Below are 144,179 nucleotides of genomic sequence, written 5' to 3'. Positions count from 1 at the left end.
CTGCTTGAGGTCTTAGGCATGGACTGTGGCAGCCATGTGGACAATGAAGACTTTATATCATAAAGTCAGCAACAGTTGTATTATTGATGACAGTTTCTGTATTTTTGGCAGTTTGCCTGAGTTTATCACCACCCCCTCACAAAGGCAGGGGTGGCATGATTATCACATGGGCACACGACAGGAATCTGTTAAAACTAGCCGAATAGATGCCAGAATCAGGATCCAGTAAGATCCTGACAGGCTAGAACGATGGGCTGAACTCAAAAGAGGCAAGCCTGAGGCAAAAAAAAAAATCAACTTCACAAATAGAGGATGAGGGGCACATGGTTATAGAGGAATTTATCCATTTAAAACAACAATGACAATGTATAAACTCAGAGGCTTTAGTTAACTCAAAGTCCATTATGAATCAAAAGCATAATGATGCTGTCAAAAAAAGTGTGATTTTAAATTATATTACTTGAAATGCAGTGTCTAGAATGAGGAAGATGACTGGAATTCTGTGTTCTATACTCACCAGACTCACATCTGCAATATTGTGTTTGGTTTGGGGCATCACATTTTAAGAGGGGCATTAATGAGCCATATCATGTCCAGAGCAGAATAACTTGGGGGGGTGGTGGGGGGATTTAAAACAAACAAACAAAAACTTAGAACTATGCCCTGTAGGACTATTTTAAGGGACTTGGGATAATTTGGGAAAAGGGAAGTGAATCAGCATTTATATAATGCCTGCTATGTGCTAAGAGCTTTACAAATGCTGTCTCATTTGATCCTCACAGCAATCTTTTGAGGTAGTAGTAGTAGTAGTAGTAGTAGTAGTAGTAGTAGTAGGCCTCCACCAGTCGAGGACCACCATGGATCAGCACCTTGAAGAGCCACAGGCTACAGTGTGGCTGTGCAGTCCGATACGGGAGCTGCAGCGCCTGAGTGACTTATAATGGGTAACTGCTGCATCCAGTGTTGTATCTTCCCCATGAGGAGTAGCTGGAGTGTCCTCTCCAGGGTGCTGGCCTGGGCGGATCAATATGGAAAACAAGCTGTTGCCCATGCAGCAGGTTTTCCCTCTCCTCGATATTGGTGGATCCAAAGGAGAGGCATAGCCAATACAGTTTGGCACCAGTGCCGCCGCAGGAGTTGCCAGAGGGATGTGATGTCCAACATCCAACTGCCTAAGGGACTCTGGCTCCTGATTTTTCCTCGGGGTTAACTCCCAAAGCCTTTCCCATATATGGGTATAGCCCCAAGGCAGCAGAGGTTTAAAATCAGGGTTTCCTTTCCCCTAGGCGAGTTGCCTGCCAAAGCTAAGGAGCCCCACCTGCCCAAAGCGAATGGTTTTAAGGCACCAATGACTCGCCTTCGCCCCTTTTCCTGTTAGTGGAAACAGTTCTGCCAAGAGAAAGCCAGGGGTTGGGCTTAGGTTGTCAGAGGCTATTTGAGACGCACTCCATTGGAGCGTTTTATAGAGAGTGGGAGCTTATCTCCACTCCCACCCCAGCATGACAAACCTTTTGAGGTAGGTGCCATTATTATGCCTGTTTTACAGTTGAGGAAACTGAACCAAACAGAAGTTAAGGGGCTTACCCAAGCTCCCCCCAGGTAGTAAGTGTCTGAGGCTAGATTTGAACTCAGGTCTTCCTGACTCTAGGTCCAGTGCTTTGTCCGCTGTGCCAACTAGTTGCCTAGATTATTTATCCAGGACTAAGCAGGGTGACTTATTTGTCCAAGGTCACACAGCTAATGAGTAGGAGAGTCAATACCTACATCTTCCTCCTAAACAAACCCCAGCACAGTAGCTATTTCTTTTGTTGTTTGTTTATCATATTAAACATAATTTTAAACATAAATTTATCATATTTTTATCATATTTAACATAAATTTAAATTAAAAAAAATTAATTTTACTGCTGTATTTTATTTTTAATATCACCAAATTCCCACCCTATTCTTTCCCTTTCCCCCTCAGAGATCCATCCATTGTAACAAAATTTTTTAAAAAGGAAAAAAAATCAGTAAAACTAATTAGCATGTGAAAAATGATATATGAACTTCAAGCACTTATTTTGTGAACTAATCATTTTTTAAAATGGCATTCAATTCTTCGTGACCCAGAGTCATTGTGACTCATTGTGTTTGATTTCCCCATAGACCTTTGTCCATGGGGGTTTTCTTGACAAAGATACTGGAATAGTTTGTCATTTGCTTCTCTGGTGGCAAACAGAGGTTAAGTGACTTGCCCAGGGTCACCCAGGAAGTTTCTGAGGCTGGATTTTAATTCAGGTCTTCCTGACTCCAAGCCCAGTGTTCTATCTATTTCGCTACCTAGCGTCCTTTTTTGTGAACTACAGATTATGATTAATAAAAATGTTACTCTTGTGTTTTCAACTTTACCATTCCAAACTTTGCTTAGTAGGTCATTATCATCCATTGAACTACAACTAGGATGGGGCAACAGGAATGAGGGAGGAGTTCTTCCCCAAGGCTCTAATATGCCATACCCGAGCCATGCCACCTTCTACTGTTCCTATCCCATGTGCCATTACCCTGCTCTCTTGTCCAGCATCCCCTGGATTCTACTGCAGTGTTGCCCCTCTTTCAGTTCCAATCTTCCCCTGCTTCCATATCCTGGCAAATTCTTGCTGCCTTTCTCTTCCCCCTCAAGGATTAGAGAGTCAAGGGGCAGCTAGGTGACACAGTAGATAGAGCACCAGCCCTGGAGTCAGGAGTACCTGAGTTCAAATCTGGCCTCAGACACTTGACACTTACTAGTTGTGTGACCCTCGGCAAGTCACTTAACCCCAATTGCCTCACCAAAAAAAAAAAAAAAGGATTAGAGAGTCAAGGGCTGGAAGTTGTAGGTTGTGACATAGGGGGTACAGTTCTGACTGTGGGGGATGGGCCTCCCCTGCTCCCAGTGTTACTATATCTGACTAGGTCAGTGTCACACTGTCAGGCCTACGACATTGCACCCTTCTGTCATAAGATGTGCTCCAGGTCATTGATGATATTGAGATATTCCAGCTGGGCCTCACCATATCCCAGTGAAGCTTATCTCAGGCCTGGCAGTTTTCCCAGAAGCAGTGGCCTGGGCTCTCTATGCAAGAAAGCCACCCAAGAATCTCAGTTTCATTTTCCTGTGGGGTTGTGTCCTAGAGTTCCTACCCCAGTAGAGATCTTGTGTCCCCAGCTCCATGGTCTCTCCTCAGTTTTGTCCCCCACCGTAACTGAATTAGATTCTAAAACTCCTAGTTATGGCTCTGTCATACAAGCTTCCTTGTCTGCTCTGATTCACATGATCCGCCAATGTAACACTTGTGTGCTAAAATGTTAACTATTTCCCTCTTCTCCTGTGCATAAAAGGGGATGGGGATACCAGGAACACAGGGAAACACTTCAGGAATCTAAGTCAATCCAACAAGTGCTGGACATGTGTTCGGCACTATTCCCAGGAATTTGTGCATTATATAAGGTTACATTATTGAGTTTTAGAACTGTGGTGAAGACTAAAGCTGTCTCAAGGATATGCAGTATTCTTTTCAAAGGATTAATGGCTTTTGACCACCATGGTCACTTGGATCACTTTCAGGGCTCTCTGCCAGCCTCCCCACCCTTAAAATAGCCCTGTCACCTGATATTTAGTAAGGTAGCAGCTGAGCTTCTTCTTCTTCTTCTTCTTCTTCTTCTTCTTTTTTTAAAGCTCCTAAGGACTCATAATTGGGACCATTTAGGAAATTTAAAAACTCAGAACAAAACTAGTGGGTGTGACTCAGGTTCTCAAGCCCTGGGGCAATCAGTAAGGTAAATATGTAGTCATAAACTGATAGGATAGTATTCTACTAGACTTGTAAGGGACTACAGAAGTAATTCACTATGGTCTAACCCCTCAAGAACACTCACCTATATGTGTCCCTTTAAACAATGATTTTTTGTCATCTGGTATATTCAATACAAAATAAATTTAACAGCAACTAATTAAATACTATATATAAAACAATGACTAGAAGAGTGGTAACATAAAATAAAACAGGTCTTGCCCTCATAGAACTTTCATTCTTTTAGGGACATATGATACATCCTCAAGTAATGATAATATAAAATATTATATGATTAACATCAGATATCCTTGTTTAGCTTTGTGCTATTTGCACATTTGATAAGTATACTATCAATATATTCATGCAACTCATCAATAAAAACGTGAAGTAGAACAGGGCCAAGGACATATACAACCCTGTGATAGATACCCCATTAGACATCTTCCCCAGGTGGACAATGGAGGTGAATTATGGGAAGACTGTGACACTCTAAGGGGATGAGGAATCGGGAGCCGAAGAGATATGTCTCAATAATGGGAAAGTAAGGGATAACAGAAATGCAATAATGGTAGGGAAGAACAGGGCAGCTAGTAGAATCAACTGATGAAAAACACAATAAAAGAGGAAATCATAAGATATGTATTGGAGCAGGGTCCAAGACTAGCAATAAGTGAAAACTATGTAACTGGACATGCACTGTCTTTTTCTATGTGTGTATATTATGTAGGTCACTCAAAGGGCAATGGAACAATACATGGTAGACACAAATAGGCATATCAATGGAAATTCTTTATATGCCAGAAAGAGCATAAAAAAAACCCCCAAGAGGTAGAGGGTGAAAAAATTAGGTGGCCCAGTCATGTAGTGAGATAACAGGATGTTGTGAAGGATTATAGATGAGAGGTCCACGTGATACACTGATAGCTACATAATGTTAAAAGACCAAGAGGGAGGTCTCCAGTGTGTTAGGTGGACTTTTTTTGGAGGATTACTAGAAGGACACAGTTCTCATGGAATGAGAAGGCATGGGTAGGTTTTTATCTAAATCACTGGAAGGAGGTTCCCTGAAGCACTGATCTGCAAATCATGTAGCCTGTATTGTCTAACAGATATTTTGGAGCTTTGATTTTTCTCATCCCCCTCCTGACTTAGGAACAGCACTTAGGCCCTCAATTTTTCAGTATCTTCTCTTTTTATGTCAACTTTAGCAATCTGAGGGATATGAGGTATACATCAGAGTTGTTTTAATTTTCATTTCTCTAATTATTAGTGATTTAGAGGTTGTTTTTTTTAAAGTATGGCTTTTGATAGCTTGAATTTCTTCCTCTAAAAATTGCCTGATCATATCCTTTAAACATTTATCTTTTGGGGAATGCCTTCGAGTGTTATAAATTTGATCCAATGAGACCTTTACCAGAGAAATTTGTTGCAAAGATTTTCTTCTTATTATCTGTTTCTCTTCTAATTTTTACTGTATTGCGGTTTTTGTACAAAAATTTAAAATATTGTATAACCAAAATTGTCTGTTTTGTCATCTATTATCCTCTCTAGATCTTATTTGATCATGACCTCTTTCTCCTATCCATAGATCTGACAGTTCTAATTTCTTTCTTGTTTTTCTAATTTGTTTAAGCTATCACCTTTTATGTTTTAGTAATGTATCCTTTTTTTTTTTTTTTTAGTGAGGCAGTTGGGGTTAAGTGACTTGCCCAGGGTCACACAGCTAGTCAGTGTTAAGTGTCTGAGGCCGGATTTGAACTCAGGTACTCCTGACTCCAGGGCCGGTGCTCTATCCACTGCGCCACCTAGCTGCCCGTAATGTATCCTTTTAAAGCTTATGTTGGTATATATTGTGACATGTTGATGTGTACCTAGTCTCTGCCAAACTATTATTTAGTTTTCTCAACAGTTTTTGTTGAATAGTGAGTTTTTGCCCCGGGGAGCTGGGATTTGGAGATTTATTAAATGCTAGGTTACTGTACTGGTTTGCGTCTGAATGTTGTATACTTAATCTATTCCACCAATCAACCTCTCCATTTTGTTTTTTTTACCAGTGCCAAATTATTTTGATGATTGCTACTTTGAAATATAGTTTGAGATCTCATACTCCTTCTTTCCCATTTTCTCCATTATTTCCCTTGAGATTTCTGACTAATTGTTCCTAAAAATGAAATTCATCATTTTTTCTAGCTCTATAAAGTAACCCTTTGATAACTCAATTGGTATAACACTGAATAAGTAAATTAGCCAATGTAATATTTTTATTTTTTCATATTGGCTCTGCCTACCCATCAACAATAAACATTTCTCTACTTGTTTAGACCTGTCTTTATTTCTGTAAAGAGTGTTATATAGTTGTATTCATATTATATCTGTGTGTGTCTTAACAAGTAGACTCTCAAATATTTTCTACTGTCAATAGTTACTTTAAATGGTGTTTTTCTTTTAATTTCTTCCTGCTGGATTTTGTTGGGAATATGCACAAATGTGTATGATTTAAATTAATTAATTTTATATATTTTATTTTATATTCTGAAACTTTGATGAAGTTGTTGCTTGTTTCAATCAGGTTTTGTTGTTGTTGGCTGGGGTTCTCTAAGTAAATTATCATGCCATTTACAAAAAGCAATAATTTTGTTTCCTCTTTGCCTCTGCTTATTCTCTCAATCTCTTTTTCTCGTATTATTGCTATAGCTAACATTTCTAATACTATACCAAATTGTAATGGTGATAATGGACAGCCTTGCTTTACCCCTGTTCATATTGGAAAGGTTTTTGGTTTATTCACACAACAGATAATGTTGGTTCTTGATTTTAGATAGATACTACATACAATGATATAATCCTATTATTTTTTGTTGTTTCTTTTATTGAAATGGTCAATTGCATTTATAGTTTTCCTACATTCCAGGCATAAATCTGACCTGGTCATTATGACCTGGTCATAACCTGATACTAGATTATTTAAATCCTCTGTTTCTTATTCAGTTAGTATGGACATTTTATATCTCTGTAAAGTTTTATTCATTTCATTAGACTGTCAGTTTTGTTAGCACATAATTAAGCAACACAATTTTGTGTAATTTCTTTGAATTCTTTTTCATAGGATATGAGTTCAACTTTTTCACTTTTGATACTGGTAATTTGGGATTTTTTCCTTTTATTTTTAATCAAATTAACTAATAGTTTATCTAATTTATTTTTAAAAATCAGGTCCTAATTTTATTTGTTAGTTCAATGATATTTTGCTTTTAATTTTGTTTATGTCTTCTTTGATTTTCAGGGTTTCTATCTTGCTTTTAAATGGGGTTTTAAAATTTGTTAACTTTTTTTTTTAAAGATTTTTTTTTTTTAGTGAGGCAATTGGGGTTAAGTGACTTGCCCAGGGTCACACAGCTAGTAAGTGTTAAGTGTCTGAGGCCGGATTTGAACTCAGGTACTCCTGACTCCAGGGCCGGTACTCCACTGTGCCACCTAGCTGCCCCCAAATTTGTTAACTTTTTAGTTTTAAATTTTATATGTCCCATTTGTTCACCTATTATTTTTCTCTTTTATTGATGTCTAGACATGTATGCTTTTCCTTACACACTTCTTTGGATTGTGAGGATATTATTAATAATAGAGCTGGGCCTGACCTTTCTTAAGGTCACCCCAGAGTCAGGAAGTTACCTCACTCAAAACCACACCTACCTGGAAGCTTTGTTCCTGCCAGAGGATCTGAACTCTGACCTCAGCACATTCTACTCATGGACCACCCTCAAATCCAGTGAACCAATGGATTTGGGTGATGCTGGCCGATTATCTTAGAGCGGTGTGTAGGCACTGCCTCTCTTCCAGACCCGCAAGTAGCTTCCGCTCTCATAGGCAAAGGAACTTTCTCTTTTTGGCCTGAGATGTTGAGGTGGTGGGCACGTGCCTGGTTCTGGGTATGTAGGGCTTCTGAACTTTCTGAACTCCACGTGTTCTCTCTTTACTAATATCTAATATACTTTAATTAATGCTTAATATCCAAAACTGGTGCAATAGCCTCTAATTTCTAAGTAACAAATATATTAGAAATCCCAGTTAATTTTCCCTACACTTGGGACAGTAATAAGGACCACCACATTTAATTTTACTCACCACAAGGTGCATCCCACAAATTTTGGCATCTTGTGTCATTATTGTCATTATCTTTAATGAAATTATTGTTCTTTGACCTACTCATTCTTTAGGATTAAGCTATTTAGTCCTCAATTATATTTTAATCTTTTATTCAATGGCCTTTATTGAATATCTATCTGTCTACCTCTAGCTATCTCTTTCTAACTATGTATCTATCTAGCATTTTGGTCTATAAAAGATCTATTTACAATTTAGAATAAATTTTTGAATTTTTGAAAAAGTGCCATGCATAGCTGAAAAATATATATTATATTCTTTCATAGTAAAAACAATATCATATTATAATACTAATACTTAATACTATAACATATATTATATACATTATCTTAAAATCCCATTCAGTAATCTCTAGAGGCCTATCATAGCTTATTTTTCTAAAATTGTATTCATATCCTAACTTGTTCTTGTTTATTTTTATTGCATTTATCCAGATCTAAAAGGGGTAAATTAAAGATCCCCATTATTAAAGTTTTACTGTCCTTTTCTCCCTATAGCTTATTTAACTTTTTCTTTTAGTATTTAGACACTATGCTATTTGGTGCATATATATTTAGTACTAGTATTAATTCATTGTCTATGGTACATTTTAGTAAAATGTAGTTTCCCTATTTCTCCTTTGTTTCTGTTGCCATATCTGAGATAATGATTACTATTCTTGCCTTTTTTTACTTCAGCTGAAACATAATAGATTTACTTCAGCCACCTTTTTACCTATGTGAATCTTTTATGTTTCAAATGTGTTTCTTGTAAATAACATACTGTTGGATTTTGCTTTCTGATCTGCTATTTGCTTTTGTTTTTTGAGGAGTTCCTCCTAATGGTATTCATAGTAATTACTGTTAATTGTGTGTTTACCTCCATCCTTTTCTCTTATACTCTTCCTTCTATGGAATACCTTGTTTTATTGTGCTTCACTTTATTGCACTTCAAAGATACTGAATATTTTTTACAAATTGAGGGTTTGTGACAACCCTGCTTTCAGCAAGTCTATAAGTGTCATTTTTCCAACAGCATGTGCTTATATCATGTCTCTTTATCACATTTTGATAATTCTCACAATATTTTAAACTTTTCCCTTATTATTATATTTGTTATGGTGATCTTTGATGTTTCTATTGTAATGTTTTTGGCCCGCTTGAACCAGGCCCATATGAGATGGCAAATTCAATTGATAAATGTTGTGTGTGTGCTGACTGCTCCACAATCCATCATTCCCTGTCTCTTTTCCTCTCCTCTGGCCTCCCTATTTTCTGAGACACAACAATATTGAAATTAGGCCAGTTAATAACCCTACAATATCCTCTAAGTGTTCAGGTGAAAGGAATAGCCAATCATTGTGGCAAATTTTATTGTTGTCTTATTTTAAGAAATTGCCACAGCCACCACTACCCCAATAAGTCAGCAGCCATCAACATAAAGGCAAGACCCTCTATCAGCAAAAAGATTATGACTCACTAAAGGCTCAGATGATGGTTAGCATTTTTAGCAATAAAATATTTTAAATTAAGGTATGCACATTTTTAGACATAATGCATATGTATTATGCAATAGCATATTTAATAGACTACAGTATAATATAAACATAACTTTTTTTTTTTGGTGAGGCAATTGGGGGTAAGTGACTTGTCCAGGGTCACAAAGCTAGTAAGTGTCAAGTTTCTGAGGCCACATTTGAACTCATGTCCTCCTGAATCCAGGGCCGGTGCTTTATCCCCTGTGCCACCTAGCTGCCCCTAAACATAACTTTTATACAAACTGGGAAACCAAAAAAATTTGCTTTGCTTTATTGCAATGGTCTAGAACCTAACCCACAATATTTCCAAGGGATGCTTGTATTCATTTCCCACCCCTCTTTAACAAAGAAGAAAGGCTGTGTTCAACATCAGTGTTCTAGGTTTAGGGCATTCTGCTTTTCTTCTACTGCTCTTCCTTTCTTTTTTCTTTGCTTTACTCTGTACCCAATCACAGGTTGTTATACTTTCTTTTCCTTGAAACCCCTTTCCAGAGTGATTTTCCTTAGTTAGAATTTGTCTTACTTTAGACCTAATCTCTTCCCTAATCAAACCTCTCTCTTATTCTCCCATTTCCTTTTTCCTCTCACTTCCCTTTTGAATAAAATGTATTTCTGTATCCAATTATGTGTATATATTCTTTCCTCCTTTGACCAATTTAGTTAAGAATGAGGTTCAAGGGGCAGCTAGACGGCGCAGTGGATAAAGCACCGGCCCTGGATTCAGGAGTACCTGAGTTCAAATCCGGCCTCAGACACTTAATACTTACTAGCTGTGTGACCCTGGGCAAGTCACTTAACCCCAATTGCTTCACCAAAAAAAAAAAAAGAGAGAGAGAATGAGGTTCAAGTGATCTCCTCTCTCCATCCCTTCGTTTTTGTCTGTATTCTTCTATTTGCGACCCCAATTATGTGCGATGATTTTCCCTACTCTTCGACTCCCTTCCTACCTCCCAGCATATTCCTTTTACCCATCCTTTTCATTTTTAAAAAGATAATTAAAATATAGCAAAATCCCTCCCAGGCTGTTTTGTCTCTTTATATTTATTCCCTCTATGTTCCCTGATGATGACAGGCTTCTGAGGAGATATATACATCTCCTAATATTAGAATGTAAAAAGTTTATACTTGTTTAATCTCTTATGATTCTTCATTTATGTTTGCTTTTTTATGTTTCTCCTGTAATTTTATTTCAAAGTTTCTCCCTAGATCTTGTCTTTTCATCTGGAATGTTTGGAAGTCCTCTATTTCATTAAAGGTCTATTTTCTCCTCTCTACTATAATACTTAGTTTTTCTAAGTTTGTTTGTTTGCTTGTTTTGTGCGGCAATGATGCTTAAGTGATTTGCCCAGAGTCACACAGCTAGTAAGTGTCAAGTGTCTGAGCCAGATTTGAACTTAGGTCCTCCTGAATCCAGGGCTGGTGCTTTATCCACTGTGCCACCTAGCTGCCCTTTAAGTTATTTTTGATTGTTAGCCTAGATCTTTTGCCTTCTAAAATATTGCATTCCAAGTTCTTTGCTCATTTATAGTGGTGGTTGCTAAATCATGTGTGATTCTGACTGTGGCTCCTCTGTACTTGAATTTTTTCTTTCTGGCTGCTCACAGTATTTTAATTGGATCTGGAAGCTGTGGATATAGTCCATAATGTTCCTGAGAGTTTCATTTTGGAGTTTCATTCCGTAAGTGGCTAGTGGGTTCTCTCAATTTCTACCTTGCCTTCTAGTCTTAAGAAATCTGGAAAGTTTTCTTTATGATTCCTTGAAAAATGATGAACATAACTATACATGTACAATTTATATCAAATTACTTTCCTTCTCAAGTAGGTGGAGCAGGGAGGAACATAATTTTGAACTCAATTTTTAAAAATAAATGTTAAAAATTATTCTTACATGTAATTAGGAAAAACAAAATATGAAACATTTTTTAAAAAAAGAAAAATATAATGACTGTTCTTTTTTTTGGTCATGACTTTCACATAGTCTAATGATTCTTTTTTTTTTTTTAACGGGGCAATGGGGGGTTAAGTGACTTGCCCAGGGTCATACAGCTAGTAAGTGTCAAGTGTCTGAGGCCGGATTTGAACTCAGGAACTCCTGAATCCAGGGCCAGTGCTTTATCCACTGCGCCACCTAGCCGCCTCAGTCTAATGATTCTTAAACTTTTTTCCTTGATCTATTTTACAGGTCTATTGTATTTTCTTAAGAGATGCCTTTCATTTTCTTCTATTTTTCAATCTTTTAATTTTGTTTTACTATTTATCATTATCTCATTGCTCCTGTTTGTTTTATTCTAAATTAAGAGAGAATATTTCTTGGGTAAAGTTTTGTATTTCTTATTCTAGCTTTCAATTCTTTTTCCAATTCTTTCTTCCATAGTTCTCATTTCTTTTCCATTTTTTCTCTCTAGTGCTCTCATTTGATTTAAAAAATAAATCTAAACCCCCTTTAAAAACTTTTCCTTCATCTCTTCCAAGAATTCTAGCTGAATATTTATAATGTGTGTTTTTTCTTTTTCTGGGATTGTGTCTTGGGCATTCCCATCCCTTTAATAGTTCTTTATGGAGGGATTCTTTTTGTTTGTTCATTCTTACAACCTACTTCCTGACTTTGGATCTTATGTTAGGACTGGGCTCTGCACATTTCTGGAGAGAGTTTCTGGGCTGAGCTTGTGTTCTTATGATACTTTCGTATAGTATTGAGTGTATTGTTATTAAAGGATGTTGGTGTGTTTTGTGGCAGTCCTTTGGCATAAGGGAGTCTCTTCTGGGAGGAGTTTCCCTATTGACCCTTGATTTCTAGGCCTGGTACCTGTCAATAGGTAAAGTCCTAGTCCCTGGAGACTCAGGAAAGGCTCACGGGCCAGTTGGAGACATGGGAAAAATAAACCTTTTAATGAATTTGGATGCTGTGAATAATATATAATAACATTGGGGAGCTGTTCAATGGAAAGTTTTATTGGAAAGTGATAGTGAAGAGTGGGAGAGGAGGAGAAGAAAAACAGAAGAGGAAGGAGACCTGAAATACAATTCAGACATACAAACTAACATAGAGTAAAGCTCACATAAGGGTGGCACTGCACTGGGTGAAAGACATAGAGACACAGGTCTATTCATCTGGGAAGGTTTGTTCTTGTGGGAGCATGCTCCCACAAAGGGGAGATATGCATCTGGGGAGGGGATGTGTGCTCTAAAGTGTCCTTCTGAGAGCGATACTTAAGCTTTGATTTTGATGGCCTCTTGGAGCTGACTGATTTGCATGTTGTATTGTTTAAAATCTAAATGTGGGTTCTAATCTGCTCCCCCCCCAGTTTTGGGGGGAAGCTGGCTAAAATCACTGATAAATTCAGCAAAAGTTTAGGCTTTTAAGGATTTATTAAAATATATTGGAAGTTAGTGAAGAGAGAGAGATTGAGAACAGATTTCTTATAGCATGGAAAATTCTAGCTTAGATCTATTCAGTATAGCCAGAGAGAAAAAAAAAACCTTCCTTTCCTAGCAGCCCATGTGAAGTTCTGCCACCAAATGAAAAGAGGAATCCTCCTTTTTTTCTCCCCATCTGCCACCACGTGCTGTTCCTCAACGAAAAGAGAGAGATCCTACATGCTAACTTCCATTTCCTAGTTCCTCTCTCCCTCCCCAAAATGGGAGGTCATTCAAGCTGATTGGTTGAGAGTGGTTTCTTGCTGATATCATTAGTACACAGCCTCTGAGAACAAAACGTCACTCAGGGCCAGTCAGGTGTAGTCTTGATCCAATCACCCTTAAGTAGGTACTCAGTCAGTTTCTCAGTCTCACCCAATTCAAACAATTCTGAATCAATCTTCAGGTGGGACCCCTGGGAGTCTGCCAAATCCCATTATTTTATCACAATGTCAAGGATTTTTTAGGCTCTCAATTGCCAGGAGGAAGGATATTGTTGACTACCAAGATATTATTTTGAGATACATGGTTATATGAACCTTAAAAATAACATTTCACTAATGCATTGTTGGTGGAGCTGTGAACTGATCCAACCATTCTGGAGAGCATTTTGGAACTATGCCCAAAGGGCTATAAAGCTTTGCATACCCTTTGACTCAGCAATACCGCTATTAGGACTTTTCCCCAAAGAGATCATAAAAAAGGGAAAAGGACCCACATGTACAATATATTTGTAGCTGCTCTTTTTGTGGTAGCAAGGAATTGGAAATTGAGGGGATGCCCATCAATTGGGGAATGGCCAAACAAGTTGTAGTATATGAATGTAATGGAATACTATTGTGCTGTAAGAAATGATGAGCAGGCAGATTTCAGAGAAACCTGGAAGGACTTGCATGAACTGATGATGAGTGAGATGAGCAGAACCAGGAGAACATTGTACACAATATCAACAACATTGTGTATTGATCAACTGTGATAGACTTGATTCTTCTCAGCAATACAATGGTCCAAGTTAGTTCCAAAGGACTCATGATGGAAAATGCTCTCCAAATCCAGAAAAAAAGAACTGTGGCATCTAGATGCAGATTGAACCATACTATTTCTATTTTTTTGTTTTTCTTTTTTGAGGTTTTTCCCTTTTGCTCTAATTCTTCTTTCACAGCATGACTAATGCAGAAATATGTTTAATGTGATTGTACATCTATAACCTATATCAAATTACTTGCTGTCTTGAGGAGGGGGGGAGGGAGGGAGAAAAATTTGAAACAAGAAATCTTATAAAAACAAATGTTGAAAACTATCTCTATATGTAACTGGAAAATAATAAAATATTTATATGGGAAAAAATAACATTTCACATGTTGAACCCTTTGCTAGACTCTATGCCCACCTGGACTGGAAAAGTGACTCACTGTGACTTTTTTTTTTTTTTTACTGAGGCAGTTGGGGTTAAGTGACTTGCCCAGGGTCACACAGCTAGTAAGTGTTAAGTGTCTGAGGCCGGAATTGAACTCAGGTACTCCTGACTCCAGGGCTGGTGCTCTATTCACTGTGCCATCTAGCTGCCCCTCACTGTGACTTTTTCTTAGGTTTCCTTATCAGGACTTAGTCTGGAATGTTTTCTAGAATTTTGTGGAGGAGTTGTGGTAGGGAGCCAAGCTATACCTCTTCCTGCTATTCTGCCATCTTGTCTCTGACCCTTTACACCCACTAGTTACTTTTTGGAAAGTATGATACTTTCACACAGCAAATGTAAAGTCAGCCTCAGTCTCATAACTAGGTTTAAGTCCTGCCTTTTAATACGTATTGACTATGTGACCTTGGGCAAGTCACTTAACTTTTCAGTGCTCTAGGCCAGAGGTATAAGACATAGAGCAATATAATTGGGACATATTTAACAAAAAAAAATAAAAATGTAACATATTGTGTTAATATGTGGTTTTCTAAGTCAATATGCTGCCCACGTGTATCCTGAGTGGCCTTGGTTCTATATGAGGCAGGTTTTTAAGACTGTAAGTTGCAGAGAAAGTGTAACTTGCATTTATAGAAGGAGTTTCCTCACCTGCGAGTTCCCTATATCAATAAAATCACAGGTCCAGCAGTAATGGGATAGAAGTGTAGTAGTGGGATCTATGGGTCAAAGGATGGGAACAATTTAGTTACTTTTCTTGGATATTTCCAAATAGATTTCCAGAATGTTTGGGCTAATTACCATTCCATCCCTAATATACTAGTGTACCTTTTCATAGGCTCAACACTGGTTGTTTCTGTTTTCTGTTATCTTTTCTAATTTGTTGAGTGTGAGTTGTATTATTTTCATATGGTCTTTGATAGTTTACATTTTTTTGAAAATTCTTTGTTTACATATTTTCATCACTTATCAACTTTGAGAAGGGAGCTTCATAAATGTTTGTTGGTTGAAAAACAGACAGAAATAAAGGTTTAAATAAGTTGTCTCACAGAAAGGGAATTAACAATATTGCTGGAAATAAAGCCAAGGCATTCAGGAGCCACCGTGTCCCTTCTGCCTTGTTTAGAGAATTCACTATTCACGAGGTCTGTAACTCCAAATAGGTTCATAGAAGCTTTGATTACATTGCTATCTTTCTTCAGGGCTTGAAGTTCATGTAGGTAAGGATTAATGGAATACAGTTCTTCTTAGGATCCTTAGGAATGCTGAGACCATCAAATATTTTCATCAAAATTAAAAATATATGCCATAGCTAACTTATTTTGAAAGTCTTAGTTCTTTCAGGCATTCAAAGAGAATTTTTACTCTCTGCATCTTTTATGACCCAACTGTTAAAGTGGCAAGGGCAGTTTACACTTTCAGTGGTTTAATCAAATCAAAAAGCATTTATTAAATGCCTACTATGTGCTAAGGGTTGGTCTGGTCTTTTTCCTGATTATAAACTAGACAACATTTATTTTTTTTCTCTCAACCTAGCGAAAGGTATCAGAGGGCAAAGGGGGCAAGATAAACCTGCACTTATGTGAAAAAAAAGATGCTGAAATTTTAAAAAAGTGACTCCCAGCTGTCACTGACAGAAGGAAGATCTTTAATATGCAGTTCAGCTGTATGCATGCATGAAGGCAGTGACCTCAGAACAGAGCTGTGGAGCTGGCTTTGATGATGTATGGTTACCTTTTTTGAATAATTTAAATAGAAGCACTCCTACTCATCTCATGCCACAAAATAATTAGTGGATTGAATGAGTAATCACCAGATGTAAGAAAGCAGATCCTGACAGTTATTTTTAGAAGAATAGAACATATGGCAGTCTAAATGAGAGTGATTGAAATTTATATTCATGAATCTGTAATATAAGTACTTGTGTATATATACGTCTGCTTATAGAAAACATTTTAAATATAAAGGAAAATATTCACTTTATGCTTTGAAACCATTTTTCTTCCCATTCTGAGGTGTTTTTTTTTTTTTTTTTAGTGAGGCAATTGGGGTTAAGTGACTTGCCCAGGGTCACACAGCTAGTGTTAAGTGTCTGAGGCTGCATTTGAACTCAGGTCCTCCTGAATCCAGGGCCGGTGCTCTATCCACTGTGCCATCTAGCTGCCCCAGTTGTTTTGATATAGTAGGTGTACATACCTTTACTCTTTAAAATTTTCCCATATGCACAGATCAGGTCCTTCACACAAAACTCCTCAATATCTCCCTCCAGCCTCCCAAGTACAAAGTTCTTAAAGTGGCATTCAAGGACATTTACAATCTGGCCCAATTCTACCTTTCTCAGCTTTCTTACACTCTTCTCCGCTTCCACATATGAAATGATTGTGTGTATGTCTGCAGAAGAGAATTCAGGTGGTCACAGCAAGAGCTATCCAGTTGTAAGGAACATGCAGAAAGCTAGTTAGCAGGGCCAGTTTCATATGGTGAGGCATAAAGAGACTTACTCCAAAAGAAAACTTATCTTTCCATTTAGAATGCAAATTGAGGATTCTCTTTGCAAAACTCTGAACATTCCTACTATCTAGATAGCAAACCCTGCAGATTGAACCTGGGTCCTGACTCTTCATTTGTCTCTACTCTGATCATATTTTGGATTACAGTACTTAATCTTGCTTCTGATCTTTTCTGGGCCTGCAGCTCATCCCCTATAATAGTATTTGTCATTCTCCCCCCACCCCCAATTTACTGGGTACGAGGTGAAATCTCAGGGTTGTTCTGATTTACATTTCTCTTATTTTAATAGTAATTGGGAGCATTCTTTGATTTGGTTGTTAACAGTTTACAATTTTTCCTTTGAGAACTATCTTCATATCCTTTGATATCTATTAGACTTATCTATTAGAGAATGGCTTTTGATCTTATGTATTTCTTTTAGGTGTCTGTATGTCTTATATATAAAATCCTTATTAGAGATATATCTGATATAAAGATGGTTTTTCCCCCCCAGGGTACCTGTGAGAAGACTTTCTTCATTTTTCTCAGTTGGCTGCCCCTTCAGATCATGAATAAAATTTTGTTTTTAACCTCTCTAATACATTTATGTCTAATTTTGTATGACAGTTTGTGTGTGTGTGTGTGTGTGTGTGTGTGTGTAATATTCTCCTACTATACTAAAAGATACATAAGGCCTGGACCATTTTTCATTTATTCTTTTTAGTTCTTCTGGCACCTAGCATAGTTTTTTTTTTTTCCACACAGTAAGAGATCAATACATGTTCATTAAGTTACTTTATATTCGTTTTGTTTAGAGGGTCCTTCCATTGAAATAACCTTCTTTCTATCCCACCAGGCTGCCCTCTGGTCTTCTCTAGGTTCCAGAAATCTCTTCATCCTGAAAGATTACTTCATTCTCTGAAATACACACCGCAGAAGTATCCTCTGCCTCCTGGGTCCCACTCTTGGATGATTTAGTTCCTCCTTGTACCTCCAGTTAAGGTAAGCAACCAGGCTAACCATTTTTTTTTTTTTTATTTCTTACCAAGATGCCCTCTGGACTTTTCCATCATGCGCTGTGTGGGGTGGGTACCTTCTCTACATCCCTCACTAAACTTTCCTTTTATGTGTAATCTTTCCTTTTAGGATGTAAACTCCTGAAGTAGGGGCTTTCCTTTTTCTTTTATTTGTATTTCCAGAATTTAGCATAGTACCTAACACATAATAAGAACTAAATAAATATTTGTTGACTGAATGATTCAATAAGCATTATCAGTTTCAAGTGAACTCTTCTATTGAAAAAAATTACTAATATATTTGTTTCAACACAACAAAATACTTCCAACAAATACCCCAATAAATCCATTTACATGTAATATTTTCTTTTAAATAGTATTTTATTTTTCCAATTTACATGATAAAGCAGATGCTTTATCCACTGCACCACCTAGCTACCCCAACATTCCTTTTTTTTTTTTTTTTTGGGTGAGGCAATGAGGGTTAAGTGACTTACCCAGGGTCAGACAACTAGTAAGTATTAAGTGTCTGAGGTCGGATTTGAACTCAGGTCCTCTGAATCCAGGACCAGTGCTTTATCCACTGCACCACCTAGCTGCCCCCAACATTCATTTTTTAAATAAAATTTTGAGTTCCATGTTTTCTCCCTCCCTCCTTCCCTCCTTTCTCTCTCCTCCCTAAGATGGTAAGCAATTTGCTATAGGTTATATATGTGCAATCATGTAAAACATTTCCATATTAGTCATGTTGTGAAAGACAAAACAAACAGAAAAAAACTACCAAAAAAAAAAGTGAAAATGGTATGCTTTGATCTGTATTCAGACTCCATCAGTTCTTTTTCTGGAAATGGATAGAATTTTCTACATGGAATATTCTCCAACAAAAAGTTGGTTTATTGATTGTCAACAGAAAGGAGGTATATGTCCTTTCTTTTAAAAAATTGTCATTCTGAACAGGAAGAAACACCAACATTTCTACAAAGTATAGATAAAGAGGATTGTATGTGAAACTACAAATCTACTATATAATTTTTAAAGTATATAATTTAAAATTTTTTAGTTTTTAAATCTATATTTTTAAAATGATAAATTTAAACATTTACTTAAAAATTTAAATTTGAATTTAATTTTTAAGGTAATTTTAAAAGCATATAATAAATTTAGCACACTAGTTCCAAAACTGTCATATTTGTCTGTTCTTTTCTATGAACTTCCTTCTGTTCTCTTTGGTAGTGAATTTTAAAAAGTGCTTTATTGACATTTTTCTTTTTTCTCCCTTCTTTTCCCCATCACTATCAAGATATTTTGCTTTCTTAAAGTTTATTTTGTCCACTGTTTTTGCCTTTCAAAGACCTTATTTAACTAACTTTGGTTTTCTCAAAAAGGGATACTTAGAAGTCATGAATTTATTAAAGTTTATTTTTCCTTTCTATAGGATTATGCTCAACTTTTCAGGATAAATTATTCTTGGATGCCAGTCATTTTCCTTTTCTTTTTTGGTGGATCATATTCTGATTTTTCCTTTCATTTGTTGTTGACAATGAGTCTATGGAATTCTGACCATAGTTACTTGGTACCACATCTACTAAGAGCTTGGCAGTTACACTTCTTGATGACTTAAATCTGGGGTCCCTCTCTAGGAGCATTTTATAATTTCTATTGCTCTGTAATTTGCTTTCTGGTTCTAGTACTTTTAGGAAAATTTATTATGTGATTTCCTGACATATGGTGTTTGGGTTTTATTTCATCATGTTTTTCTGGGAGGCCAATGATTGGTAGGATATTTCTGAGTCCTCCTTTCTCCAACCACTTGCTTTTTATTGGATATCTCCCATGTGGTCTTTCAGTTTTGCTATCTTTTGACTTTGCATTGATATTTTTTGTTGTATCATTGGATTTTTATTTTAAATCTCTTGTATTATTTTTCTTCAGGGTGTCCATGCTTTCCTAAGGTTTCTAGCTTTTATTATAAGTCATCAAGTCTCCTTTCAAATTCTTTTATATTAAGAGCTCTAACTTCACTTCTTATCTCTTCTTTCTTTTTATTAGAACTTCAGTAATTCTTGGGATTGTTGTGGCCATTCTGTTCTCTTTTCTTTGTACTCTTAGTTGTAATTATTGCAGAATTTATTCTCATTGGGAGTTTTACCCTGGGATTCTATTACCTGTAATATTTCTTCATTTTATTAGAACCTGTGCTTTCCTTTTAATTCTTTCAAATTTTCTGCTGTTTTTTTCCTATGCCAGGTTCCTTGTGATTTGTGTGTGTGTTTTAGTTTTGGTTGTTTTATTTACTATGGAACATTTCTAGCTGTTATGACATAATGAAGGGTAATCCAACCTATTTACAATATCTTACCATAGTATTTTACTAGAAATTCCATAACTTTTGTTTCTTTTTCTTTTAGGTATAGGAAATATAAACCCATTCCCATTTTGTTCTCCTTTGACAGTGTTTTTTTTTTTTAATTCCAGATACAAGTAAAATTTTTTACTAGAAGGCTCAAAAGAACCCTGAAAACTATAGATTATAATAAACTACAGAATTATATACATAATCAAAATAATTCAATTTTTCCATATTACACATGTAGAGAAGTAAAAAAATAAAGTTGCATTCTTTTAAGTTTACCTAAATTTTAAATTAAGATGTAAACAATTTATGACTTTAGGGAGGTATTTACTTATTGTGAGCTAAGAACTTAATAGTTGGGTCAAGTAATGTTTAATTGATATTCTGAATGAGGATTATCTTTGAATATCTGTCATTTTTACTTTTATATTTTCATTTAAGTTATATTTGAAAATGTTGATTTACACTGAGACTTTTATATTTATTGAGATCTGCTTAAAACAATGGGGCAGTTGTTTGTTTTTTTCCTGAATTTTGTGTAACTGTTACAACCAATCCTGTGTCTATAAAACAAAACAAAACAAAGCAAAGCAAAACAAAACCCAAAAGCAACACTCCCAAAATGATGCTATATGAAAGTTCAGAAAAACCAAAACCAATCTGCAAAACTATAAACCTATAATCGTTGTCATCAAAATTTCAGTTTAGTTTATGTTTGTTTAGACAAGTATACAATCTAGTTGAATTGACGGTCCAAATGGAGACTGAGAGTATATGTGACCTGAAAGATACAGGTTTTCTACCTCTGTTTTAGGCCTCTAAAAATGTGCTTATTCTATGTTGCATTACAAGATGTATTATGTGAGAGAAAGCAATCTTTAAAAATGTGTAGGCAGGGGCAGCGAGGTGGTGTAGTGGATAAAGCACCAGCCCTGGATTCAGGAGGACCCGAGTTCAAATCTGGCCTCAGACACTTGACACTTACTAGCTGTGTGACCCTGGGCAAGTCACTTAACCCCAATTGTCTCACCAAAAAAAAATTTTAAAAAAATGTGTAGGCAGCTCCCAAATGAATGGGTTGTTTCAACATTCCTTTGTAAATTAGTTGTTTGTAACTTTTTCTTTGTTGTTCAGTCATTTTAGTCATGTCTGACCTTTCATGACCCCAGTTGTAATTTTCTTGGCCAAGATACTGGAGTAGTTTGCCATTTCCTTCTTCAGCTCATTTTATAGATGAGGAAACTGAGTCAAACAAGGTTAAATGACTTGCCTAGAGTCACATAGCTAGTAAATGGCTAAGGCTGGATTTGAACTCAGGTCTTCCTAACTCCAGGCTAGGCACTCTCTCTACTGCACCATCTAACTTCCCCAGTTTAGAACTTAAAACAACACATTTCCCAGTATAATTAATGTGATAAAAACATTATATATTATGGGTTAGCTTCTTAGCCCAGCCTATAAAAGCCTATATAATTTGCACAAAATAGAAAGTAATTTTATGGCAACACTAATAACTTTTTTCTTTTTTACATTTAAGCCCTCTCTCTTTTATTTATTTATTTTTTTCATTATAAAAGCATTTTTATTATTTTCCAGTTACATGTAGAGATAGTTTTCAACATTTGTTTTTATAAGATTTCTAGTTTAAAATTTTTCTCCCTCCCTTCCCTCCCTCACCCCTACCCAACCAAGATAGCAAACAATCTGATATAGGTTATATATGTACAATAACATTAAACATATTTCTGCATTAGTCATATTATAAGGGAAGAATCAGAGCAAAAAGTAAAAACCTCAAAAAAGAAAACAGCACCAAAAACAAAAGAAATAACATGATTCAATCCGCATCCATATTCCACAGTTCTTTCTTTTTTCTGGATTTGGAGAGTCTTTCCCATCATGAGTCCTTTGGAACTAACTTGTACTGTTGTATTGCTGAGAATCAACACAGAATGTTGTTGATACTGTGTACAATGTTCTCCTGGTTCTGTTCGTCTCACTCATCATCAGTTCATGTAAGTCCTTCCAGGTTTCTCTGAAATCTTCCTGCTCATCATTTCTTATAGCACAATAGAATTCCATTATGTTCATATACCACAACTTGTTCAACCATTCCCCAATTGATGGGCAGCCCCTCAATTTCCAATTCCTTGCCACCACAAAGAGAGCGGATAGAAATATTTTTGTACATGTGGGTCTTTTCCCCTTTTTAATGATCTCTTTGGGAAAAGACCCAATAACATTAATAACTTAAAAAATTTTTTTTTCTATTTTGTTTAGTTTTCACTGCTCTTGAATGCTGATGTTTGACAAAAAAGGTTTGGAGGAGAATGGGAAAATGAAAGTGAAAATTCTGTAGGGCATTTCTTGGCACTCTTAAGGGTAATATTTTTGGTTCATACATTGAAGGACAAAAGGAGATAGAGAAGAGGAGAGACAGTTTAATAAAGAGAATGTGGATAAGTGTGAGAGAATGCCTGAAGGAAAATTAATGGAGATGAGTGGTGAAAGACAGGAAAGGAGAGAAGCATGGTATGTGCAAGATCTCTCTCTAAGGAAAGAAAGGAGGTTGATTATAGCAAAGAAACATACAGGAAGTAAGAAAGTTACAGGAATGTGCCGGGGCTAGCTTGTACTGACACATGGGAGCTGATTGTTATATTTTCATTGTGAGCAGTTGGATCTTGGAAATTGATGAATGCTATAAATCAGGGCTTAATTTATTATTTTGTTGATGATCTATACTTAAGAAAGTAATGCAGAAAATGTTAATAATGGATATTGAATTAAAAAATATTTTATCTGCACCTTTTCTCTTTTTTATTTCTTTTTGAGAGCTGATTGTTAAACATTGACAAGTCCTTGGAAACAGTTCTCTAATGTGGTCATCAGGTAGTAGTGTTAGCCCAGGTCAATGTGGTTGCTTTATAGATGCACAGTTCTCGTGGTTCTAGAGTCAAACTAGTTTAACTTGTGCCTAATGGAAAATCCTTTTTGCTTCATGTCTATTCATTCTTCAGCTGAAGACTTCTAGTAAGGGGGAAGCCATACTCTTATAAAATATAACATACTTCACTTTTTGGACAATTTTAATTTTTAGAAGCCTATTCCTTGTCTTAGTAGAAAAACTGCCTCTCTACAACTCCTACCTTCCCCACTCACAAGTCCAAAATGTTTATATGCTCTTTCCCTGCACTGTTGCTTATAGAAAATTCCTCTGAGTGGTTCCCACACTTTAAATGTCATTTAAAAAGTTCACAAATGATAATATGATGGTTGTATTATTAACATTCTTGGCTTACAAAAATATATGATGACAAAAAGCTACCGTGAATTGAATAATGCTCCCCCCCCCGCATTTAAAAGTATTCAATTTTTCCCAATTATATGGAAAGGTAGTTTTCAACATTCATTTTTGTAAGATTTTGAGTTCCAAATTTTTCTCCTTCTCTTCCTTTCCCAAGACAGCAAGCAATCTGATATAGGTTATACAGTACTATCATGTTAAATCATATTTCCACATTAGTCATGTTGTGAAAGAAAAGATAGAGCAAAAGGGAAAAGTCATTAGAAAGAAAAGACCAAAAAAAGTGAAAATAATATGCCTCAATCTGCATTCAGACTCCATAGTTCTTTCTTTGGATGTGGAGAGCATTTTCCACCATGAGTCTTTTGCATTGTCTTGGATCATTGTATTGCTGAGAAGAGTTAAGTCTATCACAGTTGATCATCACACAATGTTATTGATACTGTGTACAATGTTCTCTTGGTTCTGCTCATTTCAGTTCATATTAGTCTTTCCAGGTTTTTCTTAAATCTGCCGGCTCATCATTTCTTACAGCCATTCCCCAGTTGATGGACAGCACCTCAATTTCTAATCCTTTGCCACCATAAAAAGAGCAGCTATAAATATTTTTGCATATGTGGGTCCTTTCCCCTTTTTAATAATCCCCTTGGGATACAGACCTAGTAGAAGTATAGCTGGGTCAAAGGGTATGCACAGTTTTTTTTTTTTAATTTAAAAAAAATTTTTTTAGTGAGGCAATTGGGGTTAAGTGACTTGCCCAGGGTCACACAGCTAGTAAGTGTTAAGTGTCTGAGGCTGGATTTGAACTCAGGCACTCCTGACTCCAGGGCTGGTGCTCTATCCACTGCGCCATCTAGCTGCCCCAGTATGCACAGTTTTATAGCCTTTTGGACATGGTTCCAAATTGCTCTCCAGAATGGTTGGATCAGTTCACAACTCCACCAATTTTCCCACATCATCTTCAACATTGATACCTTTCCTTTTTTGTTATATTAGCTAATCTGATAGGCGTGAGGTGGTACTTCAGAGTTGTTTTAATTTGCATTTCTCTAATCAATTAAGTAATGCTTTTAAATGAGTTTGCATTTTATTTTAATTAATTTCAAACACTTAATTGGGGGGGGGACAATTGGGGTTAAGTGACTTGCCCAAGGTCACACAGGTAGTAAGTGCCTGATTTTTACTTAGGTCCTCTTGACTCCAGGGCCAGTGCTCTATCCAGTGCACCACCTAGGTGCTATATAAATGCTTTTATTATTATTATTTTAATTATTTGTTATTTTTTCACCCCTTTGGATTTGCTTCTCTACATGTACTGTGACAGAAAGAAGGATAAAGAGATAGAGTGACTGCTGGGGAGGGCACTGAGGTAATGCACACCCAATCCCAATTATATATATATATATATATATATATATATATATATATATATATAAGATGTTTGTAAGTCAGGTGTTTGTAACTTTGGTCTGGTGGTATTTTAATTTGTGTATTGTACAGTATGGCCCAATGGATTGAGAGCGACTCTTAGAACCTAAAAGGCCTGGGTAAAGTTCCATCTTTGTGTGACTCTGAACAAGTCACTGGACCTTTCTGATCCCCAGCTGACTCTAAGGTTCTAATTGACAAAGTGGGTCTCATGATCCTCATTGGTTGGAAGAGAATCCTCAGCTGGAGTTCCCTGTACCAGTGAAATCACAGGTTATGCTCCCTGAATTTGAATGTAATTAATATAATGTTTTTAAAGGTGTTGTAAACTGGGGGCATTTTTAGTATGGTAAGCAATGCCTCACTCCAAAAAAGAAAGGTAGCATCTGACCAGGACACTTTGAGGATGGAAGAGCCCAGCTTGACACAGCCACAATCAGTTGGTACACTCCTGCAGGACAGGGTGAATTTCTATGCATTTCAACAAGAAATAACAATGTGGTACTTCATAATAATATCTACCATTTATAAAGCACCTATTATGTGTCAGGTACTATGCTAACTGTCTTAACAATTATTATCTCATTTGATCTTTACAACAACCCTGGGAGGTAGGTATTATTATTATTATTATAATTTTACAGATGTGAATACTGAGGCAAATAGAGGTTAAGTGACTTGCCCAGGTCCACATAGCTAGCAAGTGTCTAAGGTTGGACTTGAACTCAGGTTCATGACCTGATGCTCTATCTACTGTGACCCCAACCTGCCAAGTTGTATAAAACTAAGTTGGTAGGGGCAGCTAGGTGGCACAGTGGATAGAGCACTGGCCCTGGAGTCAGAAGGACCTGAGTTCAAATTCAGCCTCAGACACTTAACACTTACTAGCTGTGTGACCCTGGGCAAGTCACTTAACCCCAATTGCCTCACCAAAAAAACCCCCAAAACAAACAAAAACAGAAAAAAACCTCTAAGTGGTATGTTTCTTTAGTGAACAGCATAAGATAGACTACTTTTTTTTTGTGTAATGAATTATGGCCCAGTAAGCAAACTCTATTGTGCTGTGTTATGGTATTAGATATACTTCAGAAAAGACTGAGGGACATGGGATCCAGGAATTTCCTTTCCCCTTCAGTCTCAGCAATGTAGGTATGTTCCCCTTTGTAGAGGGGAAAAGAGAGCACATTATTTTATGTTGTACAATCAGCAAACTGATTTAGTATTCATAGCTAATTTTCTCTTTTCACACAAGGCTGTTATAGAGACATGTTACATTCCCATTAATCTGTCAGAAAGAAAATAATAATTGTATCCATAGGACCTGTTATATGAGTTGGCAGTACCTTGGGGCAACTTCAGCTGTACAACACCGAAGGAGGCCTGGGCCATACTGGAGAAAAGAAGGAACTAGACACTGAGCAATAATCAATCAATCAATCAAATCAGCATGAATTAAGTGCTTACAATATGCCAGACATTGTAGGAAGACAAAGATGCAATCATCCCTACCCTAAAGGCTCTTAGAATCTAGCTGGGGGAGGGAGATTAGAGAAGATGGCTGACTACAGGCAGCAACCAGCTATGCTCTCCCAATATTCCCCTCCAAACAACTTTTTTTTTTTTTTTTTTTTTTTTGCTGGGCAATGAGGGTTAAGTGACTTGCCCAGGGTCACACAACTCGTAAGTGTCAAGTGCCTGAGGCCGGATTTGAACTCAGGTCCTCCTGAATCCAAGGCCAGTGCTTTATCCACTGTGACATCTAGCTGCCCCCAAACAACTTTAAAATAACTACTCAAACCAAATTTTGGCATGGCAAAGTCAATAGAATGTCAGAGTGAGACATTTCCCAGCCTAAGAAAACTTTGGGTTGGGAAGAGAGGTCTGTGATACTGGGGTGGGGGCTGGCCCAGAGTCTGACAGTAGCATTAGTGTTGGGCCTTGGAGGCAGCTCTGAGAGCAGCAGCAGCAGCTTTGGGAGCTCTCATCCCAGAGATGCTAAGGGGGTAGGACACTGGTCAGAAAAATATCACATGGGACCCTTTGCTAGCACTGGGTTGCCTCTGATGCTGACTGACAACTCTGTTACCTATACACAGTTCTGGGTTGCAGTTTAGGGACAGAGAAGATTGCTTTTGACTCTAACAGATAAGCAAGGAACCTGTTTGCAGTTCCAAGGCAGAGAGGGATACTAATACTTGTGCCTTCAAGAGAACAGGGGGGCAGCTAGGTGGCTCAGTGGATAGAGCACCGGCCCTGGGGTCAGGAGTACCTGGGTTCAAATCCGGCCTCGGACACTTAACACTTACTAGCTGTGTGACCCTGGGCAAATCACTTAACCCCAATTGCCTCACCAAAAAAAAAAAAAAAGAGAGAGAGAGAACAGGGGACCTGGTCACAGTCCCAGGAGAGGAGCACAAGTGCTTGTAGCTACAGAGGAGAGGGGCCCTTCCTGAGTAAGGACCAGAGTGTGGACCAGGAGCGCAATGGCTACACATTTCCCCAGATCACACCACTTTGGAGGCAATAAAAAATTATAAACCCCAAAAGTTAGCTCTGAAAAGAGCAGCACAAAAAAGTCTAAAACTTGGGACAGTGCCTCCCTACCCCCAGGTGAGCAGAGCTAAACTTTAACATAAAGTTCAAAGTCAAGAAATAGGCTGGGGAAAATAAGGTAACAAAAAAGGAACTTGACCATAAGATTCTACCATGGGGGCAGAGAAGACCAAGATAAACTCAGAATAAGATGACAATGTAAAAACAACTATAAGCAAAGTCCCAAAGAAAAATGCTAATTGGATCCAAAGCCCAACAAGAATTTGTGGAAGTGTTAAAGCAAGCAAAAAGAGTGCTAGAGGGAAAAATGGGAAAATAAATTACTGATGCAAAAAGAAGTATGAAAAAACAATTAAGAGCTTGGTACAAGAGGCATAAAAATATATAATTTAAAAACCTCTTTAAAGAGCAGAATTGGCCAAATGGAAAACAAGATACAAATGCTCAATAAAGAAAATCATTCCTTAAAAATTAGAATTGGGCAAGTGGAAACTAATGACTCTACAAGACATCAAGAAACAATAAAATAAAGTCAAATGAATGAAAAAAATGGAAGAAAAAACAAAATATCTCATTGGAAACAACTATCCTGGAAAACAGATCCAGGAAAGATAATTTAAGAATTATTGCACTACCTCAAAGCCATGATTAAATAAAGAACCTAGACATCATATTTCAAGAAATTATCAGGGAAAAGTGCCTTAATATCTTTGATCCAGAGGGCAAAATAGAAATTGAAAGAACCCATTGATCACCTCCTGAAAGAGATCCCTAAATGAAAACTCCCAGCAATATTATATCCAAGTTCCAAAATTCCCAGATCAAGGAGAAAATATTGTAGAAGCCAGAAAGAAACAATTTAGATATAATGGTGCCATAGTCAGAATACAAGATTTAGCAGGTTCCACATTAAAAGAGCAAAGGGCTTGGAATGTGACATTCTGGAAGTAGAGGATGAACTGGATGGGGAGAGACTTGAGGCAGGGAGATCAGATAGAAAGTTAATGCAATAATTCTGGCAAGAAATGATGAGGACCTGAAATAGGGTGGTAACTATAAGAATGGAGAGAAGGGGTGAAGAGATTTTGTGGAGGTAGAAATAAGATGTGAAAAGTAAATAGATGCATTAAGTGAATGAGAGTAAGGAGTGAAGGATGATGGTGGGTATTCCAGGATCCTTCTATTCTTAACTAACATGTGCTTTTCTCAGTGTGTTGGCCAGTGGCAAGATAACTATCATTCTTCCACAGGGATTGTTTACAAGTCTCCTTATCTGTTCATGAGATGCCTTATTTGACCTGACAGTGCTCTCAGTACTAAAACATGGAGTCTGGCTGTACTTTTTCTTTGTAGTCTGAGTCCTTAGCACTATGCTGGGTACATATTAAGTGCTTAATGAGTGCTTATTGATTGATTAATTGATTTCTGTATTCTCTTGGTGTTATGTAACATTACATTTGTCTTTAACTGTTCTGACGCACAATAGGTCAATAACATTTTTGAAGGTGAAAGTTAGATTGTAGGGAAAGTCTAGATAATAGTCTGGGATTGGGAACAATCATTGGGACTATAGGTGTTGAGGCTGAAGACTTGGGCCTGGCAGCTTAAACATTGAGCACTCAATCCAATTCAACATATATTTATTGAGCACCTACTATGTACAAGGCACTATATTATACGGTGGGGATATAAAAGCAAAAAGAGAAACCACTCTTATCCCCCAGGAACTAACATCCTACAGGAGATGTACAATATGTAATAGACAAACAATTTATGGAATTAAATAGCATTAAAACCAGACAAAAGGGAACACTGTTATAATTTTAATGTCCAATCTGGGCTCTGAAGAAGAGATGAGAAAATGCTCTTTCCTTCCTTCATCAAATAGGATGGAGGATGGGGATCAAGCATGGAACATGGACTATACTGGCTTTTCTCTTCTCTTTCATTTTTATTTTTTGTTACAAGGAGATCTATAGGTAGGGGAGAGGGATATATTTAAAAGTGAAGGTGATGTAAATACAAAAGCTATCATTTAGAGGGACTGGGGAGGGCTTAGTAGGAGAGACAGTGCCTGGATTGAACCTTTAAGAAAGATAAGGTATTCTGAGAGTTGAAGATGGATGCATGTCAGGCCTCTGGAGAATGGCTTGTACAATTGCAAGGTGGAGGGAACTAGAATGTTGAATTAGGAAAGAGATAGCTAGTAGTCTGGTTTGGGGGGAGTGCAGAGTACATGAAGGGGAGTAATCTAAAATAAGACTGGAGCTGGAGTTTAGTGGCAGACTATGAAGGGTTGTAAATGCCGGTCTAAGAATTTTGTGTTTTAACCTAGAGTTGATAGGCAGTCACCGAATGGAATATTATTACAGCAGCTGTGTAGAGGATGGATTGAGATGAGACAAGAGACTAGAAACAGGAAGAGCAATTGGGAGGTAATTATGAGACACAGGGAGAGAGACAGACAGGCAGACACAGAGACAAGGACAGAGAGACAGAGAGAGACAGAGACAGAGAGATTGAGAGAAAGACAGAGACAGAGATAGAGAGACACAGAGAGAGGGCGACAGACCCTGAACTGGAATGATGCTTGTGTGAATGTAAGGGAGGGGATGAATGACAGAGATTTTGTGGTTATAGAATGGAAAAGATTTGAGGAGAAGGGAAATTGAAGAGTTGGAGATGATTTCAGTATTATAAACATGATTTCTGGAAGAATGGTGGTACTCTCCTCTAAAGTGAGAAAATCTGAAGGAGGAGCAGGTTTGAGAAGAAGATGATCAGTTCAGTTTTGGTCATGTTGAGTTTGAGCATCAGCACATGGGTTATCCAAGTGATCATGTCTAATAGACTCCTGGACTGGAGTTTAGAAAAGAGATAGGGAGTGAATATATAGATTTGGGAAGGGGAGGGAGAAAAAAGAGAGAAGAGGAGGATCCAAGATAGAGCCTTGGGAGATACCCATGGTTAGGTGGTGAGAGATGGATGGTGATAACTAAAGCAGACAGAGAGTATGTGAACAGATCTGGAGGGGGAAGCCAGGGGAGTTTAGTGTGATGAAAGACAAGAGAAGGGGAGAACATGCAAGAGGAGGGGTTGGTTAATAGTGTCTACAAAGGGGTTAAAAAATAGACAAAGTCTGAGAAAAAGCCCATCGGATTTAATAGCTAAGAAATAAATGATAATCTTTGAGAGAGTAGTTTCAATAAAGTGCTTGGATATGAAACCAGATAGCAAACGGTAGAGAAGTAAATGAGTCATGAGGAAGGACAGGTACACAGAACAGACAATTCTTTCTAGAAGCTTGGCAGTGAAAAAGAAGAGGGATATGAGATGATTGCTTGAGGAGATGTAAGGGTCAAATGAAGTGTTTTTTGTTTGTTTTTAAGGGGATGGGGGATGACCTAGGCATGTTTACAGGCATCGAGGAAGGAGCCAAGGAGGATGGTGAGGATGACTCAAGATTGAGGGCTGGTAGGGCCTGAATTGGAAGCTAGATGGCACAGTGGATAGAGTGCTGGGCCTGGAGTCAGGAAGACTCATCTTCCTGACTTCAACTCCGACCTTGGATACTTACTAGATGTGTGACCCTGGGCAAGTCACTTAACCCTATTGTCTTCAGTTTCCTCATCTGTAAAATGAGCTGGAGAAGGAATGGCAAGCCACTCCATTATCCTTGCCAAGAAAACCCCAAATAGAGTCACAAAAAAGTCAGACACAACTGAAATGACTCAACAACAACAACACCAGGACAAACAAGAAAGATTTACCCGAGCCTAAGACAGGGTGGCATTCTCTGGGAAAATAGGAGAGATGATGTATCACCTTGCTCTACATAACATGTCCCTTTAATTATCATTAGTGAGTATTATTCTTTCCTCAGGGAAGTGGATGTGGAAAATAATTATAGGAATTTTTGAATCACATTTATTATGATAGTAATTTTTTTTTTTTGCTGAGGCAATTGGGGTTAAGTGACTTGCCCAGGGTCACACAGCTAGTAAGTATCCAAGGGTCTGAGTCCGGATTTGAACTCAGGTCCTCCTGAATCCAGGGCTGGTGTTCTGTCCACTGCACCACCTAGCTGCCCCATGATAATAATATTAATAATAAAAGTTAGCATTTCCATAGTGTTGTATGATTTGCAAAGCACTTTACATATATTGTCTCATTTGATACTTACAACAAGCCTATGAGGTAGGTGCTGTTATTATCACCATTTTACAGATGAGGAAACTGAGTTTGAGAGAAGTTACGTGACATAGCTAGTCAAGTGTCCAAGGCAGGATTTGAACTCAAGTCTTTTGGGCTCCAAGTCGAATGGTCTATTCACTGCAACCTGTGGCTGGCACATTAACATTATTCAAGTAATAATTAAATGATATTAGCAGTACATAACTGTAAATGCTTACTAAAATATAAAACAGCTATTAAGAGAGGCAATGCTGGATCAGATATCAGAGGATCTGGGTTCAAATCCTCCCCCTATTAACCTGTAACCTTGGTAAATCGCTTTCTCTCTCTTGGCCTTGGTTTCCTTTTTTATTAAATGAGAAGATTGGACCAGATGATCTTTAAGGTCCTTTCCAGCTCTAAATTAGTGATCCCATGATTTTAAAAATTGTAGATGCTGATTCTGTTTTATGTAGTACTATTGATTGTCAGCAGAGGGCACTGTTAGCAAAGCAAAATTGAAATAAAAAATTCAGGAAGAAGGAGGTAGTTTAGGAATTGTACTCTGTTGTTTTTGCATGGAATAAATTTATTTCATATCTCAGCACACCATATTTTGAAGCCTATTTTAAATTACAGTCTAAAATAATTCCAATACTTCAAATATCTATGATAAAATCGTTGACGTACAGTAAATACTCAGCTAGGAGGCACCATGAATGGTATTGGACTTGGAATATGGAAGACCTGAGTTCAAATTCAAACATTTACTAACTGCATGACCCTGGACAAGTCATTTAAACTCAACCTCTGTTTCCTCCTCTGCAAAATGGAGATAATAACAGCCCCCTAAATACTGGTTGTTGTGAAGATTGAATGAGACAACATGCATAAAGAACCTTGTAAACCTTTAAGATAAGTACTAGAAATTATTATTCTTGATGTCATTATGTGATTTTTCATTATAGAATATTTTTGTTTGCAAAGAGATGAAATTGAGGATCACCCAGAGGTCCTCCTGAGAGGTGAATGGTGGGCACCCAGAAGGGTAGGGCAGATGTCAAACTTGTGCCTGCAAAACTCCCAAGTGTGGCCAGAACCAGATTAAAATGTAATTGGGATCGGGGCAGCTAGGTGGCGCAGTGGATAGAGCACCAGCCCTGGATTCAGGAGGACCTGAGTTCAAATCTGACCTCAGACGCTTGACACTTACTAGCTGTGTGACCCTGGACAAGTCACTTAACCCCAATTGCCTCACCAAAAAAAAAATGTAATTGGGAAATGTTTAAGAAAATAAATAAAAATACAATATAACCTAGATAATGTTATTTTTAATTTTTGAAATCTATATATTGCCAATAGGGACCCATCTCTATTTGGGTTTGACATCGCTGCTAGAGGATTGTTGTTCTGTTCTTTCGGTCATGTCCAACTCTTTGTGACTCCATTTGGGGTTTGCTTGGCAAAGATACTGGAGTCATTTGCCATTTCCCTCACCAGTTCATTTTACAGACGAGGAAACTGAGACAAACAGGGTGAAGTGACTTGCCCAGGGTCACACAACTAGTAAGTGTCTGAGGCCAGATTGAACTCAGGAAGATGAGTCTTCCTGACTCCAAGCCCAGCACTTTATCCACTGCAGCGCCTCCTAACTGCTCTATCATGAGTACACATCATTATAATTAACAAGAATATACACTTTAAAGCAAAGAGCCTGGGTGTAGAGAGGCCGCAGGCTTCTGGTAAATGTGGCCAGAACTTTCACACTGCCAGATTCTCTGAAAAGTGTCTAAGCATCCTCATGCCTCCACTTTGTTTTCAGATAAGCACATATGAATCCATCCATAGAGCAGCCTTCCGGAGAGATCGCTCCCTGCATTGATGGAGAGAAACTGCTGAAGTCATGAGGCTGCTTCAGGCAGGGACCTCGTGTGAGTCATATGAAAACTCCGGCATTACTGACTTCTGGCAAAAGAGGAGTGAGCAAAGAGCCGATAGGAAGAAGGGGAGAATCGTGCATTTGTCCTCCCCCCACCCTCACCTAATCGGCTATGGGGCAGGAGCTGTGTTCAAATGCTCTCCACCCAGGATGCAGCTGCTACCGCTCAGAGGGAAGAGATGCTCACAGCTGCCGGAGGAGCCAGCCTATGCCAGGAGATTCTGCATTAGAGGTATTTTTTCTTCCAGCCACTAGCATCTTTCTCAAAAATCTATTACTCAAATGAGTAGCAATCAGTCTTGCCCTCCGTGGATAAAGCTGAATTTTCTGCGGTTGGTTTAAACTGACAAAAGCAAATTCTTTTCTAGAGCCTCATAGCAGATTTGTGGCCGTGGGTTGTTTTGTTTTGATCAGACTTGAGCATGTTTTTGTAAAATGAGTTAGGTACTAATCCCAAGCTTTGGGGGGCTGTGCTCAACTCCCTTGACATGAATTACAGTGAGGACTTCTTATCTTTAAATCTCTGAGCTAGTGCATTACAGTATCAAATTGCAGAAAGAGAAAGTCAGAGAGCTGCAGCAGTTGGTGAATTAGAATTGGAGTTAGCACCCTGTGAGAATGGGAGATATTGATCATTCAATCTCTGGTGGGCACCTGAGTTTAGTAATGTCCATGCTAGAAGAATTGAGTAGGCATGACTGGTCAGTTTGGGTAAGGAGAGAGTGAAATAGGGAAGGCATCAGTCATTGTGCCTCAGATGACCGTAAGTGCAAAGGATGTGTTTTTAAATGGAGGCTGTTTCTTAAATAAAAGCTTTGGTGTTTTGGCATCTGCCATCATGGGTTTTTAGGAATCTGGCTGTCAGGAGAGGTTAAGCTTTGAGGAGTTCCTGCCAGGCATCTTAGGTGAAAAGTCAGGCAAGCAAAGAAAAGGAAAATGTCATTGACTTTGGAATCTTGCCTTTGCATTCATTCACTTTCTTTATGTTCCTTTCAGCTAACAGACCTAAGAGAAGCATCACGCTCCATGACTTCACTGCATCCCAAGGGATCACATGCATCCCAGGCCCGGAAGTTTAGGAGTAAAAGGCCAAGGAGCAACAGCGATTCTTTCCAAGAAAAAGACCTTGAACAAGGTTTTCCATGGGTGAGTGAGCAGCTGAGTTGATCGCAGTGAATTTAGTTGTAGTTTTGTCTAGGGATGTTGGTTATTACTTGAAGGACAATTACTAGGTATTCCCCAAAAGCTCAGGTGGGCAATTGTTCTCTAATTTCCCCATGAAAATGTCAGAACTAATTTCCCTTCCTCCTTTGTTCAAAACAGAGGAAGAACCTTCCTTTTGGAGCTGCCTCATCATACTTGAATTTGGAAAAGCTAGGTGAAGGCACTTATGCCACAGTCTACAAGGGAATCAGCCGGTGAGTGACTAGCATCTATATTTATGAAGCTAGGTGCAGCAGTAAAGTAAGCTAAGTGGTTTGCTCAGGGAGTTCACTTTATTTAGGATCTGATCAGGATGCCATGCTTAAGAATTGCATGTTTATTGTTTAAGGGACTCTTGGCCCAAGTCCTTTTTGGAATGAAGAGCAGTATGTCCAGAAAAAGAAATCAATGCTATACCCTCTCCACCCAAATCATTTTTACTAGCCTGACTTTCCCTTGGCAAAAGTGTCTTATTTTGGGGTAGTTACATAGATTGTCGATTTTCTCTGGCACTGCAGTCTTGGTTCACTGTTTCTGTGCATGAAGGTGAGTTGGTATTGGCAAGAGCCACAAGATCAGAGGATCAAAGACTTAGACCCAGAAGGGCTCTAAGGGGTCATCTGTTTGGTCTAATCCTATCATTTTATATGTAAGGAAACATATATCTTGGCTTGGCCAAGATCACACAGATCCTTGGACCACAAATCCATGGCTCTTAAATCCCCATACCCAAATCACAATAATAGACACCCTTGACCAAATCCTTCACATGCTTGCTTCATTATTCCACTTTGCATATATAGATATAACCTAAGTCAACTTGAGTATATGATGCTTCTACACGAAGATTATAGAGTACAATTCTGCCTACCTAGGAATTAGGTGCTGTTTTTTGTAAGACACTCTGTTATGTATACATATGGAAAGCCATGAGATATTAAATTCCAATTGATTTGTTGATATCTTTTCCCCCAAGATGTTTTTTTTAAAAGACCTTAAAATAAGGAAAAATCAAAGTTCATATTTTGTTGAAACTTTAATTAAAATATTTAATATAAAATTATATATGGCCATGTCATGTTTTTTTAATTTAGTCCTTGTGTTAGTTATGTACTTTTATGAAACACTCCAGAGTTTGAAGAACAACTAGGCTTATAGCATACATGTTATTGTTATTATTGTTTGTCTGTTCCCAAAGAGGACCATGAAATCAGGTGATGTCATGATTTCTACTGAATTGGATTTAAGTGAGGGAGGGCTGTGCAAGATCACCAACCTCACTCTCTCCTCCAGAGCCATCTGGGTCCAGTGGCAAGGTATATATCAGGATGACTGGAGATGGCCCCAGATGTTTCAGGCAATTGGGGTTAAGTGACTTGCACAGGGTCACACAACTAATAAGAGTCTGAGGTGAGATTTGGACTCAGGTCATCTGGACTCCAGGGCCAGTGCTCTATCCACTGTGCCACCTAGCTGCTCTGCCTTGAATACATGTAGGATATGTTTAAAAACCTTTAAGAAAAGCTTGGAATGATCAGAACCATAGACTCTCCAAATTGGAAAGAACTTTCAAGGCTGTAACAATCATTTGGGGTCAAGTCTGAAGTTTGGGAATACATTTTTTTTCATATAAGGTTTTGCTGATGACCATCTGAATAAGTGTGTGCTTCTTCCCACTGTTGCAGAATAAATGGTCAACTCGTGGCTTTAAAAGTCATCAGCATGAATACAGAAGAAGGGGTACCTTTCACAGCCATTCGAGAAGGTAAGGAATGCAACATACCTGACAGAAGGACATCTATTTTAAAATATTTAAGGGGGTTGAAATTCTATTAAGTCCATTTAATAAAATAACACTGCTGTTTAACATCTCATATTCAGTATTTTCACAGTGACTTTATACTTCATTCCCCTCACCCCCCACCCCCCCACTTGCAGCAGCCTTCTTGGATAAGATGTATTTTATTGATTATGAATAAAGAAAGAAAAGAGGGTATTGAAAGATCGTATTTCTTGACCAACACCATCCATATCGATAAGTAGTTATTGAACATCTATTATGTGCCTAACATTGTGCTAGGCAGTATGACTTTGTTTTTCACGACACTAGAAAATATTTGTAATCCTGAAAATTTAGCCATCCATGTTTTGTTTATTGTTGCCATTTATGTATGTGTGTATATGTGTATGTATGTGTTTGTGCTTGTCTTCATGCATGTATATTGTGGGTAACATAAATGTTCACTTTTTAATCCGTCTCTAGAACATCATCTAATTAGTAAAAGTGGAAAGATACCTTTGTAGTCCCAACTTTTAATTGTATGACTAGCCTTCCAGTCATTCTGCTTCTCAGTGTGAGTTGTATGTAAGGATAATTGCATTTATCTACCATCATGTATTACCCAGATAGCTCTTATAAAGCTCTTTGGGAGGAAGCAATCAATATTTTAGTTTTGTGTTTCTAGCTTCCTTCTTTCTTTCCTTTTCTTCTTGGTGGCAGGTTGTTAGCCACTGAGACAAATGATGATTCATAATTTTTTTTTTAAAAAACCATTACCAAGATGGTATTGATGTGCTGAAAATAAATGAACAAAAATAAATGCACTCTATTTATTTATATAACCTATCTTAACACTTTGTTTCCCATTTGGATAGGAAGTAAATTGCTAATAGTCCTAGTATCCCTTTCAATTAGAACCCATAGAAACAAGGTTGCCATGGAATCATTAGTCTCTACTCACTCCACTTACCACTCTGCTCTTTTGGTTTAAACCTTGTGCAAAAAAAATTTGAGTAAAATAATTTAGAAAGTGGGTTTGTAGTACCAAGGAGCAATAGTCCAGCACAGCCACAGTACAGCTGCTGACCAACCTGTACAGCAGGATACCTTTGTAAGTTTCATCTGCAGGACTAACATTTTCTCCATGCCTTTCTTAAGTCTAGATGGTCAACAAAACAATTCATTAAGCCCATATCTGTAGGTTTGCTCATTTCTGAGGTGTTCATGTTCATGCTAAAAACTTAATGATCTGTTTGCTTGTGAGCCAGATCAACCTGCTTTCAGCACACTTCTTTCTGGTTGACAGTCAAATTTGATGCCATTTTCTAAATTCTTTGAGAGCACCTAAAATATAATTATGTTACTGAAATCTTTTGGTTTTTTTTGGGGGGGGCTAGGACCTGTGACTACCTGGTAAGGAATCCCTGCTTTACCATGAAGACCTGAAATAATAATAATAATTATAATAATTATTATTATTTTGTGAAGCAATTGGGGTTAAGTGCCTTGCTCAGGGTCACACAGCTAGTAATTGTTAAGTGTCTGATTCTGGATTTGAACTCAGGTCCTTCTGAATCCAGGGCCAGTCCTCTATCCACTGTGCCACCTAGCTGCCCTGAGACCTGAAATTATTATACAACTTATAAATCTATAAGTTAAATTTACATAGAGCACTGAAAAAGCTTAAGTGAGTTGTCCAGGGTCCTAGTCAATCAATGATTAAGCACCAGTTTTGTGCCAGGCACTGTGCTAGCATTTAAGGTTTACAAAGCCTTTACAAATATTATCTCATTTAATCTTTTTTTTTGGGGGGGGCAATGAGGGTTAAGTGACTTGCCCAGGGTCACACAGCTAGTAAGTGTCAAGTGTCTGAGGCTGGATTTGAACTCAGGTCCTCCTGAATCCAGGGCTGGTGCTTTATCCACCGCACCACCTAGCTGCCCTTATCTCATTTAATCTTTACAACAATCCTGGAAGATAGATGCTATCACGATCCCTGTTTTACAGATAACATAGGTTAAGTGACTTATCCAGGGACACACAGCTAGTAAGTATCAGAGATGGCATTTGAATTCAGGTCTTCCTAACTCCAGATTCAGTCTTCTATCTACTGAGCCACCTTTGCCTCTCTGCCTGCTAGATGCTAGGGATCCATACAAAAAGGTGAAACAATCCCTGTCCTCAGAGAATTTACATTCTATCAAGAAAGAAAAAAATACATACATAAAGAAATATATAGAAAATAAATGAAAGGCTTTTTTTTTTTTTTAGTGAGGCAATTGGGGTTAAGTGACTTACCCAGGGTCACACAGCTAGTAAGTGTTAAGTGTCTGAGGCCAGATTTGAACTCAGGTACTCCTGACTCCAGGTCCGGTGCGTTATCCACTGCACCACCTAGCTGCCCCTGGCAATTTTTTTTTTTTTGAAGGAGGAGGGCACTAGCAGCTGCGGGATCAGAGAAGACTTCATCTAGAAAGGGATACTTAAGCTGAGCTTTGAAGAAAACAAAGGACTGAAATATGGAGGCAAGGAGCCAGAATTGACGAATAGGTAAGACAAAGGCATAGAGATAGGCAATGTATGAGAAACAGCAAGAAGGCCAGTTTGGCTGTGCCATAAAGTACAGGAAGGGAAGTAATGTATAGAATAAGACTCAAAACCTAGGTGGGGGCTAGGTTGTAAAGAACTTCAAATGCCACATGGGTAAGGTTATATTTGATTCTAGAGACAACAGGGAGCAAGAGAGTGACACGGTCAGACCCTAGGAAAACCAGTAACTATTTATTAACTATGTACTATGTGGAGAGTACTCATAGGAGTTTTGTGAAGAAAGCAAATTGTCAACTTGAAAGTGCTGTGTAAATCTGAATTATGATTGTTTAATGAATACCTTTGCTTTGTATTAGTTTAAAAATCACAAGCAAACAACACATTATGGTTTGTAGGATGATTTAAATGGATGATTTAAAAATATTTCCTTCTACCAGTATTTTTTATAATAAGAACAGTCAACATTCATGTAGTTCTTTAAAGCTTAGAGGGTAATATATGTGTGTATGTATATGTATTTACATGTATATGAATATATATGTGTGTGTGTGTGTGTGTGTGTGTATGTGTGTGTGTGTGTAATTTGGTTCTTACAACTGCCCTGTGAGATAGGGGTTATTATTATCCTTATTTTATGGGTAAGAAAACAGAGGCTTGAGAAGCTAAGTAACTTATCCAGAAAATACAAAATAAACAGAGTATTTTCATGCGTAAAGTAGGTCAGAGGCAAAGGCTTGTAGATGAAATGGCAAATCTCTCTTAAGTACAGTTTTCTAACCTCCTCTAAAGTGCTGATCTGATCCCTCATTATGCCATGAAGGTGACCCTTCATTCTTGAAAGTGATGCCAACAAAGCATAAGCTTTGGCAGATCCTACCCAGCTGCAAAAACTGTGAGTCTGGACCAGTGATGGACTGTCTGTTGCACAAGGACCAGCGTAGAAAAATTCAGACAAACTCATCTGCAGATTGGCTTGCAGGGTGGAGATTTTTTTTCTGCCATAACAACTCTGGAAGACCATCTATTAATAGGGATTATGGTCTTCATTGGTGGAAAGAATACCATCACTGGTGATATTCCAGATCCTAGAAGGACTGAATTTGAAGTGATCATCAGCATAACAAGCTATATTACAAAGAAGGAGCGCCCTAATTAAGGGAAGCATTCCCCTTGAAAAGATATGAGGCCTCATTTAAAAATTTTGGCATTGCCCCATTTTTCCTAAAAAAAAAAAAAAAAAAGAGCTTTAAGGTTGTGAGATCAGACAAACAGGAGGTTAAATGAGAAGGGCTGGGAACTAAAAGCAGTACAGCTGTGGTTCATTACCTGAAATCCAGGGTCACTAGCATAAAGAGAGCAGCAGAAAATACAACATGCACTTTCTCTAGCCCATGGAAGGCATGATTTCTAAGCAGAAAATTCAAAGAGTTATGCACCCTCTTTAAAAAGCCTTAAGCAGGAATTTTCCTGAACAGCCTTGCTGTTCTTTTACCATGGAAGGCAGAAGTTTATTGAGTAGGATTTCACTCCATTTATGGGGTCTTTGGATATTGGCACAGATTATATATCATTTTATTGGGTTGGTCACTTAAGTTAGTATTAGTTTTCATTTGATTTTAGGGTACAATTAACACCATAAGGAGTAATAATAGTCAATTCCCTGGGCAGCATTATCTGTGCCAATGGAAAAGAATAGTGGCCCAAATGATTTCAAAACCACAGCTTGTCCCAGAGCCAAATAGAAATAATTTGGGTAGCAAATATGTGTTGGGCTTTTTTTTTCAATTAGGAGACTTATTCTCCTAATTATTAATTTTAATATTAGCCTGAGTAAACTATATTAAATCAACTGACACCGGGGAAAGGTGACCCAGGCTGATGTCTATCAGGGATTTTAAATTTTCTATGAGTTATTCACACATGAATAATGAAGATTGCTTGCTTTGTAGAATTGGTTGCCTGATTACATCATTAGTTGACCTTTGGGGTCACTTTCAAGATGTGTATTATTTTAAAGATATCACTGTGATGATCAACCTTTTTTCTTTGTTGAAAGTAACATCCACATAGAATTTGTAGTGAATTGGTTCCATTTATTTTATTTTTTTGAAAAACTCAGGAATTGGATAACTTCTTGTTTATTAAATTCATAAATGCTTAGTTCAAGTACGTTTTTTTAGCAATACTTTAAAAAAAATGAAAACTGAGCCAATAGACAAAGTACTAGAAGTTAGCTGCAAAAGGTAGGAAAAAACATCTTAAAGAGAAATCAACCCCGCATATCATGAAAGCATTGGTTCTGATTCTATTCCATGGTAGCAACAATAATGGGTTTAAAAATAAAATGGAATTTCTGCCAATGATCTCTATCAGTAGTCTCTGGTGTAAAGCCTTAAAATTGTTCCCGATCTGTATAGGGAAAAACTAAGCCAGAAAAGGGTTAAGGAACTTACCCAAGGTCATAGAATGAATTGAATCACTAATTGAATCCAAAAAAGAATTTATAACAGTAGGGCATAATGGAAAGGACCCAGAGAACCTGGGTTTGAATCCCAGTTCTGCTACTTGCTCTCTGTATAACCATGAGTAAATCATTTAACCTCTTTGGGTTTCATTTTCCTCACCTATAAAATGAGAAGTTTGAGGGGATTCTAGGTCTCCTTCCGGCTCTAAATTGTGTTAGATGAGATTGAATCTCTAGGAATTAAAAAAAATAATAATAGTGCATGTTCATATGTATATAGTATACATACATATATACATAGGTATATATCAGCCCTATAGAAGATCAGATCATTTCAGAAGGGTGGCATAATAGAGGCTTTGAAAAAATTAAGATTTGAAATATCTTTTTCTTTATATGTATCTGGCATTTTTATCTTTGGTTGGCATGTATATTCTTCATTATTTTGATTTGTGATACTTCAAATAGAGGAACTCGAGTTTGTAGTCCCCCTGAAGCTTTTATTATTCAACTCCCACTGGAAAAACCGAGAATTGACTACATTTATTGTTTCCAGCAACTAAATCCATTCTGCACTACAGTCACAAATGATGTCCCTTGACTCAAGTTGGAAAGGTTTTGAAAAGGGAGACTAAAAGAATCTAAGTCCAATGTAACTTTATTGGAAAATCAGTTGACTTCTGAATACTTTATTGGTAATATAGAAAGAGGAAAAAAAACTCCTTCCTTCTACCCTTTACCTGCCTAAAAGAGGTTAAGCTCAAGCTCTAGAAGCCTTTTTTTTTTTTTTTTGGCGGGGCAATGGGGGTTAAGTGACTTGCCCAGGGTCACACAGCTAGTATGTGTCAAGTGTCTGAGGCCAGATTTGAACTCAGGTCCTCCTGAATCCAGGGCCGGTGCTCTATCCACCTAGCTGCCCCTACAAGCCTTTTTTGATCTGTTGCATTCTATTGGTTTTCTCTGGCATTCATTTTGATGCCCAGAACATCCTCACAATCATAAGTGACCATAATTTGTCATGAATATCAATCATCTATCTAAAGGTCCTAAAGTGAACACTTTGAAAAAAGAAGGAAGTAGATGTTTTATGTGAGTATCATCTGTGCCTGAAGGGCCAGGCCTACAGGTAGGTCACTTAAGCTCACTTTATATGGGACACTTCAAATATTAAAAAAAAAAAAAAAATCTCTTAGGGGCAGCTAGGTGGCGCAGTGGATAGAGCACCGGTCCTGGATTCAGGAGGACCTGAGTTCAAATCTAGCCTCAGACACTTAACATTTACTAGCTGTGTGACCCTGGGTAAGTCACTTAACCCCCCCAAAAAAGAAAAAAAAATCTCTTAATGCCAGAAAATCCCACTCTCCTCAGAAGGCAGGTAAATTTTTCATGATAAATCAAGGCTCATGTTCATAGATCTCTGGTGACCACTAAACACATACTTCCATCTACTCTTTTTAGAGGCTAAAATGCTGTTCAAACTTTCACCAGTGGGGAGGGCACATTGTTTAAATTTTTTTTATGTTCTGTCCTGCCTCTGGGTGCCCTGGTGCCTTAGTATAGGGGACCTGGGAGAATTTCAGTTGCATGGGAACTAGGATACTCAAACTTTAAGGATTTTCTTCTTCATGGATGAATTGATTTTCTCAGCCCTCAGCTTGTTACTCTGCAGGCCACCATGTGTCCTGTTGTGAAAGTTTAGGAGTTAGCCTTGAAACAGAGCGACACAAAAACATGTCCTCCTTGCATAGGGATCAGCCCCCCACGTACCCCAGTCCCTCTGTGGTTCCATAAAGTAACCCAGTGCATTGCCCATGCACTTAGACAAGGCTTGTAGTTTTTGGGGTTTTCATCTGCTGCTCCACATGAATTCTCAACTAGACAGGCTCATTAAGCAGCATTTATTAAGGGTCCCTTGTGCTCAGAGGACCGTTTTAGCAATGAGGGGGGAGTTGACAAAGCAACCATAGACATGGTTCCTACTCTCAAAATGTTCCTAATCAAATGAGGGCGAGAAATGAAAAATCAGTAGATCACCTTCGTTAGAGGCAAGTCCTCTGATAACTCATTCCAGCTTTTGAAAGATTATGTAATCATCGTATGGGGTTACTCCAGTGATCGAAGTGATCCAAGCCAGCTTATTTCTGGGAAGGTTTTATTCAGGTGATGAATTCTGAACAGTGTTTTCAAGGTAGGAAGTGAATTTGTTTGATGAAGAAAGAAAAAAGGAGAGAGAAGCCCCCACATAGACCATTCTCCTTCTCTTTCAGCCCTAAGACCTTGCACAAGTTATTTTTTTTTTGAGGCAATTGGGGTTAAGTGACTTGCCCAGGGTCACACAGACAGTAAGTGTTAAGTGTCTGAGGCCGGATTTGAACTCAGGTCCTCCTGACTCCAGGGCCGGTGCTCTATCCACTGCGCCATCCAGTTGCCCCTGCACAAGTTATTACTTGTGCCTATGATGTACTCCCTCTTCACTTCCACCCCTTAGGAATTTCTATTCTTCAAAACTCAGAGCAAATACTACCTCCTGTGCCTCGTTTCTTTTTCTCTTGTTCCCCATTGGCTGTTGTTGCCTTCTCTTCCCCAGACACCTAGCATTTGCTTGGTAAATATTTTGTATCTATTTATGGGTATACAGGTAGATTGTAAACTCTTTGATGGCAGAGATTATTTCAGTTTTGGTCTCCCCATTCATTTCATATTCCCACTGCCTACCACAGTATCTGGCACATAGTATGAGCTTAATAAATTAATGCTCATTGATTATTTTATTTCCTGCAAGGTCCTAGGCCTTGACTCTTCTTTTATTATAAAGTTAGTTTACTCTGAATCCCTTATGAAGAAAACAAATATAACACATGGTTTACTTTTAAATTGGTGTATTGAATGGTTGAATGGAAAGGGGAAATAACTTGGAAGAAATAGATCATAAGGGGATCTTCTTTCTTTCTTTCTTTTTTTTTTGGTGAGGCAATTGGGGTAAAGTGACTTGCCCAGGGTCACACAGCTAGTAAGTATTAAGTGTCTGAGGCCGGATTTGAACTCATGTCCTCCTGATTCCAGGGCCGGTGCTCTATCCACTGTACCACCTAGCTTCCCCAAGATCTTCTTTCAAAGGCTGTCTAGTTGTTAAAGAAATTTCCACCTATTCACTGAAGGGGCCAATGAGTAAATACTGTTTTGTTCTCTGGCATTGAAAATTTAGCACTTAAGCATCATTAAAAGAAAGTTTCAGGTTCAATAAGATGCTACATTCTAGCTTGCCTCCCCAAATTAAGTCTTTAACCATAATAGCTTATATTTTATATGGTATTCGATGGTTACAGAAATGCCTTATATGCATTTATCATATAACTTCACAATAACCCTGGGAGATAGTTGGTATCTCTGGCCTCTGAGACCCAAGGTCTGATGCCAACTAGTTCTAATATGCCCTTGGGGAGGGGGGATGCCCTCTCAGAGACTCAACATTTGGAGTGTCATAACAGTCCTTTTTCCTAGATACAGATGTCTAGTTGAGGGGTGGAGTGGGGAGAGATGAAACATTATGGGCACAGAAAGAGGGACACATAGCATCTTGGAGATAAAGACATGAGTTAAAATACAGCCTCAGACACTTCACACTTACTAGCTGTGTGACCCTGGGCAAGTCACTTAACCCTCACTGTCCTACCAAAAAAAAAAAAAGAAAACAGTAGTGGTCAAGAGTAAGTGGTCAAGCCTGGACTGAAAACCCTGGTCTTCTCATTCCAAGATCAGTGCTCATTCTATAAATTAATACTGTAATAATAATATAAATAATAAATAGTATCAAATAATACTTAAAGTTTGGGGAGAACTGCCTCAACACCTATACACATTTCGGAGAAATCTGGGAAAGGATTTCACATATGCTTCATTGTATAATAAACCAGTTATTTTTTGACACAGTCTTAGACATGTCAGTTTTGAAAGATGTCATCTTTTAGTTATTTTCTCGTAGCTCATCTCATTAATATGTTAACTAATGGATATTGGCTGTTAATGATAAGCAACATAAGCATTTATTAAGTGCTTATTATGGGCCAGGCACTGTGCGAAGTGTTGGGGATACAAAGAAAAAGCAAAAATATTACCTGTCCTCCCGTAGCTTACATTCTAATAAAATAGATTTACCTCATTAAAACTATCTCAACAGTTTTTACCAAGCTTTATTAACAGACCCCGGAATCTTTTTTCTTCATTCATTCATTCTCTCTTTCATTAACAAATAAATAGTAAGTACTTACAATGTAAAATATTTTAGGAATCCTTACCTTCAATGAACTTACTTTCTAGTTAAGGATACAAGGTATAAACAAGTGAAAAGTTAAATAACAATACAATATACCCCCAATAGAGATGTCAGAAGGCATTATAGGCTGTAGTTACATAGTGGGATAGGCAAGTAAGTATGTGAATTTAAAGGATATGAGAAAATTCAATGCAGTCTGGATGAGTAGAAAGGCTTAATGGAGTAGGTCAGATTAGAATTTTGAGGAGTGAGTGGGATTTGGAGAAAATGGATAAGGGACTGCAGAATGGGGGAAATAGTGTAGCAAATGCTCAGAAGAAGGACTTTTGTGGCTTTTTCGAGGAGATAGTATACTCCACATACAAAATATTTAAATAAATAAATGGAGTCGAAAGTTTGTCTTGTTGAATAGTAGGAAGTAAGGCTAGAAAGCCTAGGGTAGAACCAGATATTAGAGAGCCTTGAATGCTAAACTAAGGAGTTTAGACTTTGCTTAAAGATAAAAGCTTTTGAGTTGAGGATTAATATAACAAAAGCCATATTTTTGAAAGATAATTCATGTGAGACCTCAGCTCAGACATCTCTTCATTTGTCACTTGGCTGAACTATCTTGAGACTTCTCCTACTGATTCTCCACCATGCCCCCACATCAGGTACCTCCCCACCATTACCCTCTTTTCAGCTTTCTTTTGCATTCTTGTCTTCCCCTGTTAGACTATAAGTTCCTTGAGAACAGGGATTGTCTTTCATTTTTTTTTCTCATATTTGAACTCCCAGCCGTTAGCACAATGCCAGGCACATACCAGGGAATTAATAAATGCTTATTGCCTGTCTGACTGATCCTACATCCCAGAGCCAGATTAGAGAGGGAAGAGTGGAAGCAAGAACACTATTCGAGAGACTATTATAATAAACTAAGTGAGATGTAGGGACCAGAAGGGTAATGGCAAAGGAAATGGAGATAATGGGAGGGATCTGAGAGACATGAAGAAGAGTAGACTGACTTGAATAAGTAGGCTCCTTTAGAAATCTCAGAATTATTACTTCCTCCCCTTGTCAGTTACCTCTCCCATTCTGACCCTACCCCCTCCAGTATATCCTTAGCTGTTTCTTTAATCATTCTACAGGTTCCCAGTGATTTCCTCTTCTTTTCCCCTTCATTATCATTCTTATGTTCTTATTTTCCCACATACTATCTTCTTCCTATGAAACCCTTATTTTCCTACATGGCCTCTGAGATGCCAGGGTAGAGGTGGTAGATCTGATGGTAAAGCAGGCTGGGGAGCGGGGAGCTCACTCTGTAAATGTCTTTATCCATTGGTAAGCTGTTGGAAGGGGGGAAATGGGGAGTTTCAGTAAAGTGTCAATAAGGAATCCAAACAGGGACCAGTGTGGTGCTCCTAGAAATCACTCTTCTCATCTATCCTTCTCCATCCCAGACTGGAGAACCTTGATTTTTTCATTCACTGTAGGTTCCTCATTTGTCCCTATTAACAATATTTACATATCTATAACATATATGTAAATGTCATAAATATCTTTATTTACAACCAACTTTGACCTGGCTAAATATGATTGCAAGGTGACCAAAATTTTTTGAGATATCCTGGAGGAGAAATCATTACTCCACTGCCACAAATGCCTCACTAGAGGTTGGATGCATCACTTACTTTTCCAAGACTAATTAATTTCTTCAACCTCTATTCATAGAGCTAGGTTTGATTAAGTCACCAGGGTTAGTGTCTGAAAATTTCTTTTACATAAAGGGAAATGGACAATTCATTGATGGAGGATGTGGGACACAAAATGGCAAAGCGGATATACAGTTTATTGGCTATACAGTGTCTGGTGGTAGGTGTTTTTCACTGCAGGAGCAGAAAACAAATTTTTGGTTTAGATTCTTTCCCTATTTTGGAAATGTGGAGATTTTGGAGGATTTGCTCAATTTAGGGCAGAGCAGGGGGAGGATAGCATCTTTCCCCCACTTAGAGGCAGGGGAAAAGGCTAACACCCAAAAGACATTGTGGAGAAAGAAATGACGAGTTCACAATTGATTGGATGTGTGGGACAAGGGATAGTGAGGAGTCAAAGATATCACTGATGGTGTAAATCTGGATAACTAGGAGGATAGCAATGCCCTTCAGTAATAGGAAAGGTCAGAAGAGAAGTGGATTATAGGGGGAAGAAGTAATGTCTGGTTTTGGATATGTGGCATTTGCGGAGCTTATGGGACATCTAGTTTGAAATGTCCAATAAGAAGCCAGTGTTGTGGAACTGGAATTCAAGAGAGACTAGGGTTGGATATATAGATCTGGGAAGCATCTGTTTAGAAATGATAATTGAACTCGTCAGAGCTGATGAGATCACATAGCGAAAGAATATAGAGAAAAAAGAGAAGAGGGACTAGAATAGAGCCAGATGTATGTAGAAGAGATGACTGTATGTTATTTGCCTCTGTCCTTTTTAATATCAGTTCTTTACCTCCCTCTACCCCGCCTCAATGGACTTATCTTGAGTTATTACTTATCCTCCTGGTTTGAGCAGCTTGCATCTTACTTAATGAGTGAAGCTAGGATGACTGGTTTTTAGATCCTAGGGATGGTTATGAATGAAGAAATATAGACTGTGGAGCACAGAGGGAGGGAAAATTTAAGTATTCAGAATCTGGGAGTTTTTCATCTGGTACTTAGATTCTTTTGCTGGAGATAACAGGCCTCATGGACAATATTATGAAGGGAATAAGACTGGTCACTACATAGAAGAAAATATAAGCCAAGAATATTTTTGTCCCTGAGGACTTTGGTGGTCCATGGCTAGGGTATCTGCTTTTTTAAAAAAAAAAAGTTATTTAAAAAAACACACAAAAACTTCTGATTTGACCTTGAAGAGCATGGTGGAAATAGCCCTATTTCTAAGGACCAGTTAAAGCTAAAAACTGGAAGCAGAGAGTCTCCATAGTTCTTTGTCTATGTCCACGTCTGTCAGTGGCAGGTGGGGACTACTTGTCCAATGTGGCAGAGACTGTGTGTTCAGCAGCCTACATGCAGAGCAGCATTCAGGAGAAACTACATTTCCAGAGTCCAGGTGATCAGGAACCAGTGGGGGCTACTTATCCAATAGAGTAGCATTCAATGGCAGAACTGTGTCTAGTAGAATAGGGTTCAGTGAACACCTTGGTGGAAAATAGCACGATGAGATGACATCACTAGAAGACATCAGTAGCCATCAAGCATCAATTGCCCTTCCAAATGAATGCCTTAGGCATATATCCTGTTCCCAAATGTTCTCTTAGTGTATGTCTTTCCATGTGAGTTCCCTATGGGTATCCATCCTTCCTACTGATGGTGTGGATATTTATGGGAAGGTGGGTCCTACTTAGGGGAAAATATTTGATTGCTGCTTTTCTTATGTCATGCTATGAAATGCTTTTTTGGGAACTAATCATGCCCTCTGGCTGACTATTAAAGGTAAACACATAGGTAGGGGCTCATGATTTATGGTTTTGAGTGGCTACAGATCCTCAAAATATCTATGTAAACATCTTTGAGGGACTCAAGCTACTAGTTGAGGGTAATGTCCTTAGGTTCCAAAATAGTTTTTTTTAATAGTTGTATACTGACTCTTCGCTGTATTATTTTGCTTTGTAAATAGCAAAACTTGTACATGTGGAACTGCTTGTTTCCTCCTTTATATTGGAAACATTTCAGAACTTATTCCCGGAGTCTGTGTGAATGAGCATAACAGGGTGTCATTTCTGGAAGGAAATTTTTATAAACAGTACTGTGAAGAAGACAGAAGTGGGAAGAAAGAAGAATATCTACTGGGGCAGGGTTGAAACCCATCTCACCAGGGGGTTGTTTGCAATTATTAATATTCTCTCTCAATCGATGCCCCAGATGTGGGACTTTCAGACAGTAATGTTCAGGCAGTTGTAAGATCTTTGCCCTTCTATAAATAAAGCAAACAAACATTTATTAAGTGTCTAATATGTTCTAGGCACTGTGCTAGGTGCTGGCAATAAAAAAGCCAAAAAGAAAGAAAGAAAGAAAGAAAGAAAGAAAGAAAGAAAGAAAGAAAGAAAGAAAGAAAGAAAGAAAGGAAGGAAGGAAGGAAGGAAGGAAGGAAGGAAGGAAGGAAGGAAGGAAGGAAGGAAGGAAGGAAGGAAGGAAGGAAGGAAGGAAGAAAGGAAGAAAGAAAGAAAAAGAAAAAAGAAAGAAAGAAAGAAAATAGTCTAGCTGGGGAAGACAATGTATGTATACAGAGTCATAAACAAAATAGATAATAGGTGACTTGGGGGAAGGAATTAGCAGGTATGATGGGGATCAGGCAAGGCCTTCTGAAGAGGAGTTTATGTTAAATCCTGGAGGTATAGGGAGAAATTGGAGTTTATTTAGAGAGTGACATGTGAGACCTGTTCTTTAAGAATATCACTTTGGCAGTTGTGTGGAGGGGGAGAGGATAGGCTTGAGACAGGGACCAAGTGTAAGGCTATTCCTCAGAAAAGTATTTTTAAATATATAAAATAAAATACATAAGATTACAAAGGGGATGTGGGAGAAGGAAAGGGAACAAGCATTTATTGCATATTTCCCTTCTGTGATTTCTCTCCATCAGGACTGACTACTTTCACCTTACAAAAATTTGGGGGGAGGAGGCAAAGGAATAAGAGAGCAATAGCATACTATGTGAGTTTCACTGGACCACATTTCTTAGGGATGGACGAAGGGGATGCATGACCTCCTTTCTCCCCCCGCTCAGATAATTGCCTATCTGTGCAACATATCCTTCAAAATACCTGTCCCTTAGATAAGCATTCTCCTCCATATTACAGATGTTCCATTCCTTGCTCTGATTCCTCCTGCCTTCCCATTGTACCAGGACCTGAAGACCCCTTTTTAAAAAAAGGAAGGAAATCTGGAGAAGGTGTAGATTTGTCATCTTCTAGAGAAGGGGTTCTTAATCTGAGATCTATCTATGATACATTTTAGGGGACCTGTGAACCTGAACGGGAAAAAATCATGTCTTTATTTCAATATAATTGGCTTTCTTCATAATCTTATGTATTTTGTTTTATGCACTAAAAAGATTATTCTGAGAAGGGCTCCATAGGCTTTACCAGATTGCCAGAGGGGTCCATGACACAAAAGGGTTAAAAATTCCTGTTCTATAGGGTGGAGGATTCACATAATTCCCAGCTTCACCACTACCTCAGTCGGTAAATTTAGGATTGTCACTTTACCCTTCAATACTTTCATTTCTGTTGCAGGGATGATCTTGTTCCCAAAGGATGAAATTTGCAAAGCTCTTTGAATACTAGGATGAAATTGATTGGGTAGATGGAAGCACATTATTATTTGAGCCTAATGCAACCAATGCAGCCTCTAAGAAAAGCAAACTTTTATTGATTTACCCTGTACAAAATAATGATACAGTCCTTTGCTATTATAAGCACTATTTCCCAGAAAAAGGGACTTTCTCAGACAGCTAAAAGATATAGTGAAACATATCGAGTTGAACCTATTTTAAGAAATTTTCAAAGTATTAGTTTTATTATCAATGGATTGATTTTATTTTTTAATTTTTTCAGCCTCCCTCCTGAAGGGTTTGAAGCATGCCAATATTGTGCTCCTGCATGACATTATCCACACCAAAGAGACCCTGACTTTTGTTTTTGAATACATGGTGAGTTGCTCTAGCATTTTACAAAGCACCAGGAAAAAGCCTGGTGCTTGTATAATGAATCTGTTAATATTTTATGGCATTATAAAACTTTTATTACAATGTGGAAGGTATTATGGAAAATTTCATTACTGTGATTAGCGGTGCCTTATTGCTTTTATTCCCATTCTCCTTTTACTTTTTACCCTCCACTTCTTAAGTGCCCCTTTCCCCTTTCTGACAATAGGTGCATAAGTCTCATTTGCTGGGGAAAACTTGTGATGCTTTAACATGATTACCTCTTTTTACCACTTCACTGTCTTATTAAGAACATGGTGAAATTGCTTTACCTTCCCACTCTACTCCACCTCCACTGGTGTACTTCTGATGATAGTTCTCTGACAAGCTAACTAAAGGAAAAGGTGTGTGTGTGTGGGGGGAGAGTTGCAGGGGGAACAGCTAAATAAGCATCAAGAAAACACACAGTGAAATATCCTAGGCTAGCATGTTCTGTTTCTCAGTGCACTGAGAATGAACATACAAATACAGCTGTATCCAGTGGCATCAGATTTAACCAGGATGTTATGTCTAGTTATGTTGAATGGGTCATATTATTTGTTGGAGAAGGCACTTGGTCATAGAGTCGATCTTTTCCAATACTAAACACAGGTTACATTTAGATCGCAGCAGATTGTTAAAAGCCCCAGAGATTAGCGCTCAGAATGTCTTCTTTTGAAAAAAAAATAGTTTGTTATTTTTGTTATTTCCAATTAATGAGAATTTTTGAAATGAATCCATCCTTTCTATTACTTCCCCCTTGAGTAATTTTCAAAACCCTCACTATTAACTGGGGCCTCAATATTTGGTGGACTAGATGACATCAAAACAAATTCTCACATTAGTTATGTCCCGAAATATGTCTCTTTCTGAATTTTAAATTCATCACCTCTCTCAGGAGGTATCATGTTTCACCTTCATTCTTTTGTACTTGTGGTTTATCATTGACTTGGTGAACGTTCTAAAAATCTTTCAAAGTTGTTTTCCACGATAATGTTATTGTAGAAATTGTTCTTCTACTTTCTGCTTACTTTATTCTGTATCAGTTCATAAAAGTCTTCCCATTTTCCTCTGAAATGGTTTCATTTAACCATTTCCAATTGCACAGTAATATTCCATTACATTTAGATAACACAAAATTTTTTAGCCATTTCCCAATAGGAGGACACTTCTTTTTTAATTTCTAATTTTTGGCTACCATGAAAAGAATTGCTATGAATATTTTTTGTACATTTAGTTCCCTTTCTTCCTTCTTTGATTTCTTTGGAGCATAGGCCTAGTAGTGGTATTGCTAGGTCAAAGGGCATATATAGTTTAGTCATTTTCCGGGTAGAGTTCCAAATTGCTTTCCAGAACTGCTAGACCAATTCACAGCTTTACCGACAGTGGATCTGTTTTCCTATAGCTCCTCCAATATTTGTCATTTTCTGTTTTTGTCATCTTTGACAGTCTGATAGGTGTGAGGAGATATCTCAAAGTTGCTTAAATTTGCATTTATTTTGTTGTTACTGATTTAGAATGTTCTTCATATGGTTGTTTTTTCTCTTTTAAAAATTATTTGTTTTAATTAGTTAAGATCTGCCTTGTCACCCTTCTACTTCAACTCCTTAAGAACACAAGAAAACAAAACCCTTTATAAGCATGTATAGTCAATCAAAACAAATTTCCACATTGGCCCGATCTGGACATATTGACCTCATTCTGCATTCTGAGGCCATTACCTCTCTTTCAAGAGTCAGGTAGCATATTTCCACATTCGTCTTCTGGAATCCTAGTTGGTCATTATGCTGCTTAGAGTTCAGCACAATAGTATTCCATCACATTGTATAACATAATTTGTTTATCCATTCCCATTCCTCATTTTATGAGCTCCTAGACCCAATTCCCATTCTTTGATACCTCAAAAAGATCTATGTTTTATGAACATTCTTAGAGGTTGTTTTGCTTAGGACAAATTCTTCCCTGAATATATCACCTTTCTAATTCTTCCTTGTCCCTTATCTCCTTTCTGTCCCACTTCCCTGTTGAATGAAATGAATTTCTGAATATGTGTGTGTATGAAACTATTCTAAGAATATGTATATTCTTAGAATATATGTATTAGTATATACACATACACACATATATTCTTCCTTCTTTTTATGAGATGAGAGTGAAGTTCAAGTATTAGTCATTATCCTCACCCCTTAGTCCTTGTTTTTTTGGATATTAACTTGTGCACTCTGATTATGTGAGATAATTTCCCCTAACTTTACTTTCCCTTCCCCCTACAATATATTCTTCTTCCCCCTCTCTTTCCACTTTTTTCTTATAATCATCAAGATAGAACAATTCTCAGGCCTTGTCTAAGTGGATTCTTTCTATGAACCCTGATGATAATAAGATTCAGAGGGAACACATATAATCTCCCCATATTTGAATGTAAGCAGTTCATTCTTATTTAGTCCTTTAACTTTGTTCATTTATGTTTATACCTTTTTATGTTTCTCTTCACATCTGTGTTTGAAAATCAAAGTCTCTCTGTAGATCTGGTCTTTTCATAATGTTTGGAAGGCCTCTATTTCATTAGAGATCCATTTCTCCCCTATAGCATTACATTCACTTTTACAGTAATTTGTTGTAATTCTTGGCTGTAAGCCCATATTCTTTGCCTTCTGGAATAACATAGTCTAAGTTTTCTGCTTCTTTCTAATGGTGGCTATGAAATGCTATGTGATTCTGCCTGTGGCTCCTTACTTAGTATTTGAATTCTTTCTGGCTATGTACAGTATTTTTTCTTTGATCTGGAAGCTCTGGATTTTGGCTATGACTTTTCTGGGAGTTTTAATTTTGGGGTTTCTTTCAGGATGCAATTGGTGAATTCTTTCTATTTCCACTTTGCTTTCTGGTTTGAAGAGATATGGGAAGTTTTAATATTTCTTGAAATAAGATAACTCACCTCTTATTTTTGTCATGGTATTCAGTTAGTACAGTGATTCTTACATTTTTTTCTTCTCAACCTTTTTTCCAGGTCAATTGTTTTTGCTATAAAGACATCTTACATTTTCTTCTTATTTTAGCCTCTAACTTTGTTTTAATATTTCTTGTTTTCTCATGAAGTTATTAATTTCTATTTGGTCCATTCTAATTTTCAACGGTGTTTGTTGCTTGGGCAGGGTTTTGTACCTCTTGTGCCAAGCTATTAATTTCCTTTCTAATTCCTTCTTCCATAGCTCTGATTCATTTCTAAAATTTTTTCCTCAAGTGGTGTCATTACATTTATTTTTTTATTATTTATTTTTTTTTTAGTGAGGCAATTGGGGTTAAATGACTTCCCCAGGGTCACACAGCTAGTAAGTATTAAGTGTCTGAGGCCGGATTTGAACTCAGGTACTCCTGAATCCAGGGCTGGTGCTCTATCCACTGCATCAGCTAGCTGCCCCTGTGTCATTACATTTATAAACATATTTTTAAACTTAAAAAAAAAACAAACCCCAAACCTTGCTTCATTTCTTCTAGGAGCTCTGGTTGAATTTGTGGCCAAGCTTTGTTTTCCTCTTAGGCCTTGCTTGTAGATGTTTTGGAATCATTCTTTTCTTCTGGGTTTGTGTTCTGAGCTTCCCTGCCACTATAATAGCTCATTATGGTGGGGTTCTATTTTTTTATTTTCCCATTCTTCCAGTCTGCTTCCTGACTTGAGACTTGATGTTAAGGCACTTCTGGAGGCAAGGTCTGGATTGGTCCTGTTGTTGCTTTCTTGGGTATTAGGTATTGTATTATTTCAGGATCTCAGGGAAAGGCTGAAGGCCTGCAAGCTTTCAGTACTCCCCAAGTGATATGATCCAGAGAAAAGTCTGATTACTGACCCCCTGGTCTGAGCTTTGCAAGTTCCTGACTTGTGTTTGGGTCTGTGCAAGAATAAAATGCCGCTGGATTCCTCCTTTCTCAACCAGTTGGAAAGCTCCTTTGGCTTAGAGAGGTGCAAGTGTAGGATCTCCTTTGATCTGGAATTCCTGCCTTGTCTGGACTTCCCTCCTGTGCAGGTTAGACCAGGTGCTAGAACTGAGATACAGTTCTGCTCTTGGGGCTGAAGCAAACTATTATTGCTGGCCTCTGAAGTCTCCACGTACACAACCCGTGGCTTCCCTACCAAGGAGCGCCACCGCTATGTGGCGAATGGCTTATAAAGTTGAATCAGTAGCATATGTATCTTGAGAACAAAACCTTTATCAGAAAATAATTATTGCTATTAACCAGCTACCTATTTGCTTTCTAATTTCCACTGAATTAGATTTCTTAGAACATATTCTGAAGGTTGTCTGCTATTTACCTAAAAGTTGGTACTTGTACATGCTAACTTTATTTTTTTTTTCGTTCTTTCATTCTTCCTGCTCCCACTGTCTCATTTAGCATACTGACCTGGCCCAGTATATGTCTCAACATCCAGGAGGTCTTCATCCTCACAATGTCAGGGTGAGTACTTTAGGGGTGTGGTAAAAAAAATGAAAGTTTTTAACAGTCGGTTAGGATAACTGAAAGACATGTTTCTTTGAAACAGAAGAATTTTGAAATGCATTTTCATTCTCAAAACAGGTCATGCCAATTATCATGATACCAAACAAGTGAACAGAGGTCACTTCCCCAATTTCAACAACAAAAAGTACAAATGAAAGGAAGTGTTGGGAGATAAAACTGAACGTTAGGCTGGCACTGAATTGGGCAGGGACTTGACTGTCAAACTAAGGAGTTTACTTTGTGCTATGGAAAATGGAAAATCATGAAATTGTTTGGTTTGGTTTAGTTTTCGAGTGGCATGATCATAGCCCTGCTTTTAGAAGATTGACCTGGCACCAGTGTGGAAAATGGACTGGAGGAGGGAGGGACCAGTGACTAATACATGTAGTCAATAGGTTGGGAAAGGCCTTTGGATTTAGTGATTGAGGTTTTTGTTAACAGTCGAGGGAGCAATTTCAGTAGAAAAGCCTTTGGATGTGGTGACTGAAATTACTGGTGATGTTTGAGAGAGCAGTCTTCTTAGAGTGGTGGGGACAGAAACTAGATTGCAGAAGATTAAGGCGTGGATGCGGACTAATGTGATAGCAGCTAGTGAAGAGCGCTCTTCTACGCTAGCAAGGAAAGAAGAAGCAGCATGTTTAAGGAAAGGAGAAAGCTGAATTATATTGGGGGCAGAAGTGAAAGGAACCAGAGGAGAGGAAGAGGTTGAAAGTGCTGGAATGAGAGTGGATAATCCCAGCATTCATAGTCTATGCCCCAAACAAAATGAAGAAGGGCTGGGCCAGGGGCAAAACCCAATGAATCTATTCTATGATCTCTTGATCTCTTTCCTTTTCTTTTTATTCTTTCTCTTGGTCTGCTCTGTCCTTTTCTTAGCCTTATCCTGCTTTGCCTCCTGGATAAATTGGCTTCTATCATATCTCACCTTAACTCTCACTTTCTGTGAGAGGCATTTCCTGATCTGGCTCTTTGCTTCCCCACTTTGGTTTGTGAGTATCTCTCATTTACACCATCTACATCTTGTGTGCACATAGTTGTTGGCAGGTTGTTTATCCCATAAGAATAGGAGTTCTTTGAGACAGGGATCGTGATTTTGCCTTTAAAATAAAAAAAAAAAATTTTGTATCCCCAATGCAAAGTGCTATTCTTGGCTTGTATGTAGTAAATGCTTAATAAATGCTTGTTGGTTATTTCCTTTCTTCTTCCTTACTTTGCCCTCTTCCTTATCCTGTCCCATCTCCTTTTTTCTTTCTTCCCTTCACTTTGAAGTATTTCCTATTGTAGCATATTTTTTCTGCTATCCTTTCTTTTACCTTTTTTTCCGATACTTACTTTTCATTACCTTTTTCACATGTCATTTATATTTGTGATACCTGCAGTTAAACTTTCAACTCACTTCCAGTTGGCTCCAGCTTTACCCATCCCACTGTTCTCTACATTGCATAACTAAGCAGGCCTCTTCACAATAAGAGAAGGCATTGACAAATGTCATGGAACTAGTGGAAATCTGGCATGGGCAGAGAACAAGGAAATTTTCACAAGATTGAATATTATATGAATATAAAAAACCAGCAAAGCTTCTATAACTTCTATGACAGGTAACCTATAGAAGGTAATTTAAGTGATTTGCCCAAAGTAAATAGTGTGTCTAATGGCTCAAACATTTCTGGCTCCTGCTTCTGGGTCAGGCCATGCCAATCATTAACTCTGGTTTCAAAGTCTTATATGCCACTGACAGCTGAGCACTGGACTTGGCACGTCTCTGAGATGCCCAGGTTCCCTGATAGGGTGGAAAAATTGATTCATCTGTTCAATTCTGCCACCGTCTCCATGTCACCAGGAATGCGAGGGCTGATACTTTCTTTTCTGAACTGTAGGAACATGCTCTGGGCTGGCATAATCTTCTTGAACACCAGTGTTAGCTTTTGAATTCTCCATTGCCAGTGGCATTGGAAGAAATAGCAAAAGACACTTAGGATATTATATGTTTTTTTCCCTTCTTATTGGCTTCTGTACTTGTGGAAAACTGATTGGAAGGTGATAATTTTTCTAATTCCTAGGCTTTATGGCCACATAAGACATTTCTTAATTTGGTATGGAAATGGTTTCTTTTCTCCTTTTTCCTCCTTCATTCCTTTTCTTTCTATGTCTCATTTAATTTTATTTTTCCCAGTGTCTTCTCTTGTTTTTAGTTTCCTTTCCTTGTTAATCCATCATCTGTAGTCTTTTCCTTATAGTTTCAAATATGAACCTAGGATTGTTAAAATAGACAAAAAGCTAACTATGACTCCATTTCCCACAGTCAGTTGACTATGTCTTTCTTTCCCAGTCCATGGTCTGTTATTTTAAGGATATCTGAGATACAATAAAATTTAAACCCTAGAGAACCATTTCCAGGTTAGTACTTATCTTGAGCTAAGTGCAATGCTGGGAAAGTCGACTTGTCTTTGGATTTTTTAGGTGATTTTTTTTCCGAAAGACCGATGACTAATGCAGGAGTTTAAGCTGAAATTTTAAAGATTAAAAAAGGCCCCTTCTTCTGTATCAAGGAGCTAAGTCTGCTCCTTCCCCAAACTTCCCTATTTCTGGTAATATTGGCACCATCTTCCCACTCTCCCAGCCTTATTACCTAGGAGTTCTCCTTGATAGCTTTCTCTTCTTTTCTCCACACATCCAATTAGTTGTCAAATCCTGTTTACAATATTTCATATCTAGTCTTCCCTCTCCACCCAATTCCTATTGTAGCCACTGGTGCAGGCACTTGTCTCTTCTCACTTGAACTATTCTAATACCCTTTTTTTTTTTTTTTTTTTTAGTGAGGCAATTGGGGTTAAGTGACTTGCCCAGGGTCACACAGCTAGTAAGTGTTAAGTGTCTGAGGCTGGATTTGAACTCAGGTACTCCTGAATCCAGGGCCAGTGCTCTATCCACTGCGCCACCTAGCTGCCCCTCTAATACCCTTTTAACTGGTCTTCCTTCTGCTAGTCTTTCTCTTTCCAATTCATCCTTTATACCACTGTCTAAGTAATATTCCTAATTCACACTTATGATCTTATGTACTCTTCCACTTAAAAACTTTTAGTGACTCGCAATTGCCTGCTGAGCAAAGTATAAACTGCCCTTAGAATGTCTTGAAAACCAGGCCTTCTATAATCTGCCTCCATTTTCTCTTTCCAAACTGATTTAATTCCTGGTCACCTCAATCTCCTTGCCTTTGATTATTCTGCCCCTGAACCTGGAATAGAGTCTTCCCTTTCTGCCAGCCAAACAACTCACAGAAATGCAAAATCTCTGGGTTGGGATGAATTGCACAAACTGTTTGATCTGACCAAAAATTATATTGATAAATGATTTCCCTTTTACCCAATCATATGAAAGTGATGGATATCACCCTCCTCAGGTGTGAAAGTAACACTTTGCCCAAATCTCCCCTTTCGCAGATTCCATTTTCCCATGCAGAATAGTGAGTTGTATTCCTATCTTTTGGCCCCTCCTCCCTTATTAAATTTTAAGCTTCTTGAGAGCAATACCTATGACATGTAGTGCAGAGTCTTGCACATAGTTAAGCATAATAAATGCTAACAATTAGATAGAAATTAATAATGAGAAGCCAGAAAATGAGAGATTTTGTTGTTGTTTTGGATCATGGTCCAGTGACCTTACTGTGCTATTTTTAAAAAAAATCTTAGTTTTTGTTTCCCTCAAAGCATAATTTAACCATCCTCTCTTAGAAAACTGTTTTTGATTTAAAGTGGATATTAACACATGATAGCACAGAACTGCTTAGGTATGATGGTTATTCTTTCCAGCTCTTCATGTTTCAACTTTTGCGGGGCCTGGCTTATATCCACCATCAACACATTCTTCACCGGGATCTGAAACCTCAGAACTTACTCATCAGTTATCTTGGAGAACTCAAATTAGCTGATTTTGGTGAGTCAATCTCTCCTTCCCTGGGTCTCATTCTCATTTATGAACAATGACGCTTTTGTGTGCACATGTTTATTTATCCAGTGCATTGGCTAGATCTGGCCTTTGGAAACGTGGGGCCCCAGGAGACATAGTACTTGGTGAGCATCTCAAACTTCTATAGAGCATGAAAGAGGTAGAGATGCTGATTTGGGTCATGTCAGCTCTCTAGTTAGACGCCAAAAGTTGGGATCAAGTCTATAAGACAATACTCTTTATTTGAATAGTGGCAGCAAGCCACATTACATGAAGGTAGCCAGCATGGAGGAGGAATTTCTAAACTATAGGGTTCTCGAGGGTCCCTCACCCAGTGGAAATCCTGAATCAGAACTAAAACACTAACTCTCAGGATAATTTGGGAATATTATAGAAAGGGAGGATGAAGAGGTCAACTTTAGACCATACTTTTCCAGAGTTATATTGTGGTATACTTGTCCAAACAGTCAAGTTCTGGGTGCTTGCCTTGTAGCAAGCTACAAGTATAGGCTATCAGAGCAGAAAAAAAATACTAACTCTGTATTTTTGGCACAACTGCTGATTTTTTAATTAAAAATTTAATTATATTAAATTTAATAATTTAGTTAAATTTTAAATTTAGCATTAGGAAGATAAAGCATTTCTTTTTTAGAAAGAGAGGTATTAGAGTAGCAGAGCCTCTCTTACCCTCATGTCTTTATGTCTCATATCTTAGATTTGTCTAAATCCCCTTCTTTGGTCCATTACAATCTGATTCTTAGGGAAGGTAGAATTATTGAAAAAAATCCAGAAATAGAAGGTCACTAGAATGATATAGTGTGATAAGAGAAACTTTGATGAAATGAGCCAAATTGATCTACTGATCTGTTTTTTGAGTGTCTGCTCTTTCTTCTGTCCTCTCCCATGACTTGTTCACCTCTGTGGCAAAATCAACCACCATGTTTCTATGGGACATATAAATATAATTACTTGCATCTGTTTTTTTTTTTTTAACATAATCTGGCAGGTCTTGCTCGGGCTAAGTCAATCCCCAGTCAGACATATTCTTCGGAAGTGGTGACGCTGTGGTATCGTCCTCCAGATGCATTGCTAGGAGCCACGGAATACTCCTCTGATTTGGATATCTGGTAAGAATGATACTAAGGCATTTCATGCCTTAAGATTACCTGCAGGGGGCAGCTAGGTGGATAAAGCACCAGCCCTGGATTCAGGAGGACCTGAGTTCAAATCCAGCCTCCGACCCATGACACTTACTAGCTGTGTGACCCTGGGCAAGTTACTTAACCCTCATTCCCCTCCCTCCCCCCCCCAAAAAAAAAGATTACTTGCAAAGTCTGGTTCTGTCATGTGTGCTATATTTTTAACTCCTTAAGGGTAAGAGCTGTGTAGTCTTCTCTAATCTTCTAGGAAAAATAAAAACTACGTAGAAAAGTTAATTCATCAGAGACCAGTGGAGGTAAAACACCACAAAAACAGCAAGAAAGGAAACCCTTATTCTAGTCTGATTATGAAATCTTGCATTAATCAGCAAGCATTTATCAAGCAACCTCTTTTGTATGTCACCTATTTTTTCTGTCTCTTGTTTTCTTGATTTGTAAAAATGGGATGATAATACTTGCCCTTCTTCCTAACTCACAGGAAATGTTGGAATGATTTTCCCCATGCAATGGTGGGAGCCACTTTGGGGCTTCATAGTAAAATGGGAGGATTGTGGAGCCTCCTAAGATGGAGTGTTTAGTCCAAGACATTAAAGGTTGTCTCTGTACATTGAGATATTGAAGGCATCTGTCTTGCACACCCAGAACCATCCTAGCCATTTAGAGTTCTCCCTTTTAGATGTGTTATGATTTGGAGTTACATTCAACTTCTCATAAGAGAAGAAGAAAATAATTACGATATTCATGGCATTTTTCAACTCCCTTGGGAGAACAGTATGAGAAAGATACAAGGTACTACTGATATTATTCATAAACCTAAATGTTAAATACCAGTGGCCTGGAAATATTTCTGTTGTTCAGTCATTTCAGTTGTGTCTGACATGTTATGACCACATTGGGGAGTTTCTTGGCAAAGATACTGGAGTGGTTTGCCATTTCCTTCTCCAACCCATTTTACAGATGAGGAACTGGGGCCAACAAGGTTAAGTGACTTGCCCAGGGTCATACTGCTAGTGTCAGAGGCCAGATTTGAACTCAGGAAGATGAGTCTTCCTGACTCCAGGGCCAGCACTCTATCCACTCTACCACTTAGGTCTCCCAAAGACTTGAAAAGGGCAGCAGAAGTGCTACACCAATACCTCCGCAGATAGTGTTTAACATCCCAGTATAATTTCAGGAAAGATAACCTGAAAGTCAAATTGCATATGCACCCATCAATTGGTACTGCTCTCCAGTGACATTTCCTAGGTTTCTCTGGCACTTTGGAATTTTGTAGTATTGCCACAGTATTACTAATAATTACATATCCAGTACAATGGAAATGCAGAGAATGACTAGAAAGTAAAATGGAGCTAAGTTGTTCTTCACCAGTGAGTTCCTCAGCATCATTGCCCCTGAATAATGAAAATGGATTTGAAAAATTCAAACTAAACTCATTATTTCTTATTACTTTTCTCTTTCTCCATTAAACTCTTACCTTAATGCTTCTTGGTGGCTCAAGGTTCATCCTGAGTTCTCAAAAGTTATCACAGGAAAGCTTTGGCTCTGGCAGGTCTGGATCCACCCAGGAATAGTATGTACTTAACCTTTGAATGTCAGACTTGCTATTTTCAGAGAGACTCAACCTCAGAATGTGTTACCCGCCTGGTATTGGCCATTTGGGACCCTAGCAACTCATGAAGACCAAAAGACGTTTACTGAAGTATAAAAGGACTACAATTTGCATCTATGGATGATGAAATCACAGATTCTTGAAGTGTTGAAGTTTTGTTATACTCTAACCCCAATAATGTGCCAGCCCCTACAATGGGGCACCTAAGTGGATAGAGAACTATCTTGGAGTCAAGAAAACTCATCTTTCTCAATATTCTGGCCTCATACACTTAATAGCTATGTAACCCTGGGCAAGTCACTTAACCCTGATTGCCTCAGTTTCCTCATCTCTAAAATGAGCTCCAGAAGGAAATGGCAAACCAAGCCACTCTAGTATCTTTGCCAGGAAAACCCCAAATGGTGTCATAAAGTGTCAGACACAACTGAAATGAATGAACAACAAATTGTTGGATAGGACTGAAAAATGACTGTCAACAACATAATGTGCCAAATACAATGTGAGACTAGAACAATCACCACTTTACTGGTGAGTTTATTGAATTAAGATTCTCTTAACAGGGCAATCACAGGACACTGGGATTTAAGTTAGGATTTTTTTTTTCTTTTACTATGGGGAGACGGTGGGTCTGGGTGGGAAAGGACATGAGGGCAATGGAGAAAGGGGAGGAGAAGAGGATTGCTAATTGAAGGAAAGAAAGAAAAAACTAATCCTATTCTATTGGACCATGTAATCCCCAAGGAATCTAAATGGAATTCCATTTGCAAAGGCATATGACAGTGGGTGTTAACTCTTTTGTCTTCAGTAACTTAATTTTAATAAACAATGTATTATAAAAGTTCCTTCATAGCAGCAGTGTCAGTGGTGGGGTATACATAAAGTTAACAGCTTAACAGCACCTTGGTTAGATTGTAGAAAATATCTAAGTAGGTTTTACTAATAGTCCCAGCATTCTTTAATCCTCTAGCATCTTTCTCTCTTTTTGATATCCTTTTCAGGCCCTAAAAAGATCCAATTAGGGAGGCTTTAGCAAGAATAACACAGTATTTTAGGAAGATTACACTGGGTTTTAGGGAAGATTTTGCTTTGGAATAAAAAGTCCTCTACACAGAGCTGATTTTAGGCAGCTACTAGGCTTATTGAAAAAACTCAGGTTGTCTCTGATGGATATGTTATGTACAGTTAAGCCTCTTAACAGTTATGTGAACCTTCTGAAGTAAAGGGAAAATAAGAAGAAAAAAAGAAGAAAACCAGTCTAATTTATTATTTGAAATAACTTGCCATCTCCATATATTGTGCTATTTTAAAATCATTTCAACACCAAAAAATAAAAAAAAAGTGATTATGGAGCAGCTAGGTGGCACAGTGGATAGAGCACTGGCCCTGGATTCAGGAGGACCTAAGTTCAAATCTGGTCTCAGACACTTGACACTTACTAGCTGTGTGACCCTGGGCAAATCACTTAACCCCAATTGCCTCACCCCCCCCAAAAAAAGTGATTATTCTTTTCCCCAAGAAACATCTTATATATGTTACATGTAGCTTCGGAGGGCAAGGACTTAAACTTTCTAAAATACTTCCTTTAGGATTTGACTTAGGAATTTAAGGAGTGTTGCTCTCTTAAGGGAAGATTTATTCAGTGCAACTAGAGAGAAATTTAAGGAGATAGCAAAGAATTTCTGAGTTATTATCTTTTGCTGAAGTTATGTAAAGATACAAGTGACTCTGTAAAAGAATCCATTGCATTTCTCCTTTCTGGAAGGGTTTACTGTTGGATGTCAATAATATCTTCTCCTAAAATAGTTGCGAACAAGTAAAAAATGGGTAAAGTATCTAGTGATCCTTGTGGAGAAAATAAATCTGAAAAATAGCAAATCTGAAAAATGAAGGCAAATTAAAGCTTCTCTTATCATTGTATTGATATTGATATATAAACTCCCTTTGGAACTTTTCCAGTGCTAAAATATAACTGTTGGATATAGTTTGGATTTTAATGCAATTTTACATTTTTAATGCAATTATCACCTGCCTTTCACTTCAGTTCTAGAATTGTATGTAATACAGGGTGTCCCAAAAATCTTATTACCATTTTAAACTGCTTTTAAAACTTAAAATGGCAGGGCAGCTAGGTGGCGCAGTGGATAGAGCACCGGCCCTGGATTCAGGAGAACCTCAGTTCAAATCCGGCCTCAGACACATGACACTAGCTGTGTGACCCTGGGCAAGTCACTTAACCCCAATTGCCTCACACAAAACAAAAACAAAAACAACAAAAACAAAACTTAAAATGGCACTAAGATTTTTTGGATACTCTATATATGAATAGACTAAATCAGTGCTACACCTTGAGACTATGGGATAGTACTCCCTAAGGTATTCTCAATTTGACTCTCCCCACCAAGAACCAAGAGATTGTGACTGTCTACTTGATGAAAATGGAAAAATTCAATCAAATCTTAATATCTTATCTCATCAATACTAACAACTTCATCATCTGGCAGTACCTGAATAACTGGCTTCAAGGTGTCAAACATCTGGATAAAAGTGCAAAATCAAAATAGCTCCAGGAATAGGACACCAGACCTAGTGAATTTAAAACTTCAAAGGTATTATGGAATGGTCCAACAAGGGAACTTCATTCGAAGTTCCAGAAACCAAAAATAACATTAAAAGGCAACAAACCTCTCCGAAGCCATGCAACAAAACATTCTTGGGGATAAAAAGAAGCCAGGTTTAAATCCTAGAATGATGCACATGTGTTTATTTGAGCCTTGTTGAAATGCCTAAGACATAATCCTGGTAGTCAACTACTTGAACCCTCTTACTCCATATCACTCAGAAGACTCTTAATAAGAACTAGTATTAATAATAAAATCATTCTTGTTCATTTTTGGCCCATGGGAGTCATTTATAAGCATGACTACCCAGGAAGGAAAACATATTTCATTAGAGTTAAACATTTTGTTTCTCTTCTCAGAAACTGAATAATTGAATTTAAGTGAGAATGTATGATTTAAAAAAAATTATATATTATGTTCCTAGCTGCAGAGTGTTTTCTCTTTTCAAAAGAATTCTCTAAAAGATGAACTTTTTTGGCAGGAGCCCTTTATTGTCATAGCAACATTATTGGCCCAGGTTTCTTTGTTTTCCTTCTTTTAAAGATATATCCTGGGGGCAGCTAGGTGGTGCACTGGATAAAGCACCAGCTTTGGATTCAGGAGGACCTGAGTTCAAATCCAGTCTCAGACACTTGACACTTACTAGCTGTGTGACCCTGGGCAAGTCACTTAACCATCATCCCCCCCCTCAATATATATACATATGTATGTATGTATATCTCCTTCTCCTTCCCTCCTCCCTTAGTCATTGAGCCCTCTTTTGTAACAAAGAGTTAAAAAAAGAGAGGGGGAAAAACCCACAGTCTGGCAAAACTAACCAACATATAAACCAAGTCTGACCATCCATGAGGTGTTCTGCTTCCATAGTCCTCTACCTCTGCAAAGAAGGGAGAAAAAGATTTTTTTTCAGGTCTTATTTGGAGCCACATTTTGTCATTATCATCACATTACATTCAGTTTCAAAGTTTTTTGATGTGGTAGGCGTGGTTCTTTCCATTTATATTGTTGTAGTATTGTCTATATAATTTTCTACATTTCACTTACTTCACTTCTGCTTCTCTGAATTCATGCTAGTCATCCATTCTTACAGGATAGTAATATTTCATAACATTCATATACCTTCATTTGTTTAACCAGTCCATAATTACCCTTTATCCAAGATTTCTAACAATAGGTATTCTTGAATGACTGTCTCTGAACATTTTTCTAGGAAAGTAACCATGAGTCAGGTCTAGTTTTGCACATATGTGATAGTTAATACCCCCCCCATTTCACATACTGGTGCCACATTTTAGTAAAGATATTTATAAACTTGAGAATATCCAGAAAAGACAAACCAGGTGGTGAAGGTTAATATCATATGAAGATGGGGGCAGCTAGATGGCACAGTGGATAGAGCACCGGCCCTGGATTCAGGAGTACCTGAGTTAAATCCGGCCTCAGACACTTAACACTTACTAGCTGTGTGACCCTGGGCAAGTCACTTAACCCCAATTGCCCCTCAAAAAAAACAAAAACAAAACCAAAATATCATATGAAGATTAGTTGAAGGAGAGAGGGATGTTTAGCAAGAGGAAAGGGCCCCATGGGCAATCATCTTTTTAAAAATTAAACTATGTTATGGAAATGGTTGTTTTATTCCAAAAATTAAAAAAAAAATTTTTAAAGGGGAAGAGGAAGAGTTGAGGGGAATATAAAAATTGTCTTTAAGTATTTTAAGGACTGTATTATGGAGAAGGGATTAGATTTGTTCTGTTTGGCCCTGGGAAGGCAGAACTAGAAGTGGGTAGAATTAGGAAAATATTAAATTTAGATTCGATGCAAAGAAAAACTATAATTAGAACTATTGAAAATTGGAATGGGCTACCTCAAAAGAAAGTGGGTTTCCCCCTCACTGGAAGTCTTCAGGGAAGGGTCAGGTGACCTCTTGTCAGATTTGTTATAGAGAGAATTCTTATTCCCATACAAAATGAACTAGATGACTTCTGGGATTCTGTCCAATTTTCACATCCTGGAATTCATGTAATGTCCTCAAAGGTACCAAAGTCACTTTTTTCTCTTTTTTAGGGGAGCAGGCTGCATATTTATTGAAATGCTCCAGGGCCAGCCTTTATTTCCTGGAGTTTCTGATATCATTGAACAACTAGAGAAGATCTGGGCGGTAAGAAAAAGGATATCTTATTCCCAAAGAGAAACATACATAAGTTTTAAACTTTGAACTATCTACCCTGAGGAGGACTATAACAACCTAGTGTCATTGAGGTATTGATTGTATATTGGGCTTGATTAAGGGTATAGGTTGGGCATGGTGGTACATACATGTAATTGACATTACTAAGAAGACAGACTGGTCAATCCCTCCTTGAATTTGGGAGTTTTAAGCTATAGTAGGGCTAGAGCTGATCAGATGTCCACACTGTTACCAATATGGTGAGTCTATGGGAGCAGGGGTAGAGGGGAGAACCAGCGAGTAGCAAAATGACCCAAGTTGAAAATGGAGCAGGTCAAGATTCAATCAGATGGTATGAATTTATGAGGGGCTGCTGCCCTTTGGACCTGTATAAAATAGGGAAACCCAGTCTCAAATCAAGGTACGTGAACTGTAGTATGTGCCATAGTTATAAACCTCCTAGGTAAGGTCATTGTGGTCCTACTATGATCTTATAGTAGTCCATGAACCTTTCTTACTCTTGAAGGTCAGGTCTTTATGCTCTCTTTCATGACCTCAACCCATGATTTTCTCCCAGAACTAATTTTTGTTACTATAAGATAGTAGTAATGTTTGATAAACTTAAAAAATATGAATTACTGTTTTGAGAACAACTGCTATGAAAACTAGAAAACGGTTTGGCAGACATTAGGTTTAGATTGCTTTATTATATCAAATATCACAATAAGTCTAAAATGGATATGTTACCTGAATATAAAAGATCAAAACATTTTTAAAAATAGAGAACAGAAGGACATACTGTTCAAAACTATGATTAAGGGGAGATTCTTAGCTAAAAAGGGGATAGAAAAGATTGCAAAAAAGATTAAAACTGGCTATTTTGACTGCATAAAACTAAAAAGTGTTTTACCCAACCACAATTAACAGAGAATAAAAGAAACTGTTGAATGAGAAAAAATATTTGCATCAACTGTCACTGATAGAAAGAAGTCTCATATCCAAAATCTATAAAGAATCAACAAAAATATATAAAACCAAGAGTGATTCCCTAATACATAAGTATTTTTAGAACACACAGTCTTCAGAAAAAGAAATAGAATCACAAATTGTATGTTGCCATTTGAAAATATGCTTTAAATCACTAATGGTAAAATAGCTAAAATTTATATAATTGGATATCACTTTGAAATTATGGAACAGAAGTACATTAGTGTACCTATTCTCTCATGCCCTTTATAGCATGTTGCTTTCCTATTCTGTCATCTTAGCCAACCTGATGGAAATGAGGGTGGTAACTTAAGAGTTGTTTTAATATGCATTTCTCTAAGTATTAGGGAGTTAGAGCATTTTTTCATATGATTATTGATAGATTTTATTTCTTCCTTTGAAAACTGCCTGTTCTTATCTCATGACTACTTGTTCATTTAGGAATGACTCTTATTTTTATACATTTGATACAATTCTTAAATATTTTAGAAATGACACTTTTATCAGAGAAATTTACTGCAAAGATTTTTTCTATTTTCCTGCTTTTCTTCTGATTTTAGCTACATTGGTTTTGTGCAAAAACTTTGAAATTTTATGTAATCAAAATTGTCAGTTTTACCTTCTGTGAATCTCTCTATCTCTTGTTTGGTCATGAACTCTTCCTCTATCCATAGATCTGACAGGCACGTTTTTCCATACTCTACTAATTTGGATATGAAATCATCTTTTATGTTTTAATCATATATCCATTTTGAGATTATCTTGGTATATGGTGTGAAATATTGGTCTATGCCTAGTTTCTGCCAGACTATTTTCTACCCACAATTTTTGTCAAACAGTGAGTTCTTGTGAACTATACAATGTTACTGTGTTCATTTATTTATGTACATTTAATTTGTTCCAGTGATCAACATCTCTAATTATTATCCAATGACAAATTATTTTGATGATTACAATTTTCTGCATGTGTTTGTGAGTTTTTTATGCCCTAATACATCAATTTTTTTGTGGCTGAGAAACAGATATACTTTTTTCTATTCCCCAAAAAAATTCTGCAAAGATCTATCTAAAATTCTATTCGACTCCATAATGTCCTTTTTGTTTATTTTATGTTTAGATTTATCTAGGTCTGAGAGAGATAGACTGAGGTCCCCCACTATTAGTTTTACTTTCTTATTTCCTCATGTAACTCATTTAACTTTTGCTTTAAACATTTAGATGCTATGCCATTTGGTGCATATATGGTTAGTATTGATATTAATTCAGTGTCTATGGTTCTTTTAAGCTAAATGTAATTTCCCTGTTTGTCTCTTTTAATTAGGTCTATTTTTGCTTTTGTCCTGTCTGAGATCATCATTGCTACCCCTTCCTTTTTTGCTTTATTTGAAGAATAATAGATTCTTCTCCAGTTCCTTATTTTAACTCTATGTGTATATTTCTGTTTCAAGTGTATTTCTTGTAAACAACATAATATTGGATTTTGGTTTCTAATCTATTAGGGTCTGCTATTCTGTTTTATTGGTGAGTTTATCCCATTCACATTCACTGTTATGACTACTAACTGTGTATTTCCATCAAACCTATTCTCTTATTTTTATCCTTCTTTAACACTTACCTTTTTATGAGTTGATTTCACTTCTGACCACTGCCTCCCTTAAGCTACTCTTCCTGTTACCCCTCTCTGATCCCTTTCCCTCCTATTTCCATATTGGATAAGCTGAGTTTCTGTACACAAATGTACATGTAAATGTATTCTTCTCTCCTTGAACCAGTTCAGATGAGAGTGAAGTTCAAGTTTTGCCTGACCTCCATTGTACAAACCCTTCCCTGCATGCTTTTTTGTGTGAGATCATTTTCCCCATTCTTCCTCTCCTTTCCCTCCTCTCCCAGTGAATCCCTATTCCTCACCTTTACATTCTACTTTTGAGATCATCCAAACATAATGGAATCACACGTAGGCTTTCTATCTAATTATACTCCCTCAAAGACCCCTGGAGATGATAAAGTTCTTAGGTGCTACATGTATTATCTCCCCATATAAAAATGTAAGCGGTTTAATCTTGTTGAATCCCTTATGATTTCTCATTCACCTTTGCCTTTTTATGCTTCTTTTGAGTTCTGTTTTTGAATGTCAAATTTTCTATTTCATCTCTGGTATTTTTTGTTTTGTTTTGTTTTGTGGGGCAGTGAGGGTTAAGTGACTTGCCCAGGGTCACACAGATAGTAAATGTCAAGTGTCTGAGGCCAGATTTGAACTCAGGTCTTCCTGAATCCAGGGCTGGTGCTTTATCCACTGTGCCACCTAGCTGCCCCCTCTGGTATTTTTTAAAAATCAGGAATGCTTGTAAATCCTCTATTTTATTAAATATCCATTTCCCCCTATTGAATTATACTCAGTTTTGCTGGGTAGGGTATAGTTGGTTGTAATCCTAGATCCTTTGCCTTCAGGAATATTATATTCTAAGTCCTCCTTTTCTATATAGTGGTGGCTACTAAATCTTGTGTGATCATGACTATGGTTCCAAGTTAATTGAATGGTCTCTTTCTAGTTGTTTGAAGTATTTTCTCCTTGACCTGGAAGCTTTGAATTTGGGTTATGATATTCCTGGGAGTTTTCATTTTGGAATTTCTTCTAGAAGGTAGCTACTATATTCTTTCAATTTCTACTTTACCATTTGGTTCTAAGATATCTGGGCAGTTTTCCTTTATAAGTTCTTGAAATATGATATCTAGGCTATTTTTTTTCATGGGTTTCAGGTGGTCCAATGGTTCTTCTTCTTCTTCTTTTTTTTTTTAGTGAGGCAATTGGAGTTAAGTGACTTGCCCAGGGTCACACAGCTAGTAAGTGTTAAGTGTCTGAGGCCAGATTTGAACTCAGGTACTCCTGACTCCAGGGCCGGTGTTCTGTCCACTGCGCCACCTAGCTGCCCCAGTCCAATGGTTCTTAAATTATTTCTCCTTGATCTATTTTCCATGTCAGTTGTTTTTCCTTTATTTCACATTTTCTTACACTTTTCAATTTTTAAACTTTATTATTTTTTTGATGTGTCATGGAGCCATTAGCTTCCATTTGACTGATTCTAATTTTCATGCAGTTATTTTCTTTGATAAGGTTTTGTACCTCTTTTACCAAACTGCTAAAAAACCCCCCAAAAAACCAACAAACAAACAAAAAAGCCAAACAAACAAGGGGCAGCTTGGTGGCGCAGTGGATAGAGCACCAGCCCTGGAGTCAGGAGGATCGGTGTTCAAATCCAACCTCACTTACCAGCTGTGTGACCCTGGGCAAGTCACTTAACCCCAATTGCCTCACTAAAAAAAACAAAAACAAAAAAACCCCAAACTGCTAATTCTCTTTTCATATTTTTCTTTTATAGTTTTCATTTGGCTTTTAAAATAATTTTATCTTTAACACTTCTGGGAATTCTTGTTTGACTTGTGTCCAGTCTGAGTTTTCCTTTGAGGCTTTGCTTGTAGATTTTTTTGGGGAGGGTGGGGTGGGGCAGTAAGGGTTAAGTGACTTGCCCAGGGTCACAGAGCTAGTAAGTTTCAAGTGTCTGAGTCTGGATTTGAGCTCAGGTCCTCCTGAATCCAGGGCCGGTACTCTATCCACTGTGCCACTTGGCCACCCCCACTTGTAGATATTTTTAAGTCATTGTCTTATTCTGTGTTTTGAGTCCTAAGCTTTCTTGTCACCACAGTAGCTCTTATGGTCAGGTTCTGTTTTTGTTTGCTCATTTTTCTTGACTTGGGATTTTATGTTAGTCTTGGATTCTGTTCACCTCTGGGGGTGGATGGGCTGTCTGCCCTTAGTGTCTGTCTCTTTGTATACTTATGCAGTTTTCACAGCTCATTTTCTGGGCCTGCAAGTTTTTGGTGCTTTTTAAAGTGATGTTATCCAGGGAGAGATCTGTTCACTGCCCTCCTGGTCTGGGCTCTGCAAGTTGGATCTGTTGGTTTATATATAGTTGAGTTTTGGTAGACTGTTAGACTTCTGGAAGGTTTTACAGGTTCAGAGTAACTGAATTGCTTACTCCCCTTTGGTCTTAGTCTTCTGCTCTGGTTTTTCCAATGCAGGCTTATGTGCTGGACTAAAGATTAGAATTGAATCACTACTCTGTTCCTGGCTCAAATCCATACGGCTAAGTTTTTGTAACTTGTTCTGTGCTTACTAGTCAGCTAAGTTCCTGTTCACTCCAACCTGGATCTGTGACTTAGAACTGGGTAATGCACAACAGAGATTCCAGATAGTACCCATTCCTGTTTCTAGCTCTAGTTCAGGGGTCCCTTGGGTTTTATTTCTGTTCCAGTGCTTCTCAGCTCCCTTTTGGTCTCTGGGCAATGGAATGCTTTCCATCCCTACCATGCTGTATGTTCTGTAGAGGATCTACAGAGGTCTCCATCTTTTTTTTTTTAGTGAGGCAATTGGGGTTAAGTGACTTGCCCAGGGTCACACAGCTAGTAAGTGTTAAGTGTCTGAGGCCAGATTTGAACTCAGGTACTCCTGACTTCAGGGCTGGTGCTCTATCCACTGCGCCACCTAGCTGCCCCCTCCATCCTTTTTAATATGTCCTGAGCTGGAAAAATGATTCACTGTGGCTTTTTCTTGGCTTTCCCATTCAAAATTCAAGTTGGTCCATTTTCTAGGTTGTTGTGGAAGAAGTATGCTAAGGCAAAAATATTTCCTCTCACATCGCCATGTAGACTCTGCCCCTGTAAGGTATATTTTAGATAATCAAATAGATGACATCAATTTAAAGATATTAAATGTTAATCTGTTAAAGTAAATTGCTTTTGCTACATTGATTAATATAAAACATTAGAAAGAACATAGGCCTTAAATAATAATAGTGATGATAATTAACAGTTTTTCATAGTTTGCAAAGCACTTTCTTCATAGTAGCCCTGTGAGATATGCTATAAAAAGTATTATTATCATCAATTTATAGATGAGAAAACTGAAGCTCTGAAGAGTGGCTTGCACACAACTGGTAAATTTTTGAAGTAGGATCTGAACCCATCTTCTAACTCCAAGTCCATCACATTGGCTCTCAAGATAGTTTCAAGTACTGATTCTAATAATTACTTTTCATTTTTAGGTTCTGAACCTCAATTTTCCCTTTAGTAAAACAGAAATAATAATAATATTTGCACTTCCTCCTCCAAAGGATCATTGTGAAGAAAGCTTTTTTTTTTTTTGTAAGCCATAGTCCTATATAAATATAAGCTACCATTATAATCAGTCCAACATACAGGGCTGATGGTTATGCCTTAAGAACCATTTTCACTTGGGCAGTTGTCTTATACACAGTGTAATAAAACATGGGGACTTCTCTTTGATGTTTATGATAATGCATCAAAAATTTAAGACAAATTAAACAGCAACAGATTGAACAAAGCATAAAGGACATGCTATTACCCAGCATCCACTTTAAAAAAATCAATATCTTTCCCCGCTCATCAAAGTCTTCTTCTCCAAAAGTAGAATTATTCTCCAGTTTTATTGACTCATGTAACTCATTGCTGACTTATATACTGTTGTTTTAAAGTGTCATAGTCTTTTAAAGTAATGAGAGAAGATGGCTATATATCTCCTGGACATCCCTCTTGTATATCCTATTCCTTAGTATCTCATACAAAGTCCTATTCCCTAGTATCTCATACAAAGAGTAAAGTGATCAGGTGGTTAGTAGTTTTATTCCTAAATCTTTCAGATAGATCATAGATCTGAAAGGGACCACAAAAATAATTTAATCCCACCCAACCTCTTTCATTTTATATACGGGGAAACAGTCCCAGAAAGGGTGAGTGAATTGCCTATGCTGGGAGAGTACTGTCACAGAGGAGGGATGCAAACCCATGTTGTCTGATTCCAGATGTCATGCACTTTCCCTACTCCATGATGTCTTTAAAAAAGAAATATTTTTATTTAAAGTTTTGAGTTCCAAGTTTTATCCCTCCTTCCTTCCTTCTCCTATCCCCTCCCTGAGGTGGTAAGCCATGATGTTTTTATATAGCAGCCTTATTGTTGGATATTCACTCTCATGCTTTGACATAATGGGACAAAGTCACTATATCCACGTGCTACCTTTTTAATGTGATGACATTTTGGGCAGATTAAAAAAATAAAATAAATGAAGCATTGAGTTTCCCTGTATGTACAGTACCTCAAAACCAACCAGCCAAATATCCTGGAGGAACGATGATGGTCATGATGATGTTGAGGGTGATAAATAATAATTAATAAATATAGCATTTCTTTAGGGCTTTACATTTTGCAAAAAATTCTTAATGCATTAGCATCAATCAAGAAGCATTTATTAAGTACTCATTATGTACTTGGCACTGTACCAGGCACTAGAGATAGAAAAACCAAAGCAAACCAATTCCTGTCCTCATAGAGCTTATATGCTTACAGGAAAGATACTATGTACCTATCTAGCTATATCCAGGACACATACAAAACAGATACAAGGTAGCCTTCAAAGGGAAGGCACCAATAGATGAGAGGAACAGGAATGGCCTCATGCAGAAAAGGGAGTTTGAGCTGAGTTTTGAAAGAGACCAGGAATTTCAAGTTATATAATACGTATTTGAAAGGTAATATGGCAAAGTGGATAGAGTTTCAGCTTACAAGTCAAGAAGATCTGGATTCAAAACCTCCCTCTGATGTATACTAGCTTTGTGACCAGGGGCACATAACCTTTCATTGTCCCAGGCAACTATCTAAGACCTGAAGTTACAGATAATTCCCAGTACCAATGATATTACAGGTATGGACAAAAAATAATAATGATCATATTTGATATAGCAATTTTTTTCTTATATCAACACAGATTTTTTTCTGATTTGGGTCCAAATCTCCCAAGCTCTAACCATTGTTTGGCTTGTAGTTTATTTTGTAAGTGTAAAGATATCCGGTCTCAGAAGCACACATATAAAGAGGAGGGCTATATCTCCAGGTACCCAACTTCCTAAAACGCCATTCTTATGAATTTTCTTTGGTTCCATAAGTCCTATCACCATTGTCTTTCTGTTCATGCTTTTGTCTATTTCACTAGCCATTTCACATTGCAGCAAAAGATCTAGTCCTGGTTAAATAGGAGTAAGATGAATTATACTGTCTTTCCATTTATCAACATGCATTTAATTCCCATTTCCAAAAACGTAAATGAAATTGTTAGCTACACCAACCCATAGCCCATTCCAAGCCAAACCAAACCAAACCAACCAACAACAACTACTCATTGACTCTTAAAGTTTTTATCAGTGGTCTTTCACTTTTCTTGTAAACAATGCTAAAGATTTTCTCTTGCTGGATTACTTTAGGAAAATTCTCCACATCACCCCCAGGGAAAGCTAAAAGGCAAGAAGTTATCAAAGATGTAAAATTTGCTGAAATCTTATTGGAACTTTAAAATGTCATATTAAAAAACAAGAGCATATTTTTCAACCTACAGGGTACAGATCCCTGGTTGGGGAGAAGGGGGAGGCTAAGAAGGTATTCAAATCCATAAATAAACATATCTTCCATAAAATGAATAAATAATGTACCTTGCACGTATATAGATACACATTACTGTTTTTCAAATATAGGTAGACGCTCTTATGATTAATAAAGTAGAAATCTACTTTAAAGTGTTGTTGAATTTATTATATATTTGTCATTATGTTATTTTCTCTAACAGTAGATACAGATAGTACAAATACTATCACCTGAAGATCCAATAAATATTTTGATGTTATGAGGCCTTCATATTTAAAAAAGGAGGGAACCATTGAACCATAGCTCAATAGTTAAAAATAAATATGTAACTGCCACTTTAAACCAAAGAATAAGTAATAACAATTCTAATACCTCTGACAGATATGGCAAATATGGGAATGGAGTTTGTTTGTTTGTTTTTGTCATTAGGAGTTTGAATTCACCATTGGTGCTAGCCTGTCATTGTCAAACAATTGACTTTCTTGTTTTCTTTTCATTGTGATCAACCAGCTGGTAGGCACATCCAGAAATCTGAGCCAAGTGAAAACTTGTGGGCACAAGCAAGCCACACCCACTTGTTTACACGCACAGAGCTAAGAACTTTGGAGTTGGAAGGGAGTTGAGAGATTAATCAGTGCGTGGTAGTTGTTTTTGTGTTTTTCCTTTTTAATTAGCCCAATTCTTTTTTTTTCTTCCTTTCAGAATGGATTCCAAGATTCTTTGTGCTACCCTTAGCCTAGAGGAGATTGTTTGGAAAAATCTATAGGCTTTCCAGGTGTTTTGAGTCTGCTTGGAGTGGGGAGTAGAGGATGGGTACATTAGCGAGCAAAGAATGTCACAATTGGACAGCACATTAAAGAACATCTATTTCCACCTCCAATTTTTTTAAGGTGAAGAAACTAGAGGTCAGAGAAGAAAAGTGACTTGCCCAGAGTCATACAGCTAGTAATAGTGGAACTGGGACTTGAGTCCACATATTCCACTTCTCCAAGTGTTTCTTCTACCCCATGCTATCTCCTACACATTTGATTTTAATGAAGAAAGAATAACATTTTAGGACCTTGTTGTGAGGCCTGAAACATGTTTCTCAGCTAAAATCTTGGACTCCCAAGCCAAAAACCAATAAGATCTGAATTTATTTATTATATCCTTCTCTAGCTAGGCAATTTATATTCTGCTACAGAAGTCAGACTGGCATTCATGTTTAAATGGTCCAAGGCTACTTAAACATCTCCTACTTATATTCAGTGTTTCTGAGAAGTGTCTGCATGTCAATAATATAGATGTAGCCTATTCACTATGAATTAACTATTTTTGTAATGCTACTGTGGTTCCTAGGAATGGGTATGGGTATTGGGAATGGAATATGGCACAATGTTGGGTTATAATGACCAGACTGGAAAATTAAAGTAATTTCTATATTTATGAGCAGGTGTTAAATTCGAGTGTGATATCATGAATTCAATTCAGTTCAACAAACATATGTTTCTTTTTTCTCTCTTTCTTTTTTTTTGGTGGGACAATAAGGGTTAAGTGACTTGCCCAGGGTCACACAGCTAGTGTCTGAAGCCGGATTTGAACTCAGGCCCTCCTGAATCCAGGTTTGGGCTTTATCCACTGTGCCACCTAGCTGCCCCCTTAACAAACATATGTTAAGCACTTACTAGGCCAGGTTTGGAGGATATAGAGACAGAAATTAAACAACCTCTGCTTTCAAGAGCTTTCATTTTTCCAAGGCTGTTATGTGGTATAGTAGGTGGACTGCTATTGGACTTGGAATCAGTAAGACCTGAGTTTGAATCCTGGCTCAGATATTTACTAGCTGTGTGATACTTGGCTAGTCACTTGACACCAGCCTCAATTTCCTCATCTGTAAAATGGGCATAGTAATAGCACCTACCTCACAGGACTGGTGAAAAAATCAAAGGAGATACCATATGTAAGGTGCCTGACAAATCTTAAAGCTCTCTTTCTCTCCATATATACATATATTTCATATACATACACACTAGTGACTATTACCGTTACTATTGCTGTAGAGATAAAACACATCCACAGTAAAACAGATAATTTGAGTGACAACATGCTGACACTCGGGGGTGAGGAAGGCTTCCATAGGTGGTAGCAGTTGAACTAAAGCTTGAAGGAAATCAAGTATTTAAAGAGATAGAGATGAGGAGTAAGTGCATTGCAGACACGGAGGACAGCCTCTGCAAATACCTGGAGATACAAGATGGGAAGCTGAATGTGGGGAACATATAGTGGGTCATTTTATCTGGAGTGGTAGAATGCATGAAGAGGAATAATGAGAGATAAAGCCTTACAGGTACTATGATCATAACCCATGAAGATTAACCGACGGCGGGGGGGGGGGGGGGGGGCGCGCAGCCAAGTGGCACAGTGGATAAAGCACCGGCCCTGGATTCAGGAGTACTTGAGTTCAAATCCGACCTCAGACACTTGACACTTACTAGCTGTGTGACCCTGAGCAAGTCACTTAACCCCCATTGCCTTGCAAAAAACAAAAAACAAAACAAACAAAAAAGATTAACCAACAGGGGCAGCTAGGTGGAACAGTGGATAAAGCACTGGCCTTGGATTCAGGAGGACCTGAGTTCAAATCCAGCCTCAGACACTTGACACTTACTAGCTGTGTGACCTTGGGCAAGTCACTTAACCCTCATTGCCCCACCAAAAAAAAAATATTAACCAACAAGGGGCAGCTAGGTGGTGCAGTGGATAGAGCACTGGCCCTGGATTCAGGAGGACCTGAGTTCAAATCTGGCCTCAGACACTTAACACTAGCTGTGTGATCCTGGGCAAGTCACTTAACCCCAATTGCCTCACAAAAAAAAAAAAAAGATTAACCAACAAATTAGCAGTAGCATATGTGATTTATGCTTACATCCATTGGTATTGGCCCGTAGACTTAAACCATAAATATTTCACAAGAAACTATTTTCTAAATCATGTCAAATACAAAGCTTTTTTTGTGAGCATATGACTCATAGTAACTTCTTCCTTTATTCTGCCACTTTTGGACTATCCCCTTTCCCATTTGCTCTACTCATCCCAGCTCTCTGCCTTTATTTCTCTTCCTTTGGCTTCATAGGTATTGGGGGTCCCTACTGAGGATACTTGGCCTGGAGTTTCCAAGCTGCCCAACTACAACCCAGGTAATAGTGCGAGCTTCAGAATGCTCTTAGGAGGAACCATGTAAGTACAACATTGGCCATTAAGCACTAGATGGAAGTCTTCCCCCCATCAACTGTCGTGTGTGTGTGTGTGTGTGTGTGTGTGTGTGTGTGTGTGTGTGTGTGTGTGTGTGTATACTCTTCACTTCACCTTTTCTGAATCAAAATCAGACACAACAGCCCTTGAAATCATGACTTGAAAAACTTACAACTTAATTCTGTTAATAAGGGTCACCAAGAGAACACATATCTAGCTAAGGGAAACCTGGGCAGGTCACTAAATTTTCTTTTGTCTTAATTATAGTACAGTTACGTTATATAAAATACAGGAAGGCAACTAAAGGAAAAGGCCTGAAATAAATGTCCTGAAATGGACTACCAGCCGGGGTGTGGAGGGGACTCAATTCTCAAAAGTTCTCACAAGTACTGGCAGCTTCTTTCAAGTTAGGTAGACTTCCATTATGGACCTGGTGATACAGTGTATGTTCAACCTAAGTTTGGAGAGGCTTATCACCTGGTTGTAGAAGGGTTGTGATCATTGTTAATGAGGGAATCCATGAACCAATTAATAATTACACGATACTTGAAGAATCTGGGATTTCATGGAGAAGAGAGGCAGAGCAGGTCTACTTAGACCAACAGATCACTTGGATATATTTCATTCTCTTTCTGTCTGACACTTCAGTCATGTTGTTTTTGCTACTTTGGGTCTGAGCTTACCGTGGAGAGAGGCCCTTAGGGAGCAGCAAGTTGTTGAGGGTGGGGGAATAGGCAAACTAGAAGTGAGGATTAGGAAGATGGGAGAGATAGAAGGCTGGGTATTCTGCTTTCCTACTGTCCTAACTCAACCAGCAAACATCTTGATTTAATCAACCAATCAACAAGGTTTATACAGATAGTCTATAGTCTCATGTACGGTTTGCTTGGCCTTAAAGGAGAGGGAATAACTGTAAAATCTGTTTGGTTGCTTTGAGAATTCTGATATCCAAACTAAATGATAATATGCTAACTCACAGCTGCTTAGCAGTTGAGCTATAGTTTGGAATCGGGGAGTTCCAATCCTAACAAAAATCAATCCCTACTCCCCCAAGTCAGTGGATTTGGAATAGTGCCATTTCCCCAATCCCACTCCCAGCCCCCAGGGTTCATTGAAGAAAGGCCCCTAAGAGGCTCCTCACAGAAACCTAGGCCCTGGTGACAGCAGTGCCCTTCTCCAACTACCATAGACAACTACTAGGCCAAGAAAGAAAGAGGAAAATGGTTCCTCCTGCCCTCCTGCCCTTCATGCTTCCTAACTTGCATGGTTGGGGAGGCAGAAATATGGTCCCTTTAGGCTTCCACAGTTTTTTACTTGGATAGAAGTTTAGGGGTACAGGTATTCTATGGAAGATATGACAAATGTTAAATCTAACCACTACAATGGTCACTGCCACCAGATTCCCTTCATTAATTATCCTGATGAGTGTAATTAACAATAATAACTATTATAATTATAATAGCTAACATTTATGTAGTGATTTAAGTTTTACAAAGAGCTCTGCATCGCTTAGGAATTTTGTTCAAACAGTGATGGTGGATTTGCAGTAACTCACCCAGTCTCTTACCCAATTTCTCTTTTGGCCAAGGTGCACATTGGTAAGAATTCTTATTTGGCTTAGGACTATGGTAACCAAGTATTCAAACTGAATCATTCAAAGGGTGAAGCCTTTTTAGCCCCTCTGTCTTTTCCCTTCCCTCAAGTTGTTGGTAAGCTATTTTGGGCACATTCAGGGTGTCCCAAAGGTCTTAGTGCTATTTATTTTAAACTTGAAAAGGCACTAAGATGTTTAAGGTACCCTGTATATCAACAGCTGAAGAATCCATCATTTCTTAGACACAAGGCCAGTGACATCAATAATGCAAACTACAGTCACAACAGGTAGTAATTTGTAAGAGGGAAACAACACATAGCCCAAGACTAATAATACCTTGTGTCAGCCCAGAACTATCCCCAGGAACCACCATCCCTGGCCTTGTACTGGGTGAAAGTCTGAAGGAAGCACTGAAAGGTACAAGAACCTGTGCATTGTCACCAATGTGCTCCCTCCTCTACCAGGAACTCAGCTCCATTCATTTCGATTTTGATTTAGAACCAGAAAACCAATCTTCAGTAATGACAGTACAGGACAGAAGGCTGACATAACTTAGGAATGGACATTTTGTCCTGGCTAGCAGGGCAGCAAAGGTGGCAAATCACCTTTTCCCTGCTCTCTTGATGACCTTTATCAATAGAATTAAGTTGCAAGCTTTTCTGGCCATGATTTAAAGGGCTACTGTCCCTGATTTTGATATGGGCAAGGTGAGAAGGGTGTACAATTTAAAAGACTTGTTCCTTTCTCCTTTTCTTTTTCTTTCTTTTTCTTTTTCCTTTCCTTTTTCTTTCTTTCTTTCTTTTTTTTTTTGGAAGCCGGCTGAGAAGTCTGTGCCCTCAACTTCAAAGGGCCAGTTGTCTTATTTTGATGTGGGCAGATTGAGAAGTAGGCTTTGAAAAGTAGGTTTTTTTTTTTTTTTTGTTTAATGTTTTCTCCTGGGATAGCTTTCAGAGCAATATATCCAAGTGTCAGTGAGGGGATCTGATGAGCACGGATTCCCAGCCTCTCAGCAGGATCATTCTCTAACCGAAATATAAAAGTGAAATATTAAAAACCCTGGAACGTGAAATCCGTCTGCAGACTAGCCAGTGTCTTGCTTGCTTGCACCATGGGAAAAAAAGATCTACTTGAAAAAGGAGGGAGGAGAAAAAAGTGCTTTGAGTAAGAGGTTTACAGGTTTAGTAGAGCATAGTAACATCCCCTCAAAGAAGTGGGTGTTGCCCTGTGACCCCCCAAAATGCTCCTCCTTTGACTCAGCCGATAGAACACTCACCCTCTCCCCCTCCCCCCACCCCTTTCACATGCTAACTGAGGCTCCCGTGATTGGCTGAACAATAAACTGGTCACACTTGCTAAAGGACTTCCATCTTTCACACAATTAGCCAAGACACATTAATCAAACCGGCGGGGAGAACTGGGAATGTGTCGTCTCCAGAACTAACCAGTCTGTGGTGGGGGGAGGGGGACAGGACTGGGGAAGAATTGGGGTTTTCTTTAATTCAGAGTATTAGGAGTTGGCAGGAAATAAACAAAGATGGCATAGAGTAGGAATGAGATTCCATCATCTTAAAGTCTGAAGATTTAAAAAATCTAAATCATTCCAGGAGGGCGGGGGGGGGGGGGGGGATTTTTGTATAGAGAAAGAAATCCAGGTGTTCAGAGCAAGCCGAAACTTTTTCCTAATCAAAACTTGCTAATACAGAATGTTGGTACGGTATTCATTTAACTTTGGTTCTTCTAAGTCCCGTCCTTTTTTTTTTTTTCAAAGTATCCGCCTCCCATTTCTCCCAAGAAATATCCTGACTTTGTACTTTGAGACCCACTTCTTTGTCGAGAGGAGGGGGGGGGACCAAGAGGGTTCATTCAAATTCGAAATATGGCTCTCAGTACATTATACATTTGAAATGTATTATTGATCTCACAAAGGGACTGGAAGAATGAGTTAGAACTAATAAAGAAAAGTTTGAAGTAAAAGGGAGCTGATCCCAAACGAAGCAATTTGCCTTTCTTGGGAACATCAAAAACAGTGAACTTTGAGAGAAAATTGGGGTATTTGGGTTTGTTTTTTAAATTTACTCTTCCGTGGTGTTGGTTCCAAATTCCCCTTTCCTGTGGCATTTTAGTCCAGATTCCACCCTGACAATTGACCCAGTTTTGCCAGCCAAATGTGGGGGCAGTTTGAAGATGCCTCCAAGCATTTAGCAGTCAGTATCTAACAAACCAAAGCTTGCCAACCTCTTTTGCAGAGTGTACTGTCACTATCCCATATGTAAGTCTTTGGTAAAGAAAGTTCTTCTTTCTTCCTCCCTAATTCCAGCACAGTTGCAGTTTTTATTTGTACTCTCTTGTTTTGTCCGACTTCTTTTGCTTCCTCTGAAAGGGTTGGTCGTGGCTCTGTTTGCTTCCTTCAACATGGTTTTTGAAAGCTCTCATGCTGTGTGAGCTCAAATCCTAGCATTAATGTACTGCTGTGTTCATTTCACCACACTCAAAAGCTCTGAATTTAAATCCCTCTCAATTCCCTTCGTGGTACCAGAAGACTTTATCCTTCTCCACTAATGGTTCCAAGTTTACATCTAGATAGTGGGGGTCAAGGACAGGAGAGGATTTAGAAATAACAGTGAATGACATTAGTCAATGCGTTTGCCAAATTGGCAATTAGTTCCTGATGTGTGCAAAGCATTTTATTCCTGTCTCTTTGATGCTCGTTCCCATAGGGAAGGGAATATAGTCCAGAGAGTCCTTGGAACTTTTAGAGGAGGATCTGCTGCTGAAGTCATGACTGATTGGAGACATGAGTTCAGCAACAGGGGAGCATCCGGGATTATCCTGGTTGGTGCTCTTTCAGTTGTTAGAGGAAGGAAAACTTCACCTTGGAAGTTTTCAAATGGGAAGAATTTGGTGGCAATCTGAAGGCCTAGAAACAGTTTTTACAAAAGGCTATGCAGGGACTGAGAATCCAATGCATTAGAGGGAAGCAAAGGGAGTCCTACCTACAGCAGGCTCCCAGATTGCTTTCTTGTATTTTCAGCGTTCCACCACAAGATGGAAGCAAGAAATAGCTGGCAACTTCCAACTGGTATCACATGGCAGCTTGTCAAAGTGACAGCCTCCACTCTCAGAAGGTTCCGTTTTGATCTGAATTCCAGTATGGATGGATGCTTCACTCTCCTTAGGACAGTTAAAGATTGAAATTTAAAATGATGAAAGTGCCTATTGTGATGATAAAGAGCTGTAATGCTCTAAGACCAAAGGGTTTGGACCATCTCTGTGTGCGGTCCTACATGTGAATGCAATCAGACTTGCAGCTCCCAAGCTGCCTAATAGCTGTCTGGAATGGTCTATTAGTACAGTGGTATGCATGGACACCAGAACTGTGCTGTGTTAACTATGGGCATTAATTAATAACAAGAAGTTACCACAGTGAATGGCAGAGCAGGATCCAAAAGATTCTCCAGTCTATTCATTCAGCTCTAACCAATCTGATGACCTCCAGACTTGTATCAGTGAATGCCAATTAGACATCTGGAACTGAATATCCAGTGGACATCTTACACTCAACATCTCCCAAATGGAACTTATTCTCTTTCTCCCCAAACCCTCTCCTCTTCCTAATTTCTCTATGACTATTGAGGTTGCAACCCTTTCCCCAGTCACTGGGGCTCAAAACCTACATGTCGTCCTCAACTACTCCCTCTCTCTCTCTGACCCTCCACTTCCAATCAGTTGCCAAAGCCCTTTGATTTTACCTTTGTAACATCTCTATTGTACCTCCTCTCCTTTCCTCAGACACTGTGACCACCATGGTGTCAGTTCTCATCTTCTCACACTTGAACTATAGCAACGGCCTCTTTGTTGACTGATCATCTGCCCCGAGTATCTCCCTACTTGGGTGCATCCTCTGCTCAGCTTTCAAAGTGTTCTTCCTAAATTAAAGGTCTAACCATGTCACAAACACCATCCCACCTCGATAAACTGAAATGACTCCAGGATCAAATATAAAATCTTCCTTGGCCCTCAAAGCCCTTTATAATCTAGGCAAGCCCTAGCTTTCCAGACTCCTTATGCCTTACTGCTCTGCCCCCCAACTCTTGCATGTGTTCTGTAATGTGGCCTGGCTGTTTCTGAAAAAAAGAGACCCCACCTCCTGAATCTTGGTATTTTTGCTGATTACCCCCATACCTGGAATTTTCTTCTTCCTCTCTCTGCCTGCTGGCCTCCCTAGCTTCCTTTAAGTCCCAACTAAAATCCCATTGTCTACAGGCAGGCTTCCTGATCCTCTTTGATTCTAGTGCCTTCCTTCTGTTATTTCAAATTTACTCTCTGTGTAGTTTGTTTATACAGTTGTTTACATTTTGTTTCCCCTATTAGCCTAAGAGCCCCTTGAGAAGAGAGGTTCTCTTTTACCTTTCTGTGTATCCTTAGCACTTAGCACAGTGTCTGGATGGACAAAGTGGACTCTTAACAAGTATTTATTGACTAACAAAAGGGTTTAACAAGCTAGAGCATTAAAATATAATATTCTAAAATAAAATGAAATTCAATAGGGATAAATGTAAAGGCTTGTACTTGGGTTAAGAATCAATTTCACAAGTAAAGGATGGGGAGGCAAGTGGAGACAGCAGTTGTTCTGAAAAAACATGTAGGGATTTCAGTGGGCTTTTAGTGGACTTTGAGCTCAGTATGAGGCCACAACGTGATGTGGCAGCCAAAAACCTTAATGTGAATTGAGGCTACATAGGGAGGTAGGAGTCCTACTATATTCTGACCTAAGTATTGTGTTCACTTCTGAGCATCTTGCCTTAAGAAGGGCATTGGTAAGTCAGAGAGGGTCCAGAAGAAGGCAACTAGGATGAAAAAGGGCCTCGAGTCTATGATATATGAGAATCAGTTGAAGTTGGGAATGTTTAACCTGGAGAAGAGAAGTCTGGGGTCATGATGATAGTGGTGGTGAGGGAAAATATTTGAAGTGCTGTATTGCAGAATAAGGTTTGTCCCCAGAGGGGGCCAAGAACAATGGGTAGGAGTCACAGAAGCAAATTTAAGCTTGAAATGTTAGGGAAAAAATCTATTAGAGTTGTCCAACAGTAGAATGATCAGACTTACATTAGCTTCAAATCTCAATACCAATCAATTTGAGTAGCAGGTAATTTTACCTTCACCCTCTTTGGATGATCCCAGGCAGCTAATTAATTGTCCTCCCTCCTGTGACCCTGATCCAAGTTTTATGAAGGTCATGGCAAATGAAAACTTTGTCCTAGTTGTCTTCCTTTGTAAGGAGTTCGAGACTTGGATACTACTAGATGTCCTGAGCCCCTTCAGCTGTTCCCTATGAGTAAACCCCATCTGCCCATCTCTGTCTCTCCTTGGAGAGCTGTTCATGATCTTTTCTTCTATGTTTTGCTAAGCATAAGGGAAATGACTGGTAAATATTCTAAAATCACAGATATTATTATCATCTTTTTTTTGGAGGGGGGGTGTCGGGCAATAAGGGTTAAGTGACTTGACCAGGGTCACACAGCTAGTAAGTGTCAAGTGTCTTGATAAAGGCTAAAATTCTAGCTAGTCTGTCTAAAATATCTAATGAGTGGTCGCCGATAAATTATAAGCTTTAGCAAGAGTTAGGTTTTTAAGCATTTATTAAGGAGAATAAGAATTTGGTAAAGAGAGAGAGAAAGGCCTACATTCATCTATCTATTAAAAGGAGAGTGCATTTCTAGCTCTGCTCTCCACCAGAGTCCAAAGGAAAGAGAGAGAGTCAGAGCACCAGGCTCCCCCCTTCTTCCTCCCACAAGCAAACGTCACTTCCTGACGCCAAAGAAAAGACTCCTGGTCTTGCCCTCAAAGACCTTCACTTCATGGCGGAGCTTTTCTACAGTAAGTCTCCAGCAGGGGGCATCATTCCAATCGTTACAGTCTGAAGCTGGATTTGAACTCAGGTCCTCCTGAATCCAGGGCCAGTGCTTTATCCATTGCGCCATCTAGCTGCCCCCACAGATATTATTATCATCTAAAACATTCGTTGAGTCCTCACTATACTAAATGCTCTTAAAAAGGGCTTTTATTTTTTAAAAAATGGTCATTTAAGGCAAGATAGGCCTAAGTCTTAGGATCAGAAAACCCACTTTGTGGTTTGTGCCCTTAGCCCATGCTTACTTTTGGAATCTCTGTCCTAAAGTGATTAAGACATTTTGGTAACAGGTTTCTAAAATGCCCTATCAGTAGAATCATAGTTTTCTGTACTTGACTTAGAATTCCAGCAGCCTTCCCTCCCAGATGCTAATGAAGGTTCTGGCATTTGAGATGCTATGAACCATGATTGGGCTCATTACTATTTCAATCCTAGAGCTCAGCAAAAAAGCTCCTGGGGAGTTACTATTAACATCTTTATTAACCCATTCCCCAAATCAGTCACTGAAATTAATTTAGATACACATTCTACTTTGATCTTCATTAATAGTTTCTCCTAGTCCCTACATTTATTTTTAGTTTTCTCATCTTTAATTTATTTGGTGGCAATTATTAGTTTATATTGAGTAGAAATGCATGATCTTAGAGTTGGGAAAAATAGTAGCAAATCAAAAGCAGGTAAAATGATTTTATGGAGGAAAAACAATCCAATTCTTCTCCAGCCCAGGGAAGTCCTTTGGGCCTAAGCTATGGTGCTGGTTCAATTTGAATGCTTCCTTTTTCCTTTCCAAGATAGTTTCCATGTTTGATTAAACTCTAAAATAAAGAAATATCTTCAGATGGACCCTTCAGTTTTATATTAAAGGCATTTTAATAGTGTTTCTATAGCTATAACTTTGTTACTGCCCATCAAATTAATTTGATTCAACAGATTTTTTTTTTGGTGAGGCAATTGGGGTTAAGTGACTTTCCCAGGGTCACACAGCTAGTAAGTGTCAAGTGTCTGAGGCCGGATTTGAACTCAGGTCCTCCTGACTCCAGGGCTGGTGCTCTATCCACTGTGCCACCTAGCTGCCCCTCAACAGATATTTTTAAGTGCTTACTATATGCGTGACTATAAGCAAGTCAGAATACTTTCCTAACGCTGAGATGGCACTATGAAAATGTGTGGCCTGTCTGTGTCTACCCCAGCAACTGCTTTCTTTCTTGAGTACTTGGACCTCCTTGCCCTTTGAAAAAAAAGTGACTAAATTATTATGCACTGGGATTGTTTTGCATTGTCAAGGTTTCTTGTATGGTCAGGATGCTAAAATATTCTCAGGCCATATCAAGGAAGGTCCTATCATTTTCTCATCTGTAAAAGGAAGAGGCTGGACTCATTGGTTTCTGGTTTTTTGGGGGGGTTTTTTTTTGCAGGGCAATGAGGGTTAAGTGACTTGCCCAGGGTCACACAGCTAGTTAAGTGTCAAGTGTCTAAGGCTGGATTTGAACTCAGGTCCTCCTGAATCCAAGGCCAGCGCTTTATCCACTGTGCCACCTAGCTGCCCCTTATTGGTTTCTGATGCCCCTTTCAGTTCTAAATTTATGATCCTCTTAATCCATATACCACTGTTCTAGGCCCTGGGGCTATAAAGCCAGAAGCAGAACCCTCCCCATCCTCAGGGAGTTTTCATTTGACCATCAAAACTTGCCATTTTTCAACTTTTGATGAAAACAATCTATGGAATAAATGGACTTGTAGCTGTTGTAATGTGCCCAAGAGTTAGTCCGATTCCTGAAAGTGTCCCTAGGTTAAAAGGCAGGATTCCCTTTGGAAGGCAACAAGGATGTCTGGAGACCATACTTAGGATTCCTCCTCATCTCTCCATCCCCTGAACAAGTAGGATCATAAGCTAGAAAGGACCTTATAGTTCATCTAGTTGAATCCCCTCATTTTAGAGATGAGGAAACTGAGACCCAAAGAGCCCCCAGACCTAGAATACTTTGGCATCCTGACCATATGAGAAGAGACTATAAGCCTGGGAGATGTCAAGTAATCCCAGCAGCTGCTATGGCAGACACAAACAAGCCACATGTTTTCTAAGTGCTACCTCAGCTTGAACAAAACATTCTGATATGCACACATATTTGTACTTTACAATGGTTTAAAGGGTTGGGTTTTTCAAAAGTTACTATTTAAGATAGCTAAGGAAGAGCAGAAACATTATCAACTGTTCAGATATATAGTATCTCAAGAATGTCTTGTATTTGAGAAATACTGGGAGACATAGTTCAGCAAGATAAACCTAGGGCTATTGTGACAAAACTATAGTAACTTGAAAATGTTTTAAGCAGCATCCAAACAGTGATGCTACGGTAAAGTTAGCCACTAATCAACAAGTGTTTGTTGACTAAGCAGGAACCATGTTTCCATTAGTTGTGAATTTGACTTCATTAAACATTTATATAAAATATAGCCTTTTGTTAGGGTAGCAACAATCCTGTCCTCATTTTTATCTCAGTGTTCTCATTAAGGCTTTCAGCTGTAGATTGGTACCCCAATCTGACATCTCTCCTCAAAATTTCCTTTGTATTCAATGGGAATCCTTCTAAAAAGATTTGGAAGAGAAAGGGAATGAAAGTCTTGAGCCAATGATTTATTACAAAATAGTTATAATAGGAGAGTAGAGGAGGCTACATACAGACCTGTTATTTTTAGATGTTGAAAACAGAAGAATCAATTCCTCCTGGAATGCTGCTGGTAAAACACTTGTCTGTTTGGGGCACATATGCATTGATTAGAGCTGTTTAACTACAGGAAAAATCAATATGAGAGATGCAAGGTCACTTTGCATTAGGTTATTTGCATGGGAATGGAAGGCTAGGCTAGTACAAGACAAAAGCTTTGGGATTCAAAAGCCTTTATTGGGCTTTTCAGATCTTGAAGAGGTCAATTTCTCTGTGCCTCAGTTTATCCAGATAGGAGACAAACCTAGGAGGAAAATATTTCATAGCTAATCAGGCAACTGGGAAATCTTTGTTCAGCCTCTGCTATGCTCAGGTCACTGTGCTTTGAGGTCTAAAAATGTAATTTCAGGAAGCATTTAATCATCATCAGGAAACATAAAACCTTCCTTTTACTGATAGAATTTATGAGAACTGGGACCTGCTTTTGATATCATGCTTCCGTTTCATTAGGTACAAGTTAAAATCTGTGTACTTGAAAAAAGTAGCTCATTTTGTATTTAATGATTATAGAGAATGAACATGATCACATGACCATAATTGAACCACAATAATGGGCCTTTCTATAGCCACATATCCTGCCAACCAGAGGGGAATTCTAGCGTATGCAGGGGTGTGCTGGTAAATGTTTAACAACTGGCTCTCCCCCAAAAATGTATCTATGGCATACTTTTAAGTTTACTCTACATTCTTAACAGTTTCCCATAACTTTCTGAAAGCTAGAGACAAAACAAATTAAATCCTGAGAGGAAGCATTTGCCAATTCCAGAGGTTCAAATGCTCTCATTGAAAATTTAACAGTCTGATCTTCTGCACCAATAGGTGCTGGTTCCAGCACACAGGAGACAGATCTCATCTCACTATGAGGAAATCTCTCTACCAATCAGGGCTGCCTAAAAGTGAAATATATTGCTTTGAGGGATAGTGAGTTCCATATCATTGGAGGTTTTTAAAGGGAGGTTGGGCAACCACATGTCAGAGGTATTATAGAAGGGAATCCTATTTAGGTTCAAGTTAGATAGATGAGGCTTAATTCCATCATATAATGGAAAGAGCATTGATTCTCGAATCAAAGGACCTGCATTCAAATTCTGCCTTTAATGCTTAATGTGTCAATAATTGTGCTACTTGTGTGACTCTGGGCAAGTCACATACTCTGCAGCTTCAGTTTGCTTATCTATAAAACAAGGCAATTGGCATCTGAGGTTCCTTCCATCTCTAAATCTATGAATTGATATAGCCTCCATAGACCTGGGAACCATAGACCGGTAGGTCCATAGACCATAGAACTGGAAGATCTTTGTTCAGCCTCTGCTGTGCTCAAGTTGGAACCCATATAATTCCAACCCAGAGTATGTGACTTCAAGTCCAGTGCTCTTTTTACCATGGTACCCTCTTTGGGAATACTACATTCTTAGTTCATTATTAGATAGGATACAAAGTTAAACCTAAAAGAACACTTCTCCAGCCCTCTGGTGTTTAATTCTTTTTTTTTTTTTTTGCAGGGCAATGAAGGTTAAGTGACTTGCCCAAGGTCACACAGCTAGTAAGTGTCAAGTGTCTGAGGCCAGGTTTGAACTCAGGTCCTCTTGGATCCAGAGCTGGTGCTTTATCCACTGCACCACCTAACTGCTCCCTAATTAATTTTTTAAAAAAACATTAAATGCTCACATTCAGAAAATACATCATTTTCATGATACTAGTATATAGGGGCAAGGCTGGCTGGTGAAAATGTGGTTAGTTATTAAGTTTGGAGCCTTAAACTTGAAAGACAGGTTGAGGGCCCCACCTTTTTCTCTTTCAATAACTTGCATACCCTGATTGTCCTCTTTGGAAATATTGAATTCATACCAGGAGATTTGGAAAATAGTGTTTTCATAACCACTGTCACTGCAACGGTTGTGGATTGGCAAGGGACTTCTGTAAGTATGAACTTGAAGCCGGTACCCAGACCTCAGATTTACTCAGCCCAGTATGATTTACTTATGAACCTAAATTTTTGATCAATTCTAATGATCTTTGTGCCAGAAGGAAAAGTTTCAAGATCTACTTCAACTCTTTTATAGATAAGAGTATATGCTCTTAGTATAAGCTAATGGAATCAATCAATCAATCAATCAATCAATCAATCAATAAACATTTATTAACTGCTTACTTTGTCCTAGGGCAGATAAGTAGACAGAGCATGTGCCAGGTCTGGAGTCAGGAAGACCTCAGACACTTACTAGCTGTGTGATGCTGGGCAAGTCACTGTTTGCCTCGATTTCCTCTTTTGTAAAATGAGCTAGAAGGGGAAGTAGCAAACCAATGCAGTACCTTTGCCAAGAAAACCCCAAATGGGGTCAGGAAGAGTCAGACGCAACTGAAATAACTGAACAATCACAACTGTACCAGGCCGGTGATAGTGGAAAGAGCAAAAGTTAGTTCTCAGGTTCTAGCTCTCATACTTATCATGGTATAAATTTGTTTCGCAGAGTTTAAATTACTTGATCCATTTCTACAATTATAAAATAGGTATAATAAGGTATCCTTCTACTAGCTCTGAAGGATGGTGTAATAAATAAATGGGTTTCTAGAAGAAATGGGAGGAAATAAAGATTGTTTTCTTCTCTAACTCCCCTACTCACCTTCTGTCACTTGAAATCTGAGACAATGGCTAGAGAGGAACAAAAGATGCCCCACAAAATAGAGCCAGTGTAGGTCTGGGTTTGGAGTAAATGCCTCATCTGAAGGTACAATGATGAGGAGGATAGGGAAATGAAAGGAGGGAAAGGGTGAAAAGGAAGATGAGAAGGCAAGGATATCTAGATGCAGATGAAAGCTATAAGAATACAGGGGAGGGATGAGCATAAAAAACACAAGACCTTGGGGCAGCTAGGTGGTGCAGTGGATAAAGCACTGGCCCTGGATTCAGGAGGACCTGAGTTAAAATCTGGCCTCTGACACTTGACACTAGCTGTGTGACCCTGGGCAAGTCACTTAACCCTCATTGCCCTGCAAAAACAAAAACAACAACAACAACAAAAAACAAACCCACCACACAAGACAAGCTAGAAATAGAGAAAAGAGTCAGGCACAAGGGAAAGAAAAAGTCTCAGAGGTCTCCAGGATAATGTAAGGCATCATTGTATGTATGAGCCTACAATGAGATGAATAGTATCAGAATGTCAAAGGCAAGAGATCCAGCCTATGAGGCTTTGAGGGAAGAAGGAATAGAGAAAAGGAAAAAGGGAAGGATGAGAATTTAAGTTACTGTGTTTATGTGGCACTGGGTTGGGAATGAGGGTTTATGGAATTGGGGGAAAGGAATGGTGTTGTTAGAGAAAACTTGTAAATATACAGCATGAAAATACCTTATTTCATCTGTGATAAAAAGAAATGAGGGAACAGCTAGCTGAGAACTCTGAAACAGTAATTATTGCAGTGTGGTTTTTGTTATTTCGTTATAAATTCCACAAACATTTGGCAACATCTATTCTATAGTAGGTCTGCAGATCTACGAACTCCTTGGTGTGGGCATTTATTTCCTCTGTCAATGCAGGTTGCAAGCTGTCCATTCCTTCTTTTCTCATCAGCATGGTATTGTGGATGGAGTGTGGAACCTGGAATCAGAAGGACATGGATTCAAATTCTGCTTCTCATATGACCATGGAGAAATCACTCAAGCTCTGAGCCTCAGTTTCCTCATCTGTAAAATGGGGATAATAACTATAACACTATACCAGTAGGGCCTACTTTACTGTTTGTTGTGAAGCTCAGAAGAGATAACATATGGAAAATGCCTTGAAAACTTTAAAAAGTAAATACCAGAAGGGCAGCTAGGTGGCATAGTGGATAGAGCACTGGCCCTGGAGTCAGGAGGACCTGAGTTCAAATCCAGCCCTCAGACAGTTGACACTTACTAGCTGTGTGACCCTGGGCAAGTCATTTAACCCTCATTGCCCCGCCCTCCCAAACAAAGTAAATACCAGTGCTCATCCATATTTAAATATAAGTGCCAAACATGCTCCAAAGGCAAATAAAAATGATTTTCTGATTATCTATTTTGGATTATCCCTACCAGAACACCTTTCTGTTAGTGGAAATTCATTTGTGTAGGTCACTGAGAGTTGATTAAATGAACTGTTAATCATAAGGTCATGAGAAGGCTTCCAAAAATTGTCTCACCTTTTTGCATTGCCTAGAGGCAGCTTCATAGTGGATAGAGCACTGGGCCTGAAGTCAGGAAGACCTGAGTTCAAATCTAGCCTAAAAATACTAGCTGAGAGACCCTGGGCAAGTCACTTAACTTCTGCTTGCCTCAGTTTCCCACACTGTAAAATGGGGATGACAGCATCTATTTTGCAGGGTTGTTGTGAGCATCCAATGAGATAATATTTGTAAATAGTGGTTAGCATAGTGCCAGGCACATAGTAGGTACAAGACAAATGCTTATTTCCTTCCTTCCCCTCCTTCCTTTCCTTTCCCTATAGTCTTACTTTTCATTTTATCACTGGAATTATTGCTACTTTGCCCTATAATAGTGCTCATATCTTTTCATATGTGTATGTTTTGTTCCAGCAACAAAATTGAAAGACTTTCTAGGTTAGTGATCTCAGCTACTAGTTTTTCCCACCAAATTGCCTTGTTACATGTGTATTACATATATATACATACATATATACATGCACATACATACATATATAGGTATATTCTTATATCTGTACCTTTTGACTCTCCTTCCCTTCTCTTCCTTTCCCCCGGTAGAATATAAGATACTTGAGAGAAGAGACTTTCATTTTTTTCCCCTTGGTATTCCTAGTACCTTGAACTCAACCTGGCATGTAGTAGACATAAATAAATGTTTCTTTGCCTGGTTTCTTTTGTATTCCTCACAGCATTCAGGACAGCCCTTCTGCATATAGTTGGTGTTTGAGAATTTCTTGTTCGCTAACTCAGTATTTAGTGATTCTCTCTCCAAAGCCTTTAGGACGTTCATAAAATAGTTGGCAATGCCTTAAAGAATGCTATTGGCATAGGATTAGTTGGTTTTTAGGTGAGGGAGGGTGTTTCCCCCACCATCCATTTCGTTTTTAATCATTCTGTGAAATTCCTTTTCCAGAGTGGTTCCTGCTGAGTAAGCCCCAGAGCCTTCAGATCATCTGGAACAGGTAAACCACCTAGAGCATCCTTTCTCTAAGCAGAGACCAAAGAGAGAACTGGACGTAGCATCCAGTAGTATCGCTGAGCACCCGGATCCTTCGACAGTAGGCACCCTAGAAATGCAGGAGGTGATCTATAGGAAGCTGTCTGTGAGTCTGTTAGTTTTTTCTGTATAACCATTTTACCCTCCAAGCTTTCGGTCATTAAATTTGTTTTGTGCCCTCTTGGTCGAGCACTAGATCCTTAGAGGAGGGAGTGTTAGCTAGCAGAAAAACCTTGTGGGTTTATTATTCTCATACACATAGAAACTAAACATCAATTGGGTGGCTATTTGGGGTGGGGGGCACTTGATTCATAGAGGTCATGCTTTCCCAGGCCCTCTCTGCGCAGTCTCAACTCAGACCCGGGCAGACTTTTATTACCAGCTTTCAACAAACCCCAGTTTCTTTTGCAAAGAAAACCAGATAATAGGGACATTCCCAGAATAGTTAGCTAACTAAGCTGCGCCAGGCAACCTAGAGGCCAGAGAAGAACTCGGAGTCTTCGGACAATGACCAATTACAATAACCGGCATTATTTGATCGGAGACTAATTAGCCAAGGCCCTGTTCTTTTTGCTTCACTGAAGTTGCAGAAAGCACATCGAAGGAAACATTAGAGAGAGAGAGACTGGGAAAAGGAACTCAGATGTCAAAGGAAAACACACTTTCACAGGTGGGGAGATAGAGAAAAGGATTTCATCTGCCAAGATCCTATCTGAACCTGGGAATATTTTTCCACTGAAAATCACATGCAGTTGAAGGAAGGCAAACTCAGTTTGCTTTTTCCACACTTTAAAGGCTTTTTAAAGTTCATGAGCACAAGGTAGGGGGCTACAGGGAGAGTCCAACTCCGTAGCTTAGGTCTATGTCACAAACATTAATACGTAGTGAAAGATATCAGAGGGACTTCTGGTCATTGTGTCATCATGATCCTCTACTATTTTTTAAAAGCACAGCAAGACCTGAGATCTAATGTCACTTACACAGCCAACTTGGAGGTAGGCTCAAAGGGCCTTTCATTTATCATCTCATTCCAGGGATGGCACCGGAACAGCTCTGTAAACACCCACTTGTCTGCGTGCCTGGGGTGCCTAGCCCCATTGACTTGGAGTTAAAGTTGCATTCCTTCATTTCCCTCTGCTTCAAAGCATTTCTCTGCAAAAACAAACAAAATAAACAACCCACTCCCAAACACAAACCACCCCCAAAGTTATCCCCTATAAAATAGGGGAAGACACTTTCTGTTACTAGGAGTAGGCAGGGTGTGATCTTATTGAATGCTTCTCCCCTCTATTCCCCCCGTACCCCCAGATCCAAACACCTTCCCTGGCTCATAGCCCTATCTAATTGACACTGCTTGTAGTCTAGGCTCCACTTATAATCCCTTTGACTCCTGGGACCAAAACTCCCTTTCCTGGGAACCACTCACTCCCCTATATATGTTGTTTTTCCCATTAGAATGTAGGGGGAGGGACTGTCACTTTTTTTGAATTTGTACAAAATATAAATTCTCAGTTCCTATTATGTGACTGGCAGATAGTAAGAATTTAAAATGCTTTTTCTTTCATTCGTTATCCATTCATTCATTCATTCATTCATGGAACAATGCATGTATCATCTCATGAAGGACCTTATGCTTTCTATTAGAAAGTGTTGCCACCATCTCTCCTTGGGGGAGCCATCTTGGCTCCTGAAAGGGGCCATGGTGGTTGCTGGTCTGCATAAGCCTGCAAACTATTGAGTTATATGCCAGCGATCATTATGAATTTAGACTTAACCAAGTGCCACCCACATGTTCCTTGACCAGACTGGCAAGCAACAACAAAGCATCTCTTATGTTATTTGTGACTGGGAAATAGCTCTGTGTGTGACAGGCTGATTGTCTTGTTATGGGAAGCTTCTTTGATAGGTACTGATGGAACTTGGAGCCTTAAAAGCTCCAAGTTAAAAAAAAAAAAAAGCCCTCCCCGTCTGGTTCAGTGCCGGCTTTGGACTGAGAGGACTTCGGTTCCAGACTCAGTTTTTCCTTGTCTGGAAAAATGAGGAATGTAAAAAGGACCTCTAAGGATCTTTCCATCTCTAAATTTATAGCCCTATGATCAAAATCCCTGGCCTTCCTGGAGCTTACAAATCCCTTTTAGATCTGAATCTACACTCCTATGAATTACTGGGAGAGATGATTCCCCAGCAAAGAAATGAACTACTAAGGAAGATCCTGTAAACAGGTGTGAGGTTGGTGTGAAAAGGACTCTCTGCATTTGGAGGCAAGGCACCTGGGTTCCAATTCTGACAATGTTATTGAGTTGTTGTGTGACCATGGGTATCGCTAAATCTCTCTGAACTCTGGCTTCCTCATCTGTAAAATGAAGAATTTGAACTAGGGCCTTAACATTTTTCTTATTATGCATCCCTTTGACAATCTACTGAAACCTATGAGCCTCTTCTCAGAATAATATTTTTAAATGAACAAAATAAAATACAACAGATTATGAAGAAAACCAATTATATTAACATAAGGTTGTACATATATGTGTATATATATATATATATATATATGTTTTTTTAAAAAAACACAACCAAATTCACAAACCCTAGGTTACAAACCCCAAGACTAAATGATCTCCAGAACTTTTTCTATCTCTAAAACCTAAGTCTTTTGGGCCAATAGGATTCCACTGAACATCCAAGGGAATTCCTCGCATCTGAAACCTGTCTGTTAAGAAATCAAGGGGCAGCTAGGTGGCACAGTGGATAGAGCACCAGCCCTGGAGTCAGGAGACCTGAGTTCAAATTTGATCTCAGACACTTAACACTTACTAGCTGTGTGACCCTGGGCAAGTCACTTAACCCCAATTGCCTCACTAAAAAAAAAAGAAATCAAGACCATTGCCATAAACCCTTAAGAGCATCCAGATTCTATGTTGGACCAGCTAATGTTTTTCGCTTTTTGATTTTTTGTTTGTTTATTTTTTTGCTGGGCAATGAGGGTTAAGTGACTTGCCCAAGGTCACACAGCTAGTAAGTGTCAAGTGTCTGAGACTGGATTTGAACTCAGGTCCTCCTGAATCCAGGGCTGGTGCTTTATCCACTAAGCCACCTAGCTGCCCTAAACTAGTGCTTTTCACAAGCAATCACTTGAGACTGACTTGAATTTTACTTTTATTTGTGTTTTTCATTCTAAACTTCCAAAATGGGATGCCTGTATCTTCACACACAGAATAACTTTCAGGTTACATGTATTGCTGGAACATATTTCAGAATTTTAATAATCATTGGACGCTGTCATTTCTGAAATTTTAGCCAGCTGAAATAGCACCGTGTCCTTTGCATTGATACTGGAAGGAAAGATCCATGATTTAATTAATGATCTCGTGGGTTTTTTTGTTTTTGTTTTTTTTTTTGGTGAGGCAATTGGGGTTAAGTGACTTGCCCAGGGTCACACAGCTAGTAAGTGTCAAATGTCTGAGGCCCAGATTTGAACTCAGGTATTCCTGACTCCAGGGCCGGTGCTCTATCCACTGCACTACCTAGCTGCCCCACGATCTCTTGTTAATAGGGCAGATCTTTCTTGTTCTTTTAAGTACCTTTGACATAAATCTTAAGGGATGCAGGGCCAGGTCCCACTCCTGATTTCTCATTATGTAGCCTAGCAGCAAATGTATCTGAGGACATAGAGCTAACTATCATAATTTACATTCATGACAGCTGCATTTTTATGCCTTTAGTAGGAGGTACATCTACTCTATGTGGGGAAGATTGCCGTAGGTGCCAGTCAGAGAAGGTGAGAAAAAGTCTGTAGGAAAAGTGATGGAGAAGCCAAGATCCAAGTTTTATTCCTAGAATAGTTAGAGTCACTTTTTCCATAATTGTAGCCATAATATATGTTGTTGTTTGTCCTTCATTCTTGAAGAGGACCATGACATTGGGCGATGTCATGACTTGCACTGAATTGGATTTAAGTGAGGGAGGGCTGTATCAGGTCACCAACCTCACTCTTTCCTCCAGAGTCATGTGGGTCCAGTGGCAAGATATATATGTATCAGGATGACTGGAGATGGCCCTGGATATTTAAGGCAATTGGGATTGTGATTTGCCCAGGGTTACACAGCTAGTATCTGAGGTAATATTTGAACTCAGGTCCTCTTGACTCCAGAGCCTCTTGACTCTGTCTACTGTGCCACCTTGCTGCCCCCTAGCCATAATACATACTTTTAGAGTAAATATAGTAGTTGGATGGGGAGAGTAGAGTCAAGACTTTAAGCCCATGAACTTCCCATTAGTGCTTCTCTCTCTCTCTCTCTCTCTCTCTCTCTCTCTCTCTCTCTCTCTCTCTCTCTCTCTCTCTCTCTCTCTCTCTCTCTCTCTCTCTCTCTCTCTCTTTTTGCGGGGCAATGAGGGTTAAGTGACTTGTCCAGGATCACACAGCTAGTGTCAAGTGTGCAAGGTCAGATCTGAACTCAGGTCATCCTGAATCCAGGGCCAGTGCTTTATCCACTGCAGTACCTAGCTGCCCCCGTAGTGCTTCTCTTGATGAAGGTTGTCGAATCACATCATGAAACATGGAAGAAAAGCATAAAAAACCCCATAGATCACTGGCATCATTAACACACACTGATCCTTTGGCACCTAAAACAAGCTTCACAAAATACACCCTTAGAAAAACTCTTAAACAAACATTTAAATTGTGGGGAGTAAAGAAGTGGGGAAGAAGAAAGACCCTAGAATCCAAGGCATCATGGGATGGGTTGGGGAAAGAAAGTGAGCCTGGTTCACCTCAAGTCTGCTGCTGGGGAGGCCACAGGAGAGAGGAGGGAACCGGGTGGGACAAAACAGAAGAGGAACTCACTTAAAGTGCAACTGCTTGGTGGGCTGGGGTGTAGTGGTGGTAAGCATGTTATCTGTTAACTTGCTAATTATTCTTACTATGTGCTAAGTTCAGTTGTTTTTATACTCCTAGAGTGTAAGTATTGAAAATACCCTCTAAATTTGGGTGTCCTTGGACAAAGCTCTCATGTTTCTACCCCAGTTATGGCTCTACCTGTCCTCATTATTACCAGTCACCTGGTAGGAGATATGAGTGCATATAGTAATGGTTCGTAAGGGTAAGTTATAAATTACTGTCAAGACAACAAAAAAGTATTTACTTGGCAAATCCCTAGGTGAGATGGACAGAACTGAAAATCAGCCTTCATATCACTCTTCATAGATCTTATATATCTATCTCTGTCTATCTATCATCTATCTAATCTATCTAATCCATCCATCCGTCCGTCCGTCCATCTATCTATCTATCTATCTATCTATCTATCTATCTATCTATCTATCTATCTATCTATCTATCTATCTATCTATCTATCTATCTACCTACTTACCTCACTACATACCTACCTGCCTACCAATTCAATGTCTCCCCATTAGAATATAAATCCTTAAGAGAAAATACTATATTTTTCTTCACTGTATTCCTAGCACTTACCACTGGGTAAGTGGTAAGCACATAGTAAACTTCTTCCCTTACCCCCACTTCTTTTATTTATTTTTTTAGCATTCATTTCTTAAAATTTTGAGTTTCTAATTCTCTCCCTCCCTCCCAACCTTCCACTACCCATTGAGAAGTCAAGCAATATGACGCCAGTTGTGTATATGAAGTCATATAAAACATATTTCCATATTAGTCATGTTGCCAAAATTAATAAAGAAAAAGGAAGAAACATAAAGTAGAAAAAATATGCTTCGATCTGTATTCAGTTCATCTTTGTCTGGAGGTGTATAGTATTTTTCATTAAGGGTCCTTTGGAATTGTCTGGAGTAGTCATGGTATTGATCAGAGTAGCTGAGTCTTTCACAGCTGATCATTATAATATTGCTGTTACTATATACAATGTTCTCCTGGTTCTGCTCACTTCACTTTGCATTAGTTCATATAAGTCTTCCCAGCTTTTTCTGAAAACATACCCTTCATCATTTTTAGCACAATAGTATTCCATAAAGATCATATATCACAACCATTCCCCATTTGATGGACGTTGCCAAAATTTCCCATTCTATGTTTATACATATAGGTCCTTTCCCCCTTTTTCTTGACTTCTTTGGTATACAAACCTAGTAGTAGTATTGCTGGGTCTGAGATTATACATGGTTTTATAGTCCTTTGGGCATAGTTCCAAGTTGTTCTCCAGAATGGCTGGATCAGTTCACAACTCCACCAACAAATGCATTAGTGTACCTATTTTTCCATATCCCCTCCAGAATTTGTCATTTTCCTTTTCTTATCTATTGTTAGCCAATATGATGGATGTGAGGTGTTATGACAGAGATGTTTTAACTAGCATTTTTAATCAATAGTGATTTAGGACATTTTTCATGTAAATATTGATGGCTTTGATTTCTTCTTTTGAAAACTGCCTGTTTATATCCTTTGACTATTTATCAGTTGGGGAATAGCTCTTCATTTTATAAATTTGGCTCAGTTCCCTATATTGGAAAAATTAAGTCTTTGTCAGAGGAACTTGATGTAAATTTTTTTCCCCAGTTTCCTGTTTTCCTTCTTAAGGGTCAATTTTCTAGAGTTCTCTAAGTACACCAATATGTCATCTGCAAAGGATAAGTTTTTTTCCTCATTGCCTATTTTGATTCCTTTAATTTATTTTTCTTGTCTCATTGGTGTATATATAGCATTTCTAATACAATATTGAATAATAGTGGTGCTAACAGACATCCTTGATTCACTACTAATCTTACTGGGAAGGCTTCAAGTTTATACCTATTACAGAAAATGCTTACTCTTGGTTTTAGATAGATAACTACTTATTTTAAGAAAGCCTTCATTTATTCCTATGTTTTCTAGTGTTTTTAGTAGTAATGGGTGTTGCATTTTGATAAAAAAGCTTTTTTCTGCTTCTATTAATATAAGCATATGCTTTTTGTTGGTTTCATTACTAATATGGTCAATCATGCTTATAGTTTTCCTAATATTCAGCCAGCCCTGCATTTCTGGTATAAATCCCACCTGGTTAGAGTGTATGATTTTTGTGATATATTACTACAATCTCCTTGCTAGTACTTTATTTTAAAATTTTGTATCAATATTCATTAGGGGAATTGGCTTGTTCAATTTATTTTTCTAAGATAGGGTCATTTAGGTATTCCATGTCCTCTTCTGTTAATATGGGCAATTTATATTTTTGTAAATAGCCATACATTTCACTTACATCGTCAGTTTTATTGGCATATATAATTGGGCAAAATAACTCCTAATAATTATTTTAATTTCATCCTCATTGGTAATGCAATCACCCTTTTGATTTTTTATATTCACAATTTGTTTTTCATCTTTCTTGTTAAAAATTAAATTAACCAATAGTTTAATTTGATTTTTAAAATAAAACTAGCACCTAGTTTTATTTATTAATTCAATTTTTTAAACGTCTAATTTTATTAACCTTTCCTTTGATTTTCGGGATTTCTATTTTGGTGTTTAATTGGAGATTTTTAATTTGTTATTTTTCTAGCTTTTTTAAACTGCACACCCAATTTATTGATCTGCTCTTTTTCTTTTTATTGATATAAACATTTAGAGATATAAATTTCCCCTAAGTACTACTTTGGCTGCATCTTACAAATTTTGGTATCTTTAATTAAATTATTGATTGTTTCTATGATTTGTTCTTTGACCCACTCATTCTTCAGGATTAGATTATTTAGTTTCCAATTAATTTTTAATTTGTGCTTCCATAGTCCTTTATTGAACATGATACATTACAGTTGGGAAATGGTACATTTAATATTTCTTCTTTTTGGAATTTGTTTGTGAGGTTTTTATGCCCTAATACATGATCAGTTTTTGTGAAGGTGCCATGTACTGCTGAGAAAAAGGTATAGTCCTTGATAGTCCCCCATAATTTAGAGGTCTTTATAATTTTTCTAAAATTATATTCATTTTCTTAACTTCTTTCTTATTTATTTTATGGCTACATTTATCTAGTGTTGAGAGGTAATGTTGAAGTCCCCCACTAGTATAGTTTTGCCATCTATTTCCTCTTTTAAATTTAGCTTTTTCTTTAAGAATTTGGATGCAATGGCATTTGGTACACACGTTTAGTATTTATATTATTTCATTGTATACCTTTTAGCAAGATGTAGTTTCCCTGCTTATCTCATTTAATTAGGTCTATTTTTGCTTTTGCTTGGTCTGAGATCATGATTGCTACCCCTGTCTTTTTTTTTTACTTCACTTGAAGCATAATAGATTCCACTCCAGCCCCCTATTTTAACCCTATGTTATTGTGATCCTTTAATTTATGACATGAACTCTTTTTTTGGTGGGGCAATGAGGGTTAAGTGACTTGCCCAGGGTCACAGAGCTGGTAAGTGTGAAGTGTCTGAAGCTGGTTTTGAATTCAGGTCCTCCTGAATCCAGGACTGGTGCTTTATCCACTGTGCCACCTAGCTGCCCTCAACCCAATATTATTGTAAACAACATGTTGGACTCTGGTTTCTAATCCATTCTGCTATCTGCTTCTGTTTTATGGGTAAGTTCATCCCATTTACATTCTGTTATGATTACTAATTGTGCATCTCCATTCTATTTTCTATTTATCCATACTTCCTTCTCTCTTTCTCTCTCCCTCCATCCTCAAAAGTCTGCTTTGCTTCTGACCACTGCCTCTCTTAATCTATTCTTCCTTTATTACTTCCCCAACTTTTTCTTATCCCCTTCCCCTCCTACTTCTTTTTTAAGTAAGATAGATTTTTACACCCAAATGATTGTGCATATACATTCTTGAACCAATTCAGATGAGAGTGAGTTTCAAGTATTGTCCCCCCCCCCCACCATTTCCCCTCCACTGTGAAAGCTCTTCTTTCCTCCCAGTTCATTCTTTTTTTCTTATCCATCCATTTTTTAGGTTATTCCAACACAATTGACTAACCCCTGTACCCTCTGTCCATGTAGGATCCTTCTAATTGTCATAATACCAATAAAGTTCTTAGGAGCTACAAGTATCATCTCCTCATGTAGGAATGTGAACAGTTCAATCTTATCGAGTCCCTTATATTTCCTCTTTAATGTTTACCTTTTTATGCTTCTCTTGAGTTTTGTATTTGAAAGTCAAATTTTCTCTTCATCTCTAGTCTTTTCATCAAGAATGCTTGAAAGTCTTCTATTTCATTAAATGTCCACATCCCCCCATAGGATTATACTCAGTTTTACTGGGTAGGTTTTCCTTGGTTGTAATCCTAGCATCTTTACTTTCTGGAATATTATACTTCAAGCCCTGTGCTCCTTTAATATGGTAGCTGCTAAATTTTGTATAATCCTGATTATAGCTCCATTGAATGGTTTCTTTATAATTGCTTAAAGTATTTTCCTTTGACCTGGGAGCTCTGGAATTTGGGTATAATATTCCTGGGAGTTTTCATTTTGGGATCTCTTACAAGAGATGATCAGTGGATTCTTTCAATTTCTATTTGATCCTCTAGTTCTAGGATATTGGGGGTAGTTTTCCTTAATAATTTCTTGAAATATAATGTCTAGGCTTTTTCTTTGATCCTGGTTTTTGGGTAGTCTAATAATTCTTAAATTATCTCTCCTCAATCTATTTTCTAGGTCAGTTATTTTTCCAATGAGATATTTCAACTTTTCTTCTATTCATTCTTATGACTTTGTTTTATTGTTTATTGATGTCTCATGGAGCTTTTTGCTTCCACTTGCTCAATTTTAATTTTTAGGGAATTATTTTTTCATTGAGCTTTTGTACCTCTTTTTCCATGTGGCTAATTCTGCTCTTTAAAAAGTTATTTTCTTTGTTATTTTTGTGCCTCTTTTACCAAGTTACTAATTGTCTTTTCATAATTTCCTTGTATCACTCTCATTTCTTTTCTCAATTTTTACTTTACCACTTTTATTTACTTTAAAAAATAATTTTAGTTCTTCCAGGAATTTTTTTGGGGGTTTGTATCCAGTGAACCTTTTTTTTCTTTGAGACTTTGCTTATGGGTATTATGACATTATCTTCTTTAGAGTTTGTGTCTTGATCTTTCCTGTCACCATAGTAGCAGTTTATGGTCAGGTTCTTTTTCTATTCTTTGTTCATTTTTCCAGCCTATTTCTTGACTTCAAACTTTACATTAAGGTTGGGCTGGGTTTCCAGGATGGTGGGGGAGCATTGTCCCATGCTTCAGGCTGTTTTCAGAGCTAGTTATGGGAGTTTGAAGGTTTTGGGTGTTTTCAAGGTTGTCTAATCCAGGGAGAGGTGTAGTCACTGCTCTCCTTGTCTGTGCTCTAGTCCTTACCCATGAAGGGTCCCTTCTCCCTATTAACAGCAAGAGCTACAGCAGTAGCTGCACCTCAGGGCCCTTGCTCTCTTGGGACCAAAAGCAATACTATTCTTCAGGGCTTATGCTCCCTTACAGCTAAAAGCACTCCTCTCTGTCGTGGAACTGAAACCAGAAGTGGCTATGGAAAATGGGGTTGCCAAATAGCAGCTGATCCTATGTCCAGTGCTAGCACAGGAATTCCTTTCAATCTCTTCCTGACAAGTTACCCCATTCCCTTACTGTGTCTGGCTTAAGAGCTCCCAAAGATGCTGCTGCTGCTGTCACTACCACCAAGTCCTATAACTGGTGTTGATACCATATAGCTTCACGCTTCAGGCCAGCCTCCACCCCCCTCCCCCACCCCCGTGTCATAGACCTCTCCTTCTGACCTCCTATATTGTCTTGGCCTGGAAAAATCTCACCCCTATTTTTTATTGCCTCCGATACTCCAGAATTTGATTTGAGAGGTCATTTTAAAGTTGTTTGGAGGGAAATGTTTTGGGAACTTGGCTGTAGTGCTTCCTCTCCTCTGCCATCCTGGCTCCCCCAAATACTTCTTGATTAATTGAATCAGAACTTTTATAATCATTGAATGATAGGTGTTGCTTCTGAAATTTTGGTTAGCTAGAATGTATCTGAAGTACTCTGCATTCCTTGAACTAATATGGGAAAGAAAGGCACATGATAGGATTACCCCCCTCCTTTATTAATGAACTCTAAATAATCAGGTAGATCTTCAAGGGACTTTACAAGTCATTTAGTCCTACCCCCTATTCTAGATGTTATAGGGGACTGGCCAATCAGCCAGTCCTTATGAGCTTCTGCAATGTGCTCTGCTGAAACAAAAATCATCACTCAGGTATTGTCTCTGGTCTGCTTACTACTTGAAGAAGAACCTTTTGATTGGGTGTTTAGCCAGAACTGAGAATGTTTATAAAAAGAACTAACTGACCAAAGCACTTTTCTTTTTCCTGGGTGTTTGTATTCAAGGGAGGGAGCAAGGACTGCTTTTAAGCCCCCAGTAGGGACAGATGCCTCGGGTTTTTATTTCCCACCTGAATCTAACTCCATGTGGCCCATGACCAACCAGGTGCCTCTGCTGTTGCTTTCATATCTCTTGTGTCTGTTCTTTCCCACTCTAGGTGAAGGAGCAGTTAAGATAGAATGTACCAAGGGGCGGCTAGGTGGCGCAGTGGATAAAGCACTGGCCTTGGAGTCAGGAGTACCTGAGTTCAAATCCGGCCTCAGACACTTAACACTTACTAGCTGGGTGACCCTGGGCAAGTCACTTAACCCCAATTGCCTCACTAAAAAAAAAAAAAATAGAATGTATCAGGCTGCAGTCTCTTAGCTTCCAAAAGACAGGAAAATGAGCTCTTAGAGATACACGTCACAGTTTCTGATCCACCAGCACAGCCAAGTTTAAGTCCACTCTCCTAGGGATACCCCAGAAGGTTGGGAGGTGTATTCTCTAATACTTTTAATAATACATTTTAATAATACATTCTAGTGTGCTCTCCCATATAAATCACCAGTGATTAGCACCCCAAGATCATTAAAGAATTACCTTTCACAAAAGGATAACAATCTCCCTTCTTCCTCTTTGGTCCCTGGGGATAGTAGATGAATGCATGAAGTGGTTTCTACAAAATATTTTTCTCCACCATGTCAATTTCTGAATGTGACATAGTCAATGGATAAGATCATCTCTGTTGTAAGATCCAGCATCTTAATGATGGGGTCAATACTACTCGTCTGAGGTTGGCTGGAGGACTGTAGATTCTGGATCCCAGGATTCTGGAAGCTGAAGTTGACATTTTGAAGTTCGAAAGCTCATAGCTGAATAGAGTTCATTTCCAATATTTCTTCATCTAAAGCAAGAAACACTAAACTTTCTTTAAAGTGACTTACCCAGGGGCAGCTAGGTGGTGCAGTGGATAGAGGATTCAGGATTCCTGGATTCAGGAGGACCTGAATTCAAATCCAGCCTCAGACACTTGACACTTACTAGCTGTGTGACCTTGGGCAAGTCACTTAACCCTAATTGCCTTACCAATAAATAAATAAAATAAAGTGACTTACCCAAAGCCAAACAAGGTAGGTAAATGGTAGGGTGGGAATTTAAACCAGAACCCTCTGACTCCAAATCCATTATTTTCACTAATACCATGTTGCCTCCTATTTCTTCACCTGTCTATAAAGGAATGAATGGGTGAACTCTAAAAGGATTTCAATTTAACGAAGTAATTGGGAGTAGTAACTGGTCCAGGGCTTCCTAAATGTTTCCTGAATACAGAACTACTTTTGAGTTCTCTTCTGATCAGTGCCAGGGAATGAATGGAATCTTTGAATTCTGATGGCTAGCAGAAAGGGGAATGATAGTTGTACACTCGTCCCACAGAGAAGACAACAGTAGTAGAGAGAAGGGTTGTAGAGATAATAGACTGGAAATTGACTTGGTACAGTTTTTTGTTTGTTTATTTTTGGTGAGGGAATTGGGGTTAAGTGACTTGCCCAGGGTCACACAGCTAGTAAGTGTCAAGTGTCTGAGGCTGGATTTGAACTCAGGTACTCCTGAATCCAGGGCCGGTGCTCTATCCATTGTGCCACCTAGCTTCCCCCTTGGTACAGTTTTAAGATCATAATATATGCACCAGAAGTCAAGCTTTAGGAAAGGCTTTTAGGACTAGGAAGTGGGAGTAAGAGAGTTGGATTAAAACAACAGAAAGATACAAAAGCAGGGGTGATCTATCACCTAAAAATGGTTTGAGATCAAAGAAAGGCCCTCTAGGCTTTAGGGCCACCTTTCAGAGAGTTTTTATCCAACTATGGAATAATCTATCTAATAAAATGACAGAGATCTTTCCTTCAGATCAGGTTGAACAAAACTGTTTATTGACAAAACATAGAACACTACTGATCCTGTTGGGGGTGAATCAGATGACCTACTCTTTTTTTTTTTAACATATTGAAGTATAATTTTATTTGGTAGCTCTTCTTTTTTTAATCATAAAAGTATTTTATTATTTTCTAGTTATATGTAGAGATAGTTTTCAACATTTTTTGTTTTTCTTTCTTTCTTTTTTTCCTTTTTTTTGGTGAGGCAATTGGGGTTAAGTGACTTGCCCAGGGTCATACAGCTAGTAAGTGTTAAGTGTCTGAGATCAAATTTGAACTCAGGTCTCCTGAATCCAGGGCCAGTGCTCTATCCACTGCACCATCTAGCTGCCCCTGTTTTTTTTGTTTTTGTTTTTGTTTTCAGGGCAATGAGAGTTAAGTGACCTGCCCAAGGTCACACAGCTAGTAAATGTCAAATGTCTGAGGCCGGATTTGAACTCAGATCCTCCTGAATTCAGGGCTCGTGCTTCATCTACTGTGCCACCTAGCTGCCCCCCAACATTTGTTTTTATGAGATTTTTAGTTTCAAATTTTTCTCCTTCCCTCCTCTCCCTCCCCCCTCCCCAAGACAGCAAGCAATCTGATATAGGTTATATATGTACAATCACATTAAACATATTTCTGCATTAGTCAAGCTGTGAAAGAAGAATTAGAGCAAAAGGGAAAAACCTCAAAAGAGAAAAACAAAAAAAATAGAAATAGTATGGTTCAATCTGCATCTAGATGCCACAGTTCTATTTTCTGGATTTGGAGAGCATTTTCCATCATGAGTCCTTTGGAACTACCTTGGATCATTGTATTGCTGAAAAGAGTCAAGTCTATCACAGTTGATCAACACACAGTGTTGTTGATCCTATGTACAATGTTCTTCTCGTTCTGCTCATCTCACTCAACATCAGTTCATATAAGTCTTTCCAGGTTTCTCTGAAATCCGCCTACTCATTGTTTCTTACAGCACAATAGTATTTCATTACATTCATATACCACAACTTGTTCAGCCATTCCCCAATTGATGGGCATTCCCTCAATTTCCAATTCCTTGCCACCACAAAAAAGAGCAGCTATAAATATTTTTTTGTACATGTGGGTCCTTTTCCCTTTTTCATGATCTCTTTGGGATAGAGACCCAAGAGTGGTATTGCTGGGTCAAAGGGTATGCACAGCTTTATAGCCCTTTGGGCATAGTTCCAAATTACTCTTCAGAATGGTTGGATCTGTTCTCAGCTCCACCAGCAATGCATTAGTGTCCCAATTTTTCCACAGCTTCTCCAACATTCATTATTTTCATTTTTTGTCATATTAGCCAATCTGATAGGTGTCAGGTGGTACCTCAGAGTTGTTTTGATTTGCATTTCTCTAATCAATAGTGATTTAGAAATTTTTTCATATGGCAATAGATAGCTTTGATTTCTTCATACCTGTTCATACCCTTTGACCATTTCTCATTTGGGGAATGCCTTGGATTCTTATAAATTTGATTTAGTTCCTGATATATTTTAGAAATGAGGCCTTTATCAGAAATACTGGCTATAAAAATTGTTTCCCAGCTTTCTGCCTTCCTTCTACATTTGGATGCATTGCTTCTGTTTGTACAAAACCTTTTTAATTTAATGTAATCAAAATCATCCATTTCATATTTCATAATATTCTGTATCTCTTGTTTGGTCATAGACTGTTCTCCTTTCCAAAGATCTGAGAGGTAAACTATTCCTTCCTCTCCTAATTTACCTCTGGTATTACCTATTATGTCTAAATCATGTACCCATTTTGACCTTATTTTAGTATTAAGTGTAAGATGCTGCTCTATGCCTACTTTCTGCCATACTATCTTCCAGTTTTCTCAGCACTTTTTGTCAAATACTGAGTTCCTATCCCAGAAGCTGGAGTCTTTGGGTTTATCAAACAGTAAATTACTAAAGTCATTTACTACTTTTTCCTGTGCCTAACCTATTCTGTTGATCCATCACTCTATTTCTTAGCCAGTACCAAATAATTTTTATAACTGCCACTTTATAGTAAAGCTTCAGATTTGGTACAGCTATCCCACCTTCCTGTGCATTTTTTTCAATAGTTCCTTTGATATTCTTGACCTTTTGTTCTTCCAGATGAATTTTGTTATTATTTTTTCTAGCTCTATAAAATAATTTTTAGGTAGTCTGATTGGTATGGCACTGAATAAGTAAATTAATTTAGGTAGAATTGTCATTTTTATCATATTAGCTCAGCCTATCCATGAACAATTGATATTTTTCCAATTATTTAGATCTGATTTTATTTATGTGAAAAGTGTTTTATAATTGTGTTCATATAGTTCCTGGGTTTGTCTTGTCAAGTAGACTCCCCAAGTATTTTATATTGCAGATGACCTACTCTTATAGAATCTTACTTCTTCTTTAAAAGGCAAAGAATCCAGTGGGTTCCCTTGAGGGGTATATTCAAAGGAGACGTATACCGGAACTGAACAAGGGAAAATTTAGTTGGGACTCAAGTTGTTCAGAAAACATTCTTATTTTCTGGTTTTGTGTTCTATAAAAGCCAGAGAACTGAAGTTCTAGGAAAAAACTCTTTTCAATTCGATTCATGTTTAATGGCATGGCTGTGGTCATTGCAGTTTTAGATGGGGAAGGAACCCAGCAACCAACCTCCATGTCTGAGCTTCACTGAAGACTGAATCCACAGAACTCTGTGATCATTTCCATCACTTAAAAATTTCCTGCAGGAGTCCTCCAAACACTGAACCCTTGCGTGAGGGAAATGTGAGCAACTGGATCTGACTAGGTCATTTACAGTCAGAGAGTTCAGCAATGGGGACTCAATATAATTAGCTAGATTGCATTACTTATTTTTTTTTTACCTGCCTAGTAAAAAATATAGAAAACCAGGAAACCCTGACCTCAATTTCAGAAATCCAATCCAAGAAATGTTTATTAAGCTCTTGATATATGCAGAGAAGTATCATGACTTACTGGATGGAGATTCAACCTCAAAGTCAAAAAGACGTGGGTTCAAATTCTAAATCTTACACACACTGGCTATGTGACCTAGGGGATATTACTTAACCTCTCAGTGCTGCAGACAACCCTCTAAGAATATAAGATGTTATATCAGTAGAGGGAGTTTCCTCATCCCGAAGTTATAGAAAAGGCACATTAGTATTGAAGTTCCTCATGGGGAGATCCTATTCCCTTCCCTCCCAGTGCCATTCCATCCATTATGCAGAGCACTGTGATTGGTGGTAGGGAAGATATAACGATGATGTAAGTCAGTTATAAAATGGCTGGTAAGTAGTTCTGTAAGATCTCCATCTGCTTCTGCACTGAGGGTGACAGAGGGACAAGAAAGGAGGCTAAGACTCTCACACAGTTTCTAGAACACCTGTAGACATTAACTGACCTTTTGGAACTCTAAGAATGTCTCCAAGAAGACATTGGTATCTAAGCCTTTGGTATCTAAAGCACAGTTGTCTCTCATGTATGGGATTTGGTCACATGTGTTCCCTTTGTGTTTGCCCCTCCATGTACATCCACAAAGTATTTCCATACTTCCCATCGACAAATCATATATGTATTTATGTGCACACATGCCCCCAGCTTATAGGGGCAATATCCCAACAATATTTTTCATACTGTGTAGTCTTTGAGCTAATTATGCCCTTTGGCTAAGGAGTAAAAATAAATACTTCTTTAGAAAGGGGATCTTGAGTGGATTGGTACCCACAGAGGATTTGGAACTTAGTATAGCTTCTCTGAGAGCCACATACACAAGAGAAGAGTGTCCACTGTTACAGCCTAGTATACACCATCTCCAATGCTCCTTCACCTAATGTAAGAAAGCATCCTCTGTAATAAAGGTAATAGCAAAAAATGCCAAATAAGTACATAAGATAGATCTAATTCTACACTCTCGGTTGCAACTTCCATTAAGTTACCTGTTCTCTATTAAATCGAACCTTGCGTGTAATACATACACAGAGAGGTATGGTGGGAGAAGTTTCCTAGAGCAGTGTCCTGGGAATCATTCTTCTGGTCAGCATACTTCCTATCAGACTATAACAAGAGCTAATGAGTTAGCATTTGTAAACTGGGATGATTTCTCTATGGACTCTGAATATGATGAAAGAGAAGATTTGTCAATTTGTAAATTATTAGATATACATAGCGTCACTCTTAATGTGGCTTTTATAGTCTTTGGTAATTAAAAAAGTGTTAGATACTAAGAGTTTAAGACTGTAGCTTCACAGATAAATTTTATGTGAAATGATGTCATTTGAGTTCTTTGAGCTGAGGCTTCTGACATCACTGCAACAGGAATCACAGGAAAGGGAGGGGAAAAATATTTAGTTTGTCTTCCATATCAAAATAAAATAGAAATTTAAATCCTAGGATAAAAAAGCTCCTCTACCCTTGTTTACTTGTGTATTTGCTAGAGTACTTTATTAGGATGAAGATTTGTTGTAGATAGTACATGGATGAGACTCAGAGGTCAAAGAATGCTTGATAATTTTGACCATAGGAAGAAGCAGAGTTTTCCTCTCTGGGATTTCAGTGACTAACTTTGTCTGCAGACTACAGTGTTAATTATTATCCATGAATCAGCGCATTCTTCCAAAAGTTGTAACTAAGTATAAATACGTAACTCCATACAAGGCTGAGTTGTAGTGGTTGTGGACCATCAAGGCGTTATCAAGATTAGGGTTCTAATTACTTTAGTGATTCCTCCTGTAAGGAATGTGTTTTATAAACTTTCATGTACTGTACAAACATGTACTCTTATTATGTTTTTATGATTATTCCTCTACTCCATCACAGGGGAAAACAAGATGGTTTCGTTGCTGATCTTCCCTGGGATTTGAATTTCAGAGGCAATGTAGTGGAGGGCATTTTTCACCTGGGATTTGATACATGGGAATTCCTCCCCTTCCCCCCACCTTCCTGAGCTGGGAAGACATGGAACCTTCTGACCCTTAGAGCCTGTGCCAGGATCATCTACTTAATCAGATTTCTTACCTGGTACCTGCCCCTGTGTCCATCATGGTGAAATCCTTAATTATAGATTTCTGTTTCTATAATTATAATCCTGCGTGTAATTCAGTGCCCAGAGACATGGGGAAAGAAAATGAAATAAAGGAATAAAGCTTCTGAACTTCTTCCTTCATCTCATTAACAGGGTAGGTAAGGATTTGGTGGGGGCTGGAGAGGAGAAAGGGATAAAGGGCTATTTCCTCACTTGCATATTAACTTAACTAATCCCAAGAAAGTTCAACTTGAAACATACACACACTTCTAAATCTTGCCACCTCTTGCCTTTTAGGCTTATTGTTTTTTATTGGGTTTTTTTTCCCTTTTGCTAAGGGATGTTTCTTTTGGAAGGGAGGTCTCTAGAGAATCTTCATTTTTCTCTCCTACTTTCCCAGGTTGGGCAGGATACCAGGAGCTGAAGACCTGGCCTCTCAAATGCTCAGAGGTTTCCCACGAGATCGGGTCTCGGCCCAAGAAGCTCTTGCCCATGATTATTTCAGTACACTACCAGCTGAGCTCTACCAGCTTCCAGATGGTATGTAAGTGTGTGTGTGTGTGTGTGTGTGTGTGTGTGTATGCTGACACACAAACTATTTTTGGATACTAAAGAATCATAGAATTTTCAGGAAAGACACCTTTGAGATCAGTCTTTTGGGAGAGCCAAGATGGGGTCCATGGCTTGTTGGATTTCCTTATGAGATCTTATCAAATTTGAAAGCAGTGATAGAGTGGGGCTAACAAGGCCTGCCTGAGCCATAATATTCAACATACTTTCAATTATAGTCTGAACATTTTACACATACATTTACATACAAGAGATCGAAGCTGCCTGAAAGTTGCTTTAAGGATATCGGTAAAATCAAAACGAAGTTTCCAACTCTGACCATTTTGTATGCCTACATATATACAAATATGTATGTGTATATATATATGTATGTGTATATATATATATATATATGGACACACATATATACACATATATTTTACATTATATGTTTTATATGTGTTGTATCACATGTAAACGTTATACATATAACACCCTATCATATAACATGATGATCATATTAGGAATAACAGTAGCAAATGTTTTTGTTGTCCTTTAAAGGTGATAGTGTTTTGTATACGTTATCTCATCTGATCCTCCTAACAACCCTTGTGTAATGAGATTGATATCATCTCCATTTTAAAGAGGAAGAAATAGAGTACAGAGAGAAGTTAAATGACTTGCCCGAGGTCACACAGCTAAAAGGTTGTTTTTGTTTTTTGTGGGGCAATGAGGGTTAAGTGACTTGCCTAGGGTCACACAGCTAGTAAGTGCCAAGTGTCTGAGGCTGGATTTGAACTCAGGTCCTCCTGAATCCAGGACCAGTACTTTATCCACTGGGCCACCTAGCTGCCCTCACTAATAGGTTTTCTAGGAGGGCTTTGCACCCAGATCTTTGTCTCTGAGTCATGTACACCACCCACTGTACCACTCTACTTCACTGAGAAAGGATCCATGATTTCCTCAGTGCGATGAACCGTTACTCTTCTGTGTCTTATAAGGCAATCTTCATTAGTTTCTGTAGTGAAAAGCATTTGTCACCTGGGGGAGAATCTTTGGATGATGAGTTTCTCCACAGCAGACAGAAAAGGACGTCACTTGGCCCTTACTAAAAATTAGTGGGTATATGGTAAAATAAATATAATAAAAAACTGCATCTGTGATTTCATTGCCATAGATAACTCCCTCTACCAAAGCAGATCAGCACCTTCTCCACAACTTAGAGTCTTAGAAAATTGCCTTGGATGCCAAGAGGGGCCAACAGCTAGGATCTGTCAAAGAATGGACTTGAATTAATTCAGGTTTTCCTGGGTCCAAGGCCTACTCTCTAGCCACCATGCCACGGTTGCTTCTATTTGTTGTTGTTGTTATTCAGTTGTTTCAGTCATGTCTTATTCTTCATGACCCCATTTGGGGGTTTTTTGTTTTTGTTTTTGGTAAGGCAATTGGGGTTAAGTGACTTGCCCAGGGTCACACAGCTAGTAAGTGTTAAGCGGCTGAGGCTGGATTTGAACTCAGGTCCTCCTGGCTCTAGGACTGGTGCTCTATCCTCTGTATCACCTAGCTGCCCCAACCATTTGGGTTTTTTTGACAAAGATACTGGAATAGGTCGACATTTTCTTCTCTGGCTCATTTTACAGATGAGGAAACTGAGGCAAATAAAGTTAAGTGACTTACCCAGGATCTCACAGTTAGTAAGTATCTGAGGCTGAATTTGAACTCAGGTCTTTCTGACTCCAGTCCCAGTGCTCTATCCACTGAGTCACCTAGCTGCCCTGGTTACCTCTGTATGTAATAATAATAGGCATAATATCATTTATCCTATTAGTGTATACATTATAATACTACTGTATATCTATGTACATATTTGTTATGTATCTATGGGGAAGAAATAGGATGAACAAATAAATGCAAGCTACTTATATTGAAATATGATGCTACTAAATTTCCATAGCCAAGATATTGGTGGGGTTGGGAAAAGGGGGGCAAAAAAGGAAGAATCGCTTTTGGAAGGTGACCCAAAGTACTTTGAAAGAATTTTGTTCTCTTCTCTGTTGGAGTCACCCTCCTTGGCCTAAAGTCACACTCTAACTCTGGTATACACACTGAATCCTATGGTTTAAATTCTTGTTGTTTACTCTGAAAGACATTCTGTTTCTCATAATTTTATCCTTCATTTTTATCACCTTACTCCAGGGCCTGAAAATACCTTAAACTAATACTGAGAATGAGGGTCTAGATCCTGCTTGGGCAGGGGGTAAAGAGGGTATGGGGGCAGGATAAAAGGAGGTGGATGGCCCTCAGGAATGTAGGCTTAGAAGAAGCTTCCATATGGTAATGTGTGATCTTGGACACTAGCTTACCATTCTTGAAAGAGAGAGTCTTGGGTTTCTTAAAAAATGAACTTGGGGTTAGAAGACTCAGGTAGAAATTTTGACTCTTCCAACTTAACTAATTGTGTCCCTTTGATCAGCTGAACCTCCATTGCCTTATCTGTAGAATGGGGATATTAATTATTTTATCTCTTTCATAAAGTGAGAAAATAAATATGTTAATTATAAATATAAATATTAGATATCTTTATTGTGGGGCAGCTAGAGGGGCACTGCAGTGGATAGAGTGCTGTGCCTAATGTCAGGAAAAGTCTTCCCGAGTTCAAATCTAGCTTCAGATTCTTACTAGTTGTGTGATCCTGGGCAAGTCACTTCACCCTGTTTGCCTCAGTTTCCTCATCGGTAAAATGAGCAGGAGAAGGAAATGGCAAAATCATTCCAGTGTCTTTGTTGAGAAAACCTCAAATGGGATCACAAAGAGTTGGACACTACTGAAAACAACAGCAACATCCTTATCAAACATAAAGACATAAAGGCCAGGAGATAAAACACTGAACTTTTCAGAGCCTCAGGTTCCTTATCTGTAAAATGGGCATAATTATACTTGTAATTCTTACCTCACAGAGCTGTTGTGAGGAAGGTGCCTTGCAAGTCTGAAACTTGAATATTAATTTGAGTTGTTATGATTATTACACAAGTACTCAGGGAAATTAGTGGTGGGATTAAGGGAATGTTGTTGGAGGGGATTGATGTATGGAGGGAGGTGAGTCTGGGAAGTTTGGAAGAGCAAAAAGTCATGGTTTGTGGAAGATATTTTTTTGGAAGATGTTTTTAAAGTCCTTCCTTTCATTCTTGTTCTGACATACAGATGGTGTGCCCTTTCCCATGTGTGTGCATCCTCACACTCTAGTGCACCCTTTTCACTGTTTAAAGAAACAAGGTCCACTCCCCACATTGGCAATTCTCCCCTGTAGCCCCACCTCTGGTACCCATTAGGCTAATATGCTGAACCTTTCCAGGGCTCTTCAAAAAGGACTTTCTGGACACTGGCCCTTTGCCTAGAGGAGGGTAATTAAGAGGAAACTGTCATTGTCCAAATTGACACGTTGTTTGAAACTTTGGGTTTTTTGATTTTCCTGACAGATCCCAAACTGAGAAATTGCTAGGCAGTTTCTATGTCTTCTAAACTGATACCCTCATAGAGGGGCTATGTGCTTGTGTGTATATGTTCATGTCTACCTGTGCACATGTGTGCAATGGTATGTTCATTTGCCAGACAGAGAAACAGAGAGAGAGGGAGAGAGAAAGAGAGAGAGAGAGAGAGAGAGAGAGAGAGAGAGAGAGAGAGAGAGAGAGAGAGAGAGAGAGAGAGGAGAGGAGAGGAGAGGAGAAAAAGACAGAGGAGAAAGGAGAGAAAAAGACCCAGAGAGACAGACATGAGAGAGTAAGGTTAGAGAAGAGAAAAAGAGAGAGAGGAGAGACGGAGGGAAGAGAGAAAGAAAAAAAGACCCAGAGAGACAGCGGAGAGAGAGAGAGAGAGAGAGAGAGAGAGAGAGAGAGAGAGAGAGAGAGAGAGAGAGAGAGATCTGCATTTCCCTTTCTGTTCACCCAGCCACAGAGCACAAATCTACTTTGACACTTTTAGAAAAATGAAAAGATGGAATCTCGAAGGAGCCTGCCTGTGCTGGGGGGGAGGAGAGGAGCTCTCACAGCGGGAGGGAAGTTGACTTTTCTTTATACATATAGGGGTTTTTCCATGCAGAGTTTAAATTATGCCTGATAAAAGGAGTTTCGTGGATGTTTCAGTTCTTTCAAACCCTCCTGGCTTCCTCCCAATTAAATGAGGTTTGTCAAAGCCACGGGGCTCTGCTGCTGCCTGAGAGGCCGACAAGCACTTCCTGCAGTGACATCTCAAATCCCCAAGGGAGGAGATGAAAGGGCTAGTGCCAAGAGACAGAGAGAGAGAGAGAGAGAGAGAGAGAGAGAGAGAGAGAGAGAGAGAGAGAGAGAGAGAGAGAGAGAGAGAGAGAGAGAGGCAAGCTAGCAGACAGACAGACAGATAGTCAGTTGTAAAAATAGGCAGTAAGCCTGAGACTGCCAAGATGGTTAGAAAGGAAAAGCAAATTCAGAAGAATTGAGACTAAAAAGAGGAGTCTTAAGACAAGAGCTTGGCCCAGTGTGCCCATCTTCTGGACAGGATCCCCTGATCAAGGACACATTTCCTGCCAGGGGACAAATTCCTTTTTGCCTGGCACCATCATCCTATTTTTTCAATATCCCTGATGTTTCACCTATATTAAGAGACTCTTCTGTGGTCAGTGAATTCTAACATGTTCCATAGAAATCGACACACAGAACAAAATCAAAACCTTTGATACTCAAGAAGCAAAAGTATAGGATGTCATAAGAACAGACACTCACATGCATGCACTAAATGAATCAGCTGTCAGGAAGGTCCAAAGACCACAGAAGTATTCATGGGTAATTCTGAACTCCCTCCCCAGCCAGAACTGTACAAGGTAGTAGTCCTCTACTACTGGCATTTTGGGATTACATCATGGGGGTGGGGGGCTTAATTGTATTATTTTATCATTCTAGTCCCTACGATGACACAGTTGTCATGTTTAAATATATTCTTTCCCCACTTTGTCCTGGAGAATGCTGGCTATTAATTTCTGTCCTCTGAAGGAGAACGTTAAAACATGAAGGCTGTGAATGGGAATGTATCAAAAGAATAAAAAAAACCCAGTCTAAATCCCAGTGAAGGGGGGTGGGGTGGGGGGAGAAACCCTCCCCAAATTATTTTCTATTTATCTATTTTCCTATTTCAATTAAGCAGCCGAGTTCTGAACTTCTCTCTGCAACTTGTTGCAGAAAGTTTATATAGCCAGAGGACATTTTTTAGAGGTCACTTTCCATGGGGGGGGGGGAGAATCAGAGGAGCCAAGAATCCCAGGATCAGTTCCTTGATCAAGAATTTATTTAAGAGGGGAAACATGGGCATGAGAATGGGCGAGCGGGTTGCTTTGGGTTTGCCTGCCGTTTTCCTTTGCTGAAATCTGGAACACCTGGAGAAACATTTGTTGAAGGCAAAATTATCTGTAGTCTCTTTCCCAAAAGCACACGAGTTATGGCTCTCTAATGACTTTTCCAGATGACTCCTCTTCCTCCACAGACACCAGCTTAGGGCCACACTCGTAGTCTTCCAGGCTGAGGCAGCAGCTCAGGGTGGCAGCTGTTGCAGCAACGACCTAAAATTAGGTTCCCCACAACTCTCTAATCTTAGCTTCAGGTTTAGGCTCTCCATTTAATTCCCTCTGCCCTCAGCGTGAACTTGTGCTTTGGGATAGAAACATTCTTTAGTGATTTGGGGGAGAGGGGATTTATGGGGAGGGGGAGAAAGAGGAGAGGAAGGGAAAGGGGAGAAAGATTGAGCTGCTCCTTAAAGAAAGGGAATCTGCCCGTTCTTGCAGGGAACAGTTCAAATGTTACTCTTGGATCCCCAAGACTAATCTTGAAACATAGTCACTGGACCACAGATCCTGGTCCACAGGAGCATTTTTTTAAGTGCACTAAATACTATTTGGTTTCTAGACTTGATTCTGAAACAGTGTGCCTTAGTCTTTGGAAAAGACATCAAAGGCCCCTTTTCATTTCTGTGTGGTCCTGTTCTACTTCTCTAATCCTGGGCATGATTTTCACACTCTTCTCTCTAGAACTTTTCCTTTTTGACCAAATCTACAAATCTTTCAATGACTTAAGAGAAAAATGCTCAAGAGTTTAGAATTGTTTAATGGGGTCTGGTGAGGATGGACAATCCTGAGTAAGAGCTATATTGTTAATAAATAGCTGGATGGGTGGGTCCTCCAGATGCCACCTTATTATCAGGAGTATAAAATTCTTCATTATGCCAAAGCCGTATTTCCCATATCAGAAATTACACCCTATATAATTCAGGTGTCCCAAATATCTGAGTGCAGTTTAAAGCTTTCAGTGGCTTAAAACTACAGCAAGACTTTAGGAATATTTTGTACTTCCTCTTCCTTCATCCTCAGGGAAGTGAAAAAAAATATCTAATCCTTCCCTTCTTTTAATATCTCTTTTAACCTGTGCCTAAAAGAATGACTTCCCAGCTCTTGCATGTCATACTCCTTTTAATATATTCTAACATCATTTTCCATTTTTTGATATCAGCAGTACATTGCTGATTCATGTGCCACCATAACCCTTCATATCTTCTTTGTGCCATATTTAGATAAAGTATTTATTAAGCTATTGTTATGTGCACGCACTCGTGCCACGTTTAACATCATTCATCTCCTGCTTAAAAACTTGCTTCATTTTTCCTTACCTGTACTGTTGAACACATATGTCTCTCCAGGTCCTTCCTGTTTATTGCTACCCATTTCTTCTCTCTCTTTTTTTTTCTTTTTCTTTTTTTCAGGACCGTGAGGGTTAAGTGACTTGCCCAGGGTCACACAACTAGTAAGTGTCAAGTGTCTGAGGCTAGATTTGAACTCAGGTCCTCCTGAATTCAGGACTGGTACTCTATCCACTGCACCACCTAGCTGCCCCCCTACCTATTTCTTGATAGAGGCATTTTACATTCTAATTCTAATTTTACATTCTGCCAACATGGTGTCATACCATGGTCAGGAGTTTCAAGGAGATTGAGAACCCAATGCCAGAGACTGGGGAAGGGAGAAAACTCACTAGGGGATACTGAAGAATCATCCCTGAACCCAGCAATGGTTTCAAGGCATGGTATGGCCCAGTGAGCAGAGGATTGGACTTGGAATAAGGAAGGCACATACACAAAGACTGCCTCAGCTAATCTAATATCTGTATGACCTTGGACAGGTCTCCTAGCTCCTCTGAAGTTTAGATTCTTCATTTGCAATGGGGATAATGATAGTTTCTCACTCACAGAGTTATCAGGAGGATCAAATAAGAGAGTGTATGTAAAGTGATTTGCAAATTCTAAAATATTATATGAGGTATAATTATTATTTCAGCATATAGCTATATTACCACCTTCTTCAGTGCCTCCATATTAAAATCTCTGAAACGAACTCTTTATCCCACTTTTCTCCTCTTAAAGAAGTGACCTTCCATTTCAAAGGCTGGTGCAAAGAATAAGGAGAGGCAAGATTTGGTATCATCTCTCTGTGTCCTCCACAAACATAATATGTGTGTTCTGTATTTCATCAAAGTCAATAATAAAAAAAACATTAACTAATACTAAATCCCAAACTGGGCCCTGTGAGACACCACTCTGCACTTGCATATATCAAAACAAATTTCGAAAGTGAAATCTTAAGTCAAACAACTATTTTTTGACACAGCTAAGATGTTTCAGCACTAGGACACTGTGCAAACTTTTAAGGGAAAGAGACGTTAATTATAAACTCCTTGGGAATAGCATTTTCTAACTTTCTACCTTAAGATCCTCCACAAGCCAGTCCTTATTAGTGTGGCTTCTCTCTCTCTCTCTCTCTCTCTCTCTCTCTCTCTCTCTCTCTCTCTCTCTCTCTCTCTCTCTCTCTCTCTCCCCCCGCAATTGGGGTTAAGTGACTTGGCCAGGGTCACACAGCTAGTAAGTATCAAGTGTCTGAGACTGGATTTGAACTCAGGTCCTCCTGACTCCAGGGCCGGTGCTCTATCTACTGCGCCACCTAGCTGCCCCATGTATACTCTCTTCTGTACCAGACTGATAGGAGGCTGTTAATAGACTGCACAGAAATGAACAGGAACTATACTCAGCCTTTGTCAAGGTGAGCGGGGATGAGAAGTCCCTTCCTGCCTCCAAAGTTTGTACCTTGGTGAAAAAAAATATGCCCTCTTTCCACATAGAAGTTAAAATAATGCACACATACTTATTTGTTCTTGGTTTATCTTAAGTAAGTGTTCACTGAATCTACATGGTCAGTCCTGAAACATGGCTGCCCTCCCCACTTAAGATCCCCCACTTCTCCCTCAATTTCCAGGGCTTATTCTGTCTTCTAAAAGCATGGTTTTTAGTCCTACCTTATCCACAGTACAAAGCAGGAAGCATCCATAAACAAAGCAGAGTATGGCTCCATCTTTGTGCTTTTATACATTAGAGGACCTGGTTTTCAGGGATCTCTTATTATTTGCTTCGAGAACTATACTGTTGTTGGGTTGAGGGAGACCCTCTTGGGAGGTATTATTTTCATCCCCTTGATTTTAAGATCTGTTACAGTAGAAAGGGCATTGCCTCTGCAATTGCAGGAACTGTGTTCAAATAATACTTTCTACAAATCTGACTTTGGGAAAGTCACTTAACTTCCATGAGCTTCATTTTCTTCATCTGTAAAATGAGGGAAACTGGACTCAATGTCCAAGATCCCTTCTAGCTCCAGATCTGAACACTCAAGATTTATGTCTTAATTTTTTTTGGCTTAATAGTTGGTTTCAGGGGCAGCTAGATGGCGCAGTGGATAGAGCACCGGCCCTGGAGTCAGGAGTACCTGAGTTCAAATCCGGCCTCAGACACTTAACACTTACTAGCTGTGTGACCCTGGGCAAGTCACTTAACCCCAATTGCCTCACTAAAAAAAAACAAACAACAATAGTTGGTTTCAGGGAAAGAACATTGGGTCAGGTCAGTCAGTAGCTAGCCTCGAAAGCTTATTATATACATATACATCTATAATATATATGTATGTGATTTCCACTGTGCATACAGCTCATATGTATGAACACATATTATATGAATGTGTATATACACACACTCAGAAGCAATGTGATACAGTGAAAAGAATATGTGTGTGTGTGTGTGTGTGTGCATGCATACATTTTGTTCAATCATTTCAGTCATCTCTGATTCTTTGTGATCCCATTTGTGGTTTTCTTGGCAGAGATACTGGAGGGGTTTGCCATTTCCTTCTCCAGCTCATTTTACATATTAGGAAACTGAGGCAAACAGGGTTAAGTGACTTGCCCGGTGTCACATAGCTAGTAAGTGTCTGAGGCTGGATTTGAACTCAGGAAGATGAGTCTTCCTGACTCCAGGCCTGGTGCTCTGTCCACTGTTCTACCTAGCTGCCCTGTATGCACACATATACAATGTCTGTGTTTGTATGTATGCACACACACAGATATGTACATATATATGAATATATACATACACACCCATACTTGGAGACCATGTGGTATAGTAAAAGGAACACTGGCTCTGGATATAAACCCAATTTTGAGACAAGTGACATGACTTTGAGCAAATCACTTAATCTCCCAGGACCTCTGGCTGGCCTCTTCTAGCTTTAAATCTATGATCCTGTGATGTGTGTGTGTGAGATCAGAATTAAGAGGCTGCAATCTGTCCCTAATAGACTTTCTTTACTTAATTTTCACTACCATATTCTTTCCTTTTCACATGAAAAATTAACACAAGCAAGAGTCTTCAGTTGCTTGGAATGGGCCGGGGAGGTGTCACCATGTATTAAGTTGCCAGGAAATGCCTCCGTAGGTCAAGTCCCTGAAGCACCATCAGGTTTGTGTGGTTGAGGTGGGGGAAGGGGGGGAGTCCTGGAGAAATTACAGGACTAAAAGGAAGCCCTATAAGTTCTAGAGTTCTTTGGGCTCCTCGGTAGAACTGCATCTGAACTTCCTAGAAAAGAGAATTATCAAACCCTCTTTCTCTTGGTAACCTGATTTTATGTTACAGAGACAAGTAGGGCCCTTGAAGCCAGAAGAGAAAGAGCTAGAGGTTAGAGCTGTCACAGCCCACCTTCCCACTGCCTCCTCTTAGGTCTCGTTCTCTTTCCACAAAGGCCAGAATCTTTATGTTTTCTTAATGCCTAGGTGTTCATGTCTTTTCATTCACCACAGTTCCTCACTAATTAAGCACTGCTTCCTGTCTTCCTTCATCCCTCTCATGAATCTGGGAGGAATTGTATGTACACGCTTAATATGCACCAGGGGAGTGTGAAGGAGAAAACAGGCAGCTAGGTGTCTCCATAGATGGGTGCAGGACCTGGATTCAGGAAGATCTGAGTTCAAATCCAGCCGTAGACACTTCCTAGCTATATGATGCCAAGTAAGTCATTTAACCTTTGCTTTAATTTTTCCCTCTGTAAAATGGGGATAATAATAGCACCTATCTCCCAGGGTTGCTGTGAGTCTAAATGGAGGCAATATGTAAAAGTGCCACCATTGCATCCACCAATACATCCAAGGGCATCATCACCCACAGTGTAGGAAAATTCCACTGTGGTTCTGAGCACATGCAAATATTTGCATGGATGAAGCAGACAGCAGAGTATGCATGCAGTACTGGGTTCATTACATACCAACATAAGATTTCCTAGTACAGATATAAAAGTATTATGAGCACATGCTTCTTTGAAACATATTCTTACCCTTTGTATAAGAAACACTTTGGTTTCTTAAGACTCTCTGTCCATTTAGGACTGTGTTGCCTCTGTTTTTTAAAAAGAGATGACAGACTTCTTTACTTTCTCTTAGTGTGTTAGCATGAGCTCATTGGGCCTCAGTTTCCACATCTGTACAATGGCATTGTTTAAAAATTTCCCTCCCTCCCTAGAAGGGTGATGGGAGGATATTTATTTTTAAAACCTTTGAGCTCACTGAAAGAAAGTTTCTATATAAATTTGATCCTCCGAGAGAGGGGGGGAAGCAACGAGAGGAGAAGGTAAATAGTCACTAATTAATTAAAAGAGGAAAGATCATCTGCTTTAATCGGAAGCCCGGGTGATGTGCCCCCAGTCAGAGTTGTAAGTGCACTCCATGTTAGATAGCAACTCCAATTTAAAGCACTGTGTGATCCTCTGGGCTTTGAAGATGCAAACTCCATATACATACACATGAGCTAAAATTACAGAATAATCATCAGGCTGTGTGCATTCTGGAAAATTAAATGGGTTAAGCAACCCTGGCTGATGTTTGTTGATGCCTGTGAGCGATACGGGCACCACGTGACGAGGGAAATTACAAGACTTTTTTTTTTTTTTGGAATACTGTTTAATTTCCCATTTGCTCCTGAGTTTTTGCTAACCTGCGCTTGCTCCTCAAGGCTGTTCAAGGCAAGTGAGAGATTTGATTATCTTGTTTCCTGTGAAAGGTTATTTAGATCCTCAATCCCATTAAGTCACTTTCCGTACTCCAGTCCAATGAGTCTTCACCTGGTTATCAGCAGGGAGGAGTAAATGGAGACACAGCGATCTCAGATTTCTAAGGAACAAAAGTTAAAATGAAGTTTGAAAGGAGGTGACAGCAAGCAGCCCTGAGCTTAGGAACTCAATTAGGCTGAAAGACAACTATCTCATTATCTCTCCCCCAAATGATCCAAATACATAAGAATATAAAAATTTAAAATAAACTCTTTCTATTGACTGTCTAGATGACTGAATTTCCCCTCTCGATTTTTTTTAAACACCCACTTTCGTATTTATTTATTCTAAGCGCGAAGCAGCTGCGATAATTATACTGTCAGATTCAGTAAGTTAATGAGGAGTCACTGGAGTGGAAGGTTTTGCATTTGTGAGATTGCTGAAGGAGAGAGCAGGTTTATGCCTTGGCTCCAAAGCGGTTTTCTTTCTTTCTTTTCTTTTTTTTTCTTCTTCTTTCTCTACCGGGTGGGAAGGAGAGTGAGGCAGCCCACAGACGGATTGGAATCCTTTTGATTAACTAGCTGCTTTCCCACTGCTGTTCTGCCAGATAATGGTTTGCTGTCTCTCTCGCTGTCCTTTTTTTTCCCTCTTCTTTGCAACCATAAGTGAGCTTTTTTAGGGGCAGGGAAGCCTCGAAGGGGAGAAAAAATGCCCCTCCCATTAGCCCAAAAGGCAAAAGAGACCCTTTCTTCCAGAAAGAAGTTTGTAAGGGAATTTGGACTCCGGTTGATTAGAGAAAGAGTTATCTGTGAAGTTGACATACTGTTTATTTTAGCTAGGCAACTTGATGTCTTCCTTCTCCAGCTTTGCAGAGATGAAATTCCATACCAGAGGGGAGGGGGCACCACCTACCCAAGGCAGGATTCTAGGTAGAGTGGAAGCTAATTCAGCGTTTGAATTTCCCTTTAAAAAAAAATTGACTGCTAGTAAGTTTCAGTAAGGAATGTTATTAAAGTATTTCTTGTTTCTCCTCCTTATAAAGTGACACGCTCTTGTAATTAAATTATTTATTTGTTAAAGTTTAGCAGGGTTAGAGTGGTCCACATTTGTAGAGGTTCTAACCCTGCAAAAAATACAAACTGGTAGAGAAATTCTCCAGTCAGAGTTTTAGGTTGTTTTTGACCCCGATTAAGCAGGTAGCAATAGCCTGTCTGGGGTGGTTTTTGTTGATATAGGGGTTTCTGCCTTCTGCTCATCTCAGTCTAAGAAGGCTCAAGTTATGAGCCCTTTAAAATGTAAATGCTTGGAAGCTAGGACTCTTGCATCAGACCTAGCATACCTAGCTTTAGAAAAATCCAACATATGAAAAATCTGAACTCACTAAACAGATACACTGGAGAGGCAAAGACAGTATTTACATTACAAAAGAACACTTGGCTTTACCAAAGGATGCACCTTAGGAGATTCTTTTAAAAAGTGAAATCCTTTAGTAATCCAAAACATAATTTGACTGATAAATGGCATAATGAATAACTAAACTTTTATTATATTTTATATTACATGTTATGTTTTTATTATGTCATAATAAATATACTCAACTTTGTTTTGGGGGCAGGGCAATGAGGGTTAAGTGACTTGTCCAGGGTCACACAGCTAGTTAAGTGTCAAGTGTCTGAGGCTAGATTTGAACTCAGGTCCTCCTGAATCCAAGGCCAGTGCTTTATCCACTGCACCACCTAGCTGCCCCTACTCAACTTTTTTAGAACCCATATAAGTACCACCTGGCATATACTATGAATACAATACCGGGCCCATAATAGGCACTCAGTAGATCTTCATTGAGTGAAAACAAGTGAGAAGTGGATAAAGCACCAGCCCTGGATTCAGGAGGACCTGAGTTCAAATCTGGCCTCAGACACTTACTAGCTGTGTGACCCTGGGCAAATCACTTAACCCTCATTGCCCCACAAAAAAAAAAAGAAGGAAAAGAAAAGAAAAAAAAGAAAACAAGAGATTCCTGTATTGGTATAACTTATCGGTATGTTCAGTTTATCTCGACATATAAAAAACACTGTGGAAACCTTCAAGAATTCATTCATTTGCATTTTTTTCTCTTTCCTCCCCTTCCCCCCTTTACATCTCTTCCACACAGTGGAGTCTTTGTTTACAGTTCCAGGAGTGAGACTAAAACCAGAAATCTGCAACCTCTTTGCACCCTACCAGAGAAGTCATCACACAGCTCGATTTGGCAAGTGTTGGTGAGAAGAGAGTAAAGAAGAATTATGAATCCTCCCAGGTAACAGACTTCTGGACAATACTGTTTATTATAAACAAAATTGGAATGCAAATATCTGTGCATTATTTGGGGCCCAGAGCTCCCCTGTGCCTTTTCTAGCCTTTCACCCCTGATGACTTATTTAACAGTTAAGGGAGTGGAGATTCAGAGAAGATAAAAATCATTTTAGGAACCACAGGATTTGAGAGTTGGTCCTCAGTTTCCCCATCTGCAAAATAAAGGGGCTTGATCAATGATCTCTAGTCAACTTCCTTACTTTCACATGGGATATAGCAAGACTGGTATTTGAACCTAGGTCTTTTGACTTCAAGTCATACTTCCCTTTCCCTTACAAGGAAAGATGTACAACCTCCCTGTCCCATTCCCAAGGAAGATGACAGAGGGCTCAAAAAAGCAGCACTTACCCTGATTGTTTGAGATTGTTCACCCAAGTATTTCCACCAAAGTAATAGAATTGACTTTCCTTTATTCCCAGGTTGGGACGGTCCGGTTCTTTGGCAAGTGATCCTTTATCACCCAGGGGAAGGGAGATACTTATCCACCTCTCTTGCTCTTCCCTTTCCCTCCTCTTCCCTGGGTACCTTAGAGGAGCTGGCTCAGGGCACCCATTGACATCTTTCCAGAGATCAGCCTGAAGTTTTTATGAGGCCGAAGTAACCCTTACATGGATTTCTTCTGGCACAGGTACTTCCAACAAAGTTGAAGAGGATGCCTCTCACTGGGGTTACAGTTGTTGCAAAGAGAGATTCCCCAGTGTCACAAAGGCTATTTGGAGGGTCTCTGTAGGAACTTGTCTTCTTGGAGGTGTTCCCCCATGCTACCCCCCAGAACCACCCTGTCTTTCAGAAGTGATGATGACGATGACAAAAATGCCGGTGTGGGGAGGCTTACTCTTAAGTGTTCATTGCCCTTTGGGGCTGGGATATATTTCTTGAAGTCTCAGGGGGCCTGGTAGAAGGGATATTTTCTTGGTGCCTACTGGATTATGCTAAATCCCCCAAAGTCACAGCAGGCTGGGATCTTCTTTGAAAACACACAAATCCCAGCTTTCTTGAAGGCACAGTTCAGGTATCACCTTCTACAGATGAGCTCCCTAATGCTAACCCTCTCCCCTGCCAAATCACTTTATATTGACTCTGTGTATTTTTTGTGTTTAGTCATCTGAATACGTATTGTTCCTGCCATTAGACTGTAAGCCCCCTGAGGGCAGGGACTGTTTTCATTTTTTAATTTTTATTTCTGTACCTGGCACACAGTAAGCTCTTAATAAATGGGTTGCTGAATTGGGTCTATATGAATTGTCTCTCTTCCACAAAAGGGATGTAATACTCAGAAAAAATAACGAAAGAACAGACACAAAGTAAGTAATCAACTGGAATAGACGGTAACAAAAGCAGCAAGACTTGGGATACATTCAGCAAAGCTGAGAAGGGAGGTGATGAGTTATCATTGAGACACCACTTTTTCCATGGCCTTGAGACTCTCGTCATATATTTATTTGGGCAGCAGGTGCATTGTTAGAGTGAAAAAGCATGGGGAAAGGAGACCGCCAGAGACCCAGGCCTTTCACATGAGCTTATAGCATTGCTGACTAGTAGTCAACTACCTTGACAGGACTGAAAAGGTTTTTTAAAATGATCAGAACCAACTTCCAGGCTTGAGGATAGCAGCAGGAGTTGATTTGGCTTTCCTCCATGCCTAGGGTAAACTCCCTCTTCACTGATGCTTATTAAAATCCCTAGTCTCCCTTCAGAACTCAGCTCAGGTGAGAGAGGCCTTGCCTGTCCCTCCCAGCTGCGGCTGCCCTCCCTCCAGACCACCTCATTGCTATTTTATTTTTACTGACATGTCCACATACCGTCTTCCCTGTTAGTTAGAATGTAAGCCTTCTGAGGACGGGGGATACTTCACTTCTGCCATGGGGCCCCTGATATTTGTTTGTAGTCATTGAGAACTTCATAAATTCCTATCGATTGACTGATTGCTTGAACACAACAGATTGAGATTCACAAGATAGGTTAGAACTGGTTCTCCTATTTTAGCATATGTTTCATGTGGTTTGGTTTGGGTTTTTTTTAACTGACATTTTAAGATCCCTTCCCTTTATAAGAGTCATCTTTGGCAGTTACCAAGTTAATCAAACATGACTTCTGAGTCCTTGCAACCAAAACTAGTTCTCAGGTGACCAGAATAGAGAATTATTTCCCATGAAGAGAATACTGTGGGAAGGATGTTCAATTCCTAACAGCCCATGAGTTTACCTCCCTTTTTCTCTCCAGCTCTGACTTTCCCAGGTTTTGCTGCACCCAACTCTCTCTCTCTCTCTCTCTCTTTCTCTCTCTCTCTCTCTCTCTCTCTCTCTCTCTCTCTCTCTCTCTCTCTCTCTCTCTCTCTCTCTCTTTCTCTCTCTCTCTCTCTTTTTTTGGTGAGGCAATTGGGGTTAAGTGACTTGCCCAGGGTCACACAGCTAGGTAAGTGTCAAGTGTCTGAGGCCAGATTTGAACTCAGGTCCTCCTGAATCCAGGGCCGGTGATCTATCCACTGTACCACCTAGCTGCCCCACCCATGTCTCTTATTAAATATTTCTAATGCTGGAGGTTTCCTCTGCCATGCTTTATAATTTGTTTCCTAGGCTGATGTTGAGAAGTCCCAGGGAGAGCACGAGGTTATCGAACTGTTTGGGTTGTAGAGGCGGTTTAATTTGTCCCTTGTTGTTTCCATAGCTGCCATGACCACAAGATTGTTATGTTACCTTTCACTGACACACTAACATAAGATCGTTATCCATAGGCTGGGATATCTCACGTCAGAATCACAGAAGACCAAAGAGAGGCAGGATAAGTGGCCAGCCTAGATCCATGTTATTACTCTATATTAATATTTAGTCAGGGGGCAGCTAGGTGGTGCAGTGGATAAAGCACCGGCCCTGGATTCAAGAGGACCTGAGTTAAAATCCAACCTCAGATACTTAAAACTTACTAGCTGTGTGACCTTGGGCAAGTCACTTAATCCTCATTGCCCCACCAAAACCAAAATAAAACAAAAAAATTTTCAGTCAGAATAGAAATAGCATTCTTACTATGATTGCCATTGTCATAGCCAGCCCGAACCCATCTTGATTAAGTGTCTCTGAGGATGCTACCTTCCTAGAATGGTGCCATTTCCTATTGCCTGTAGCTGAGAGGGTCTTGTGTTTTCAAATGGCAGATTCAACTGCAGCCCAGGAACCTTGTAAAAACTGCCCTTCAGAAAACTACATGAGAGGAAAATGGTAGACCATGGGTACTTGTCAATACCCATGAATGACACTTCTGGCTATAGAATGCTCTGAAGCTGGACCATTATCATGAATAATAAAGACCTTTGTGTAGGCTTAAAGTGTTATTTCATTGGATTATCACAACAACTCCAGGGAATAGTGAAGAGTTATTATCCTTGATTTACAAATATGAAAACTGAGGCTCAGAGAATAGTGTCTTGCCTAAGGCCACAGCTTATTAGCAGCAGCCTGGAGCTAGCGCCCAAGTGTAGTAAGGTGTTCTTTCCACTACGCTGCAAATGACCCTGTCCTTTTTTAATACCCAAGCATTATGAACGTGGAGAAGAGACAATAAGGATGCATAATCTATATGTCCAGGTCTTTAATTAATGAAGCCAAAAAATAGAGGTAGAAAAGAAAATGATAAAGGCAGTTGAACCCTGTAAGTTGAATAAAGGTGAGTTAAGCCCCCTAATATATTCATTGGCATCTCAGAAAACAGCTTGGCCATTGGATAATAGAATTAGTCCCTCAGAAGTCATTTAATCCATCTCCATTTTCCAGAGAAGAAAAGGAAGGCCCAGGGAAGTGAAGTAATTTGCCTATGGTCACAAAGGCAGTAAACATTAGAGGTAAAATTGGAACTCTGGTCCTCTGAGTCTACCAAATATAGTTATTCTAGAAGGAAGGGTTTTTAAAATGTCAGTTTAAAAAAAAAGTGAAATGTGTACTAAATATAGAACCTGAAAACAAGTTTTAACCTCTTTTGAGAATTGCAATCTGTTGTATCCAATCCATTAATTAAGAGGGATTTATTAATTGCCTATTACATATGCTAAGCTAGGTGACACAATGGATATAGTGCTGGGCCTAGAGTCAGGAAGACCCGAGTTCAAATCCAGATCAAATACTTGCTAGTTGTGTAACCAAGGTTATTATCTTAATATTTAACCCTGTCTGCCTCAGTTTCCTAATCTGTAAAATGAACTGGAGAAAGAAATGGCAAACTACTGCAGTATCTTTGCCAAGAAAATCCCAAATAGGGTCACGTAGAGTTGCACATGACTGAATAACAAAAACACACACCAAGCACTGAGATACAAAAATAGAAGTGAAACCACCCCTGTCCTCAGTGAGCTTACACTTTAACTTTAAGAAGGGTGGCAATACCTGTACATGTAGGTATGTACAAAATAGCAATAAGGTGGTTTGGAGAGAGGGCAGCAGCATCTGGGAGGGACAGGAAAGACCTCTAATAAGTACAAGGTGATACCTGAGCTGAGTTCTGAAGATCTAGGGATCTCAAAAACAGAGGTGGGGGCAGCTAGGTGGCGCAGTGGATAGAGCACCATCCCAGGATTCAGGAGGACCTGAGTTCAAATTCGACCTCAGACACTTGATACTTATTACCTGTGTGACCCTGGGGAATTCACTTAACCCCAATTGCCTCACAAAAAAAAAAAAAAACAGAGGTGAAGAGGGAGTCACGTCCAGGTATGGTGGATAGACAGAGTATGGCAATTTCCTATGACTATCCTCAGATCTGGAAGTGAGTTTGGGGTAAGCAAATGAACCTTTTCAGCACTATCTTTGTAGTTGCCCACTAGCCAGCAAAGCATAAGCTCATGGGAATAGTCTGTGTCTCCATGGTTCCCCCTCCCCATGCCCTTTTATTATGCTCTTATGATCTACCTGCAGCCCAAGTACATGATGACAGACTGAAAACCATGGAAAAGGTGGCATCTCCATGATAATTCACCATCTCTCTTCTCAGCTCTGCTGAATGTATCCTTAGTCTTGCTGCTTTTCTTACTGTCTCTATTCTAAATGATCATGTTGTATTCATTCATTCATTCATTCATTATTTAACCAGAACTTTATGTTCTTTCTATTCTCATTTTTAAATGCCTCAGATTTTAGCCTTCTTCAGTGGGTTGCCTCCACCCTTGTCCCTAGATTTTTGATATGGCACATTTTAAATATTGCTTCTCATGGGCAAACCGAAAGTGATCAGATTTTTTAGGTGCAAATACATAGAGAAATCAAGGGGATTATGGCTGCTGGGTGCTTACTTACCACTTAATAATTCCAAAGGATTTTTCAGTTTCTGATTGGTTCAGTGATCAACACAGATTAGGGTAGTCTGGGAACTGGGCCTTCTGAATAATCCCCTCCATTTTATCATTTAATAGAGAGATCCTTGGACCAGAAGATCGATTTCCCAACAGGACAGATGGGGGAGTGACAATTGAAAGAATGTATAGACTGAGCTGGTCCTGTCACTCCTGGAGCCTGCCTACAATCTCCCTTGACAAAAGCTCCTGTGGCAAGGAGAGGATTAGTCTAAAGTTTATTGAAGTCTCCAGGGAAGATGATTTCTTGGATAAAGTTGTCAACAAAAGGAATTGCTTAAGACTATTTGTTATAAGTTCCTAGAGGGTACTTTTACCATCACTAACAGGATTATTGGAATACTGGTTACATCCCTCTGCCTTAATCTGCCGCCCTCCCCCCCAATTCCATTTGGGACTTGCATTGTGGACCTTCTGGTTTGAATTGAATTTCAAACCACTTTCTTGTTCTGAATCCTAAGTGACTGTGATGATGGCAAGAGTGATGGAGAACACAAGCTCTAATTTTTATGGTAAAAACTCCACATAAATTAGGAGAAATGCTCTTCTTTCTTTTTAACATACTTTTAAAAAAAATTTTGAGTACCAAATTCTATCTCTCCTACTCCCTCCCCTATCCACTGAGAAGGCAAGCAATGTGATATGAGATACATATGAGATCATGCAAAACATATTTCTATATTAGCCATATTTTTTTAAAAGCCAAGAAAAATAAAGAAAATCATACTTCAATTTGCATTTTGAGTTCATCAGTTCTCTTTCTTGAGGTGGACAGCATTTTTTTTTAACCAGGAGTCCTTTGGAATCATCTTGCATCACTGTATTGATCAGGATAGCCAAGTCTTTCACAGTTAATGATCATTACAACATTGCTATTACTGGGCACAATCATCTCCTGATCCTTCTCACTTCACTTTGCATCAGTTCTTATAGGTCTTGCCATATTTTTCTGAAACCACCCCCCTTGTCAAATGGGGGGGGCAGGGCAAAGAGGGTTAAGTGACTTGCTTAGGGTCACACAGCTACTAAGTGTCAAGTGTCTGAGGTGGGTTTTGAACTCAGGTCCTCCTGAATCCAGGGCCGGTGCTTTATCCACTGAGCCACCTAGCTGCCTCCCCCCTCATCAATTCTTTATAGCACAGTACTCTATCACAATTCTATCACAGTCCACTATCATAGTACAACCATATCACAACATAGTACTCTATCACAACCATAAGCCACAATTTGTTCAGCCATTCCCCAATTGATGAACATCCCCTTGATGTTCTTTGCCACCACAAAAAGAGCTGCTATAAATATTTTTGTGCATATAGGTTCTTTTCCTTTCTCTTTGATCTCTTTGGAATACAGACCTAGTAGTGGTATAGAAATGCATTTCAAAGAAATAACAAAAGCTAATTTTTACCATTAGTTACTAACCCATAAAAAATTGTAATGAGAACTCTACCTCAGTTAACATTTCAATGTCATTTTGAACATTGTCTTTTGGAAGAATTTAGGGAAATTTCAATTCAGTTACTGCTGGTATTCTTATATATTTGACTGAATCAAAAATTCAAGGTCTAGAACAAGATACCTTCTGATCTAATCCCTTTCAATGGAGTCTCAGGAAACTTAAGTGATTTGCCCAGGGTCACACAGATAATAAGCATCTGAGTTGAGATTTGAACCCAGATTTTTTGACTTCTGAGACAGTGCCCTTTACTCACAGGAAATGTAACAGCCAGGAAGCCAGAGAATTCAACATCTCCTTAGAAAAACAAAGTAAAATGAATTTAAGAAGAATAAAAGCTTAGTAATTGTCCATAGGAATTAGGAGGTAGTGAGAGGAAAAGGTTGTATAGATACTTTAAAAATGAGTTCAATCTTTCAATAAAAGAAAGGGGCTAGACTAGACAGAATATTAGAACTAAGGGAAGTATCCCCAAGCTGTTTGACAAAATTTTCCATGGCATTCAGTCTATCTTGTTTATAAGAAGGAATGATTAAATCTTGACCCAAAGTAGGTGCTTAATAAATGTTTCTTGATTGGGCTTGTTAAATGGTAAAAGCATAATTGAATAAATTGGCTACCTGGTTAAATCAAGTACATCAAGTGTTAATAGATTGATGTCATCTTGGAAAGAGGTATCTAGTGGCTTACTGAAGACTGTCCTTGGCCCTGTCCTATTCAAGATTTTTATCAACATCTTAGAAAAAACACGCCAAACATGTTTGTTAAATTTTTAGTTGACACAAAATGAGGAAGGATTGCTAATATGGTAAACGACAGAATTGAAATTAAATAAGATCACATGGGCAAGAAGTGACAGGACTAAATTTAATAGAATAAATGTAAACTCCAGTAGTTAAGTTTAAAACAATGACAATAACAACTATAAAAGTACAAAATGGAGAAAACTTGACAATGGTAATTCATGCAAAATAGATCTAGAGTTTTTGTTGACCGTAAGCTCAACATGGGTCAACACAATAATGTGACCACTCAAAATGCTAATGCAATCTCAGGCTGCATAAACAGAAGTCTATATTGTTCAGACTGAGGAAAGTAATGATTTCACTTTATTCTAATGATTGGACCGAATCTAGTATATCATGTTCACTGGGCAGGGGTGGGGGAGGGATGGGAAGGGGAAATAAGTGAGGGAGGGGGATAGGATGAAATTTTTAAAAGGACATTGACAATCCAGAGAGCAAACAGAATGTTGAAAAGTTGAGAAAACATGTCATATGAAAACTTTCTGAAGGAACTGGGAATATTTAGCTTGGATAAAGGAAGACTTAGAGGGAATGTGGTAGCTTTCTTCAAATCTTTGAAAACCATATGGAGAAGGACTAGATTTATTCTGTGTAACTCGGAGGGGTGGGGCAGAACTAGGACTAAATGGTAAATAAGTCAAGAAGGAAGATTTTAGCTCCATTTAAAGAAGGAAGAATGTTTTAGGGAGAGAGGGGGAGGGTGGATTTGTGATTCCAAGTGAGGCAATTCCCTCTACTGATGCAGGTTAGCAACTCATATATAATTGTAGAGAGTTTCCTGGAGCGCTGAGAGGTCGACTCCCCTATGCTCACACAGCTAATATATGTATGACAGGCAGGACTTAAGCCTGTCTTCTGGGGTTATACCACGTTTCCTCTCAGACTACTTCTAAAAAAGACTTGTCTAAAAATGGAATGGGAGGCAGCTAGGTGGTGCAGTGGATAGAGCACTGGCCCTAAAGTCAGGAGTATCTGAGTTCAAATCCAGCCTCAGACACTTGACACTTACTAGCTGTGTGACCCTGGGCAAGTCACTTAACCCCAACTGCCTCACCAAAAAAAAAAAAATGGAATGGGATACTTCATTCATTCAAGTAGAGCCTAGAGGACAACCTGTCAGGGATGGCATAGATGCAATCTCTGCCCTGATTGGGAGGTTGGGCTAGATGACCTTAGTCCAACTCCAGGATTCCAGTAAATTGACATTCTAGGATTCAGTGGGAAGTCTGACATTTTCCAGAATGTTGTTTACCAAGAGACCCAGAGAAAAGACTAGAACTTTGAATTATGGCAAAATCTCAGTGTAAAATGAGATAAATCATTCTAAAATGGGATAGGCTTCATTCTATTAAAATGGATATTTTAAAATAGGGATTGACAATTTAACTAACTTATTGAAAACAAATGTATTCCATCTGAATTTTGATGAGGCAAACTGTGATTCTGCTCTTCCATTTCCCCTTTATTAATTAATTAGGTTTTGCAAAAAAAAAATCAGTAAAATTACATAAGGGATTTGTAAAAGTCATTCACATCATCATTCCTAGTAATTTCTTTCCATTTTGAAAAAGTGGCATCAAGATTAAAACAGTGGTATCTGGAAATAAATAAACACCTTTTGATTTTCTTGTACCTTAAGTTGGGGATCTGTTAACAGTGAATATGTGTCTTTGGCTGTTTGATATCTTAGGTCCCTTTGGGGAACCTCAGAAAATGAATCCTCTGGTTTTTAAGAACTTGCAAACCTGTCTTCTAATATCTGCCAATATTATTTAATATATGAATCGAATTCCTCCTTTAGAGTCTTAAAAGAAGAGCCCTCTCCCTAATAACAGCTATCCCTATGGAGTCCACTATTGGCTGCCACACAGCCCATTCCTGGGCAACACTTATTCCATAAGTTATTCTTTTGGTTAGAAATAAGTGATTCTGGGCAGCTAGGTGGTACAGTGGATAAAGCGGATAAAGCACTGGCCCTAGATTCAGGAGGACCTGAGTTCAAATCCAACTCAGACACTTGACACTTACTAGCTGGGCAAGTCACTTAATCCTCAATGCCCCACAAAAAAAAAGAAAAGAAAGAAATAAGTGATTCCAAAGAATTTGAGATCACATTTGAACCATTTTCAAAGGGTACATGAAAGCATCATATTAAAATTTTTTACTGTTTTATCAACTTTGATAACTACCTTAAATAGTTTTACTTTTTCCATCTTTATCTCTAGCCTCATTCATATTTCCCGCCTATGTCCCACTTCTTTGTCCCCAAGTCATCATACCAGGTTGCAGGTCAACTTGAAGTTCTCCAATGGTGTGAACTGTTTCTTGGTGGTATGGACTTAATGTGTTCAGTTGATTCAGTTGTTGCAACAGAGATGCCTGTTAACTGAAGTGATATGAGACTACTATTGTCTCTCCCAAGAATATCTAGGCCATAGATCAACACTGTATAAAGAGACTGAATGATCCTCAAATCCCAAGAGGATGCAAAAGTCAGCAGATCTTAGTGGATGATTCAGTACCAGGGTGAGAAAGAGGTAGGCTGGAGAAATAGACTTAGGAGTCATCCCAACAGAGATGATATTGAAGTCACAGGAAGCAGACGAGATCACTGAAGAAGAATGCAAAAATGGAAGAGAAACAGTCTAACGATAGAATTTAAAGAACAACCATATTTAGGTAGTGGGAAGAAGAATAGAAGAGATGAGGGTTTAGAGTCAGAACATTCAAGATAGGGGTTTCCAAATGGAAGGGACATTCAGTTGCATCAAATACTGCAAAAGAGTTGAAAAAAAGATACATTAGGAAAAAACCATTGGATTTAGAGGTCCCTAATGACTTCTGAGAGAGCACTAGAGTGATGAAAACAGAAGCCAGATTGAGAAGATGAAGTAAAGGTATAGAAAATCCACGGGAATTTTGCCAGCAAAAGGGGAAACTGGCAAAGGATGTAGCAGGGTCAAGAGAAGCCATTTTTTTAGAATAGGAGAGATTTGTACATGCATGTAATCACAAGAAAAGGAGCCAGAAGATAGGAAGTGATTGAAGGAATGAGGAGGGGGAGCACAATAATCAATGAAGCAGGATCCTGGAAGAGAAAGAAGAGGAGGGGAAGAGATAAAGATTATACAGCTGGATGGGTTAGGGAAAGATTCATTTGAATTGAGTATAACCCAGGACTCAAACCTAGACATTTGTATAAGATTCTCCTCATTGCTGAAGAGAATCAATCAGTCATTAAACATCTATTAAGTACCTACTATGTGCCAGGCACTATACTAAGCTCTGAGAATGATGTTCCATTGACTAGCCTAAGGGGCAGAGTTCTGGGGGCTGAGGAGAGAAGAATTTCTTCTTCTGATTTTTGGCTTCAAGAGAGGAAACACTTGGGTTACATAAATGTTTATAAACTGCCTACTATATTCAAAGCACTGTAGTTGGGGTGGGGGATTCAAGGACAAAAAAAAAATCCCTGCCCTTCAGGAATTTTTATTCTGCTTTTCAAGGTTGAAGGGGACAGAGATGAAGAATGCTGCCATTATGGAATAATCCTCTGCTCTCATTCATTTCCCTTGTGACCATAGCAAGCACCAAGCACTGGTTTGGTAAAAAGGCTTAGCTAGGTTAGAAGTGCAGATTCTGTTATCCTGAACTAGAGCAAAGCCCCTTGACTCTCACTCCATAAGCCCCAAACTCTAACAAACAGAATGAAAGGTAACAGATATAAATGATTTTTTAAAGAAATCAAATGTTATTCTTTCCCTATCCAATTCCATTCTCATACACTTGTATGAGATGTAATAACTGCATTGATTATCACATGCCTTTTTTGGTCTTTAAAAACAATAATAACAACAACAACCCAGGTTTGGGATTTCTTAACTTTAAGCAAGAACACATACATGAATCTGTCCACTTGCTAAATTCCAGGAAAATCAGACAACTTGAATTAAAAACCAGAAAACACCAGCAATAGCAGTAGTGGGCAGCACACCTTTGTAAAATTTACAACCAAAAAAGGTAGCTGGAGAAAGTAGATGAAAGATCTGACTTGGGTCATGTGACAGGTGTCACTTGAGTGATGATATTGGGGCCAGAGATAAAAGCGGTTTTCTTTCTGGTCATGTGACACAGCTTCATTACTCTCCCAGCAGGGGGTGAGAAAGTCGGAATGCCATTTTTACTTATTTATTTTATTTATTTATTTATTTGTGGGTTTTTTCCCCCTCTTATTCTGTGATAATGAGAAAATGTTTAAACTCCCATCTCTGTGTTTAAACACTTCTTCCTGATGACAGCAGCGGGATACCCCTTGATCAAATGTCAGATTGGAAAGTGCGGTTTTTCTGGAAAGTAAACAGCATGTTAGCCCGTTGGAAATAATTTTCTGTTTATTGGGAACTGTGAGCTTGGGAGTGATGGAGCCTTGTGACAGCATTTGACAAGTAAAGAATAGGAAACAAGTTTAGAAAATACCTTTTATGATATACCTCTGACAACAAGGTCTTAACCACTTTTTATATTATTGCACTTTTTTAAAGTTGGGTAGAAATAAGCAAGAAACTTTAACAGTAGTTTCACATCAGGACCAATTGATAAAGGTCCCCTGCTTGAACCAGCCAATGTAGAATGGGCTTTGTATCTCTTGGAAATATCTGCTAAAACTTCTTACACACAAGATTATCTATCATGGTGATTTAGCAAACCCTCTGATAATAATTATATATATTTTTATAATTCTATGGAAAAAAATTGAAGACCCCAGTGGACCAGGATAATGGATAGAAATGGAGCTGACGGCCATGTTTAACCTTTTAAAAAAGCTAAATGTTTATTTTAAGCTCTGACCTTTCTGTTCCTGACCCCCATGGCAGTGTTGGCTGAAAATAATGTAGAGTTTCAAAGCCCAACAAATGGTCAGAGAGAGACCATCATCATTTAAACAAGGCTAATAATAATGCTTTATCTTTCCTTGAGTTCTGCCTGCAAATCAGAAGAAAAAGCAGTTCTTGGAACTGTTGGCAATCACTCACTGGTAAACTCTCCAATCCTCTTGAAATTCTTGAAATCTTTCTTAAATAAAAGCCTGTTGAGTTGAATTGAAATTAGGCTAACTTTTGCTAAAAATCCTGGGATATACATAATCTTTAGATAGTCCTGGGAACTCTTGGGGAAATCCTGGTCAAAGACCCTTGAAGTTTGAATACATAATAATTGAATATTACTTCTTGACTTTTGTTTAAAAGGAAGGTAGAATGGTATGCCAGTAAACCCAGTTAAGGGGAGGATTTGGCTGGCTGGCTTTTCTTTGTACAAAAAGTATCTCTCCAAATAAAATTGTAACTGAAAATAGTTACACTGTGTGTGTGTGGGGGGGGTGCCCCTCACATTTGAATACTCCCAATGATCCATAATCTCATTAATCTGACTAACCTTCGTTTAAAGACCTCCAGGTAGGCAGACTTACGTTTGAGCCCAAGGGAGACATATCCTTGCCAGAGAAGAGAGTCCAAATAGAGCAGGGAATTATCTATAGATGATGAGTTCCTTCGGATGGTCCTATTTGCAGACAACATGGTGTTGATGGCTATGTCTTGGTATATTCTAGGACCTTTTCAGTGAAATCTAGTCACTCAGGAGAGACTTGGTAGATATGTTGTAATGAAGATTCTTGTTCAGAGCAGGCTGGACTAAATGGTCACTGAAGTCCTTTCCGGATCTGAGATTCTGTGATCCTGAGAGTCAAGTGTTCCCTAATGTCACTGAGAATGCCCTGCACAAAGGGATCTGTGTTATCCATCAATTACTCTTAACATATGCATACTAAGCACTTTGTTGGAGGAGAGACTTGAAGGCTGCATGTTGCTCTACAAAATCAAATTTCTTTTTGGAATGTAGTTCATGCTTTGGAGGCAACCATCCTAACTCTCACTGCCAGTTTGGGTCCCAGAATATAACCACCACATCCCCTCATGCCTCTAAAATTAACCCTGAAAGTATTGGGGAGGGGGTAGTGTCTTTTTAATACTGTAGCTGATAAGTTCCTACCAGTGTGCTTTCTGTTGTGATTATCAATTAATCAGCCATACTTAATTAGCTTTTTTGGGGTTTTGTTTGTTTGTTTTTTGTTTTGTTTTGTTTTGCGGGTCAATGGGGGTTAAGTGACTTGCCCAGGGTCACACAGCTAGTAAGTGTCAAGTGTCTGAGGCCGGATTTGAACTCAGGTCCTCCTGAATCCAGGGCCGGTGCTTTATCCTTAATTAGCTTTTAAAAGGAATATTTCCATAATTACACATATATAACCTATATCTGATTGCTTACCACCTTGGGGAAAGGGAAGAGGAGGAAGGATGGATAAAATCGGGAACTCAAAACTCTAAATAAAAATGTAAAAAACAAATAAATCAAAATTAAAATAACTGGAAAAAATAAAAGATTTATTTCTTACAGTAGTATGGTTGGTACAGTTGATCCAAAACATCCCCCCAAAGTCTGTAACACATTTTCTCACAGAGTCCAGGAGAGCAGTAGACTAAACCTTGGAGAATATATGGAGAAAAGATGTAATTGACAACTCACAGCACAACACTGGAAAGTCCCTTTGCTGGGGTCCTCAAGGTGTTTCCCTTAGGTATGGTGTAGCTTTTCTGCTGGGTTCTTAGTAGAGCTTCTGGTCCACCCTTGGATCCCAATGTAGACACTACCATAAGTTTTTCTGAGGATAATGCCAGGACAGTGATAGGATATTAGAAGATTTATCCTTCTCTGAGCAAAGGGGATGAGAAAAAATGTGGGGAGACCTATGCTGAGGACAAGACATTCTCTTTCCCTTCAAGTGATTCCTCCTAAAGGGCAGCTCACATCTCTCTCCATCATCAGACACTCAAATCTCTCAGATTCTGAACCAGCTTCCTGGTTTTTAAACAGGCTCCATAAGGCATTTTCAAGTTCTTCATCCAAAGAGATCAGATTTCCTGTGCAGGATTACTGTAGTTCCTCCATTGGTTTTCCAGGACTTTTCACACAAACTAAAGTCTTTGATTATTTGAGATGTGGTCTCATCTGACAAATGTATTTGGGTTAAATCAGGTGGGGTGATTTATTTATTTATTTTAAATAAAAGTATTTTATTATTTCCCAGTTACATGTAAAGATAGCTTTCAGCATTTGTTTACATAAGATTTCCAATTTCACATTTTTCTCCCTCCCTCCCCTCCCTCCCCCCTCCCCCATACAGCAGGTAATCCGATATAGGTTTTTTAGATAGATAGATAGAGATAGATAGATACACATATAGATATACATATATGTATACACACATATATACATATATACACCCATACACACATATACATATACATAACAACATTAAACATATTTCTGCATCAGTCATGCTATAAGAGAAGAATCAGAGCAATAAGGAAAAACCTCAAAATAGAAAAACAAGAGCACCAAAACCAAAAGAAATAGTACGGTTCAATCAGCATCCATATTCCACAGTTCTTTTTTTTTTTTCTGGATTTGGTGAGCCTTTTCCATCATGAGTCCCCTGGAACTTTCTTGTACCATCGTATTGGTGAGAAGAATCGAGTCTTTCACAGTTGATCAACACATAATGTTGATGATACTGTGTATAATGTTCTTCTGGTTCTGCTCATCTCACTCATCAGCAGTTCATGCAGTCCTTCCAGGTTTCTCTGAACTCCTGCTCATTGTTTCTCACAGCACAATAGAATTCCATTACATTCATATACCACAACTTGTTCAACCATTCCCCAACTGATGGGCAACCCCTCAGTTTCCAATTCTTTGCCACCACAAAAAGAGCAGCTGTAAATATTTTTGAACATGTGGGTCCTTTTCCCTTTTCTATGATCTCGTTGGGAAAAAGACCCCAAAGTGGTATTGCTGGGTCAAAGGGTATGCACAGCTTTATAGCCCTTTGGGCATAATTCCAAATTGCTCTCCAGAATGGTTGGATCAGTTCACAGCTCCACCAACAATGCATTAGTGTTCCAATTTTTCCACAGCTTCTCCAACATTTATTATTTTCCTTTTTTGTCACATTATCCAATCTGACAGGTGCCGGGTGGTACCTCGGAGTTGTTTTAATTTGCATCGCTCTAATCAATAGTGATTTAGAGCATTTTTTCATATGGGAATAGATAGCTTTGATTTCTTCATCAGAAAACTGCCTGTTCATATCCTTTGACCATTTCTCAATTGGGGAATGTCTTGGATTCTTATAAATTTGATTTGGTTTGGGGTGATTTTTTTATCCCACCTTTACATGTGATCAATAGACATTAAATAGCAAGTTCTGGTATTTTCCATACTTTTTAATCACTTGTGTGATCATGAAGATATATGGTCTGCTGTGGAAAATGATATGAAAAAGTGTGCCTCCCTGATTGTGAGGTCCTTCCTCCTCAGTATATATAGCTATTGAAGACCTGGAAAAAAGTTCTCCCCCCCAAAATCCTTGACATTGTTAGATGGTTCAACAACCAAAATACATATGATTTTAACAGTGGAAAGTTCATCAAAGGAGATGCATAACCATCTGCTTTATTTTGGGGTCCTAAGGATAAAGGGACCTTTCCCATCCAGCTTTCAACTGAAACCACCGATATGTATTGTCTCCCCCTATTAGAATGTCAGCTTCTTGAGCACAGGGAATGTTTCGCTTTTCTGTTTGTATCCCCAACACTTAATGCACATTAGTGCACATTAGTTCACAATTAACAAATGCTTTTTCCTTTTTTCATTCTCATATTTTATAGAAACACAGATTTGGAAGAGACCCTCAGATACCATCTGATATAATCAATAGCTGTATAGGAATTACTTCCACAAGAGCTCCCATAAGTGATCATTCAACTTTTACTTTAAGACCACCAGTGATGGAAATCCCATCATGTCTTGAAGTAGTCCATTCCACTTAAGAAACCTAGATATTGTAGAGAACTGCAAGTTCAGCACATCTTTTTTTTTTTTTTTTGGTGAGGCAATTGGGGTGAAGTGACTTGCCCAGGGTCACACAGCTAGTAAGCATCAAGTGTCTGAGGCCAGATTTGAACTCAGGTCCTCCTGAATCCAGGGCTTGTGCTTTATCCACTGCACCACCTAGCTGCCCCTCAGCACATCTTGATTGCCTTCCTCTGGATGCTCTCCAGTTTATAAATATCTTTCCTAAAACCTGACACTCAGAACTGAACATAATACCCAGGGTAGAGCACAGTGGGATCAGTATTGCCTTATTCTTGGATATGCCTCTCTCAGTGAACCGTAAGATCACATTAACTTCCTAACCCTACCCAAAAGTGGAAGAGGCTGTCCTAAGCGGTGACCA

At 38.7% G+C, this 144,179-nt stretch overlaps 1 protein-coding gene across 1 annotated transcript; it reads left to right on the top strand.

Moving 5' to 3' along the window:
- The first annotated feature begins 33,681 nt into the window (after positions 1–33,681).
- On the top strand, positions 33,682–128,309 carry CDK15 (cyclin dependent kinase 15). The gene is made up of 14 exons (XM_043996811.1): positions 33,682–33,810; positions 34,575–34,724; positions 34,902–34,996; positions 36,467–36,546; positions 51,436–51,530; positions 55,953–56,015; positions 59,867–59,990; positions 61,009–61,129; positions 67,457–67,550; positions 79,145–79,208; positions 94,593–94,641; positions 113,302–113,441; positions 127,031–127,174; positions 127,859–128,309. The coding sequence occupies exons 1-13, from the start codon at positions 33,691–33,693 to the stop codon at positions 127,138–127,140; spliced, it is 1,305 nt and encodes a 434-aa protein (XP_043852746.1). The 5' UTR covers positions 33,682–33,690; the 3' UTR covers positions 127,141–127,174; positions 127,859–128,309.
- The last annotated feature ends 15,870 nt before the right edge of the window (positions 128,310–144,179 follow it).

The sequence above is a fragment of the Dromiciops gliroides genome, chromosome 3 (assembly GCF_019393635.1).
Source record: "Dromiciops gliroides isolate mDroGli1 chromosome 3, mDroGli1.pri, whole genome shotgun sequence".
NCBI lineage: Eukaryota > Metazoa > Chordata > Mammalia > Microbiotheria > Microbiotheriidae > Dromiciops > Dromiciops gliroides.
The sequence above is the reverse complement of the archived record's forward strand: the minus strand, read 5'-3'. Positions and strand labels throughout refer to the sequence as shown.

What these genes read in the sequence shown, in the direction of transcription:
- CDK15 (XM_043996811.1), top strand. Translation starts at nt 33,691, where the DNA reads ATGGGGCAGGAGCTGTGTTCAAATGCTCTCCACCCAGGATGCAGCTGC. An exon ending in TTGAACAAGGTTTTCCATGG is followed by an intron (nt 34,725 to 34,901) that starts GTGAGTGAGCAG and finishes TGTTCAAAACAG; the next exon opens with AGGAAGAACCTTCCTTTTGG. An exon ending in CTTCAGATCATCTGGAACAG is followed by an intron (nt 94,642 to 113,301) that starts GTAAACCACCTA and finishes CTACTTTCCCAG; the next exon opens with GTTGGGCAGGATACCAGGAG.